The following is a 125,130-nucleotide window of genomic DNA, read 5'->3' on the forward strand; positions in this document are numbered from 1 at the left end:
ACACTGTGAAACCAATGGTAAAGGAGTGAATCATCAGCTGAACCTGCAGCTCCCTTCAGCTTTATGGAGCTTTACAGGGAGTTTCAGCGCATTGTTTATCTGTTTACTGCTCTGGTTCACTCTCAGCGCTCTCATAGCGTCGTTTTCAGGCGCAGCAGGCAGATGTTTTCAGAGAAAACAGCTGTAAAAAAGCCACTGTCCACTACCTGCTCAGCAGAAAACAGAAGACAGAGACCAGCTGGTGGACATAGTGGTGCATTAGGCAGCTAAAGAGCCAGATGTTTCCCTCAGGAGTTGGTGGAGACCAAAACCAGAGCTAAAAGAGAGGGAGTACTGGACTTAGGGACTTAGATTCATCAGGTGAGACAAGCACGGCTCCAGATGAAGGATCACGATGGTCTATAATCAGTTGTTGCAGGCTTAAAGTTGGCTATTTGGACCGAACTCACACTGTACTTAAAGAATTATAATTAGTGCAACTTTTTTGACCCATAGTAGTATCAATGATGCAGGATTTCCTTTTTCAAAAAATCAGTTTTGCAAATTTCTTTTGTGGAAGGAACTGCATTTTACTCATTTGTCAGACATCACTTCAGACTCTGAGAAAAGCAATGGCTCATGGGAGCTCTGCAGCCAAACCGAGCCAAGCGAGGTTTTGGACGAGATCCACGTTGCTGGCCGGACAGCGAGCTGTGGGGGGTTCAGAAACATGACACAGCTGCCATTTTATTTTTGTTTTATGGAGAGAAACTGAAGAGCGTCAAGCCTACTGGCCGGGTCAGAGGTCGGCAGTGAAGATAACAGCACTTTCTTTTTTCTTTTTCAAAGCCAAAAACACAAACACGAGACAGATGGAGATTAATTTTTTCATCTCTCAGGAGCCAGGATATTTTCCAACTGCACTCCATCTGCAAGACTGTAAATATAGCTGTTATTCCAGTTATTATTCTGTTATTACTGGACACTCCGTGTGCAGAGAAAAATGTCTTTTTTTTCATCCAGCAGGCCTGTAAATCATTTCTCAGCAGAGCTAATGAGAGAACGGTGGGAACTGAACTCGGACCAGCAGTCAGAACAGACTGATATTAGAAGAATCCACAAACTGTGAGTCATGTGAAAGAAAACATTCGCTGGGAGTTTTACATCCATCCAACACTTTAATGTCTCTAATCTGCAAGAAAAACAGATAAAAACAGATGAACCTGACTGATGTTTCACAGTGAGTTTCACTTTGTTCAAGCCAGTAATCATTCCCAGTGAATTCTAAGTATACTTTTGTTATATTTGAAGAATTTTCTGTAAACAGGAAATACATTTGAAGCTCATAATTGCTTTTAGCACTAAATTTATGAACTTAAATATACGTAAAGATTGTGCGTAATACAAAGCACATTGCTGTTACCAAAGGAAAAACAAACGTCAAACATTATGTCACAATTTAACTATAAAGTCTGTCATTATGTTTCTCATAATTACGAGCAAAGATCTCATAATGAAGCGACCCGGTGGACAGGACTCCCTGGAGCAGCCTGGAGGGTGGAGTCGGTGGCAAACAGGGAAACCGGAGCCGACCCAAACGCAGACTCAGACTTTAGAGGGAGGAGGAGGGTTTATTGAAAGGGGAGCAGGGAATGGAGATGGAATGTGCGGGGTGGCAGCTGGCTGAGGCAGAGGGCAGAAGGGGGCCGTGGGATGTGGCAGGACCGGCTGGGCGGGGTTGGGACGGGCTGGGGGTAGCAGGTGGCGGTGGATTGGAGCGCAGGTACGCGGGCAGGCCGGTAATGATCATAGAGCGCAGGGGAGAGAGGCAACGGTTAACTTAACAACACGGGGGAAAACAAACTCTAGAACACCAGAGAGACCGGAAGCGTGAACCACCACGGGAGCAGAGACAACGATCTGGCGAAGAACGGACGGAGAGCCGGGGCGGATGTACTGCGGGTGATGAGCTGATGCAGGACAGGTGTGCAGGTGCTCAGGAGCCGGGAGCCGGGACAGGAGAGCCCTGCCCTCACCAGCACGCAGACAGAGGCACGCTGGAACACGGGGGAAGGGAAAAAACACTTGCCCGGTCGACTTCTACACCATATACGCTCATGGCGGTAATCCAGTCCGTCTCTGTCCCCTGGCTTCCAGCTTTTCGGTTTGGTTGATTTACCCGGTTTCTTTCAGTTACCTGAAATAATCTCCGTCCAACCTTGAGCTGGGCTGGCACAAACTGCAGTCTTGTGCGGGACGCACGCATAAATTCATTTTCAAGACCGGAGATCCGGAGAGACCGGATCTGAAGGGGGACTCCAGCACAGCCAGACCCGACCTGAATAGGCCCGAGGATCGTTAGACCCGATGGGAAACAGAGCAGATCCTAACAGAGAGAGAACACAAACACTGGCAGCGGCAGGATGAGCTGTCAATGAATTCAATCAATTAACGAGCAGCAGTGGCGGAAAAGAAGAGCAGCAAAAGAGTAAGAATCGTGTCCTAAGAACAAAAGTCCTAGAAACTAAAAGACAAACTTATTGAATGATTCTGTTTCCACCAACAACAAAACGTTCTGTAGCCGTTCTGACCCGTTTAATTTCTGTGAATTAAATTAAAAACCCCCTGCAACCTCATCCCCCTGCAGACGTCTGCTGAAAGACAGATTAACAGATCTGTTCAGCACAGAGCTGCCGGATGCTTCCTTCTCTGCTTTGCTTTCCATGTGATGAATCAACTGCAACAGCGTCTCCAGGAGGTGGTTGTGGCGGAGGGACGATGTACAAAGTTCATGACTGTCACACCAGAGACCAGGTCCGCATCCGGAGTCCTGCCCCAGGTTTAGACAGCAAAAAGCTCCTTGGTCAAGGTTCGGGAAAGGTGGCGGTTTTGGTTCAGTGTCCGGAGTCTCGGTGAACTTTTTCTGTATCAAACCAGACCGGGATCTTTCCTGACCCTGAACCAGGTGCTGGGAGAGTCTAGACAGAAACGTAAACCGGTTTGATGACGCTGGAGTCTCTACAGGTGGGTGTTGACGTTTTGGTGGAAAACATTTGACTGATTCATTCGGTGTTAGCATTTTTCCAGATACATAAACCAACAACACTTTCTGATTGTGTCAGTTGTAGAGAAACACAACTTGTAGGAGACAGAGTTGTGTAAAGTGACGGTGAAGTTCACTTCTCCCCCTCTCCTCCAAACGCACAACTTCCCTCCCGCGGTGATCCTGAAAAACTACGTCACAAGACGAATCTCCGACGAGTCTGCCTGGTCTCAAAACCACGTTTTCTCACCAAAACACGCGAGAAGTGACGCGATGATGGTTTTTTCTTTTTCTTTTTTTTCTTTTTTAACCTTCATTGAGAAACAATTTTGAACAATACATTTTGTAAACACAAGATAAGTCTGTAGTACAACATGGAAAAAGAGGTTGAAACTAAAGATTATTTGGTTCCATGTCAGAAACATAAAGAAAGTAAGAAAAAATAATAGGTTTACTCAATCAGTTACAATATTAAAGAGTTTGCATAAATGAAGGTGTTTTTTTATTACATGTGTTTGAATGTGATAGTGTTTGAAAATATATGCTTAGATCTATTTGTTTGAATGGAAGCGGTAACTGCTTTGAAAACTTCCGTTTACGAATGTAAAGTTTGGCTCAAATAATGAGCAAATTGATGACTGATTGTTCGGGTTGATGAATTTTAATGACAAATCGTGTTCTTTAAGTGAGATTTCCTCGTCAGAAAGTCTTAAGATCCGACTGAGAATCAGCTCAAAACACTGTCACAGACTTTCACCGGATAAACAGATGTTCCAGCGTTTCCACCGTGTAATTACAGAAAGAGCATCTGTCTTTTACTTCAGGAATATGTCTCCATCAAGAGCTCGGTCTGTCCATTTATAGTTATAGTTATTTTAGTTATTTATTTATTTATTTACTTCTATGATGTTCGACCAGGTCACAACACTTTTCACACCACTGGAGTCGGACCCCCCCACAGGTCCAGATGTTTAGCCTGCTAGAAAAAAACGGGCTACGACAGGAGAGACACGGAGCAGGCAAGGGGGTTTAATTGTCCTTCGAGGAGCCGGGACCCCCTGAGACGCAGACACATGATTAACCGGATGGGAAGGTAGAAAAAGAAGTTTGCTGCTGCACAAAAATTGTTAAATATTTGTCACGCTGCCGTTTCTGTCTCCTGACTGTTTCCTGGATGGTTTCACCTCTTAATGAATCAAATGAAACAACCCGAGAAGGTAAAATTAACATTTGGTTGTTTACGACTTATCGTTATTGTTAATGATCACAGAGTTTGCTGAGTGAGGATCATTGTGTATTTGACCCTGGACACTGACCTGGACACTTTTTACAAGTTGGAAACTCGTCCCAGTGAAATCAGCGGTGGGTGACTGAGAGGTCAAGGCCTGGAGCGATGACGGATGGGAACGGGTGATCATAGATAGCTGTCTTCCCTCCTGGATTTGCTCTAAAAGCCTCTCGAGAATTTTCCAAAATGCACCACCTCACAGCGCCCGTCCACTTTTATTGACTCCTCACCATGTAAAGCACCGGGAAGTACCTTCGTATGCGACTGGGTTCTGCAAATGAATTCGAACATTAAGAAATCCTCGCTTCTGTTGCTCTAGCTAAGAATGATTCAACCAGACCAGACACCGGTCCTCCCATCCCTCCGCTGGCCGTCCTGTCCCGTGCCAGTCTTCCCTGAGCTGACGTCACGGTCTCGGACGTGTTCCCGCCGATGAGTTGATGTGATGATGGAGGAGGCGGACCGTCGCCTCTGGATCCTTTAATGAACAAAAAGCAGCCACTCGCCGCCCGTCAGCCGCCGTCGATACGGAACCAGCCGAGGACGCGCAGAAAAACCCATTTACAGCAGCGTTGTCATGGGGACGGCATCGATTTCCCCCTTTCTTTTGACAGGATCCCGGTCTGTTCAGTGGACGGAAACATGCAGGAGGCGTCGATACTGACTCCATTTCTCTTTATAGCCTTTTGATAAGATCAAGCTTCACAGCTGGTCACACGGAATAATTTATGAATGCAAACCTTTGACTGTGTGAGTCACAGAATGAGAACATCAGCTTGGAGAAAATGTTCCACCTGAGACCCTTGGACATTGAATATCTGCAGTGGAGACTGAACCAGGGATTATTGTACCGGACCAGCAGCAGCTTCGTTCCTCAAATGACCAGTTGGATCTCAGCGACGCCTTAAAGCAACAGTCTGACGTCTGGGGAACAGGGTGACAAATGTTTGATATCAATTCAGCCTAAGTATTTTCTAAATTAAAATAATACCATCTGTGTTGTTTACGACGGGTGAACAGATCGATGAGAACTAGTCATAGCATTACACGTGGACCGTACAGGGGGTTAAAACACACCAGCTCCTGGAGGGGTGGTGTAGGTCAAAGGTCACTGTGTCAGCAGGTGGCATCCTGCTTATCTCCCGACCTCTGAACGACCTCGTCGCAAGAGACGCTGCTCTGCCGGTGATTCTTCCTAGCTGCCGCCGAGCCTCTCAGACAGCCTCCCCCCTCCTCACCTCTCCTCGCCCCGCTCTCTCCTCCTTTGGGCGCCGCATCCGTCTCGCGATTGGGTGTGATCCCGGCTGGTAACCATGGCGACAGTTGCCGGGGCCAGCCAGCAGCGGAAGAACTCCTACGTGAGGACTGTTGAAGGACAGTGGGTGGGGAGAGGAGGGGTGTGATCCATTGGCAGGGAGTCTTAGGGCGGGTAATGATAAGAGAGTGTGGGGGGGGGGGTTCAGTAGGTGAAGACAGCCAGCTGTGTCCTCCGAGGCGGGCCACAGGTGTGTGTGTGTGGAGGAAATAAATGAGATAATCCACGGGGAGGTTTCACAGCGCTGCTGCTGATTCTCTTTGTTTTTCGGTCCCTTTGTCTACAAACACATTATTATGGGACTGGAACAGATTTTCTATCTCAAGAAATATTTCAGTTACGGGCCGAAGTTAAATGTCTAGGCAGAGTGGATCAGACAAACTCAATGAAAAGATGGGAATAAAGATTTTACTGTAGGACGCACAAAATGAGACACAATCGTGAAAAGATCACGACCTCTGACCTGAGCTGACACGACTCCATGAACGTACGCACACGCAGTTAATGTGTGTTTTCACAGCAAACATCTGTAGCACCAGCTGGGGAACTCATCGAGGTCAAACTCAGACGCCAGATTCATGTAAATAAACTGACCCTTGGCTCAGTTTTCACTCCCTTCATTCACAGGCTAATGGCAGCGCCGCCACATGCTCACAGTGTGTCCTAGCTAGGACGGCCATATATAGTCATTTAGCCTATTTAGTTAGGCTACTCCATCAGAGGGCAGCTTTTGAGAAAGCAAAAGACTTGAGTAACTCCAAATTGTTTGGAATTGTATTTCAACGCACCGTAAATATGTGAGGAGAGTCCGTGCTCAGAAGATATGAGAGTCATGTGGACGGGAGCGTCTTCATATTACTTCATTTTGATGAATCGTGTCACTGCTATTGTTCTGTCTTCTGAGCTGAATGTAATTAGAGATTTTTCCATCAGGGTTTTGTTGAAGTCGGATTGACTTCCGCGGGTTGGTTGATGAGTCATCCAATAGGAGAAAGGATTATCAATCCCAGAGTTCTCATGCATTTCCTCATATAAAGCTCTAAGCCCATCTAATGCCCTTGTGACTTTACCGTCCGGGGGGATAAATGTGCAACATACGTCACCAAACATTGAGCACACTCCCCCCTTTTCAGCTAGCAGCATGTCTAGGGCCATTCTGTTTTGTATGGCCATTAGTGATGTTGGAGCCAACTGTTCTGCCAATCCTTCTACTGCGTCACGAGTCAGGTTCGCCAAACGGAGAATGTTATAGTGGACGAAGTTAATACGGTCTATGTTTTTGTTGGGAGTGACTGGGAATAGGGCGGCTAAGATTGGAATGTTCTCAAAGCCAGCTGCCACTTGGTCTGCCAATTTGTACTTGTCAGGCACTCCCCTGGGGACGCCTATGGCATCTAAATAGGTTGGCGTGTTTCTGGACAAGTCAAAATGATCAATCATCGCATCGCGGCAGCGTCTGCTTTTGGAGGGCTGTTGTTTTTTCATGCCTATCATAACTAATGGAGATCTAAGTCGGACCATTGCACAGATACCTGTACCACCGGTTGGAGGTCTAACCCACAGTTGTTGTTTACCACAGTAATAGTATAGACCTCCTCGAGCCCGTTGACCTATAAGAGATCCGGAGAGGGTGTGATTGCACCACTCCGAGGGCGCCCTGGCAATATCTGTGTTGCCAGTTGTCAGATTGAAACATACATACCCACCTCCGGTACCATCCGGGTCGAACGGGCCTGTCGTTGTTTTGTTGTTAATGGTAGGGTACACCGAGGCTAGCGTAGTACAATTAGGAGGTGAGGCCATGTGGGTGAGATTCAACATGCAGTGATAAACGACTTGATCCGTGTCTGGGAATAATGGGGCTGGTGTAGTTACTAAGAGTGGTCTAGCCGACGCACATGCCACACAGTCCCTTGTCATTTGCTCTTTAGCGTTCTAAGCTACCCATTTAAGCCAAAGGTTTTCATCCTTGTATCCTGTCGCCATTTTAATCACATCTAGTGGTTTTTGAGGGTATCGTAATCTATGGAGACTACAGTGGTTGAGGTATTGCGAGGAGGAAAACGTGGAGCGGGCGTAGGGCTGGACTGGCTGGAGGTGTCAGCGGTATCTGTTGAGGGTTGGACGATATTAATCTTGATCAGCTTTGTTGGATCGGTACCAGAAACCTCTACACCTATCACGAGGAATACCACACTAACGCTCGAATGACTGCTGGGGAAGAATCCCCTCAAAGTTGCTGTATTGTCAGTAACATGGGGTTCGACCCAGTCGTGTCTCCTGTTGGTAACTGTCCCCGTTCGAGACTACATTTCTGCGCGCTGTCTTTGGGACCATATGAATATTGTGGGCTCCACAATCCACTATAAGCTATCACCTGACCCCAGTCCGAGCAGAAGCTCTGACAGCCCCAAGCCCCGCAAGGTCGACGTTTATTGGAACAATCGGCCTGTACTATCGGGGTTGCGCACAAATAAACGTCGTATCCCCGCCAAGAGTTGTATTTCCCACCTCATGCTTCACTTTAGCTTCTGTTTCTTCATATTGAACGTGCACCATGAAACGTGGGTGTTTTCACGGTAACCGCAGAAACAGACAACAATCACCTGGATTACTTTTGATACTGATGATACTTATGAGGTGGGATCATAAGTTGAAAGCAGCATCTTGTTTTCTAGGATTTCTAAGTAGATTTCTAGACGTGTATCTGCGACAGAGGTATTTCTCTCCCTGTAACGTGAGGTTAACACCGATTATTCCAGCAGAAAATGACGTCTGCGTGTCCAGAACTTTCTGACGTATGAGCAGAAGGTGTGTGATTTTATTTCCTGGGTTGTTTGATGGGTAACAATGAAATTTCGTCATCTGGCGACTCTGAAAAAAAACCCGTAGCCCCTCTCCTCTTTCTGAAACTTTCTGAAACCAAGGAAACAGCAAATGCAAATGAGAACAGACAGAGAGACCGAGGAACCTCAGTCTGTGTAGCATGGTGGACAGCTCAAATACTACGATACCCATGAGCTTCCAATCAGAGCTGTAGCAAATGTTGTTGTTGAATTTGTGCACAAAGCACGGTGCCATCGTGTGCTGAATTCATCCAGAACGGACATCATGTCCACAGGCGGCTGCCTTCGACTTTTTATCAGAGCGCCAGATGTTTTCTAACATAGCTGATCTTCTTTTGTATTGATGAGTTAAACCAGGAAGGTTTCATACTGATCCAAACCCGAGAGGAGCTCCGACTGTGAGTCGGGGCACTTGAAAGAGTTTCTCCCATCTGATACATCAGTGAACAGGATATGCAAAAAGAAACAGAACATTTAGATACAAAATTTTTCAGACGTGCTTCGAATCTCTGTTTCTGTTTCTGAGTCATTTTACCCTTTCTGGACTCTAAAAGTAGCTCAAATAAAACAGCTCTTAACTCAAAGACACATTCAGCTGGTGACTCCGAGTCACAAGTGGACACTGCTTTTTTTTAGAAGGAGTCACAAACACTGCTTTAGACTACTAATGTGATACAGACACAAACACCACATTTCTGACGGGCTCAAACTGAGGAAAATGTTTGGTTTTTCATTCCCGGCGGGTCCTCGGTGTTGGTGAAACAGTCAGCAATTCGAAAGATTCCTGCAGCGGCTGAAAGTTTTCCTCTGATGCATCTTAAAAAACAGAGGTGTCTCTTGGGAATGTGCCAGAAAAGGAAGCGTCAGTGTGTTGGTAGAAATGCTGTGACGTGCCTGCAGAGTCCACTCAGATAAACGTCTCTCTGACTCTGTGTAACGTTCTGACAAGCAGCCGTGGTTGAGGCGAGGTCTTAATGTGATAAAAATCTGTAGCCTCAGTGAAGGCTCGGGTCATCAGCCGATGGTCCGCTGGAGACACATGTCTTCGAAGGCCTCGCAGAGCAGCGGCTTGCTAATGTCTTCCTTAAATCTCCCTCGCGCTGCTCAAACAGCTTCGGTTTAACGCTCGCTGACGTTATCAGTGAAGACGTCGTCTGTCAGTGTCAAACTAACAGCGTTCAGTGCTGCATCCCAGAGCTCCCGGCTCCAACGGCGTCCTGGTGGTTTCATGTTTAAGATGCATACTGTGTAGCCATGGCAACCTGGGGTCTAGTCTGACTTACCTAGGTCTAGTCAGTTTACCTGTGTGTCCTCGCTCTCTGGCTCTTCCCTGCGTCTCTCCAGTTTTATCTGTTCAACAAGGGCTAAGAAATAAAAGAATAATCCAAACTAAAACCCAGGCAACGTCATGTTCAACCTCCCTCTGCCGCATCTGCCCAAGGAATTAAACAGCTGTGTGTTGTGTTTGTGTCCTGCTCTGTTTGTCTAGACAGAAGGACTGAATCTACATCGATGTCCCACACGGAAACCGAATCAGCGCGCTCGTTACGTTTTCAGATCATCAGTCGTCGGCACTGATCACACTTGTAGAAATCGGTTTTCATCTGAGGTGGTTCCTTTCTTCGGCCCGTCCTCTTTGTCTCGGCCTCTCCCGCCAGTGCTCCTTGTCTCCGAATCTCTGGAGGTTAGCAAAAATTAGGAAGAGGAGTGAAGCCGACATCCAAAACCTTAACTCACAGGACAACATCTCACTGCCTCAGTGAGCCGAGCAAACTTATGGGCTCTTTGTTAGATTAGAGAAAACAAATAGACTCACAAGTTACCTGATTCGTTACCTGTCAGTCCATGTGACTTCATGTTTACGTCCAACCTAAATAGATTCATTAAAGGCTTTGGAAGGATCCAGATTCCATAAAACACGATTAAACTATATCATAAGAGACTTTAAACTGACATGAAGTGTCCTACATAAACCTCCTGTGGCCTGTTTTAGTTTACTGTCAGCTGAGCAGCAGCTCTGGGATCAGTTTCACAACCGAGGAGCTGTTTTATTTCTCAGAGACTGAATTTCTGCTCAGTCCCTGTGGGTGTTTTGTTTTGCTATCAGCAGTCCCCATGAGGAGCACATCCAACCACACGCACACACACACTCCTACATTTACTATTCATACTGAGCAGTGTGTTCGCAATATGACTGTAAGCGCTCTCTGCCTGTGTGGGAGTCCATTTGTAAACCTCTATAAATATTATTATATTAGGTGACTTCAGTAAGAATTGGATTGCTAAATCTTCTAGTAAAGAAAAAACACACTTTTGGAAATCGGAACCCAACTCAGTTAATTAGTGAGTCCACTTGTTTTACACCTACATGTCAATCTCTGCTTGACTGGATACTGGTCTCACACCCATATTAATTACAACCAGGCATTATAAGAACATGAATATAGATCCATTTATCAATGACTTAATGTTAATTAATTGGGACAGGTATCATAGCTTCATGATACATTATGGATAAACATGCTCCCTTGAAAACTACCAGGGTTGAAGGCATCTTCCCTGGACAACCTCTGATCGTGTCAGTATTTTCAGGCAGAGCAATAACGCGGGCGCCGCTTTTTGAAAATCCAGGATCCTGCTGACTGGGAAAGTACAGACAGTTGAGAAATACGAGCAAAACTAGGACCAGAAAGGCCAAGTCTAATTATAATAAAGTATCTCTTGACCATGACTTTAAAAATCCTAAAAAATTTGGAATAAAATCAAAACTATAATTAAAGTGTCTCAAACTTTACCAAATCAGATAAGAGTTAACAATGTTATATTGAATGATCCACTCTCGGTCGCTCAAGCATTTAATCGGCATTTCTCCTCGGTTTGTTTTGCCATAATGCCTGAACCTTCTATTGCTGGGGATTTTAACGACGTACGGTCTAGGCACAGCAACAACACCTGTCCAGGTACAGGATGCCACTATGATATAAAAGCGAGTAGTGGTCCTGGGTTAGATGGCACTGACACCCAATTCATCAAAGTATTGTCCCACATTCTCATGTACCCTCTTTGTGATCCTTTTAACGTGTCTTCAACTGCTTGTGAAATACCTGCCATATGGAAATGTTCACGCATCACTCTTTAGTACTTGAACCCAATAACTATAAACCAATCAATCAATCAATCATCTGTTCTATTGCAAAAATATCTGAAAAACTACATTATGATCAATTGTCATATTATCTCAAGTACAATATCTTATCATCCTCTCAACCTGACTTTCGATCAAATCATTCCGCGACTACTGCTTTGTTAAAACTTACAAAAGATTTTTCTATTAGAAGAACTTTACTCCGTTGGTCTGTCACGTAATGTTTCACTTTGGTTGAACTCCCATCTTCATAACAGAAAACAATGTGTTGTCATACAAGGAAGCAAATCTGACACATTAGTGCAACAACGAGGCGTTCCTCAAGGCCCAACTCTGGGTCCACTTCTTTTTTCCATTTTTATTAATGACCTCCCCTAAATTTATACAGATTGAACTTTCTGATTTCAATACTACGTTGGCCGTGGAGTGCAAATCAAAACGACAAATTGGAAAACTCAACAACAAATCAAAAAACACAACAGCAAAACATAATAAGTTCTACCGAAAATGGTAGGTAGCTGCTTTCAACAAGGATCGTCGCTGATTGGACGGACGCGCCGTCCGTCTTTTTAACAGGAAGGAGAGGTTTCTTTCCCACGTAAACATGAACACTACTGACGATTCAACGTTTGTGATTATTAGACATTACTTTGCTGCAGGACGTACATATGAGGTGATACTTGGTGCGCTGTCAACCTTTCACAACATCGCAATGATCAACATCACAATTGTTGTTGTTGTTTATTGTTATGCTCCGTCGTGTTTTCCCATTTGTCATCGTCATTCGCACTTCACAGGCACCACATTATACCCTGCAACACTGGCTCGCAGCTAATGAATCACTACTCAATAAATCTCACACTGTGATTTTTGAGACTTGCCAAAACAATAACTCCAAATCTAAAGCTTAGTCATGTGTTACCATCTGTCTTGATGGTATGTCACTGAAAAGAGTTGAACACACCAAATACCTGTGCCCATGGCTCGACTCTGAGCTCTCATTTAAATAGAGAAGAACGAAAATGAACCTCGGTGTTGGTATTCTGCTTTTCATTTACTGTTAAAAAGAAGCTTGCGTTACAACTGTTACTTACCAATATTGGATTATGCTGATGTTGTATCTTAGGCTGCATCTAAAACTAATCTTCTTCCTTTCAATGTAGTTCATAATAAACCATGCAGATTTACTCCTGGCTGTCCTTTCATAACTCATCATTGCACCACGTATGAAGCTCTTAATTTGCCCTCTCCCATCAGAAGAAGACAGCGACATTGGCTGCAGTTTGTTTTCAAATGTACGCATTTCAATTACCATCACTGTTTAAAACAGTTTATGGCTTTTCTCCTCTAACTATCAACTGAGACACTCGATACAGCTTTTTTTTCTGCTCCTGAAGGCTCTAAGTCAAAAGCTAAGAAAGCCTTTATTTTTCAAAGCTCCTTCTGATTGGAATAATCTACCTATCATCCTTCCACTTGTTCAAAACTTGCCCTGTCTTCTTATTACCAGATCGATTGGACATGTCCATAATCACGTTTTATTACTTGCCCAATGCTCTCACGGTAATCTATGAATGAATGATCCATTTTTATGCTCTGCCTGGAGTATGATTTCTTGATTTTTGTCCTATTGTTTGTTTGTTTGTCACATTCGGTATCATTTAATCACCGTGTTATTTTTGTTTTTTCTTAAGCGTTCTGTCTAATCGTCTTTATATTGTATAATCGTCGTTGAGGACCCCAGACAGACGGCACATCTCAGGGGTTATTCCTAATGAAGAATTTCCAACAAACAGGCTCACCGCGCTTTTTGCTCCGCTTCCAGTTTGGTGTTCTGGCTCCCACCAGGACCCTTGGATATAAAACTGAACACAGTCATCTGGTTTTCATTCAGTGTCAAAGCTACCAATGCTACACACACACACACACACACACACACACACACACACACACACACACACACACACACACACACACACACACACACACAAACACACACAGACACACACTCACTCAAACCCAAAATAAGACATTCAAGAACACACTTAGTGGTGAGGTGTGCAGCTGCTTCTCTGTCTTCGAAGTCGTCCTGTGTGAGGTGAGAATTTACAAGAAGTTCGAAGCACTTTAACTATTATGTACAATGGTGAAAATATGGATGCGTGATGACTATTTTAAATGAACAATATGTAGGATTTTCTCCCCCAACACACTCACATTAGAAGCTCTTTAGGGAGGGATCTTTTAGTGTGAACAGGAGGAACGATTACAGTAAGAACAGCCTGTTTCACTGTACAAATGGGCATCTGACTGTTGTTTTTTGTCATTTCTGAACCTGCTGTTCCCTTCCTACCCTGCAGTCGTCCTCATTGTTTCTCTCTGTCACCTGACTGCACCGCTTTCACACCTGTTTCCAATCCCCTAATCAGCTGTACAGCACATATACCGGCCACACCCCCCCCACCGGTGTGTGTATCCAGCCTTCCCGCTATCTATTTGACCTCCCAGTCATGACCATTTGCCGGCTTTGCCCCGTTTGCTTTGTCTGACCCCCTGCTGACGAAGGCTGCTTTGAGTTACACAGTCAACTTTGTTTTAAGTTTACCTGCCTGTGTCTGGGCCGTGCTTTTGAGTCAACACTGAGCCTTGACAGCTGAGCCAAGTCTGCCAGATCTGAGCCTGACATGTCCAGTCTGAGTGTCTTAAAATGGCCACCGAGCAGAGCATGAACACTGCTGATTTGGATAACAACATTATTTCCTGGCTTGTGACGAGTTACAGCTTCCTGGAGTTCGTGGAGTGGTTATAGACATTTAGTCTTGTCAGCGGCTTTAACGGTAAAGTGAAATCTTTACAGTCAAAAACTAGACTAGCCAAGAAGAAACGCATACAGTGACTCAGCGACAGTGAGTGAGAGTCGGTGTGATTTTGTTCTTTGAAGGTTTAGGAAACGGAGGGGCACTCGCAGCCGTCACGTCACGGATTAAACATTTACAGCGGAAAGCCGAGATCGCTCAGCTCCTGATTTATTTATCACATGTCTGTGTTTCCAGCAGACTGTTACGTCAGAGAGGAGCAGAGACGGCGAGGGTTAAAGCGGCGAGCTGAAGGCTGACGTGGGATTCGACACAGCTGCGGGCACCTGTCAGGGATCAGGTGGCCGACAGTGTTTGTTTCCTCCCTTGTGTGTCTCGTCTATCGAGGCTGGATTACAGAGTGTTACTGAGTGTGGGAAAAGGGGCTTGATCGTCAAAGGGCGTGGCACACGCCTGTTGGACCTATTGTGTCACCACGCAGGTAGAATTGGGTTTCCCCTGTTGCTCTAGTTTTTATGCTTTTTATGTTTTAGGGTTTATGAGTGAGGTTTGCCCTCGTTCTACGCGATGTTCACACGTTCAAGCCTCAAGTTCCCGTGGACAGCAGTGCCTGGAGGATGACACGTAAACGGCGGGATGGCATCTGATCTGAATAGGCCTTAGCGTCTATTCGTGTACTCTAGTGTCAGTGAGGCTATAAGTTGCCCGTAACTCAAACACCTCGCCGGTTTAAAGAGAGACGAGCCATCAGCTCGCCATGTTAAAGGCAGACTCATAGCTGAAGCTCTAAAATCAGAAGACGGTCTGCACCTACGTCCAAAAGTGTTTACGATCTTAGCCAGAATGGCCAGCTAACGGTACCATGTAGGGAGGACTCCTAACCTTTCCGTCAAAGTGTCAGTTTAAAGGACTGGAGTTTCTTTTTGTTTTTAGTCTCCTTCTGTCCCACACCTGGGTTGAGAGCATCATACAATACCCTCGGCCACTAACAGCTACAACAACAAGACGTAGCCTTACTTCGAAGGCCAACAGTTAGCATATGATTTGGTAAGAGCATTATTTAGTGTTAATACAGGTTACGTTTGCAAAACGTTCTGTTCGGGGATGCTGCTATCTCAGAGTTTAGGCTAACGTTATTGGCTCTGACCTAATCTTTACAGGATTTGGAGAAGTCTGCCCAAAAACAGGTTTCCCAAAGTCATTAGTGAGTCCTCATCCTTGCAGCCTTTTCTCTTGCAAAAGTGAAGCATTTTAATTGTGCTTGAATGGAAAGCTCAACAGCTGTCGCAACACTAAGAGAATCGGGACTCGCATTCTGAACCCAACCACACCCACGGCAAAATAAGCGGGGAATGTAAGTCCGTGTGCCCAAGTGAACCCGTGCTCTGTAGAGCTTCCAGTGCCAAAGTCCAGGCCGTTATTTTGAGCTGCTACAGGCAGACACACGATTCTGTCGCGAGCGTCAAGGACAAATCTTTTCTCTTTCTCAACTTGAATCTAAAACTCAAAACTGACAATGTCAGGATGAATCTGTCTCCTCAGCACAACTGATGAGTTGCAACAGACAGAAAGAAAAAGATATAAAAGGAGGTAAAAGCTCCTTAGTTCTGTAAATTAATCTTCTTACGGAGTAACGAGGAGAGAAGACGGCCGCAGGGACGCAGCTGGAGCAGGAGGAAAAAACTGCCAAGTACTCTCCTGCTTCTTCATGGAAATCGGTGGGAAAAGCTGTTCTGTCCTGCCGACTTTGAACTGATAACGAGAAGATGTTGGAGCCTCAGTCAGGGCCTGCACTGCTTTTTAAAGCCAATACATGTTTCATATATAGGTCAATTCTACTTAATGCCTTTCTGACGACTGTCTGCTAGAACATTTTAAAGATACAGTGTGTTGGCTTAAGTTATGTGTCTGCAACATCATTTCTTTATTTTTGCTGCCATTAGGGACCTCACCAGTGCTTTTGAACGTTTTAGCCCATTTCCCACAAATATATCTTTGGTCTATCATTTCACCAGGCACACCCCACTGTTTTTAGGCATTACATGCTGGTTTTCCTCCATTTTGGGACTATTAAATCTCAGGTGAGACAGGTGAATTTTCATAGCTTACTATTCGCACCCCTTTTTTGTTTCCTATAAATTTTTAACACTGGTTTCCTTTACGCGTGACCACCATTTTTTCCCTAACCTGAAACGCAGCATGACGGCTCTAGGGATGATAATATCAGTCGGTCAGTCCACCACTTTGGTCCAGACTGAAATACATTATGTCGACAATCGTTGGATGGGTTGGCCCAGTATTTTCTACAGACATGATCCCCTGACTTTTCATTCGGCACCAACTTCAGTTTTTCCAGTACTTTGGTTTTTAATCAAATACCTGCAAAACTAATGACATTGTCATCAACCTCAATTGCACTTTGTGCTTAGTGCTGATTAGTAAATGCTAAACCAATAAACACCAGCATGTTATGATTGTCAGTGATTTTAACACTGCACATGCAAAGACTTTACAGGCATGTTCCTGGGAAGTCCATGAATGCTGAGGGCTCTCGAAATCCATATTTAATCTAGTCTAGAAGTGGCCTCAAGTGGACGTTCTGCAGACTTCCAGTGTAATTGAGTCCAGTAACTGAGCAATTAACAGTTCAGTAGGTACACTGCCTGTGGGTGAAAACTGTTCTTGAACCTGTTTGTCTTGGTACATATGCTGTGGTACTGGCAGCCAGACTGCAGGGGCGAGAACAGTTGGTGCCGGGGGGGATTTGTGGTCCTTTATGATGGTGCTGGCCTTGTTCCAACACCCGGTCCAGTAGATCTCCTTGGTGGATGGAAGTGACATTTGCGGTACGCAGTCCCCTGGATGGTTGGCCATTTTGGTGGTTGGCTCAGATTTCTCCCCCTCAAAGCAATTGAGTCGATACGACAGTTCAGCTCATCGGTTTTATTTGCCAGAGACTGGATGTTGGACAGGAGAATGCTGGGTAGGGCTACTAGTTAGATCTCCCCTTTGGTGCGATCTAACTAGTCGGTCTCTTCATGACCCCCGGCTGCGGGGTCGTTTGCACCTCACTCCCGGAGTCTGACAGCTGTGACTGGGGGGTGGGCAACCCTGTCCCTGCTGTGTTCCATTGTCTCTCCGTATTTTTCAACAGTTAAGTCCTTTGTGATAAATTTTCTGCTACTTAGAAAACCTACTAAAATGTTCTGTAAATCCACGAGTTTCTGGATATACGTATGCGATAACAACTTTCACGCACATGGTCATAAATAAAACAACTTAAAAAGCACGTAAAATAAACACAGAAAGACCTAAAAATGCAGAGCTGGTAGAGACATGTCTGCTCTCCTCCAGTGCCACTGCAATCTGGAGGGTGGACTTTTGGTTTCAACCGTGGTGTCCACGGGATGAGACCTAATGACTAAATCTGAGTTTTTGCACCACCAGCAGGTCACCAGCTGGTTTTTTTGTGTCCAACACAACAAGATAATAAGTGAGAACCTGTCAGCCTCAGGTGTCCATCGAGCCTAATGCTAACACATCGTTATCTTACATGTTACCATACAACAGACTGGAATGGAGTTAGGTTGCAGCCTTTTTATTTGTTGTGCTCAAAGCATTTAAAATTATTCATTTGAGCAGAAAAACATGTCCAGGTCACTCTGGATTCTCTCCAGACCTCAGTGTGGAGAATCAGTAGCTCATTCTGAAGAACGGGGACATTTTTCCTTGAATGACACGTCGTTGTTGAGTTTTGTCATCATGATTTTTTTTTTTTTTAATGAAAATCAAAAATCAAAATCAACAATCAGTTCAACCCTCTCTGTATTTGGGTGGCAGAAGTAAAAAGCGGCAGAAATCTCTAAACCTCAGCAATGAAAACAACTGTCTACCTTCCCAGAACCACTAAGACAAAGTGGAGAAAATACAGCATGTTTCTTTTTACGTTTTGGGTAAACTGACCCTTTGAAATAATCGTGACATGCTGTAGAAGTCCCCAGATTGTGAAACTCTGAAAATCACAAAGCGTTTGTTCTTAATGTTTCGTGACACACACACAGTTTGTTGATGACTGACTCTGCAGACATCTGGGATCAGTTCGTTCGTGGTCGCGTTTGCCTGCAGTCGGAGAAAAGTGTCCGTTTGTCTTTGATACCTCGCAGCGGTGAGCTGATCATTAGGCTAATGTACATACACATTAACCGTGGCCCCGGGAACATTGCACTTTTTGAACTCTTTGATTATAGCGGCACAAATCTGAATGATTTTCAGAACCACCCACGTTTAACGTACATTTTCACTGCAGTGACGACCGATTCATAACGTGCATATGTTCATCAGCTGTGCAAACACCTGTGAACATTCATGTATTCACTTTTTCACAGGGTGAAAACGGATTCAATGTGTCGTGCGTTGGCAAATAATGTATAAATATCACCTTGAAATGTCCGTTACATTTAGTCTATTTGCTTTCATCATCACTAACTTGGCTCTTTTGTCTCCGATGCTGAACATGAACATGGAGTTATTATTTTGTAACTATTTGAAAAATGTAAATGTTGACCTAATGATGGCGCTAGATCATCCTGAGAGGAACATGAAGGCCTGGACCAGATTTTATGACAATCCATCCGATGCTTTGGGGGTTTTTTTCGTTTTTTTTTTTTTGACCAGTTGTTGAAATAATTTTAACAAAGCACACGAGGGCACACAGTGAGGCATTTGGATGCATACCATCTGGGCAGTTTAGAGTAGGAGGAGGAAAAATAACCAATGAAATGTGGCAATGTGGAGGAGATGGAACAATAAACATGAAATGCGATTATGATGAACTTCACTTGGCCACCAGAGATCGTGCTTTAGGCAGCCCCACAGGGGTCTCCGCACATTACGTCACCCAAATAAAAGAGGAAACGCCCAGAAAAGAGAGTCCATCTGATAGATGTCAAAACATTAGGATGGAGGTATCAGTGGGTTAATAATGCTCTTTGGTCCAGAGAAAGGTTTCTCACCACCTACTGACCTTTGCTCTACCACCATCCTACAACCAGCTAATTCTACATTTTTTTCCCCCACCACAGGTAAGGTTACAATCTGTACTTGCTGAGAAAGCCACTGTTTTTTTAAAGTTTTTCTTTCTATTTGGACGCATCAGTATGTTGTTATTTCTGTCCAACGTGTTATTGCAGTGGGTGTTTATGAATATTTCAGTTTCTAGTAGGTGCTGGTGTGATTCTAGGTTTGGCTACATACAGTACGCAACAATAAGTCAACTATCAATAAAACAAGTATCTGTATGATAGTTGTCGTGTCTTTGACTTTGCAGTCCCTCAGGGTCACGGTTTCGACTCAGCTCTCAGCTGTGTGCAGGTTATTTGATCTGGGGGTTTGACGGACAGACAGAGGACGACTCGGCGCTGACTCATGGACACAAACGCCTTCACAACAGTTCGACCTCTCGGTGTCTGGATGGAGGATGTGGTAGCTCTCTCTGATCCTTCGCTCGCAGTAATACACACTTCCTCGTATCACGTGAACACCTTCTGTCATTTTCTTCTCTTGTGTACTCACATATAGGGAACAACAGGGACAAAAGCGTATGAAGGTTTAGAACGGGGACAAAACGAAAATGTACAAATTAAGAAAAGATGGGAAGAAGAGCCATGAAAACGCTTGGACAATCAGCAATGGGGGGCAACATGAAGAACAACAAGCTCATCTTATAAATATTGTCTCCTAAGTTTTTGGGTTTTTTTCCAAGATGACAATAAAATGATTGAGTACAATAGTGATGACAACTTGCTATGGCTGTTTGTTTGGGATTATTACTCCGGTGCAGATTACCCACCCAGTGAAAAATTGATGTGTAAACAGCTGGTGAAGCTGATTCTCCAGACTGTGCCATTAAAACCACCACAGAAGAGGACGCAGCGAGACGAGTTCGTTAAAACATCTTACATCTTACATCTTGGTACCAATCTGGTTAAAGGGGCGAATTTCTTTTTTTTTTTTATCGCTTTCCTTAACGCTGCTGTATTTTCCCACAGCGCTCTACTGAGAGCCGTCATCAGATTCTTCCTAAAAAGAGCGTAGTTTAACAAGAGGTTAGAGGATCTTACTCTGTCAGGTCTTAAACAAAGGATCATCCGGGACAGACCCGCAGAAACACCCTGAGGATTTTCCTAACATCGACAGTAATGTATAGGCTGCTGTGCTGAAACGTGCCCTTCAAAACCATACAATCGAAAAAACCTCTCAGTAAATTGGAAGGCCGTGATAATGATCTGGCAAACATTTTACAGTTTCTCTCGGTTACATGTTTTATTTTAGTTCATTCCAGCATCATATTTAAAGTCCAAACTCGTTCTGGCTTTATGATTTCAGATCAAATGAGCCAGTCTGTCTGTACGTGACTGGTACGTTGGTCTGGACAACTCGTTTGTTCTCTAGATACAAGAAAATTGGCGAAAGTCACTAATTCTCTTAAATCACTCGTTCAACCGAGCTGTTCCTGCGTGAGGCCCAATGTGACTGACAGGAGGTGTAGCCTATTATACTGTTGCCCCCCTTTTTTACTATTAGTAAAATCCTTGCTTTTGATCCCTCTCCAGCTGCGGGCGTCACCACCGTCCACCTGTTACCGAAACGCATTTTATTTTAGGGCCATCGGTCGTTTGTGTATCTCAGCAGCAGGTGTGTTAGTGCTGAACAACATACACACACTTTCCCGTTTATCTGGCCACTCGCTCCGTCAGTCGGGGGTGTGTCGGCAGACCGGGGCTCTGATTCGCTCGGATTTCAACAGCAGCAGTGAGGATATGCCACTATTTAATCCCACCCCCACCAACAAGCCATGAAAACAAACAACTGCTGGGGAAGCACCTCAGGGCCCAAACAGCATCACTGCTTCCAACACTGTGAGAGAATCCCTGGAGGATTTTCACGGTTTAGTTTGCATTAAGGGAACATTGAGGCACCTAGAAGGAACTTGCACTGTTCACAGTCTAGTCCATTTTAGTGGAAACTGATGCTAAACACTTCATAGAGAGCAGTCCAGAAGCAGGTAGTTTAGCCTGTAATTGTGTCCTCTATGGACTCGCCCCGCAGCGCTTACATTAGAACGACTTCAGGCAGTATAATGCTTTTACAGTTGAATTTCTGGTGTTTAATTAGGCTCTGAGGGTTTTAAGGTTTTTCTTTGGGGGACAATCAAATTTAGATCATAGTTAAAGTTAGATAATTATACCAGAATTATGATCTTGGGATAACTGGATTTGAAATGAAAGATTTATGCTACGAACCTGTTGCAGATTTGTTCCTTTTGATAAATAAATGGAGATCTCGAGAGAATCGTTCCTGATAAACTGAGGCTGCTGTTGGCTTCCACAGACATGTTATCCTCATTAGATACTTCTTCAGGACTGGAGGGCGCTTGACAAGATTTTCTCATTTTGTATTAATCTGTAAACGTGTCTCTAAGAGGTGTACCACAAGGCTCCGTTCGTGGCCCACTCTGATTTAGTTTTCAATAGACTTTAAAACCCAGCAGATAAAGTGCAATTCTACATTATTAACCTTTTTCTTAATGAAAATGTTTATACAACAGTGGAATTTGTTTGGAGGGGCAGCTCAGGACCCTTCACAGGAGACTGTAATTAGCTTATATATTTCACTGTGACTTCGACGTGTCGGCTTCACCCTCCTTCGCTCGGCTGAGGTCAGAGGAGCTCACAGGCTGCTTTATTTAGTGCCCGAGTCCCCGCTGACCCCACCGGCCGCTCGGCCGAACACCGCTTGCTCTGTACCAACATCACTGAAAAACTATCCACAGCTGAGGGGTTGGTTTTTGATTTTTTTGTCAGTCCAATTTGGCAACACTGATTGTATTGTACAGCTTAGTATACAGTATGTCTGCTTAATCATAATACTGGTTGCCATTTTCCACATCTCCCTCACAACTTTCTGCTTTCACAAGAGGGTGCATTTGGTGTTTGGCTCATTACAAAGTGTGTGCTTGTGCAGATCAGATTGCATGGGTCGTGTCCTGAGTCAGTTGTTAGTGCTGTAACCTCAGAGTAAGAAAATTCCTGGTTCACTTCCCAGTATGCAAACATTTCCAACTGGTTGCTGAAGTTTCTCTTGCCATCAGCTCCTAGAGATTTATCTCTAATTTCACTTGCACCTGATATTAAACTGGATTCAGCACAGGCCCCCCATGGCTGTGTGCAACTGATCCAGATTCCCAAACAGTTTTGAATTTTCATTAATATAACTCGTACATTTTGACGACTGAGCTGCAGCCTTGGGGGAGGTTCGAGCTCTCTGAGTGCATTCGAGCTTCCATATTTAGACTGTGATCATAACCTGCTTTAAATAAAATTTTTGATTTGGTTTACGGTCGGCATCCGGTTGGCTGTGATTGGTGGATAGAGTGCTGGATTGTTCCTGCCACATATAATCCTCCACCACATACACACAGACGGATTCTACAGGTCTGTTATTTTTACTGACCTCCCTTTCTGTCAGAAACCTATTTTGTTCTTGTTTTGTATCCGTTTTTCTCTCTCTGTGTGGCAGGCAAACAAGCTTTTGTAAAGGATCTTGTTCATGTTTAGGGACGTTGTCGTCGTCGTCGTCGTCATCGTCGCCACGTGAGCCTCCTCCTCCTCCTCGTCCTCCCAGCAGACAGCAGTTCTGTGGGATTTTCTGTGTCTGGAGGCAGCAGGTGAGGAGATTCTGCTCGGTAACCCGTCGTCATGGAAAACACACATACACTGTGATTGGTGGAGAGCTACGGCTGGATGTGTGTGTGTGTGTGGGTTTTTTTTTTTGTATCTTTCATCACCTGTGTTACATAACAGCTCTCTGTTCAGCTGAAACTCCTTGAGAAGGTTTTTGATTATTTTTTTGTTTATTTAACCTTTTATTTAACCAGGAAAAGCTTCAATGAGATTAAAAATCTCTTTTACAAGAGAGTCCTGGCCGAGACAGACAGCAGCACAATGAACAGGGCTGCAGACATAGACACAACAATTTACAATGAAAAAAAAAGAAAATACAACAAGATAAAATATCAAAAACATTCATCAAATATTCATCACAAGTCGACAACACCAGGGATCAGACGGGAACAAGTACGAATCCGACAAAACATCTGTCTACATCTGTGACTGAACAAGCTAAAATACACGGACAAATGAACAGAAACGCTTATTATTCTAGAAATCAAAAGTTCAGCCTTTGCATTCGCAACGAAAGCTGAACATCAACAGCCTGATCAAATATTCATCGCAGGGGTGTTGCTTTCGATTTCATTTTGTCCAGCTGCTACTTGGACTGTCAGCAAACTCACTCTGGACAAAAGATTTAATACGTGAACATTTTAAGGAGGGTATGTGGACCGAATTTAAACGCATCAACATGTAATCAAGGACCGTTCCCTTCCAAAAAAACGACAGCATCGGTCAACTGTTCACGCAGCTTAACTCAACCTGCGTTCACACTGGCAAAGTAGCAAGTAAGGCAACGTTTTTATACAACCACAAACATTCTTCCAGTGGACCAACTTCCACTTTTGAAAGCAGTGTTTATGACCCGCTGTCTGGAGCGGTTTGCTTTATCCAGCTTTAGTTGCCTAAACCTACAGTCCAGCTGGTGTGTCTTTGTCCGACTGATGGTGGCACCAGTTATTTTATTGTTTTAGGAATGAGGACTCGTTGCAAAATGTTCCAACCCTCCTCATAAAGTTGCTGTTTAACAATGAGATTTATTACATGATGTGTCCTTTGGTTTGCCTCTCAGCGGCCATGTTGTTTTGTACATCTCTTTGACTCTCAGTTTTCTGTCTCTTTCCTGCCTTTTCACGTTCTCATTTAACTGTGATGTCCCTTTTTTCCGTCTCCTTGCTCACGCTAACGTCCTGCACGTACCTTCTCCTCCTCATCATCCCTCTTTCTGTCTTTTCTCTCCTCCTCCTCTTCCTCTCTGCACCATCCTCCAGGGTTGACCAGGGGAGCCTTTTATACAATTACAGTGAGTGGAGAGACATAATTTCATTCTCTCGCTCTCTCTCTCTGTTGGTGGGTAGATGAGAATAAAAAGGGGGCTGCACCTGGAGAACATATAATGGATCAGAGAGCATGGGATAAAAATAGCTGAGGACAACCAGGGAGGGAGGGAGGATACATGACTCCATCCTCCTCCAGCAGAGAGGCCTGTGGTTTACACTTGAACCGCCCTGGAAGGGGAGAGGATGGTGGTGGTTTTCTCCTTGGAAGACATCACTTTGAACCCAGCGTTGGCTCCTTCGATGAGACGCTGCGGCGCTGGATTGAAGTCAAATGTGTGGAGCAGTTGGCCGTTATTATTCAAGTCAACCCTGATGAATAAGTGGATTTGGTGTTTTATAATGAGCAGAGGATGTGGACTGAAGTGTTCTTCGAAAGCTGAGACTTTCACTCTCACTCACACACACACACACACACTTAAAGCATAACAGCTGGGTTGAAACTGAAGAAAGAAAAAAGGGAAGTCAGACAAAAGCACAAGAATATACGGATAAATTCAGCGGCTTCAGAGAGTGTTCGGACCCCTTCACTTCATTGTGTCGTAGATTTAATTTTAAAGGGATTAAATTGCCCCTTTTTTTCCCATCAGTCCACATTCAATAGTCCATGATGACAGAGTGAAAACAGGTTTTCAGAAATACAGAGTGCAGGCGACCTGGGACCGAGGCGACGGTTCACCTTTCAGCACGGCAGTGACCTGAAGCACACGGCCCAGACGACGCTGGAGTGGATCCAGGAGCAGCCTCGCATCTATTCTGACTGACGCTCAGCGTGAGGCTGTCAGGCCTCCACCGCCTCAGAAGCTCGTCGGCCGTCGTCAGTCTCGTCTCCCGAGTCATGGTCGCTTTCATCCAAGATACTGAACAGGTAGCAGTGACCCTTGTGGGACACACTTTGCCAAATCGCTAGTTGTGTTTCCGTCCACCTGTTTTTATGTGCATTTTTTGAATTTGCACATGAAAACACCTGAGTTGAAATTCAAAAAATGTGAAAAAATCCAGAAATAACACAGAGGACGTTTTTACACTTGGCTGAGGTGGAAAAGTTGGCGAATCGATAAAAAAGTGCACTGGAAACAGACTTAGTGGATAAATGCTGATGTACATGAAGCATGTGACTTAAACGTCACTCGTCACTTTGTCATGATAATGTCAGATTTTCCATCATGTTCCATCATATATATATATATGTATCCGATGTAAATATGTGTATATTCCCTCTCATTTTCCTCCTTTCTCACCTTTCTCCTTTGACTAAAGTCGGCTTTATGCTCGACGGCACAGGTTTAGATTCATAGTTCACCCGTTGATAGCAACACTGCATCTGTAGCTGCCGTAGCCCCAGCGCGTAGCTACATTTCTGAGGAGGCCCGTGACCTTTACGGCGTAGCCTCTGGCGTAGCTTTGATGGCTACTTGTGTAGGTTCTGTAGCTACTGTGTAACCCCATAACACTCAACCATATATCACGCTTAATGTAGGAAACTCTCCTAAAAGGTCTGATCTGATAGAGTCTCTTTTCTTACACTGTTTCTATTCATGGTTCTTATTTGGTATTTGCATGTGAAGGTTTTGAAACTTGGAACTTGGAACAAGAATAACTCGTTTCCCTACTGATCTTTTTTTTGACCAACATCCCATTTCTTCTTCACCTTCACCTGTGTGATTCAAAAAACTTCCCCAGTGAAAGTGAAACTGGAGACCGTGGTCCCGACTAACCTGCAGCCTCACAGCTCTGGTGTGTTGTCCTCATTAGCCTGCCCCGGGATCAGCACACACTCCCATTTAGATGAGTTTTAACCATCACCTAAAGACTGGAGATTGGAGAGCGTCCCGGCGAGGAAGGAAAAATCCCACGTCCTGCCTGCCAGCAACCAGAACCAACAGCCGATGCAGAAATCAGATTCCTCCTTTTCTTCTTGTTTTTCTCGAGTAAATCCCGGCAGACCAAACAGAGTCCAAGAATTACACTTGGCACATCCAAGATGGGCTGGAAAGGCTTCAGCCGTAAACCGTAAGCTTTCAGTCAACGTGACAGACCTCCCGAATGATCTAAATCTCGCTACCCCCCCCGCCTTGTCCCCCTCCTAAGGAAAGGTTAATCCCCGGGTCCTGAGTTTTTTTGTATGTTTAGGAGCTCGAAGCCTTCGTCTTTTTGGCATATAACAAAAAAAGGAGGGAGCAGTTCAACCTGAGAAAAGAGATTCGCGGTCAGTGAAGATTTTTTTTCCGCGAGGCCAAGAAGAGAGACAAATGGCTGGCTCCGTGTTAGGCCATCGCTGCTGGCTCGCGTCCTGGACTCCTCGTCCTCTGCAGGCTGGCGTCTGTTCCCTTCAAAAAAACGCATCAGCATAAAGAAAAGACGAGTGCTCTTCCTTTCACAAGGTATCAGGACAAGCGCTCGCACAACCTTATCAGGTAGAACCCGTCTCATGGGCATGAGGTCCTGCCGAAATGAAGCGGGGAGCAGTTTTAAAATAGAAAGCAGGACGTCCCACTGTATTTGTTGGACCTTTTGAATTAGCGTTATTTTTAAAAACGCAAACTATGACCAGAAATGATGATCTTTTTTTCCCCAAATTTAAAACCAGACTAAAACTAAGTCAAAAGTAACTTTAAAAACGTGAACTATGTGCGTTACAATTTTCCTCAACAAATAAATACAAAAGAGAAATGTAAAAGACAGATAAACAGACAAATTCAATAACAAAAATATTTTTTAATGCAACCATGTCGCATCCTCCTGATTAAACCAGCATCCTGCCCAAAATATCTCCTCTTCAGTAGCCGATTTAGCTGCTTTACCTATTGGTAGCGTCTTGCATTCAGTTATGTTATGTCTCTGCCAATAACGTTAGCTTACATAACATGACCGGTTCTTCAAAGGTTGAAAAGTAACAGACTTAAGGATTAAATTCAGCCACAGTGCCACTGAAAATTAGACAGGAAGCAGCCACTAAACACCTGGGACACACTACAAAAACATGCAGGCAGCGCATTGACTTTTATAACGAGACCAGGGCTGTGTCTGAAATCACTCCTTATTGACTATAGAGTGCACTAAATTTATCCGCCGTCGTTTTACTTGAGTGTCTGAGTGTTCTGGGCGCTGTTGAGATATTCCAGTGTGGATCAAAGAAGTGGGCCGACAAACCAACGTTGCCATCCCTAGAACTACGCTTCTGGCATGGCTAAAAAAAAAACACCAAAAAAAAGAGAAGAGAAAAGATGGTGAAAGGAGATTAAAATTTAACAACGAAAAAAACTAAAACAAGACAAAAATGTCTTTGTTTCTTGTTGACCAACTTACAAAAAATCAAGTCAGTAAATTTTGACTAAAACTACTTTACCTTTAAACGTAAATCCGGTTTGCGTTCAGAGGCCAGGCTGCGGTCGGTGGTCGAATCGGGACTCGGTCTGGTGCGCTGACTGATTTGAGAGCCGATCACGTTTGACGGTCACAAGGCTTATTACAGACTGGCTGCTGGCAGACTGAGGAGTGAAACTGATTTGTGAGGCTGCAGGTACCGTCGGGTGGATCTCAGGGGTCAGAGGTCATTGGGTCATGCAGTCGCAGGAGGCGTTTGACTCAAGTGATGGACAGATTGTGACAAGGAAAAGATTTGAAGAATACTCACAAATGGCTTTTCTTTTGGTCAGCCAGATGAAATGAGTCACTCAGAATGAGAAAAATCAATATGTGAGCTGTGAAAGGTCCTTGTGAGACGGGAAACCCAGACAATAAACCTTTTGAGGGAAAAGGAAACGGGCTCAGAGTCATGTGGAGGCGACGGTTTGTGCAACTGTTTCTCCTTTCAGTTTTTCCTGGCCACGTTTCCCCCCCTGACGGCTGAATGAAACGCCCGCAGCTCCGCCAGATAAGAGCCTTCGGTGTGCCGACTGAGCCACGCGGGTGTGTTTGTTTTGTGCCTGGGCGCTCCTCTGGCAGCAATATCACAGCCAAATGACCTCATTTCATTGAGAACCAGCAGAGGGGAGGAATCACCAGCGTGTATCGCCGAGCTGGAGACCTGCAGGACCTACTTCAGCTGTGTTTCTAAGACGACAGTTGGAGCTCAGAGCCTCCGTACTCTCACTAAGAGCCTTCCCTCACTGTGAACTCTGACCTTTAAAGGCTGGAATCCCTCGATAGCAGGCTGGTAAACAAATGTGTAAAGGTGCTTACGGTGCAGTACAACGTTCGTCCAGTCACTCACCTGAACTGCTGGGCCAACTGAAAACGGGCGTTCAGAGGTCGGCTGCCATCGGTTGGGAGATATCTGCCGACCTGGTGGAGGTTCTGAATGTCTGAGACTGAGATTTATCTCTGAGTAGATGTTGATATCAAGTCCCAGTGACACTTTTATTTTCTTACAAACAACTACTCGGTTTACACAACAAGAACTTTAACGTCCCTTTCACTCCCTTTCACGGTTTGGATCTAAACTGACTAAAAGACTAAAGACTAACATAAATGTCGTATGGACTAACAGGTCACTCATCCCTTAAACGGTTTTGCTGATCCAGCTGGTTCCTGAAGTGGACCCATGAGGGAAAATCAAAAGAGACTTTATTTAACTTATTCTGCACTTTACTCAAGTCAGGGTTACCAACCAGGCAAAGTGGGAAACTGCCCCCAGGGCCCTGGACTCTCAGGTGCCCCAAAGTCCCCTGGTGGCAATGTGGTTAATAAAAAACTGAAAAGCAAAGTGCCCTTTGTCAAAATCTAATTTTAATGCCTTAACTTTTTCAGCTGATATGATGTTTGGATGGCGCATATTCCTAAAAAAGTGTAATTAATCAATTTACGACCAAAATAAGCTAATTTTGCATAGAGGTGCTCAAGAGAAGCCTGCAGCGCACTTTTGGCCCCGGGGCCTGCTTGCAGGTTAACCTGACCCTGACTAAATTAGTCCTCCCTGGTTTCCCAAAGAGCTTGTGAGGAAATAACTATCAATAACTGATTATGAGCATTATTATTCTTGCAATCAGCAACTGGGCCTCTTGTATCATAAATAACGACGACAGGTGGAAAAAAAAAGGAGGTGAGGATGATTTTCTTACAGAGAGGAGTAGGACGCAAGAACCTCACTGACGTACCATGTACCACTCATGCTGAGGTGCAGTAAGTTGCACAGAGTTACCCACTGGTCTTCCATGATTATATAGATCACTTAGGTATTCACTTTCCCGCCGGTTCCCTTGATCGGCAGATGAACTTAAAAGTTGAGCTTGAAAGTTCATCCTCGACCTCGGAAACAGCAGTAGACAAAACGATCTCAGTCTTCATCTGCTCATGAAGACCATCTGATATGGACGGAGGCTTGGCAACAATTAAGTCAGTGAACCTTGAGTGGAGATTGTTCAACAATGAACTGTAAGCTCAAATTTTAAACCAACATGAATGAGATTTGAACGACTCTTCTTCTGCTGAAAACGTGTGCAATCAGGTTAAAACGAGTTAATCGAAGTTTGTCTCCTGCGGTTGGTCTGTTTTTGTCTATGTGATATTTCAGATCACAAACGAATCAGCATTCACCCAGGCCAAAAGAAACCGAACCCAACGCTAAACCCAACAGTGTTGATTTGACCCGAGCCAAACGGGACGTCAGTGATAGCGCCGTGAATTTGGTAAAAGAAAGAAAAAAGTTCAGTTTGCGTGATGTAATCTTCATAAATAGAAGTTTATTGGTTCATAAAAGCAGCTTGTATCACAACTTTGTATTTCATTTGTTGTTATAATCAATCTTACTGCTGGTGTCTCTGTTTAGTAGCGCCACTGTTCCTGGATCTCAACCATAACCTGGGTGAGCAAAGCGATATCAATACTGATTGACAGAGTGATGGACACAGCTATGAACATGAAACCAGGGCCTGAATCTCTTCAAATCAAGCAACACGCTGTGTTCTCTGCTTAGAGGAGCTTTTGCATGTCGTTACCATTAACTGCAGAGTGTCTCCAAACCGTGTTGTGAAATCTGTTGCTGTCTGTCAGAAACACAAAACGAGCATCAGACAAAATCCAGACCAGGGACAGTATTTATACTTCCTGTCTTCGGACCTCTGCTTGTTTTCAGCAAATGAAAAAGGCATAAAAATAACACTGAACCCTCCCCCTTTAGAAAATGAAAGAATGTGTCCAGCCTGCAGAGGCGGAGGAGGATGATGATGAGGTTGATGATGATACTGACTCTGAGGGTTCACAGAGCTGCGGTGTCTGGACAGCGGCCTGCTGGGAAACGTTGCGTGCAGGAGGAAGATTAACGTCTGGAGCTGTTGCCACGGGCTCAACGCTGACTGGGACCCTGTGAAAAACTACGTATACAAATCAGCTCCAACTCCTTGATAATTGGGGGAGGATCAGATCCTGTTAACCCCATGGTTGAGAGTCATTGAAAGTCATTTCTACTCTTTGCTAACACGTCTTGGATACACTGAGGATCCAGACAATACATTTTTGGTCTTGTGGGGGGGGCCAGTGTAAAAAGAACCAACTGATGATTCAGCATAGACATGTTTCTCTCTACACCCAACTGTTTTGTCTATATAACGTTGTCGCGAAATAGCCCTGTGATGGACCCTGTCCGGGTTTTACCCCGCTTCTCGCCCAATGTCCACTGGGATCTGCTCCAGCCCTCCGTCACCCCTCATGTAGAAGCAGTAAAGCTAAAGCTAAAGCTGGATGGATGGAGGGAATGTCCTAAAATCGTGAAAAATGCCCATCACAATTTCCCAGAAGCCCCAGGCGACACCTTCAAGTGTCTTTTGGTTTTGTCCTGCAGACAGTCCCAAACCCAAAGACATTCAGTTTACTGTGATATAAAGCAAAGTAAAGCACAAATCCTCACATTTAAGAAGCTGAAACCAGAAAAAAGGAAAAACCAAACAGAAACATGTTTGTTTTCTGGATTCGGATCGATTTAGGTTCCAGTAAAGTTGTGTGTGTGTGTGTGTGTGTGTGTGTGTGTGTGTGTGTGTGTGTGTGTGTGTGTGTGTGTGTGTACATGTCTTTCTTTGATTATGTGGACAGATTGTAGTTCGAAACCGTCATTGCGAGGATGTTTAGGTCCTCAGAACTTCAAAGGGCTGTTTAAGGGTTAAGACTTGGTGTGAGGGTTCAGGTTAGAATCGGGTTTAGGTCTGGGTTGGGGTAACGGGCTAGGGAATCCTTAAGTCGAAGCTGAATGTCTGTTAAGGTACACTGTGAAACAAAAGTCACATGACTCATGACTCACTCTCAGTGTATTTTCCGTCCACATGCTGAGAACCTCGTCATTTCAACAGAGATGCAGATACGGTTCAAACCACATCACAACCCGACCTTGACTTCTGGCTCTTCTGTTGTTCTGTTCCGATGCAGAACAGCAGAGAGGACGCAACAGGTGCAGAGGCAGTAGACTGAGTCCTGTTATTTAATCCAAAGGACATACAGTTTTGGAATAGTTTTTGAATTAAAAAATACTTATTTCATGTTTTAAAAGGCTTTTTTTCGTTTGCAGTTTGCAGCTCTGAAAATTAGCAATTGAAACACGACATTTGTGACAATCATACCAGCATTTCTACAGTCGACGCCGGTAATCAGCTGACTGTGACACTCAGCGGCAGCAATACTAATGTAAAACACTGCATTAGCAAAATGGTGGTTTCAGATAACTGTGTGTTTGCTGTGTTGCTGCTGTAGCAAGTTGCTTGTACTCTGAAATCTGAGGCTTTTGCCATCACTTTCTTCTGATTTGACCGGTGAGGGGTGGAAGGTTGTGAGTGAAAAGCACAGCGCTGTGGTGTGGAGGTAAAACATTGGTGCTACGGTGAAATTAGCATGAAACGGGTTTAGTTATTCTGAGCTGTCTGTTGCAGCGAATGTGAGGGAGCCATGTTTGTTTGCTCTTTTGATATTATCTCCAGAAAAATACAAAATTCGTCGCTGAATTGAATATTTCGACACTGATATCAGCAGGTTTACGTACAAGTTTGAAAATGATCATTATGGTCATGTAAGTGGCGTTGTACTTCTTATTTTTGTATAATTCCTTCACATTCTACTGACATGGTTTTCCTGCCCTCTCCCCCCTTACGAAAAAGACAAACACAAATCTAGACCCAAGGCCCTGGAGTCCCTGCAGAAAGCCCGCACATCTGAAGATTATGTCTGTTTTGCATTATTAACGTGGAATCCTCAGCGGGGAGAACGGTCCCGTGTTGCACGTGCACCGAATTGCTCCGCTGCCTCGGGCGGTGACACAATCTGAGCGTGGGCGCAGCATGTGCTGTCGTACGCTGAGCGTGTATGTCTGCGCACATCCTACAGCCCACGACATGAATCACATCACCACGTGAAGCGTTGGAGGTTTCAGTTTCTGTGATATTCAGGTTTTAGCTTCTGCTGATGAAACTACAAACTGGATGATACCGAGTTGATTTTGAGGCGCTACACTACTGCTCTTTGTGCCGGTTGAGTTTCCATTTGGACATTCAGAGCTGTGGGGCCCTGCAGGACTGTGTAAATGTTCGCTGAGGAGATCCTGGTGACATGGTGCTCATGTGCACCGAAGACGTTCTCCTGATCCAAACACACTCATCCTGGTCTGACGCCTACAGTCGTGGGCCGTCAGGCGCGTCAATTTCTCATTTAAACTCGTGCAGTGAGTCACAGCGGAAGACAAAGGACAAGGTTCTAGGATAAGGACTGTATTTAAAACTTTACATATACAGCACTTTTCAAAACAAAACAAAGTGTGCCTCATGATATCCCCACAAGACTACAAGTCTGAATTTTCCTGACTTTAACCAATAGGAGCACAGCGAAAGAGGAAAGACGTTTCATTTCCCCTCTTATGCCAAATGAATCCAAATCTCTGCACAGGTCTGTGCTGCTCGTACACACACCGTCCTTCTACAGACCAGTGACTGAACAGTTCCAGCTTCACTTTCATCCAGAAAACCCGTATCAGATGCAGACGCGTTTGTTGTCGGTGCTGTCAGATGAAACGTTAAAGGCGGTCCCTAGCACCTTACCTGTCACCTCTGTACAGGTCACGAAAGACGGCGAGCTCTGATTGGTCAGGGTCCAACATGTAGTCTGCCCTGTCTCTTATCCAATTGACAACAACGAAACCTATAAAATATGGTGTCCTTCAGGTGGACAGTTTCCATTAACGTGATAAACTTTAGCATGTAACAATTAGCATTTTAGCATGTTAGCATGCTGATGTACCGATATGACAGTTAGCATGTTGAGTTGCTAATGGTTTGTATGTAACATTTACAATGTTAGAGGTCAGAGGTCAGAGGAGAATGGTCAGACTGGTTGGAGCTGACAGAGGCTGTGGTAGCTCAGATAATCGCTCTTTACCGCTGCTGTGAGCAGAACAGCATCTCAGGATGAACAACACGTCCAACCTTGAGGTGGATGGTCTACAACAGCAGGAGACCACGTCTGGTTCCAGTCCTGTCAGTCTAGAACAAAGATCGGAGACTGCAGTGGACAAAGGCTCAACAAGACTGGACAGATGAAGACTGGAAAACGTAGCCTGGTCTGGTGAATCTGGATTTGTGCTGAGGCAGCAGAGGGTAGAGTCAGAATCTGGTGTCAACAGCATGAATCCATGGACCCAACCTGCCTCGTGTCAACAGTCCAGGCTGCTGGTGGTGTAACGGTGTGGGGGAGGTTTTCTTGGCTCCACTTTGGGCCTTAACACCAACCAATCATGGTCTGAATGCCTCAGCCTGAGTATTTTTGCTGACAATGTGCTTCCCTTCATGGCCACGGTTCACCATCTTCTAACGGCTACTTCCAGCAGGATAATGCTCCATGTCACAAACTGGTTTCATGAACATGACAGTGAGTTCAGTGGACTTCGGTGGCCTCACCAGTCACCAGACCTGGATCCAGTAGAACACCTCTGGGACGTGGTAGAACGGGAGACTGGCAGCTCTAATGTACAGCTGATAATCCTCAACATGGACCAGAATCTCAAAGGGTTTTTTCCCACATCCTGTAGAATCCATGTCACGAAGACCTGAGGCTGTTTTTAAAGCAAAGGGAGGAACTACCCAGTGTTAGTAGGGTGTTCCTAATAAAGTGCTCACTGAGTGAAGTGTTTTGTCAAGTGCACATATACAGACTGTGTGTCAGGTGGGTGCTCGTTTGAATACAAATATGAGTCAGTTCAGACGCAGCCTCGAAAGCGCTTTATTTTAATGTGATGATGGCAGTGTATTATCTTGACCCTAAAGGACTGTCAGGAATTTATTCATGGGTTGCATTTTTTTTTTTTTTAGCTTATTCAGATATACTGGTCCCAGTGTAAACAGGGATCGGTCAGCCACACCAGCTGCTGACCTCTTGCTGAATTTGGTGACACAGGCGGGGAGACTGCAGGTTCTATCAGATAGAAAAGAGACAAACATGCCAAAGCATCAACTCTCCCTCCCAACTCCGCCAGCTCCTGTAACCACTGCCACGTGTTGCGCAGAGGTCAGAGGTCACAGAGCTGTTAGCACGCTACACTTTTAGGTTTTCAGTAGCCATTAGAGGAAGGGCCATCTTATCCCAGAGGATTGTGGGTAAGGAGGAGAAACAGAGTCTGACGGTGACGGTGCCAGAAAACTGGACAAAATCAACCTGCGAACGTTGTGAATCTTTTTTTTTAAAAGCTGCCGGTAAACGGTCAAAGGTCAACCTGCGGGGTAAGTCCATCCTGTCATACGACACTCAGGTTCAGACTCCATCAGAGTGTTTTCCCAGGAGTAACACACACACTCACACACACTCACACAAAGCCTTTTCTCAGGGTAGGTCTGTGTGGGAGGTTACGAGGTCAAACTCTGCATTCCTCAGCAGCAGAGTGTGGTTTAAACACACACTCACACACACACACACACACACACACACTCACAGGCTGGCAGGAATCATTTGTCGTCACATCACAGAGTCGTGATGTGGATGAAGCTCCATCGTTAAAACCATGAACTCACTAAGAGTAGATCAGAGGACACACTCTGACTGTTAGCGTGTTTGAAATGATTCACAATTGCCCCTTATGTGTTCGTTACGTTTATACAGTGTGTGTACAGCGAGTGTAATCGATGACGTGGTAGTTTGTGTTTTCATGTGCAGTATTTTACGTTATGTCCATATGTCTATGGCTTTCTACATTTTCATCGTTTCCATCCTTCTCTGTCCAGTCCTGTCTCCTAGAAGTTACATTCATACACAACTAGACTACTGTGTATGAATGTTGTTGTTTGTCCAATGATGTTGTGGTGGGGACGTAACCTCTGGCTGGATTATGATCAGAGGCAATGTTTTTTTTAGACTGTCACACCAGAGACCAGGTCCATATCCACAGTCTCGTCTGTGGTTCGGGCAACAACAGCAGCTCTATGGTTAAGGTTCGGAAAGATGGTGGTTTTGGTTCAGTGTAAATAAACAGGCTGCGTCTGAAGTCGCTGTGAACTTTTTCTGTATTAAACCAGACCGGGATCTTTCCAGGACCTGAACCAGGTGCTGCGAGAGTCTGAATAGAACCGTAAACCAGTTTAATGATGCTGGAGCCGCTACAGGTGGATGTTGCGCTGCAGGATCAGACGTTTTGGTGGAACACAAACATTTGACGGATTCGTTCAGTATCAGTCAAATTTGCTACTTGCCGCCTACATACAGTAAATTAACAACACTTCCTCATTGTGTTAATAGAAGAACCCGATCTAGTCACTATTACGTTTCCTACAAAACACATTTGCCGTTTCAGTTGAATCCTATTATTCTATCCTATTATTAATCCTACCATCCTATTATGCGTTATGTTTTACACAAAATGTTCTGATTTGCTACCAGACAAATAATCATTTCTTAGTTTTTTGAGACTAATAAAACTTTCAGGAAACAATGACATTTTTTTTTCTGTCCTAACACTTGACCTGCCGTAAGGGCTGGTTCTGCAGCTGCCCGACAAGACCCTCTGGCGTAGTACACTGACCCCTGACCAGTAGAGTCTGTGTGAAACTAGTGTGAGGTGGTTGTAGCGCAGTGCAACAACGTGTCTCATCTCATCCCACCAACAGTCAGCGCTGAACAAGTAGTTGAAGTGGAGTGAACTCAACCAAAGCTCAGCTATACAACGCTCAGATGAAAGAATTTGTGCAACCCTACTATGGAAGACTCTTAACCCAAATTCTTTTTTTGTTCAGCCACGAAGACGTGTAATTGTATAGATACATCTTCCTCCGTGAATCCGAGCTGCCAACGGCAACGCACAGAGGGATGCGAGTGGCGCTTGTATGTAAAGTGGCAGAGATAAAAATACAAATAAAGGCTGAGGGTTTATATTCCCACTCGATAACACAGGAATTCTAAAAGGGGGCAAAAGGAAGAGTCACGTCTACCATCCAAAGAATACAAAGAATTATGCAGTGGGGGGGGTTAACATGTGAATCAGTAAGAAGAGCTGTTGACCAGCAGCATAAGTTGAGCAGTCCTTTCTTTGACCTCTCATCGAACACACACAAGTTTTCCATAATTTATGAAAATTTAGATATTTTACATATATACAAAGTAAAAGCAGTGTGTGATTTCCTTCAGGCCATTCCTGAGTCAAAGGACGTTTTCATCTGGTTTTAACCTGAGCAGAGGAACAAGAGGTGACATGTACGGCGCTGCAGCTCCACATGGTTTGTTTACACACACACACACACACACACACACACACACACACACACACACACACACACACAGGAGCATGGGGGATCACACAAACATGGCTGGAAATCCAAACAACAGCTTGTTTGGAGGTGCTCCATCACTTCCTGTTAACAACACTCTTTGAAATCCCCCTCAGACGCCCTGCTCCTTCTATGCTTCTCACCCCCAGCTCAAGATCCCCCCCAGCACCCAACACCCATCTCTTCTGGAAACTAGAGCCAGAGGAAATGTGTGTGTGTGTGTGTGTGTGTGTGTGGGAAACTCCACCGAAGCTCAGCCAACTCCTCACTAATCCCCCAGAGTCTCCCACAGCTCGGGGGGGGGGGTTGTTTTATTATATTCATGGTGTCTGAAAACTGGGAGCCCACAAATTAAATGTCTGGTTTAGGGGTCAGGTTAGAATAAGGTTTAAGTTAAGTTTTGGGTAAGGGGCTAGGGAATTAATTATGTCAGTGATGTGAATATAGCAATACAAGGATGAGTGTGTGTTCCTGTGTGTGTGTGTGTGTGTGTGTGTGATGCCGAAGCGAGGGCGAGCGAGCCCACCCGTATTTCATGTTTTCTCGTTCTGCTCGGCCGCTTGCTCACCCCTCAGGAAGGAAATTCCGCCTCTTATTCACCCAGACACCGTCCTACTGACCAATCAGTCACATGACCCAGTGTGTTTTGTGAGCGGCCTACGTTTCCCACAGTGCAAAGGGGCCTTTTCAGGTTTATTTAATGGAAATTCTTGAGTGTGGCTTGCTTAGCCATCATAAAAACCTAGCTTACAGGTTGATAACAGGCCATCTGAAAAAGCTACAGAGCAAAAGCCCTGCACAGATGAAAATCTACATAGTGTATGCTAAATTGCTAGCACAGAGCCTACTGTCATTATGGCAAACTGTTAGCATGAGGTCTACTATTGGTCTACAAGGTGTATTCCAAAATGCATGTTGTACATAATCTAGTCTCAGTCGGTTCTCCACGCAAACCTGTTAGCATGAGGCCCACTTCTAGTGAAGGAGGTGTATGATAAAATGTTAGAATGTAGCCTACTATGTCTGCACATGATGTATGCTAACGGGCTAGCACAGACACTGCTATCATAACGCTAACTGTTCGCATGGAGCAGTGGAAGCCGGCGATCTAATGACGGACGATTCTGGTGCCTATGTTTTAATCCATCTCCCAAAATTAGAACACAGGTCTGTTTAAAAAGAAAAAAAATGTAATAGCGTCATGACACATACTGCAGACAGACACACCAAAGTGAGCAGAAGCAAGGACACGATCATGACCTCTAAAGGCGGCCATGAGTTCACATTTCAGCATGGCCTGAAGAAAAACACACACGGCCTTGTGGTGTTGATTCATTGCCTGCTGCTACCAGTCTTCCCATTAACATGCTCCATTTTGTGGGATCATACAGCTCTGGCTTCTTTGTCTGAGCGGCTTCAGCCATGTTACCGGTCCTCAGTGGAAGCTTCACACAGAGAGCCGCCATCTGTGGATAGCGGGACGCTTCCAAAGCGAGCACACACACACACACACACACACACACACACACACACACACACACACACACACACACACACACACACACACACACACACACACACACAAACCAAAAACTGACTGAAAGATACCTTCAAAACACAAACAACATGGACAACGTTTGTATAGACTGTCAGATATGCAGATACAGGTCAACAAAATAAGAAATATATTTTCAAAATATACTCCAAATTAATGTGATTCATAACTGTAGGCACTTTTTCTTTTTCAAAGATCAGTGAGTGTCTGCAGGCTCTTCATGTTATGGAGGAAAAGGTCAGGACATTTTGTCAGGCGGTCAAGACTAAAGGCCTCAGTTTGCTTCAAATGAAGTGCTTGTTGGATCATCGACCGTCATCTCCTCCCTGATTCTGCCATTCGAGGATGGCACTGCATCCAATAACCGACATTTACACCTCAGCACTCCTGACCAATCACTGCATGAAGTGGGTGCGAAAGCAGAAAGGTTTGAACCTCTCTCTCAAGCTGTTTTTGGCTGAACCGCAACAGTGGGGCCAGACCTATAAACGCAAATGTGCGTGACTGACTGACTGACATAGTTACACCATTAGTCAGCTGAAAGCCTTGTGACTGAGTGCTGACATTACACCACTGGTCGGCCAGCCGAGTGTTGGAGTTTCCCCATCGGCCGTTGCTCTTTCAAAGTTAATTGGCGCAAACAGTTTCTATTGCATCATCGGGTCGTTTGATGGCAGTGTTTCCAACTTAGAGCCTTTGTTTCTAGATTTAACGACTTTTCACACCGTTACGTGACTTTTCTTCATGAAAGCACATAGCAACAAATCTGGCAACTTTCTGGTCAAACCTTAGCTACTTCCATAGAAGAGAGTCGATATTATTGACCCACGAATCCCTCCATAGGCACACCTCTCTATGCTTCAACTGACCGCACGGTGGCTGAAACACACATGAATGAGCTTCTAACTTTCTCTCTGACTGATCATTCTACAGGTAAATATACCTGAAATCAAAGCACGGCCGTTTTCTTTAGCTTGTGTGTCTGGTGAGTCTGTCAGACGACGCCGTGGTTATAAAACCAGGATTTTAGCAGCAGAGCAGCAGCTTGGAAATGTCTTGGAAGTGACTGCGGGTTAACATCCAGTCTTAATGGGCCACGTTTCAGTCATAATTGTTCCGTTGTCTGACAACAGAAACGGAAAAACATGTAAATGAGAACGGCTTCATTGGGAATTCATCTGCATTAAATGACTGTTTGTGTGAGCACAGAGAGGAGAGAAGCAAACAGATAAAGGGCGAGTCCAGCGAGATACTGGGTTCTGACCCAGTCTTGTTTCAGCCTTCATACAGCTACTGTATCTCTGTCACTTTTTCATGTGAATAACCAAATGCAACGCTATGAATGGATTCAAAGAGAAAAGTGTGCTTCGTTATCCCCACTTGAACAATTCATCACACTTCCCTCCTCTCTATGACCTCCCTAACTTCGAGTGCAGTCGTCCAGAACAGCTGTAAACACTTTTGCGCTGGTCACGTCGTGCAATCCATGATTCGAAGGATACCGAACCCTTAAGATTGCACTCCTTGTTTGATCAATTCACTTTTATGATGTAAGACTGATTTCTTTCTCACAATTTTGTTTATAAATTCGTGACAAATGTTCCAGAATATGCTGGATTCATGGCCTTAGCTGGAGTGTTCGCAAATAAGTAGAACTCTGGGGGCATTTTTACATTTCATATCAACCAGCCTTGACCCTTGCTCTCACGAAAGCAACGTTAAAGTTGAAAGCTATATACAACCCCTACAGCAGTGGTAGGCAAATAGCATCCTGTGAGCAAAAGCCGGCCCTCCAACAAAAATATTTGGCCCCCCAATGAAAGCCTACGTTTTCCCTCACATAGTTTTCATCAAAACCTTTGCATAACATTTCATCCTATGTAGGTAACAATGTAAATAACAGGCTCATGCAAATCCCAATAAATATGATCGTGTATCAACAAATATGACACACGACGAATCAACAAATGTTTTTTGTCTCAAACACAAATATGCAACGTGTCATTCAAGCATACGGTACATGAAACAGGTCAGTGTGTATTGCGTTTGGATAACCCTTCAATTACATTTTAAGTGTCTTCATGCAACACAAAGCACTAACATATGCTACTGGTAGCACTAGCTAATGGGAAAGATGATATCTGCCCTCAGCTACAAGCCTTAAACAAGTCTTTTAAATCTGATTAATTCTTAAAAGAAATCAAATTCTCTAAATAAAACTGACAATATCTAGGGCTGCATCTATACCAGGCCATGTTGGGCCCCATTGAACAATACTGACAGCCACAGTATGAAGGAATGAGAAACATACTGATGATCCAGATGTTCTTAAGCTTCGCATGTTGGAAAGTTATCAGGGTGAGATTAAATACAGTAAACAGGGATAATGGAGCACAGTCTCAGACAGTCTCTTCTTACAGACATTCATGACGTTGTGCTGGGTCGTTCACAAAAAAAAATGATGGATGTAGCTGTGTGGAAAATGAAAAGAGAGAGCTTAGAGAGAGAAGTTCAAACCCAGCTACCTTCTCACCTCCACACATTTGAACAGATCTGCCCGTTTGCGTTAACTCGTCCCAGTGTTGGTAAGGATTGGGGCGAGGGGGTTTCAGATGCTGTTCAACCACTGAGGGTCCCTAAGGAGCCAGTGTGTTCCATCAGGACTGCTCGTCACTTAGTCGAATAGCTACGCAAAGACCCCCGTCCAATTTTTGGATTAAAGTAGCTGCGTACGACCTTTTCTGTAACAATCTGACGTTTACAGCCATTCAACACCATAACTGACCAGCTGCCACAACTATTTGTGGCGCTTTTCATGTCAACATCTTCCTGAAGAGACTGTCTGACAACGAACGCGGCATTCCCCATATTTAAACAACACGTTACAAGTCTCCCCTCTGGCCTTCGAGCGGGGCCGTTTGGATCAAGTATAAACACCTTTGATTTACGACGTGGACAGACAGCACAAAGTGCGAATCAGTTCTGATTGAGTGCACCCTGGCCCGTAGGCCGCACCAAGGGTTTCTGGAACATAAAAGATCTATATATCTCCAATTATTACAGAATTGATTAAAGAACAAACTGCAAGGTAACAACATCATTCAGTGTAATCAAAGGCATTGAAGAACAACCCTATAGTTACTAATAGTAATCTGTGTTCCTAATTTCACACCGGAGAGGAGCAGGGTCACAGTCATGTTAAACTGAATCTTCAGATAACCCGGGTCGATCTGTTCACACTGACTATAAACACAGGCTGTCCTGCTCTCCCATGATGCTGCAGGACAGTTTGGATTAAACCATCCAGGCGAATATGTGTGTGTGTGTGTGTGTGTGTGTGTGTGTGTGTCTCTGTGCTGCAAATGCACTCCTTCCAGTGTTATGTGTTGCTCATTCATGCTGCCTTACGAGCTGCTGACTGTCTGTTTAAATCTGGACACCATCAGGCCTCCACATATCAAGTTATCACAGTCTGAAAGGATGCAGACTCTGCATTCACACACACGGCCGGACTGTGTGTGTGTGTGTGTTGGGCTTTAAACAGTGAGTGTATTCTCAGAGTGTGTGTGTGTGTTTTGTGGACGCTGTGCTGGATCAACAGCTACCCCTGCTTGAGGACTGGAGTCACTGCAGGTGTCTGTAGCCTGCTGTACCCATAATGCCACAGGACATGATGCTTCTCTCAGTCTGTCTGTGTCTGTGTGACTCAGTTTCAGTCAGACATGAGCATATTCAGCACTTTGACTTGAATCTTTGGCTTTTTCGCTGAGGGGGAGCAACAGCTGCTGCAGCAAAGAGCTGGACACTGATCTGATGAGTATAAACCATATACCAAGGGTAAAGCAGTGGCTACTATCTGGGCTTGTGACACCTTATGTAAAATCAGTGTGTAGTTGCGTGTCCATGTCATGTTTCAGATGTCTGTGACATTTCCCCCCTAAATTTCGTCCATGGTTTCATTTCAGTAAAAAAGGTCAAATCCCCAACTGTTTCACAAGAAAGCAAAGTTAAAGCAAAGGCCGAAGAACGGATGTAAGTTTGTGTTCCAAAGGTCGGCTTGGAATCATCCTGGCGCTTTTGTCGTGGACAACGGAGTTTGCTTGCGTCAGGAGATTCAGATCCTGCCACACAACCTGCCTCAGCCCACGGTCGTCTACTGTTAACAACCAGTTAGGGTCTTGGCCAATCAGAGAAGGACGCCATCAACCCACTATCCAGGTTTCCAGCTGCATTCACTGTTGCAGCTTGAGCACGTCCGAAGTGGGTTTGGTGCCTCGCTGCCAGGACTTGTCTTCTCACAGCGGTTTCCTCTCCTTTTATGGACTAATAGATCCCGTGCGTCCGCGACACCGTGAGTTTAACGTATTTCACTTCACAAGTTCGACAAGTGCTGCTGCTGTGGTTATCTGTGTTAGTTGTTAGATAATGCAATTATCTGCCCTCTCATGTCAAGTTAATTCAGGCTTGTTATGGAAAATTGGCCTTGTTTAGAAAAAACCCTCTGAAAGAACACACAAAACACTGACGGATGAGGAACAATAAGAACGTTGCATGCAGGTTCCTTTAACCTTGGAAACGAAGGGAGAATCTCTTAGAACAAAACACAGAGTGTGTTTTATAGTTTTCTTCGAGACGAAGGCCGAAGGCCATGATTGGCCACTTGCCCAAAAAACAACATAATCTTAACCAACTGGAAAGAAGCCATGAACTGTCCGCAAGCGGGACACTCACTAATACAGCCTATCGGGACGAACATACTGTAGGTCCGGCTACAGCTGCCAGGAAAAAAAACCACAGCACAGAACATCTGGACAGCATTAGCATGATATTTTCACCTTCTTCAGTTACACACATTCCAATACACCAACCACAGGCACAAAGCTTGTTCTAAAAGCACACAATTAAAGCAAAGTGAATCAATGATAGAACTCATTTTACTACTCACGTACTCTATTTTCTTTGGAGTGCGGATTCAACCCAGTCAAAGCGAAGTGGCTTCGGCGCAGTCATTTCGCTTGAATAGTTGAATGAACTCTTTTATTTGCTTGACTTGCCGCCATTAGACCTGAGTTGAATTGAAACGTACCGTTCGGTGCAGCTGTAAAGTGGTTTCGTGTGGGTGTGATGCAGTCACAGTTTATAGTTAGTATGGATACTGCATGATGTTACTCCCACTTTTTGTTACTTTGCCGGGACTGAAATCATTTTCATTCAGAGAGTCTTGTGTTGTGATGTGTGTGCATGAATAAAGAACAGTTTGAGGAACCTCTTCTCCAGTTCTTACCCGGCTACATGTGGCGGCTGCAGCGAGGGGTTCTGTGTGACCCATGAGGTCCTACGATTGGGTTCTTCTTTCCTCTCCCATGAATCATCTGACCCCCTCAGATTTATCTGGTGACCCCTCTGGAGGGACCCGACCCCTAGGTTGGGAACCACTGGATTAAAACTACAGAACTGTATGTAGCCGACCAACTTCAACAGTTAAATTCTACGTATGCATTGATTCATCAATATTAATCTAGTAATGTCCTGTATAACAGTACATCAGTTAACTGAGGACTTTTCCTTTTGATTTGTTAAGTACATGAAGTTGTTGGTACTTTTACTTTTGAAGGAATGTGGGACTTTTACTTGTACTCGACTCTTTGTACATGAATCTATAGGACAAACCTGCTGCTCTTCATTGAAATGATAGAAATCAGGTTGGGGCACGTAGATGTTTTAGTTATGTATATACTGTTATTAATGATGTAACTAAAGATAGACACTTTACAGCACCACTGTAGTGAAACAATGACCGACAGGATGTTTTTATTCATCAATTTATTTTTATTTACATGTTCATTTATTATTAATTTGGTCATTGATTTCTTGATCATTTACGCGTTTGATTCGATGCAGAAACAGCAAACTAAACTTTCTTTATCTGCCGATCATTTAAGCGTCTCAGTGTATAGACAGTCCTCAGTGTCCCCTGTGCACTGAACTGTTTTATGGACTTTTGTTTGCGGCTGTACTTCACCTTTCAATTACAATGTAAGTCTCTCATATTATGACTTGGTCGTCTCATCGGTGAATAGACCGAGTTCATTTCTTTGCTCAGACTGTTAAAACCCTCAGGATTAAAACACATTATAAGCTGTGACATTAGAAACAAAATCGGCTGACACCCACAATCTAAAGCTTTTTGCAATTATTTATTTTTTAATGTTTTAATGTGAGAAACACAGATTACAGACTTCTGGTTTATTCATGATCTGCTCTTAAGGAATTGTTTTAAAAAAGAATCAACTATTTTTACACCTAAACTCATCAGACATTCTACAATTATTAAAAGAGACTTCAGAGAGAGACAGACTAGATAGTCAGTATTAGCTTCGTACTCATTACCATTTCTCAACCATATAGTCCAGTATCCATCGTCAGGGCTCAGTGTGATGTCTCCCTTCCTGTTGATTGACTCTCTGGCCACTCCTAAAATCCAGGCAGTCTTTCCTTTAACCTGAACCTCGTAGTAAAACCTGGCTGAAGAGAAACTCTGCTTTCCTAAGACACAGAGACAAGAAGAAGAAAATCTTTCTGGGGTGTCTGGGAGATTTTTCTCCACATCACCATCATTTACTTCTTTCCCATCATCAGAAAGGATGAGACCAGGATGTGCTGTATCAGGATCAAGAGTCACATCCACTGCATACTGCTGGACCCTCTTCAGCTCAGCTTCAAACATCTTATTCTCTTTACTGAGCGTCTCCTCCAGCTGAGCCACAGTTCTCACCACAGTCCCCCGATGTGACGATAGACGGACTCTGACTGCTATCCGGTCCTTGGTGGATGGAGCAGCTTTCAGGGATGGGAAGTGTTGGAGGAGGTGGAGGTGGTCTTCAGAGCGTGAGAGCTGCTTCACCTCAGTGCTTCTCTTCATCAGCTCAGAGATTTTCCTGACCATTAAGGGCTTTGTAAACCAGGAGGAGGATTTTAAATTCTATTCAGGATTTTACAGGAAGCCAATGCAGAGAAGCTAACACAGGAGGAATATGATCTCTTTTCCTAGTTCCTGTCAGTTCTTGCGCTGCAGCATTCTGGGTCAGCTGGAGAGTATGTAAAGATTTGTTGGGACAGCCTGATAATAAGGAATTACAATAATCCAGCCTGGAGGTAACAAAAGCATCGACTAGTTTTTCTGCATCTTTTTGAGAACGGATGTGCCTGATTTTTACAATTTTACGTAGGTGAAAAAGACAGTCCTTGTTTTATGTGGGAGTTAAAGAACATATCCTGAGTAAAGAGAACTCCAAGACTCCTAATGGTGCTGGAGGCCAGGGCAATGCCGGGCTCCCAGTTAGGATTTTATCATTAAAGAAGCTCATGAAGTCATCTCTACTGAGAGCTATAGGTCTCCATGGATCAATGGAGCTATGACTCTGTCAGCCTGGCTACAGAGCTGAAAAGAAACCAAGGGCTGTTTCTATTTTCCTCTATCAGAGATGGGTAACAGGCTGCTCTTTACATAAAATTAAAAAAACAAACAGAAAATGCTCACGTTGAAGAAGCTGAATTTTTTTCGCCGTTTTACTAAAATTTGTTTTCAACAATGAATTGATTATCAAAAGAGTTACCAATTAATTTTCTGTCCATCGACTAATCGATTAATCGACTCATCATTCCAGCTCTGCTACCAGTAATTGGCCCAGTTTCCAAATAACAACCACTGCAAGGCAGCTAAATTTGTGCAACACAAAAGGCTTTACATATAACACTGAAAATAAACGAGACACATCCTGATGGCCTAGTGGTCTGACGCATACCACTGTGATCACAGTGTCTCTATTTTACGTTTACACTGTACATTACCACTGAATATGTGCAATGATCAGGTTTTCATTGATTGGTTAGTTTTCATGTCTCTAATTTATTATCATCCTACTACTTGTGGTATAAATACTTTGCTGGTGTATATTTACACTTTAGAGGTTAAATGTAAAGATTCATTTAATAAGTATATTGATTGTTGGCGACGCTTCATCATAACACAGATCAGGCAGTTTGATTGACAGGACAGATGATCAGAGGGGTGGAGTTTTTACCACCATCGTTATTACAGGGACAGAAGAACGGGTAGAGTCTCTCAGTGAAGGAGCAGCCAGTAAAGGAGTAGATGAGAGCTGCAGTATCTACGTCATAAAAGGAGACCAGACCTTCCTCATAATCCACAAACACCCCCACCTTCTCAGGCCGAGACTTCAGAGAGAGACAGACTAGATAGTCAGTATTAGCTTCGTACTCATTACCATTTCTCAACCATATAGTCCAGTATCCATCGTCAGGGCTCAGTGTGATGTCTCCCTTCCTGTTGATTGACTCTCTGGCCACTCCTAAAGTCCAGGCAGTCTTTCCTTTAACCTGAACCTCGTAGTAAAACCTGCCTGAGGAGAAACTCTGCTTTCCTAAGACACAGAGAGAAGAAAATCTTTCTGGGGTGTCTGGGAGATTTTTCTCCACGTCACCGTCATTTACTTCTTTCCCATCATCAGAAAGGATGAGACCAGGATGTGCTGTATCAGGATCAAGAGTCACATCCACTGCATACTGCTGGACCCTCTTCAGCTCAGCCTCAAACAGCTTCTTCGTCTCTTTACCGAGCGTCTTCTCCAGCTGAGCCACAGTTCTCACCACAGTCCCCCGATATGACGGTAGACGGACTCTGACCTCTGTCCAGTCCTTGGTGGGTGGAGCAGCTTTCAGGGATGGGAAGTTTTGGAGGAGGTGGAGGTGGTCTTCAGAGCGTGAGAGCTGCTCCACCTCAGTGCTTCTCTTCATCAGCTCAGAGATTTCCTGTTCCAGATCTCTGATGAAAACTTCAGCCTGTTTCTCTGTCGTTTTCTGTTTCTCTTCGATCTCCTTCATGAGCTCGTTCAGGCCTCTGTCAACAGACTCCTTCAGAGCAGTGAAGACCTGAACACCTTCTGCTTTCTCTCTGTCTGCATCATCTTTACTGATCTTCACTGAGTGTTTGATCTCCTGGATCTTCAGTCGTCTCTTCCGGATCATCTGCTGAATTTCAGCCTCAGTCTTCCCCAGCTCTGCCTTCCTTCCTTCATATTCTTCTTCCAGAGGAACAAACTCATGTGTCTTGTGATCTAAAACAGAGCACATCAAGCAGACATATGTCTGGTCGGTCTTACAGAACAGCTCCAGAGGTTTATCGTGCTTCGTACACATCCTGTCTTCCAGGTTCTCCACGGGGTGGATCAGCTGATGTCTTTTCAGGCCTGACACCGTCAGATGAGGCTCCAGGTGAGTCTCACAGTAGGAGGTCAGACACACCAGGCAGGACCTCAGGGCCTTCAGTTTGGTTCCAGTGCAGATGTCACAGGGAACTTCTGCTGGTTTGGCAGCTTGTTGCTCTGAGCTGCTGCTGCTGCTGCTGCTGGCTTTCTGTTGAGTTGACTGTCTGAACTGAGCAACCATCTCAGAGATGAAAGTATTGATTTGAAGTTCAGGTCTTGTTTTGTAAACCTTCTTACACATAGGACACCGGCACCTGCCATCAATATTCCAGTGTTTGTCTATGCAGTTTTTGCAGAAGTTGTGTCCACATGGTGCACTGACGGGATCAGTGAACACATCCAGACAGATGGAGCACAGAAAATGATCTTCAGATTGCAGGTTACTGGCAGCAGACATGTCTACACATTGAGAACAAAAGTGAGATTGTGAAAAACATTTCAAGTAGAAAATGATTCATTATTGTTGAGCATCAACATTATGAAGAAGAAATAAGTTTTAATTCTACAGTTTAACGTCACTGAACTTCACTTTAGTTCATCTGACAATTGTCAGTATGACATGAGGAGATGAACTTCCTGTCTGAGTAGCCCTCTTAGTTTGTGCTAATGCTGTTTGTTGAAACACAGTAAATATTATCAGCTGTACTCACCAGTATTTGAGCAGTTGTTGAGAATATCCTGATGAGCTCTATTTTATTTTTCTTTTGACGGAAACGCAGAGATTTGTCTCAAATGCAGTTCTGCTGTCGCTCAGAAAAAACTTTCGGTTTCACTTCAACAAACTCTCCTCTCTCTGACCTGTGCTGTTATGCTGGACTCTGCTGGATCCAGAGGGGAAACACGTCTGACTTGAGTCCAGTTTCAAAATAAAACGCTTCCACAAACAGTTTCTTCTTCCGCTCAGGATTTAACTCCTGTGAAACTGTACACCAGAGTAGTTTCCTTCATGTCAAAATATCTTTTCATTCACGTTACAGCATCTGTTTTAGTCGCTGACACATTTTCAGTCTTCTAGGAAGGAGCTTGAGGACTCAGTGCTGGACTAAGTCACTCATTGTGTCCATCATGAACATAACCACTGTTATCTGGTAGTTACGGTATTCAAACACAGACCAGCCCTCCAAAGTACTTTATATGAAACATCACAAAAAATCCAATGAAATAAAAGGTAAAAGAGTTTAAATGGTGAAAGACTATCATTTGTGTTTCCGATACAATGTGAGTTGGTTTCATGTTTTTTAGTGGTGGTTTTGTCTTTCCAGTCCTGTTCTGTGTTCTCTTTCGTCCCGCTACCCCCCCACCTTGAGCCTGGTTTCTACCTGTTAAAGGGGAGTTTTTCCTGGCCGCTGTAGCCCGGTGCTTGACCGTGGGGGAAATGTTGGGTCTCTGTAAATATAACTATAAAGAGTCCGGTCTAGACCTGCTCTACATGAAACGTGCCCCGAGAGTAGCCTCTATTATGATGTGGCTGCTATATAAGTAAAACTGAATTGAATTGAACTAACTGAGCTCTTTGGCTTTCAAACAAGAAACATTAACAGCCACTTCAGAAGCTCTGGCCCAGGGGCCCCTGACTCCTCCGGCCCCTCGGTCCCTGTCCCATCGATCTGTTCTGTGATCCACTTGTCTGTCTAGGTCACGTTATTTGATTAATTATCTTACTAAGAATTATTGTTATATACAGCTGGGAAGTAGTGACGAAAATGTGGCATAAATGTCAATAAAATCACGCACTTAAGCAATAGTTGTAGGTCTTATTGCTTGTTTTCTGTTCTGGCTGTATGACTGTGAAAACGGTATTGAATTGCAGTCTATATAACTATTAAATCATTTTAAAAAGTCTTGCCTCTAATATGATGAACACTGTAGACACCCTGTACTGGTATGTAAGCTGTAAAGAATGCTAATATAGTAATATACGTCCTATATAGTTTTTAAGAAATAAACAGAAAGGGTAATTTAGCTTCATTCATTGCTGCAGTCTCACATTTTGAGTCGTTTATCGTGTGTACGTGATAAATGTCTCAATCTATGCATGCCACTTCTATTCAGAATTCCTGTACATTTTTAAGACACCTAACCCAAAACTCTCAAACCCAATCGCTCGTTTACAGCTTCATTAACGGCAGAAATGTTTTTAGTCTTCACATTTTCAGTCAGGCGTTTTCAGACGGCTACCAGCTGTCAAACGGCGGGGGCCTTGCGGGTCCTTCCTGCCCTGAGCCGCTCCGCCAGCCTCCTGACATAATCCAACCACCGGGGAAAGAACACGAAATTCAGCCGAAATCCTCCAAAAACCGAGCGGGTACCGGGAGTTATGATGGGCGGTAGGACGAGCGCGATAGCCGCGGGGGTCTGCGGAGCTCTGTTCGTCGGTTACTGCATTTATTTCGACAGGAAAAGACGGAGTGACCCTAACTTCAAGAACAGACTGCGAGAACGTGAGTGTTGACCTCCTCCTCCTCCTCCTCCTCCATCTTCATCAAGCCTGGGAGCTCGGATCCCGACCGGTGTTGTCCGGTTCGGTTCGGTTTAGCCTTCTCTTTTGGCTCATCACAGTATTCGCTTGAAACAAAGGGTCTGCAGTCCCGACACAATCCGTAATGGCTTGTTTGACGAAGCTTTCAGGCCGAACTCCGTTCAGTAATCAGGCATTTCAATGTTCTCTTACTAAACAACCTATTAATATACTTAGCAGAGCAAACTTAAGACTTTACACAATTCCACGACGTCTTCGGGTTAATTCGGCTCAGAGTCGACCAGCCAAATACAACCACTTAAAGGAGAGTGCCACATTTTTTCAGACCCTTGCCGTGCCTTACAAGAATTGAGCCCATCTCTTTTCTTTTCTAGATTTAAAATCTGTAGAACTGAGTTTTGATGATGTCCGACACGACCTGGATGTAAAATGTGTGTGCTTTATAGGCAGTTGCTTTGTTTACCTGCGAGGTTTTAGTGTCAGGTCCTGCAGCCAAATTGTGATTAACTCTGGTTTGTACCTGCAGACACCAGGACATGAGTTCAATGTTGTTGTGACAACTCGATTTGACATGTTTTACCTAATTAGGAAATTGTCCGGAATGAGGCGGAATGAACTACCATGGGCACGTAAATAACATATGTGCCCTGTGGTAGCTTCAAGTCTCTCCCTTTAGTTTCACATTCATACTTTGTGGTTGCTGGTGCCTTCCACAGTGTATTTCGGTGAGAGACTGAATGGAACAAGTAACTGGCAAACAGATGGACAAAAATGGATATGTTAATGGAGTAGGATGATATATGCTGAATTGAAGAGGAACCTCTAAATATTGTTAAAATACCCCATGTCGTATCCTATCCGTTATTCACCTTGTAGATTTTAGCAAGGTCATGTTAAAATGCCTGTTTTTTTCAATGGAGTCTGGTGTGTGGTTCTTCCTATTTTAATGGACAGAAAGTTAATTAAACAGCTAAACATGGGCACTCTTGTCAGCAGTGTCCCAGGTCACACAGCCATTAGCAGTCAGAAAATTGGGGACTGGCAAATGCTCTTTATTCACTTCCCTGCTCCGGCCCAGGCATCTCCTGTCAGTCTGCTGATTGAACTGGCAACCTTCCAGTCTCTAGCAAGAGCCAAGATTCGCTTGCTCACAGTATCTAGACCCCGGACTCAGCACAGCACTTGCAGTGCCTCTTTACTCTTGACTGTTCCTAAATATGACTGAGACACAACGGTGTGAGAGGGACTCTTTGCTCTGCCCGGACCCAACCAGCAACACGGGCTCATTCAGAAAGCTAGCGGTTGTGCCATTTGAAGCTGTTACACAACAACCCAGTCAGCATCCCTGTCCTGCCAGCGTGGGGCTTTCAGCCAAATGGAGCTTACTGTGTTATTCAGGGAACAGCGACATGAGGCTGCCTAAAGAGTAACAGTTCAGCCCTTTAACACTGTGGGCAGAGGACCAACCAGCCAGTGTCTGAAGAGAGAAGAGTTTTTTGGAATTCGTTTCCAATCGTTGATCCATTAACTTTGTCAATCATTAAATCGTTTCCAGTTTCAGAAGCTGACTCTTCAACAGACATTTGGTCCAAAGAAAGGGGTCGGCCGGGGCTGATATTGCTGTTGTCAAAATATAAACAGCTGTATGAAGAAGTTCGGCCAACTCTGGGAAAATGACATATTTTGTTGAGAGGGAAATCCAACCCCTGCAGCAAGCGGACATTCAAGATGATGCCTTCATCCAACTTTTTAATCCGTCAACTTGAAGAAAAGAAAAAATGACACAGTAATTGTGGCCTGTGCAAACGCTGGGACACCCTTCTACATGTAAAACACTCCTGTAAAACTTCATTAACTCGTCTTAGGCCTCAACTGACTCATTGACTCGTAAGGTGGAGAAATGTCATTAGGAGTCATCGGCTGACGGTAAATCCTGGGACTCTTCCAACCCTGTGGTAACACTCAACAACCGTGGGCTCCTCTGAGCAGCTGGCTGAGGATCTGAAAACGCAGCTAACTGATGCCTCAACTGCCACCTCATCACAAAATCAGCACCTGAGGCCTGCGGAGCAACGTCTAGAAAATCAAAAGCTGTGGACACATGGAGGTCAAACTGAGCTCTTCGGCCACAGTCACCAAACGTGTGTCTGGGGACAAAAAGAAGCAGCACTCGATGAAAATCTTTTCCGACAGTTGAACACGAGGGGTTGAATGTTCTGCTTTGGGCTTGTGTGGCAGCCAGTGGCACAGGAAACACTGATAGAGGGATCCAGAGCAGACCTCGACGTCCACCGTGAACCGCTTTTGGAACGGCCGCCACCTCCCCCTCCAGACCTGAACACCACTGAAAACCTGTGGGTAGATCTTAAACCTGCTGTTTGTGCAGGACAGACTGACATATCTCAGAACCTGAAGTGATCTGCAGGTAGAGGCTGAAAAATCATCAGTCAGGAAAAAAAAGAAGAAAAGAAGCAACAGAAAGACTCTGCTACAACAAGTGAAAAAAACAACAGTTCGTGGTTCTTTGGGTGGTAAATTTGGTCAAACAGTTGTAAACCGGACTCTGACTGTATGTGGTTTCTGTTTTGTGTTCTTTGTCACAGGGAGGAGAAAGCAGAAGGTAGCCAAAGAGAGGGCAGGCCTGGCAAAGGTGAGCACTGTCCTCCGCGTCTTGCTGCTGAACTGTGTCGTTACACCCAGCTTTCCAGACACCCCCCGTCAGTCAGTGCAGAACAAATCATGTGCTTTACATTTCGGGGAAAACACCGTTTAAGTTGTGAAATACAGTAAGATATTCCTCAGAGAGTAAAACATGTAACACAACTTTACCTAACAGTTACCATAGTCCTCCTTCTGGGTACGTAACTCATTTATAATATTGTTGTTGTTATATCATCAGTGAGGTTTTGATTTAGTTTAGTTTTTCCCTTAAAAATCCTGTTCAGGTCACACCGTGTTATATTAATCCAGTTTAGCAGATGAGAAAAATTGGCTTTAATGTGGACTAACACTTCAGGTGGAAGCAGTGGGCTTTTCATTTGAAAGCCAGATCCTCCAGACCAGTTCTGGCAGGACTTTCAGTGTCTTCCTTCAAGATGCATGTTATTCTGCCCTCAGTGTTGTCTGACAGCAGCGCATCCTGTCAGGCTGCTTCCAGCCTCAAGCAGCCTCTACCGTTCACACGGTTGTGTTTGGGTTATAGAAGGGTTAGGTTTGTGGTTAATGGGGTTTTTCAGTCACTAGTTTTAATGCACCCTGAGAGGCAGGACCGAGGGCAACCGAAACTCCGACACCTGAGTTGACCTTGGATTTTTGTCACCTCAGAGATACCGGACTCGGATGGGCCGTTAAAGCTAGGCAGTGAGCTCCAGGGCTAAGCTTTGTTTCAGAGACTCGCCTCGGACCAGCTCTGACACAGTGTAGTGGCGTATGCTGGCGGCAGTGAATTCAGCAGCGGGTTGGACTTGGAGTGAACCCGAGCCCTCAGCGAGCACTCGCTTTTATCCGCTTCCTCGTTGGATGGCGGTGTTTGATGGAGGGTTACGAGATGAGCTGGTTGAGACGAAGTCACGGCTGGAGAACAGATCGGACCACAGACTTAGATCAGTCTCCTGACTGTGTTTATGTTTCCAAAGCACATTACTGCACATGGGATTTTGTCTTATGAAAGAGGAGTTGTCAGATCTTCGTCCTGTGGCTGAATGTTGATTCTCCTGCAGCTTCCTGACCTGAAGGACGCTGAAGCGGTGCAGAAGTTCTTCCTGGAGGAGATCCAGCTGGGGGAGGAGCTGCTGGCTCAGGGTAACACCCCCACACATCAACACCCTCTTTTCATTCAGATGATTTTATTGGTTCTGAGTCTCGTTGCAGGCGGCTCTAAAAGTAAGGACATCGTGTGTTCGTGCTTCCCTCTACAGGAGACTATGAGAAAGGTGTGGACCACCTGACCAACGCCATTGCGGTGTGCGGTCAGCCTCAGCAGCTGCTGCAGGTCCTGCAGCAGACTCTGCCGCCGCCCGTATTCCAGATGCTGCTCACCAAACTGCCCAGCATCAGCCAGGTAGGCCAGACAAGTCTCTAACTGGTCCATCAACAGCCAGGTGACCCTACTCCACCCTAACTGGCCTGGAATCTGCTATGTAGCCCCAACATCTCCCTTACTGGTCAAAAATCAGCCTTGCAGCCCCGACACCACTCTAAATGGTCCCACTTCAGCCAGGTAGCCCCACCATCCTCCTAGCTGGTCTAACATGATCAAGGTAGTGCCAACTCCACCCTAACTGGTCTGGAATCAGCTGCCTATCCCTAGCATCTTTGGAGCTGGTCTAGAAGCATCCAGTTAGCTCCCACACATCCCTTACTTGTACTGCTATCAGACAGATAGTCCCCAAACCTCCATGACTAGTCCAGAATTGGAAACGTAGCCCTCAGACCTTCCTAAATAGTCCAGAATGATCCAGGTAGCTCCCACTCGATCCTAACTAGTCCAGAATCAGTCAGGTACCTCCAACACCCCCAATTTCAGCCAGGTAGCCCTAACTCTGGTCCAGCTTCAGCTAAGTGGCCATACTATCTTCCTAACCGGTCCAGCTCGATCCAGGTAGCCCAGACCCCTGCGTGACTGTCCAGAATCTACTGATACACTGTCGCCCTGCTCGGTTACTTTTGCTCGTGTCCTTTTTCATTCAAATCAAAACACGGCTCTGAATGTTGGTTTTCTTGCAGCGCATCGTGAGCGCACAGAGTCTGAGTGAGGACGATATAGAATAGAGGGAGGACTGAGACCAAGTAACCCCCCGCCCACCACCCTTCTCCGCTCCTCCTCCTCCTTCCATCACGACCTGCCAACGCCTCGGCCGCCATCACTCCGGCCGACGTCCATCACTTCCCACCAAGGCGTCCTAAAGGGAATTCATTTTTTATTCCTGGTTTATCCATGACAGTAGTGTTTGTGTTTTTTTTTTTTTAACTTAAATTACCCGTTTTGGGGTATTAGAATATCTCCATCATGAAGCCCAGAGAAATACAAACAACCTTGTCACCGTGCCACCAACAGTAGGGATGTACTCACTAACCGGACTGGGTTCGTGTCGAAAACATTAATCGGCTCCTTCCTTCGGGGCGGCGTGGCACACATCCCGACAGCATCATAAACCAGGTTTACGCATTCTCGGACGTGTTTGTACCAGCCGTCTTCATGGTTATGATATCAGTAGTAGAAAGTTACAGTTACATCTGCTCAGATGCTTCACAAAGTATTTATTGTTTTGCTATCAGTCGTCTTTCTTTTGGGTCTAGACTTGGAAACACTTTTTAAAAAGTGATGAAATGTTTTGTTCATGTTAAAGAGGATGCCCCTCTTTAGGAAAAACATAATAAATAAATAAAAAACCGAACAAACTATGAGGTTGTGTCTTTTTAGTTTTATATTAAGATTAATCTACGTGTGGACTGTCCTGTGATTTCAATGTGGTCCCAGCAGGAAAGTTGGTCATCGGCCATTTTAGCCCTTATCCTCCAGGAACTGAGCAACTCCTAACCTGAATTTGGTGCTGGGTCCGTTTCACCATTTCCTCCTGCCTCCTCACGTGTGACTAAACAAAACAGACGCTGACAAACAATTTGTGGCTGTCACAAAAGATGGGCAGTGTTCTGGATTTACAGGGGCTTACAAAAGCCCCCCTGGGCAAATTACACATTTCATTAACTTTTGAAATGAGAAGAAGTGGATAGACCCCCTGCAGCAAACAATGTTAATGCAGTGTTACTGTTTATTTCATGAATTTAAAAAAATAGAAAAAGAAAGTGTGCAGAAGTTTGGGCACCGTAAGTTACCACTCCGTAGGGTTTATATCATTCAAAACACTGCAAGCAACTACAATGTCTAGAACTATAAGTGTGATTTTTTTTTGTTTTGTTTTGTAGGCTCATGAAATAACTGGTTGTGTGTCAGGCGACGATGGAAGAAAGGAAGAAGATGATATTCGTTTCTTTTTGTTCTTTCACGTTTCCTCGGGGTCCAGGTCACACGAAACAGAGCCCAGCACGTGGGAACCATTTTAATCGCTCTCTGGGTTTCTCTCTGACTTTTCCGTAATCTCGGTTCATTTTTTTTTAAGTTTCCCGCACAAGTGACTTTGTATCTCTGAGAAATCCGATCCGGGCTGGACACAGTAGAAACAAAAGCAGAACCTGTGACCACGGATACGAGTTGGTTTAGGTTTTTAAGTTCCCGCAGCGGGAGAGTTCTCACTGGGCTGTCGTCGGTCTGCCAAACTGGAAAAAATATAGAAACAGGTGCCATAGCTGACAAATCAGGGTTTGTTTTATAATTACAACAGAGTTTAAACCGTTGTTCAATAATGTCAAGGGGCTTTAAGTCTCATCCCTCCATAGTCCCGATCTGTCCGGTTCCATCAAGTCCCTATGGATGTTTAATGGTGGTGAAGAGAACGCTGAGCTCTGAAACATTGAACTACGTCTTGGTTCAAAATTGATTTATGATGTTTCCATTCAAAATTCACAGATTTACAAGTTTTGCTAGAAAAAAAACCAAAACAACCAACCTCCACCTCTGTTCAAGGAATTGACATTTAAAAAAAAGATTAAACTTTAACAAGATAACAGGAAAACCAGACAATTTAATCCAATACACCAACAAGGTGGAAAGTTATAAACAATGTATTTGTTGTTTAGCCTATGTTTAAAAAAGAAAGAAAAAGTGTGATTCATGTGGTTGAGTTTTTGCATTTTTTTGATTTTATTTCGTTCGCCTGCCGTAGTAGAGAAGCTGAACTCTTTACTGGACGAGATGGTTTGACAGACGGGATGTGAGTGGATGAACTGACCTATAGAATTGTCTGAATAGCAGCTCTGTTGCCCAGGTTTACTAAGTCAAACTAAAAGCCTCCGTAAAATTTGGACTGATTTATCCCGATAACTCAGTAAACCTGCCGCTTGGAACGGGCCCCCGGTTGAGGGACTGGACCACAACAAAGGCTGGATCACTGCTGGCCTCAGTCAGAAGGTTCCTCAAACAAACACTCTTATTTCCTCAGAGGTCAGATATGAACAGTCTTGTTGTGCTTCGGTTTCTTCTTCAGTCCTTTCTTTTTCATTTTTTTGTTTGGATCCACCATCTCTCCTTTGAAGGACGTGGAGCTTTTGGTCGACTTTTGCTGGTTTCCAGTGAATTTCTTTGGAGACTTGAAACCTCCCCGACTGGCTCCTCTCTCCCGCCCCGAGCCCTTCATAGGACCCTTTGTAGGGCCCTTGGCGAGGCCTCTGCCGTTCCTCCCCGCGGTTTCTCTGTTGTTCGCTTTATTCTTTTGCTTTTCTTTCTTCACTGATCTCTTCACGCGGACGGACCTGCCCTCCAGCTTCGAGCCGTTCAGTTCCAACGCCAGCTGGACCGAGTCGGCGCTCTGCGACAGAAGACGCAAACGGGTAAAATATGTTAAACACGCCAAGACGTTGATGTCAAGATTTATTTCTGAGTGTAACCTTGTAAACATGCATAGCTTAATGCCTTTGTTGTGCTTTTTAAAGCACCATCAACCGTAGAAAATCAAAAGTTCAACTTTATAAAGATTATATAATCTTCTCTGTATAAAGTGAAAGTGCCTCATTTGGTTTCATCAGTGTAAAATCTAAAAGAAACGGGGTCATAAAACTTCCTTTTTCCATCAGAAACCTAATGATCATCGACTGTAGTCAATCCAAAGCTCAATTTAACACATGGTCATGAACCATCGGCTCCACCAGGTTAGCTTCAGTTTGAGGCCCTTCACATCCATACTGGGTGAACAGTGTTCAACTCGCAGCGCTTCTCATACGTAGTCCCCGGATTTAGGACAAAGCAGCGGGACAATGATTCTGAACAAGGCAAATGTCTTTTTTTTGGCCAAAAAGGACGTTTGGACGTGCAAAGTGTCCCGTGGTTCTGCAGGTTCACCAAGTTGAATTTAATACTTTTAAAGACCTTTTTCATTTCACATAGAAAGCAATTTGATATCAGTTTCCAAAGTATTGAAGCTTGCTAGAAAACGAGTGGGGACAATATGGCCTAGAGTTATTCATTACTTTATCACGTTTTCAGAATTTACCAGCCGTATGTAAGAATAATTCCAAATGATATAAATGGCGCCTGGTAGAGCGCAGACAGGGCCGAATATCGACGGAGATGTCGAACAAATGTCCTGTCTCGCAATGTTAAGGAAAGTGATTAAGAAAAAACGACTGGATCCGCCCCAAAACGTAACGGGTTCGTCCCTGGACCACGGCCCGTGGCGTTTCTGCGTGATCCTGCCGACAGACAGACACGGGTGAAAACGTGACCTCCTTCGCGGAGGCAGCTGGATTAACCGAAAACGATTCATTGATTTAATGAGAGAATTGAGATCGGACACGGAAACGTTGCGTAACTAACATTACTGTCTACAGCAGACGAGAGAAAATACTTGAGACTCCTGTCACCCTGCAGGCGGCAGATCAGTCTCGTTTAAGACGACACTGACAAAACAACCGGCTTTGTTCGATCGGTCTGAGGACTCGAGTCCGTTGGTGTCTGCGGGTCGGAGACGTCCGACAGTCACTGGCTGCAGGTTGAGTTAAGGTTGTTAATTTTGTCATAGAACACTGGAGAACTGTTCCCGCATTGTTCAGCGACACTATAACCTCATGGTCATCGTTTCATTTCAAATCCGGTCCAGTGGAGAACTACTATCAAACAGCTCCACGATAATCTGAGAGATAATGGTCACGGGTCCTTGAAAACATGAGCTAAAGAGAAAAGCTGAGTTGGAGACCCCGTACCTCGAACAGGACGTAGCCGAATCCCTTCCCCAGCCCAGAGTTCTTGTCTCGGACCAGTCTCACTGCCTCCACCGCACCGCACTCCTCGAAATGCCGTCGAAACGCCCACTCATTGATCTCTAAAAACGCACAGAGTTAAAGAGTTGCAGTCTGGGTTTAAATTAACCTGCTGTCAACTCAGTGTGGGACCAGGAAGCTGCAGAAAGACTCACCGAAGGAAAGGTTCCCCACGAACACGGAACGTTTGTGATCATGCTGCGGGACAAGAACACCGACAGGATTTATCATCGCGTGATTTCGGCAGATTTCAAATTGAACGGCTTAACGGTGGCGGCTGAAGACTCACGGATGAAGTGTCGGTCACTCGGTCCACTCGGATGTGAAAGTCTTTCTCTATCTCCAGGCCGTTCCTGTCAGAGCAGACGCAGTAAAAGGCGCTTTTACGTGATGAGTTAGCTTTTTTAAACAGTCGCACGCTCAGGTCCACCGTTTGCATTATGGCACAGTTCGGGTTCACTGCGAGAGCCTGACCTTTCTAACGCTTGGGCGACTCCCTCCTCGTCTTTAAACACCACGTAGGCGTTCACGCTTTGCTTCTTGGGATGGATTTTGCGTCTGTGAAGCAGAGAGAAAAAAAGAGAGGATGTTGCTCGGTGCTTCGTCAGGTCCAGTCACAGTTAACTACAGCTGTGTAGCTTTAGTGTTGAAAAGGGAAATAAAGGGTGTAGAGCAGCAGCTGGTGACTCAGGGGATAAAATTATCTTCCTATTTGTTTGATTATTTTTTCAATTTAGTCTAAAAAAAAAAAAAAAAAAAGAAAAGTTCACACAAGTTCCTGGAGCCAAAGGAGACTTTTTCAAAAGTCTTTGCTTTGTTCGACCAACAGTTTCAGTTTACAACCATATAAAACAAAGAAAGTTAAAAAAACTGCACATTTAAGAAGTTGGCAAGGGAGAATTTTAGCATTTCTTACTGGGACTTATACAAGTAATTGATTTGTCAAACTTGTCAATTTAATTTTCTGTCAATCATCCAATCAATTAATCAACTGATGATTGCAGCCACGTATTTATCTGCCTCGGATGCTAAGTTTTCTGACTTTCAATTGACACTTTGCCTCTGTCGGTGCTGAACTTTCACACGCTGCAGCTTTGAAAACAGACACAAGTGACTTCTTTTTTTTCTATTGCTTCGTATAATGAAAAGCTGTATTGGGAGCTGTAAACGCATCTCCTCGCAGATTAGTTGAGTTCTTCCGTATCTTAATGAGCTGACGCGGTGACGTGCCGAAGAACAAGCAATACAGACAGAAACGTACTGGATAGCTGCCACTTTGCGGGACATGGACGGATCCTCTCGGACCTGAGGGGAAAAAACAAATCGTGTGATTGATGCTCGTGATCATAAGGAGCTCTTACAAGAAGTTAGTTTCTTTAACGGCCCCTTGATGCCGCTCAGACAAATCTCTGAATGTACTGAGGCCAAGGAGAAAAGCCTAAACCCATTTTTTCTAAAAGGTGTTAAAGAGTCCATTAAGAAATGACTCTAATCCACTGAACTTCTTCTAGTCTTGTAGGATAGAGGTCTGGTCACAGCAACATTTAAAACAGAAATTTCGTAGCAAAAATCAACTCATTTCAACAAAATCCCCACAATCAGTGGTTTTCTTTCATGCAGGTGTAAAAGAAATCTGTTTCTCGTTGAGTTCAACTCTGGTGAATTTTCTTGCTGGTTTGCGCGTTAACTGTCAGATCGCCGGCTAGCGCTACGACAGTTCGCCCGCTGGCCCCGCCAACAGTCTCAACGTCACCGAGCTTCTAGAACCAAACATTTCGTAAGCACACAAGAATGAATCGTGCCGTGAAATGACCGGCCCATTTCTCGGCACACTGACTTTTTTCATTGGATGTTTGTGCGTGTGTTGCTGTATTTTTACCACAGAGCGAAACCGGATGGACTCGATGGATCCTTTATCCTTGAACAGGCTCCGCAAGGTCTGAAGGACAGAAAACCAACATCAGGTCTTTCTTTGTTTTCGATTATTCATCAATCTGGAAACATGAAGCACAAAACTAAAAGCTCTAAAATTTCAGAGACAGCAGTGAAAGTTGTGGCCGGCACAGATTTGGACAAGTGAGTTAAAGTGTCTTTAACGCATCGTACTGATGGAACTGAGTCTTTTTTTTGCTAATAATTTTAGCTCTGGTCATATTTGACATTTGAATGATGAAAACACTGAAAATTCAATTATCTGATGGCCTGAAACACTCAAAAAGTTTTTAACTCAGTGACTTGTTGGTTTTGGTCAGAAACTAAAGACGAGCGTCTACTTGTTGTTTTGTTTACGTCTCATAAATATCCAATGACCTACAACTTATCAGGCCAAACCACATGGAACCATCCAGCAGTCACAAACTCGACAACACCTTCTTGTTGCAGCTGACGGGCAGGTTGCCGACGAACACCGTCCTCTTCCTCTTTACCGCCTCCTCCTCTCTGCTGGCCTTCAGCCTCTGTCTCTTCATCACCCAGTGCTCCACATCGTGCTCTCCGCCCGACTCCGCCGCCTTCCTCTTCTTCTTCTTCTTCACCGACGTCTCCTGCCCTCGCTCGTCTTCGTCTGCCGCCTGTAGACTGATCTCCCTGAAACCAGCAGATGAGGAGGAAGAGGACACAGAGAAACGAGAAGGGGGACAGAGTTACGGAGCCACAAGGTGAAGGTTCTTGGTCTGAAGCTGTTTCATTTGATGGCTGCTAAAGAAATAACAGAGATTCAGGGATTTTGATTTTTTTAATGAGGGGTAGAAAGGAAACATCGTGTAAATGACTGAAAGAAAAGCTAAAATCTTCAAGAATAATGAGAATTGTGACGCGAGGAAGAAACAAAAGAGCAAAAGGAACATTGAGAGAAAGGGAGAAGAAAGAGAAGCTCGAACTCACGGAGCGGCTCTACGGACCGATCAGACGATGTCGGTTTCTGAACTTCTCACCTGTTTTCCAGCCTCTGGTCGGCTGCTGATTTCTCCTTTGGTGGCTTCTTCTTCTTCTGGCTGGGTTGACCTTCGACCTCTGGAGTTTCCTTCTGCTGCTGCTTTTCTTCTGTGCTCTTCTGAACAGGCTGCAATAACAACACAAAACACAGCCACCGATACCGGACACGTTACAGGGATGTTCTATATTTTTCTTATTCTCATTAAATCCCGTGTGCGGATGAAACCCAACGCTGAGCGTCTCCTACCAACCAGAACCGTGTTTGTGTATCAATACCTGATAGATCTGATTCCTCTTAGCCACAGAAAACTATTACAACACATCAGTGATTCACACTGTCGCTCTGGGGGACACGTTCCTTCATCACCATCAACACACACTGTAGTTTATTATGACTCAGTCCCACACACAGACACACCATCCTGCTGCCCCAGATGTGGATTAATCCACTTCCTCCTGTTTGTGAGCGGCCGTACGTTTGTGTTTGATTTACCTTGGGTGCAGGCTGAAACAGAAGAGATGCGGCTGGCGGAGCGGTGCTGAATAAAGCCGACAGCGACCCAGAGGCTGCAGAGTTCTTCTGGAACAAACTTCCCGACACCTGACCCACCACGTAGTCAGCGGACTGCTGTTCCGATGGTGCCTCTCCACTGGGGACAGAAACACTCATGTGTCGATTTGTACAGCATTACGACACCTTCTGTTCTTACATGCTCCGTTCAGAAAAGGACAAACTCCCCAAAGAAAAGTTTTAACGGGGGAAAAAGGAAGAGGTGGATCCGCCTCTTCCAGGACGGACGCACATGCAGTAGATGTTGTGTGTACAGGAGACGAAGGCAGCAAAATTACAGTGTGGGAAATCGGCATGACAACATTATCGATAAACTGCAAGCAGAAATGAAGAACAGGATCTGGGAGACAGATGAGCAACACAAGAGGGCGAGACTCAATAATAAAGGATCAGGATTCTTCATAATCGCTCTGAGAAAACCGAATGTGATCAAAGGTAAAAACTGTGCAGCGGGAGTTCAGCAGATATTTGTCACCAGGCCGGATAATCCGCTGTTAGATCAGCTCGAGTCCTACAATAACTTGGTCACCAAGGGCCCCTAAATTACCACGGTGTGAGATCCTCTCTTCAAATGTTCATCTGGATGAGTCTTTTTAGCTTTTACTGTACATGAAAAGGAAATTGTACTGGAAATGTAACATGTTACTATCTGAGCTTTTGTTTTCGTCAGTGGCGTCAGTGAAGCAGGTTGTTCCGCAGATCTTTAGACTGCAAAGCTCATTAAACTGTTCAACAGTTAGTATGAGGGGGAAAAACAGGGAAAGCGCTTTGGGGCCGCGACTAACGATTCGCTTCATTACCGATACATCTAATGACGCGTTCATTACACGAAACGACTGAATTACACGAAAAGAAAATAGTCCGGTGCCCAAAGAGATTCAGTTTGTTATGACGTTAAACAGGGAAAAGCAAAATCCTCACGTCTGATCATAGCCGAGTGGACCCACAGACCCCAAGGGGCCCTGAAGGCCTCTTAATCATCGTGTGTTGGTCGATGCACGTGTGCTGGGGAAAGCACAAAAGCCTCTTATCAAGTGAAATATTAAGGAACTGCACATGGTCACCCGACTGTCAAAACGGAGACGGCGCATATTCCTAAATCTGTGTTTCATCAAATCGTCACAAACAGGAAGTCAAGAGGGGCCCTGGGGGCCTCCGCAGGTTATTCTGCTGTTTAAATCAAATGCTGCAACTCTTTCTGATTATCGATGAATCTACCGATTACTTTCCCAATCAATCGATTAATCGTTTGGTCTCCAGTTTTGTCTGACCAACAGGACGAAACCAAACGATATTCACTTTACTGTGATAAAAAAAGCAGAGAAAAGAAGAAAATCTCCGGAACCAGAGATTTCTTGGCATTTTTTGCTTAAAAAATACTTAGTCAATAATAAAAATAGTTGCTGACTGATTTTCTTGCCAGTCGCCTAATCGATTAATGGACTAATGGTCGCACCTCTAATTCTGCTGACTGACTAATGGCTTCATCATTTCAGAGCTGCAGTGGTTTCCTGGGCGAAGGTTTTGTTGTGTAACCCTTCAGTACAAAACAGCCCGAATACGGTTCCATACAATTAATAGGTAACGATGCACGACAGTTGTATATGACCTTTAATTTTCAAACAGTGAGGCCGTAATTCATGTGACATAAAGCGAGGGGTTATTATGAGGTAAGAGTCTGAGCCACTGCCAGGCTGCTGCTTACCTCCAGACGGTTGTAAATGAACCTGTGGTCAAATAAATGGCGCAGGTTATCTCCACTCACGTTAAACTGGGGAAGTGAAAAGGTGTAAACAAACCTGCGGTTTAGTTTCTTCTTCATTATTTCTTCAGATTATTCCACTCGAAGACTGACCTCCGGTTTGTTCTCTTTATTGGAAGTTAATGGCTTGTCAGATTAACCGCAGCATGTGCACAAATTTCTACAACTTAAACTCCACTAACAGGACAGTTACGGCGTTTCACACGTTTTCTGTCCTAGCATACTGCTGTCCTACTGCGAATTATTTCCCGCAGGGAACGCGGTCACAGCGGCACGAAGGTTCCTTCCATTTTTTCCTCAAATTGACGTTTCTTTGACGCCTCCGGACTGCACAATTCACGTCTGAAATAGTAGGAAGTAGACATACGTGAAGACTGGGTGTTTAAATTAAACGTTTATTAAGTTTACTGTATATTTTTAATCGGCTTAAGTCGGAAAGGTATGGCGGGGGACGGGTGCAACGTTGAAATGTGTCATTTCCGTTGGACCACCGGTGCTTGATGTTTTGGTTTGGGAGCTAGCAAAGCAGCCGAAACTCTTCACAATCTACACCTGAAAACGTTACGGGTCGGTATTTAGTTTCTTCTTTTTTTCTTTTTTAATCTCAGTTAGTATTTTACTGGTGTTTTCGACCTTTGGGGGCTGGTAGAAGAATAAATTAAGCTAACGTCATGTTCTAATGATACAAAAACGTAAAATTAACGCGACTAATGACGCTTTATCTTAACACACCTGATCGTGTAGCTTTGTTGACCGCTTTTGCGGCACTAAAAGCCGATTCCCGTGTTAACTGTGTGTCTCTCTGGTTTCGGGTTATTCTTTCCTCGGCAAGTGGCTTCCATGGGAGTCGACCAGACGGTGTCGGCGGTGCCGGAGGATGCGGTGGGCAGGCGGGTGTCTTGCGGCGGTGAGCGGGCAACGGTGCGGTACGTGGGCCCGGTACCACCAACAACAGGTCAGAACCGGGTTCTCAGATGGAGATGTCACAGTCACCCACTGTCTCATTATCCCGACTAGTCCTAGTCCTGTATTTCCTAGTAAGTTAGTAAGATATCTTAAGTCATGCTGTGTATCTTTGCCAAAAAAAAAAGTAGTAATAAAATGCAATTTTTTTAAATGGAGTTTGGCTTGAGGTTTTTCTCAAGTCTAGTCAAATCACTTTGTTTATAAAGCACATTTTAAGAACAACACTATTTGACAAGTTGCTGAACACTTTTGAGTTTTGAGTATAAATATAATAATAATCTTTATATGCAGAGCACTTTTCAAAGCTCAAGTTGCAAAACTCAAGTTGCTTCACACAGGGCAGCGAATAAAAAGAAATAAAGTTTAAAAACTCAGGATAGGATCATGACAGACTCTCTGATAAAAGTATGTTTTAAGCTGTAGAAGAACAAACAGCACAGATGTAACACACACAGCAGGACACACAGAGTTATTCAGGTCCAATAGAGGTCTAATAGAAAGGGCTGTTGGGCCCTTAAGGATTTCAGTAGATAGGGCACCTAAAAGAATAAGATTGGGGCTGGTCTACAATCAGTAGCAAAGGCATCATCTTCCTTGTGCTTCAGTCCAGATCGTGGAACAGCCAACAGCTTTAGGAGAGAGGACCTCAGAGATCTAGATGAAACTGAGCATTTAAAAGGTCTGAGATGTCAGAAGGGACCAGGCTGTTAAACACAAACGATAAACACATTTTAAAACCAGTTGTAGTTAACTGTGGCATCATGCTTTGTCTCACCTTATGTTATGGTCTCACCGTAGTATTAGTGACTCTGAGATTGTAATAGATAATTAATGCGTCCTGGGGAAGACAGTGGCGAAGGAGGAGTTTGTGCATATGTGAAGTCTGATATCCACGTCAATCCTACAACAAACTTAGAAAAATGATTACCCAGATCAAATCAAGGGGTACAAGGCTGGACCTCTAAAGTTATGGAAAACTCTAAATAACCTGGGCTTTGGAGCAAAAGGTAAAACCCATAATACTCTGTAACTTGTAACTTCATCCATAAATGACAGATTAGACTGATTAGAAAGAAAGATGAGATATCATTGAAATAGTCTGCTTCGTATTCAACAAAAAGATTTCAGAGGGTTGAGGTTTGGGGCCATTTTTCTAGTAGTCAACTGATAACATGCGTAGTCCCACAGGGGAGCGTCCTGGGCCCTCTTTGTTTTTAATGTATGTTAATCATTGGGGATCAGTTTGTACTGAGAATGGACTTTTATGCGCTGATGACTCAGCGATTTTGGCTGTGTAATTAAGGTTCATCCTGAGTGAAGAACTCAGTAAGATTGAAAACTGGCCAGAACACAATCTACTTTTTCTTCATATGGCCAAAATGGAATTTATCTTATTTAGATCAAAGCCAAGCCCAAATAAACTGTGTTTGATTAATATAGGCTTAGATTTTTCTGCCAAACCTTCTGTTAGCTATTGAGGATGTTTGTTGGACAGTAGTATGGCTTTAAAGACTCTGGGGAAAGTGAACAACAGAACCAGGTTTGAGGCAAGAAAAGCCAGTTTTATGAGTAAATAAAGATTTAAAATCACTGTCTAATTTTCTTGCTTTGACTTTTGACTATTTAACCTGTTCGTGGTTTGAAAGTCTGGGAAAAACACTAAAAGGAAAACTTCGGATCTCTCAGCGCAAGTTAGTCAGAGTTGTGCTGGATCAGAACTGTAAAGGCGGTTACCTTTTGAAGGATAGAGCCAGGTAACTACAACTCAGTGTGGCTCATAATATCTATAACAACAGAGCTCCTGAGGTTCAGTCCTATTATGGGCAGTTGTTCCTTTAGGTTATGTGGTGCAAGAAACTGGAGGTTTAACTGAAGTTAAATTGTGACTCATTGGACACTTGGAAGAGTGAATATGCATTTTGTATGTATGTGTGTATGGTTTCTTTTTATTCTCCATTTTATTGCTGATGATATATATTGCATTTGATATAAAGATCTCCTGCATCAGGGACCACAATGGAAACAAGTCTTTGACTCTGCTGTGTCGCCCGTGACATCTTGCAGTTATGTGGGACGTGGGGTCCTCTCTCGCTCATTGTGTCAAATAAGCAAAACTAAACTGGGACTCAAATCTCAAAACTTGTTTAGAGCCATTCGAAATGTTTCTGTAGCACACAGCATTTAAAACTGTTAAGTTTAGCATCAAGGGTCTTGTCAGTTCATAATGTTTCTCTAACTGTTTGATTGGACGGTTCCTCGTTTAATTCAAATTTTTTCTGAGAACTTTTCTATGAAATAAAAAAGTGCTGAAAATCCGTTCTTTTGGTGTCAATACAGAAACTTATGTGTCACATTGGAAAAATTCAGACATGCACAGCTTGAACTACCAGATGAAATCCGCCACTGAGGCGGCAGATTCACCCACCTCCATACCTTGGCCGTGCACTAACACAAACGAATTGTGTGTACTGTGTGTTCAGGGCTGTGGCTCGGCGTAGAGTGGGACAACCCCGACAGAGGTAAACATGACGGCAGCCACGAAGGAGTCCAGTACTTTACATGCAGGTAATCCTCATGATGAAATTTGGCATTTCACCCAAATGTCGGTGTTCCTGCGTAGTGTTTTCTGATTGGTCAGTGGCTTAACATTGAAAATGATAACAGTTTAATTTTTCGTCTTTTTTTGAAAGGGTTAGACAAAAGAAGTAGTCTGATGAATAATGATCTGCATTTGACAGATCCATCACTGAAAATAACCCTTTTTTATGTCTGAGACAAATAAACGTTGTGCGCCTGCTTGTTTTCTTTCTACTCCCTCAGACACACTAAAGGGGGCTCCTTCGTCCGTCCAGCGAAGGTGAGCTTCGGAGTGGACTACCTGACCGCTGTGCGACAGGTGTACCAGATCAACACAGAGGAGGTGCTGAGTGAGGAGATGTCCGTCAATTGGAAGGACATTAAGGAGCGCAGGTACGGAGGAAACCAACGCATGGCCGTCTGTCGGAGTTACGTCTAACGTCGTGAAACAGGTCAAGGTGCGATGATCAGTTCATTTCACCACCCTTTTTCTTTTTTTTTGTCTGTCTATAGTTTTGAGAGCCTCCCGTCAGTGCTACTGGGTCGCCGTGAGGTGAACAGCCCCGGGGATAGTGGAGAAATCAGGAAAACAACACCCAGTATCTTTCTACAGAATCACTCTGGCTTCTTCTGGATGTAAAAAATCCCTTTTTGTGTCACGGAGGTGATGTCAATTAATGCCTTGTGGTGTTGCAGATGTTCCATTACGAGTGGCAGAAAGTATCCAGCCACCTTCGAAAAATAACAGGTGATTCCGGAAATATGGGTAATTTAACTTTAACTTGGCAGTGCTTTGATTGAAATCTGGAATTGTCTTACCACAGAATAAGTAAACAATAATTATAAATCTGACCAGACATTCAGTACCAACAGTCCAGTGAGGTTTTCGATTTTTGATGCTACAGGCTTTCCACAAGAAAGTTCAGTCCGTACCTAAAAAGTATGGAGGATCGATATCTGGCCCTAAAGTCAGGGTAGAGAAGATCTGCAACGTTCTTTATTTTAACTGTTTAGGCAAAAGAATAAAAGTATATGTGGTTATTTATAACAAATAACCGCTTTTGGCAGCTTGACTCTGCTGAACACGGGGGGGTTACTTTTCACTTTGTTTTATTTATTTATTTATTTTTTACTGAAATAACCTGACATGAATCAGAGTAAAGGTTTGTTGAACTGAAATTGATGGGTCGTGCTAATGGCCTAGCGGTCTGAGACGCGTACCGTGTAATTGCAACGTTCCCGGTTTGATTGTGGTTGGTGGGTTTTTGGTACATGTAATCTCCTTTTCACCCCATGTTTCATGTTCATTTGGACAGGTAACTATATACAACAGAAAATGCCAAAAGGATAATCTTAAAAAAAAAAAGCGAACCAGAATTGATAACCTGATTAACCTGAGAATAGTAAACGTTAAAATCTGAACGGTACCCTTGTCAAGTCTGACTAAGGTTGGTTGTGGGCTGATGGGCTAATTTCGGCTGTAAATGAAAATATGAACCAAGTTCGATGCTGAAGAGCTGTGCATCCCAGCTGATGTCGGCAGTACAGCAAGGGTGCTCGTTACTGGTGACGCCGACAAGATTCTGCCCTGGACGAATCAGCTGTTGTCCAGTGAGTTCTCGGCCTGAGGGGGCCAGGATTTGGGGAGAGTCCGTGGGGGAAATCTCACGGTGCTGCCTCTGTCAGGTTGTGATTGTTGGTGATTGTTGGTAGCCTGAGTGTCATCGTGCTCAGTGACACCTTAACGGCAGCGATCAGACGTCCAGTGGTTGGACCTGAGTAGGACTCTGCTGTCCTGCTGGGAGGACGTGGCCGCCATCACCGAGCAGCTGGACAAACTGGAGGGACTACAGCTCAGGTACAGATTCCTCTGAGGAGGACTGTGTGTGTCGGATGTGTTTTTTATCATTGGCCTTTCTCTCCTGTTACTGAATATTTTGTTTTTTTTTTTAAGCTACAACAGACTGTGTTTGCCCTCTGACCCCTCGGCTCACTGCCAGGCTTTCTGCAGCCTCAAAGTCCTCGCTCTCAACAGCTGCGACCTCACCTGGCCACAGGTACACAGCTCTGTACGCAGCACACATAACATACTACTCGCCAGTCCGTTCCAGTTTTCATCAGCAGGATCAGTCTAGAAATACTTTCACACTTACCTCCACTGTCACAGGAAAAGATTGTAGACATATTTATATCAAAATGTATTAAATTCAATTTTTGTATTTGTTATCGGTACTCAAATTTTGAATATCTCTAAATAAGATGTTCAAATAGAAAATTTGAATTATTATATCATAAAAACTACTATTATGTATATATTCTCAATAGGTATATGTTAGTTTCCTAAATATATATTTTATATACAAAATATACTTTATAAAATTGAATTTATGTATTTATTTATTTGTGGTACTAAAATGAATTGTTTATAAATATAATAATTACAAATCTTTCCCATGTCTCTACCTTCCCTGCCATATCATGTGAACACAGCATTAAAAAATAGTTTTATATAAAAGCGTAAATATCATTGATATTTAAAAATGTTTAATCTTTTTATTGTTGTTTTTTATCTTACAAGAACAATCCATACAACAGTTGAATCACTTAAAGGTCTCTTGAAAGTAAAAAAGCCGTTTCTGTGCTCGTCCCAACAGGTTAAATCGTGATCCCTCCTTTTTCTTTTCCTGTCAGCTGTCAGAATAAAAGTCTTTACAAACTGGCGGTGGCTGTGTGAACACGTTACTTTCGTTTCTCTGTCGGGGTTTAAGAAATCATACATCATATTTGTTATATACTGGTGTCTGTTGCTGATTGTGCTGTACACCTTGTTCTTTCTCTGTGCCGGTCTCTGGACAGATCCTGGAGTGCGCCCCCATGTGGCCTCAGCTGGAGGATCTCTCTGTAGATGAAAACAACATCACAGAGCTGCAGAGGTAAGGTCCTTTTCCTTCGCGCTCGTTTACCCCACGTTCAGACCGGTGCCCGGTTCGTTTGCGTCCTCGCCCGTGTGGTCCTGACGCTAACTCCTGTATGTCTGATGTGTTTGATCCTCTAAAGGCCGGAGGGAGTGCTGCAGTCAGTGAAGCTTCTCAGCCTGTCCTGTAACCCGTTACTGCAGGACAGTGTGCTCAACATGTCTGCCCTGCCCAGGTACAGTACGCAGCTGCGGTCCAGTGTGTTTCCGGTGAGGCCGATGCCGAGCTTGGCTGTGGTTCGGGCTGAGTGATTAACCGTTTTAAAATTCACCTCACCGCTCTTAATCCTGGACTCAGTCAGAGACCAGACTCGGGTCATGCAGTACAACTTAATCCGTATGAAGATGCTCATCGTTCATCGTCCAGATTACTAGAGGATTTTTTAATTTATTTTACCAAAGATGATGATTATTTCGTGGAGGAAACGCCTCTATGGTGAGGAAGTAAAGACAACAATGAGTCTAAGAATTTATTACAGAATATTAAATTATTTAAAGTGAAAAACCAGCAATAATCAGCAATGATCGTCAAACAGAGACAGAGACGAGCTCTTCAATACTATTTGGCCAAATAGGGTCCAGTCTCTCTCCACCACGCTGTCAATGGGAGAATCCTGTCTTTAAATCCAGTTGTGGTCACGTAGGCACTGCATGAGTTTAGACAAACGGTTCAATACTCAGCAAGTTCAAGCCTGAATCAGTTCGTACAGTTCATCCAAACAACCTTGGCTCAAAAGACAGAACATCGGCCTCAGCTGACGGGACACGGGTCAACCGTTTACACAGGAAGGGGAAACGCGCATTAAAGGCAAAATAGAACATGATCAAATGAGAAATAAACATTTTGCCATCACATATTTAAAAAGAGCAAAATGTTTAGCAAGCTTAAGTTACTACAAAGGTTTGAGCCGGAGTGTCTGCTGTGAGGTGAGTCAGTGACGTTTAAGGGAGGTGCAGTGAGGGGTTTTCGGCACAAGGTGTCACCAGATGACCTGATCAGAAATCAAAATAAAGGGAACCGGAGTCTGCCTTCAGAAGCAGCAGAGCTCAACGTGGACCCTTTATCAATACTTTATGAAGTGATTAATAGTCAAATTATAAAGAACAAAGGCCATAAAGACGGAACAGAGCTTGTCCTCGAGTCCTGTTTATTCTTCAGAACTTGACTTTTGACAATAAAATTGAATGGATAAAGGTTTCCATCAACGTCTATCAAGCCATGAACTGTCATTCTGGGCTCACTTGTCTTCCTGCAGCTGCTTCACAGTAAAAGTCTCGCAGCTGGAAATTAAACTGGATAAAAACAAGGCCTTTACTTTGAAGCAGCTGCGGATAAGCGGGTCAAATGGAGGTGTGTCAGTTAACGTGGGGGATACCGACTGGTGAAATACTTAAAACCGTTTTTTCACGTTTCGTATCTCACGTCACATATTTACTCCATATTTCACTGCCCTTAATTAACAGAATGAAGATCACGACAAGCTTGAAACCTTGTTTTTTGTTTGTTTGTTTTTTTCAAGCTTGAATTAATATTGGTTTTAGTCCTTCGTGTGCTCCTAAAAAGCAGCTCCAGCTGAAGCAGGTGTAATGGACTCTTCTGTGTTGTTTGATTGCAGACTGGAGCAGCTGAACTTGTCCAAGACCGGACTGTCTGTCATTCGATTTGATGACGCTGCTCCCGGTAAAGTTAACGGCCACATTTGAACCACTTAATAATAATAATAATAATGTTTGTTTCTACAGCACTTATCGAAACCGCAGATTACAGAGGGATTTACAATGCAAAGCAAACAAAAAGAAAAACAAAGGAAAATAGATGCAGATACATTAACCCAAAAAAACGAGTCCAGTTTCAGAAGCAAAACAAAAAAGAAAATTTAAAAGTCTTTTTTAAGATCAGCAGTTTGGTATTCACATGTAACCTCATCCCACACTGAACCTCTTCTGTCTTCTGATATTTTACATGAGAAATGAACGGTTTAATATTTTTTGGTGTAAAAGTCCAGCTGTTGATTATCCAGTCATATCTCTGAGTCTTTGCTGTGCAGGATCTCAGACAGCCATGTTTCCAGCACTGAAGAATCTCAGCCTGGACCAGAACAACATCACCGAGGTCAGTGTGCGTTTTCCCGCTCAGATACAAGCACGGCGTCACGTATCTGTGTTAATAGCCAAAGCAAGAAAATGCCTCGTACCCGATCAGACCTGTTCAGGTGTGGGTCTGTCGCGGGACGTGTGTCGGCGTGTCCCCCGCGACAGACCCACACCTGCACAGGTCTGATCGGGTGAGATTCTGGGCAGATGTGCAGTCTTCTAACGGCTGCTTTGGACACTTTCCGTTCTAAAAATTGCACACCTGGTTGTCAGACTCGAGCTGTGGTGTCCTGTGTTGGCGTTGTACGATTGTGTTGCTGTATGATGTGACGTCTGAGGAGTGTTAGTTAGTTTACCTAGTTTTTACGACACAGATAAACTTCGTTCCACAGGGAGGAGCGACGCAGCAGATGTCCCGTCATCTGCAACCATCATTCCCGGTTGGGAAACACACAGAACCGTGTGTGTGTGTGTGTGTGTGTGTGTGTGTGTGGGGCTGTGTGTGTGTGTGTGTGTGTGTGTGTGTGTGTGTGTGTGTGTGTGTGTGTGGGGCTGTGTGTGTGGGGCTGTGTGTGTGTGTTGTTTGCACATTCGTCTGAGAGTGTGTGTGCAGGAAGTGTTTTATTCTAACTTTATTTAACCAGGAAAAGGCCACAGTGAGATTGAAAAACTAAACCGAAGAAGTTTCATAGAGCTCAGACTTTCAGTAAATGAGCGTGATCAATATTCACAAAGCACGTAGGCTCAAAAGGACGAAAACAGGCGAGAATAAGATGAGCACACAAAGGTGTGACGAGTGAATCCAGTCAAAACTCCTTCAGCGTTCACATCTTTCTCGTTGGTTAAGCCACTGTTTTACTTACGTTTTGAAAACTTTCCCAGATCTAAATCTAATCTATCAATTCAAATCAAAATCCTGTCAAGTTTTATTTTTGAATGTGAGGTGTCATTTCATTGCTCTCTGATCCATTATCTTAAAGGTTCATGTAGTGATATTATAGACTTGATTACTGATGGCGACGCCTTGCTCCTCATAGTACATTATCACCAATGGTAAATCCGCACAGTTGAACCTACCATAAGTGACAAAATCGGGGCATGCGTTCACGTTCGAGGTGCCTTGACGTGGAGTTCCCTTCCTATCCCTGGTCCTGAGCGTGGGCCTTCATTTTCAGAGCTTTGTTTTCTCTCCACTTCACCCTCAGATTTTGTGATGACAGTGTCTGAGCAGGGGCTACGTGAGGAAGGGGAGCAGGGCTGGGATTGTTCCCTCGAAACGAAAGACCAGGCTCAGGAACAGGGATGGGAAAGAAACCCCATAAACCAAGGGATAGACAGGGTCTTCAAAATCCAGTTTCGTCTTGATGGTCTTGAACAATCTTTTTAATATGAGCATCAAACTTTGGTGGAGAGTCTAAATGACCCCGAGGCGTCTAAAGAGACTGGCAGCGTGACATCCTCTCCAGTGTCCTGTTGCTTGGCTCGGTGAACCTTAAAAATGAGATCTGTTCAAAATCAAAGTGTGGCGGAGGGACACACGTTCATTCCGCACGTCTCGCTCTGTCTCTGTCTCAGTGGCGGGTGGTGGACGAGCTGGCGAAACTCCGCAGTCTGGTTCAGCTTTCGTGTCGCGGCAACCGACTGGTGAGCAGCGACGGGAACCCCAAAACGGCCAATCAGATGCTGATCGCCAAACTGGGACGACTGGTCGTCCTCAACGGCTGCAAGGTGAGACGAGCCTGTGCGTGCGTGCGGGTGCGTTGGTGCGTGCGTGCCCGCCCGCGCGCTCCAGCTGACCCGTTGCCATGGTTCCCTTCAGATACCCTCCGAGGACAGGAGGGGGGCGGAGCTCGACTACATCAAGATGTTTGGAGAGGAGTGGCTGAAGGCCGGGGGGCGGAGTCAGCCCAGCGCCCAGTTCACCTGTCAGCACCCCCGTTACCAGAGCCTCATCCACAGTAAGTCGTGCGACTCCGTACCGCCGTCTAGAGGCAGCCACGGGAAACTACAACGCGACCCTCGGTGGGTCTTAGAAGATTTCATTCGCGGTTTTTGGGTTTGCCGCCCGTCAGGTAACCAATAGATCAGGGGTGAGACCTGAGGCCTCGTCCCATAACGCCGTTCAGTATGCACCAGCAAAAAAAAGACTTCTGTTCCCGCACGTCCACTGGGGGCGTTTCCGAGGTGGAGGGAATTCAAGCGGCCCCTTTCTGGAGCACTTGCAGTGTTTTTATAGAGCTGTTTAAACACACGTTTACATTTAATCTCATGTCAGTTGTCAGTTCACTCTGCTCCAGCAAGAATAGATCTGATGCGTAGAGACAGTGGAGCAGAGAAAAGAGCTGAGAGCGATTAGCTGTCCAACGAGTACGATGCCAAGTCCACATCAGGACTGAAACACTTTCTCAGTTTCACATCCAGCACTGAAGCCCAGTCCGTTGAGAAGAAAACGAACAGCACCCTGTGGGTGTTTCGTGGGGCCTTTAACGTAGGTTTGTGCTGGTGGTTTTCTATAGATTAAAAGTATTTTTCATTTTTAAAAGACTCCCACCAAATACCAGAGTCGGTGTCAAATGCCCTTGGATGTCTGCTCCGGTGGTCTTTCGGTGTGGATCTCGCTGATCATGATCATCTTGTTCTGTTTTTCAGAGTATGGAGCTCCAGAGGAAGGGGAGCTGAAGAAGCCGGAGCCGTTTGCCCTGAAAAATCAGCTGTTGAGTTAGTCCAGCTCTTTCTGCTGTCGTTTCTCTGATTGTTAAACCGCAACAGGTAACGTGATATTTTCTGAACAGTCATCTTGTCCTCATCTCTCCTCACCAGAGATTACATTTGTGTTTCCTGATGACGCCGACCGGAAGCCCATTGAGAAGAAACTTCCAGGTGAAACGACAGAAACCATTTTATAGTCATATCAGAACATCTTGCCCCACATCTAGAGCTGTGGGTGTGGAGGTTTTGAGCTCTAACCTTGGTTGATTTGCAAGACTCGTTTACTGCAGCCAGAGGAGGGAGGAAGGACCTGCCTCTCAGGAATCTGTTTAAAGAGCAGAATAGAAAAGTAAGGTGCAGTTGACTTGAACAGTGTTTGGTTTGTTCCGCAGCCACCATGGTTGTGCAGAAGGTGAAGGGACTCCTGTACAGACTGCTGAAGGTTCCTGCAGCAGATCTGATGCTCACCTACACCAGCCCCAAGGTAACGCACGGGGCAAAAATTTTCAGTTATTGACAGCAGACAGCTGAGTTGCAAAGGCACCGCTCAGTGCGAAGTATACAAGTAGTAATCAGCAGTCAAACTTAAACCTTTAAACTATCTCGTATTTTTTAATTTTGCTTTTCTTGAGCACTGAATCAACCAGCGCAGGATAAATGTTTTCAGCCTGTTTTCATTACAAAACTAGGAGTGAAGATCGCTGCTTTGCGATCGAGAAAACTGACACTTTAATCTACAAGATTAGTGAAACTCGTTCATTCTGGTAACCAACCCGGATGCTGCAGTGGTTTTTAAGGGCTCAATAAAAGACAAAATTACTCTATGATTGACCAGTTTCACCAGTTCAGATAAAACCCTTAGTCCTCATCCTCTCTGTTGATGGTTAACTGTTCTCCAGATGGTGGGGACAGAGTTTGAGATCGACAGCGACCTTAAGACTCTACAGTTTTATTCCATAGAGGATGGAGACCAGGTGCTGGTCCGCTGGTCCTGACCCGAACAAGGAGGTGAAGAACCAGTCCGGTCCACTGCAGAGACGGAACGGAAGCCTCCGGGACTGAATGTCATCTACTTCTGTTATAGACCCGGATACAGACTGCGGACGCTTTCCGTTGCCGTCCCTGTGGGAGAGGACCCTCAGACTCGCACTGAGAGGTGGATTTACTTCGGGAGCTGTTCTTACAATCATGCTCGGACTGGATCCGTTCACACGTCGAAGCAAATCACCATTCAGGATAATGCATGGCAATCTGTCCGCTTGAATTTCCTTTGTATAAACCCTATTTACACTCAGCACAGTTGCACTAACAAGTCCAAGGATTTAAGAAATAACGACAAACCGACCTGTCGCACTTTACGTGTCAACCCTCTGCATTGGTTTCAGTTTACTCAGCTAAATTTAACAGTTTGAGGTGCTGGTTTCAGATAGAGCTGTAGAATCTGTGGAAACCGAAGCTTCTTGTCAGCATTTCAGCTTAGATGAGAGTTAAAACCATGAGTGTGTAATAAACTGTGTTAGAAAAATATTATCATATAGTGGGGTTTCGCTTATTTCAAATAATCCTCCACAAAAAAACAGTCCCCTTCGCTGAACAAGGCCATGAGAAACAGTCAAAGGCTCCGGAGAAGACCAGTAAGTGAACCTTGAGTCTAGAGTATTTTGCCACAGGTATGTGTTTTTGCTCAGTGGAGCTTAACCAGCTCTGACTATAGCTAGCGCTGTGGATTGAGGAATCCACTCGTTTAATTTGGATTTTACAAGAATGGAGAGAATCTGATTTAACAAAAAAAATCGCACATGATCAGCAGCTCACGTGTGTTTGTTTCCCTCACTTTCTATTATCGGAGGATGAATAAAAATACTCAGAACACTTGCCCCCGTGAGTGTTGTACAACTGTGTTTTACATCATTCGATCATTACTGATGCGTCAGCAGCATCTCACTTTTGTCAAGATGGAGCTCATTTTCAGCTCTTTCATATACAGCTGCAGCTAATGACTGTTGTATTATGGATCAGTCTGCTGATTATTTTCACGCTTAACTGACCGATTGTTTGATTTGTAAAAAAAAATTCAGAAAATGGTGAGAAATGATGTCGGTTACCAAGAGACAAAGGGACGGCTTCACAATACTTGTTTTGTTCAACCAACAGTCCAAACCTCAAAATTATTTTAAAAAATGCATTTAATTACTAAAATAATTTTTACAAAAGCAGCAAATCTTCACTGCGAAGCTGGAACCACAAGATATTTGGAAATTTTAGATGAAAAATGACTCAATTATAGAAATGGCTGCTGATTCATTTTCTGTCACTAACTGTTTCAGCTCTACTTGTTTAAACTGTCACTGTAAAGTAACTGAAGCTGTCAGATGGAGTGGAGCAGTGGAGTTAGAACATTTCCCTAGAAACATGGTAGAAAGTTCCACGAAAAGAAAATACTCCAGTAAAATACAAGTACCTCAATATTATACCTTAGTGCAGTACTTGAGTAAATGTACTCAGTTACATTCCACCACTGGCAGTGTCTTCTTGCTGCAGGAACCTCAACTCCCGGATGTGAATGGGGGAACTAAAACCTAAAACGACGAGGACAAGCTGCAGGAAGCTCTGCCCACCGCTGCCTGACGTCGCTGCAGCCCAGAGGTAAAAATGAAACGAACAGAGCAATAGAGGCGATGGGCTGACAACTGTTTCAGAGCCCGTCTCGACTGACCAAGAGCAGTTTGAGTCATGATATCTTCTCCAAATCATCTCCTGCCGGTTGCAGACTTTACCTCAGTCACGTCTCTAGTGTTTGAAGGTGAACACCTAGACCACTAGAGGGCAGCAGGAACTGTTACACTTCATCGTTAATTCTGTTAATACCATTTTAGCTCAACCACATTTAAAATGCAACAAATAAATGCAAGATCCTTTAAATGTGTAGCCGGACAGCAGCTGCTCTAAATCAAACGAAGTGCGTGTGTGTGAGAGAACAGGCTGCAAACTGGCCTGACTGGAAAGAATGTAGAGATTCATTTGTTGATGAGGCAGAAGTCTGGAGTTATGCTCAGTTGTAAGCTTCACTCTGGGGGTAAACTTGGGAGGGGTTTTGTGAAAAAATACATCTTCTATATTGTTCTGCCATAAATCTCCCAGGTTTGTCTGTTGTGCCCAAATCACCACAGCAGAGAAAAGACTTTGGTCTCTGGCGAGTAAAAACACAGCAAGATGAGAGTTTTTGTAATTGCTGCAGTAAACTGTTGGTAACACGGCGTTTCAGTTTCAGGTCAATCAGGAGCCCATGGTCCTTCAGATTCATTGTTATTCATGGGTAGGTCACAGTACACGGAGAGAGATTCCCGCTGTGGACCAGAGCCATAAAGTGTTAACTGCTTAGTTTTTTCTTAGTTACATAACTGGTTTCAAACCAGGGGGGTTGGGACCCCACAGGGGGCTGCACTGTAAATGTGAACGGTCACAAGATGATTAATGGGATTAATCTTTGATTTATTTATTTTATTTTTTTACCGTGAATTAATGGATAATTTGAACTTGTTGAGCCTTTTTAAAAAGGAACCAAATCAAACGATCTTAACAGGAAACATCGCTCTTCGCTTGAGCCTCTCAAAACTCATAAAAATATGGAAGATGTGACGAGCCAAAACATGTGGCGCCCACAAAGTTTATTAGACTGCAGGAATGCAACTAGTTCAGTCAATGACTGTATGTTTAAGAAACAAACGCCCCAGCGTGCCAGCGTGCTATCACACTCTCTGACATGCAAATGACGTTGGCTCTGAGCTCCAGCTCGGGACGATGGGAGTGTCATTAGTTCTGCAGGTATTTGGTCATAAACCTAATCATGCTGGATTATGTCTGACATTTTGATCCGCCCAGGGCGCTAGAGAAGAAGTCTGGGGGTCAAAATGAGGCAGACTCGTCCTCTGGGGACCACGAGAGTCTGAGGGACATTTCACGACGACCCCTCCGGTAGATGTTTCGGCCTGGGCCAAAGTGGTGCACCGCCATCCTCGGAGCCAGGCTAGCAGCACTGCTAAAAATGTTAGTCCTGTGAATCACACGGGCTCTCAGGTAACCCGATGGAGAAATGCAGTCCCATTTTTAAAAGGTCACTTTATTAGAAATAATATGTAGTGTAGTATTTAATATACAAATGTAACACAACATTGCTTTGATATAAAAGTGGGCGTAATTATAGCAATGACCCTCCTTTTCTTATTCAACCCAACTCAGGTACAGGGAGGAGAGGTTTGTTTCTTTCCTTGACTCTGTCCCTCCGTTGGAATCCGCTGTACCTGCTGGCTGTCCTCCGTGCCGGAGCCAGCCCGGGGCCACCTTTCAAGGCTACAGGGGGTTAGTCTGTGAAATAGGCACGTTTCCTTTAAATAGCATCAGAATTAAAAGTGTCTCCTCTGACCCTGCAGAGCAGACGCAACAGACACAACAGACTCGTGTATTTAAAAAAGGTTTTATTGAGGCTGTACAGGCTGTTAATGTTCCCTGTTTGGCTGGTGTTCAGAACAGACATACAGTGCATCGTGTCACAGACCGGACATGATGCACATAAAACCAGTCAGCAGGGCAGCACAACTCTGACAAACCATGTTTCGTTTCGCTTTTTAATAATTACTGCCGCTGCAGGATGTGAAGAATTTACACGAAAGGGCTTTTTCCACAAGGCACAACATTTTGTCTGACACCCCTCAACAAGTCGTTTAAAAAACAATGAACGTCCTGGCAGTTTCACTCAGTATTTGCCACAGTCAGCGTCGTGTTGCTGTCGTCTGTTGTGCAGTCCTGCTGGGCCGATCCTCCCTGATGGGTTTTCAGTTAACAAAAAAACCTGAGCTGAGTTTCCCTAAGAAGCCAACGTTACACTCACCTGCTCCTCACTTCACCGACGACCCACTGAGCCCAGTGCTGTGCCTGTCACCTAATCATTACAGAGCTGCGGCTAACGAGCATTTTGATTCATCGATTCATTGTTTCCTCTATAAAAAAAAAATAAATGAACAAAAATATTTACTATCATGTGTGACAAAGAAAAACATAGGATTCTTATATTTGGGGAAACTAGCTAATAGCTAATATTTTGAAATTTTGCCTTAAAACATGACAAATAATTAATTGATCATCAAATATTTGCTGATTACTTTCTGTTGATTGATTAACACTTGCAGGTCTAAATCATTGCTTTTACATTTGATGCGTTAAAACCTGTGATTCCAGTCCAGACTTTTCTCCTGCTGCTGTAAAACACATTCACTCCAGTTTAAGACCATTTTTACTTGTTTCGCAAGGTGTGTGACACAAACAAAAACCGCAGCCCCATGAGTAAGCAGTTACAGAGGCCATGAAGTGGCAGGCACAGGCGAAAAATTGAAAGTTTTCTGACAGAAACATCGTCCTTCAACACATTTGATGAGGCCTCTTGAGATAATGTATCTTGACGACTGTTAAGCAAAGCAATCATGTCTTTCTGTTTAAGTCCGAGGTGATATGTCTATATCTATATATATATTCATACAGCTAATGACAGTAAAACAATTGGAAATATTCTCTTGTGTGAAGGGTGTAGTTATTAGATCACATGAAACACTCTGGTGCACACAGGATGGTTTATGTGAAAAAAAACAAAACATTAGAACAACAATTATTGACTGATCATATTTTAAATGCTCTCAAATATTTATATCAGCTTCGAAATCCAGTGCTGGTGAGGCTCAAATTGCCATTTTTAGTTTATATCAAAAAATAAAGCTGTGAAACAGACAACTTCACTGTACAACGGAGTGAATTTTCTGACATATTGTGCAGCAGCAGGTAGAATAGTATGGAAGTCTGGCCATATTAAAATGAAACAATTTAATCAAACTGGGATTTAATATTCCATGTGTGTGCAAATGAGCCATTGAAATTAAAAAAATGTTAAAATCCAATTTAAATTTTTACCAAGAAAAGAGATGACCATCCTAAACTTGAAAAATAAAATTGCATTTGAAATTGAGATTGAGATTTCTAATTAAAAAGAAATAATGCCTTTTTTTCGTGGTCATTTTCATAACGGCTGAAAAATGTCATTCAAAACAGTCTGATTAAATTGATTTACACAACTGCAGCGATAGATTTCCACATTTGAGGATAACAACCATGTCTGTGAAAACAGTTGTTTCCTTCCTTTTTATTTTTTGATGAAAATGTCGACTTACATCAGTGACCGACACTAAACCATCACTGCGTAAGTCTTGATTGTAACATGATGTTTACGTGAGACGTGCATGCCGGAGCTACAACGCAACAAACGCGAACTTCATCTCTAGACACAACCTGCATGCACCTTCGCGGTTATCATCACCACCACCACCACCGTCAGGTAGATCTCAGGCTTACATCAGCACCATTACAAAAAAAAAATCAGAATACCGTCTACATATCAGGTAGTTATTTACAAGTTCATATAAAAAAAAATACACTGTGAGTTTTAGCACAAACAATAGAATAAATCTTGTAAATATTAAAGTTTTTTTAGCCCCCTACTAAACTCTTACACCACCCCAGGATCTGTCACTGGTTCACAGTGGTGCCACTAGTGGTCCAACGGCAGAAAATAATTAAAATAATTCATTTGTTGTTCCAAACGGGTTTGCTGCCAATTTCCTGCAAGCGTGGAATTTGTGACAATCGGTCCAAACTCTTGAGCACATTGTGCAGTTGCGAGCGAGCTTTGGTGACTGTGGGATCAGCGGTGAGGTTACAGCAACAGGATGAATTCAAATGGCTCTAACTCACTAATCATGAGTCAGAGTGACTTGAAAATTTGTTACTCAAAGACAAATCCGCTGTCAGCCAGTCATTTAGAAGCAGATCTGATCGCTCAGCCTTTGCTGAGCCGTAGCTGACATACGTTACAGGATGTCGTCCGTTTTTCGGTGAATGACAAAATCTCGTGATTCCTGCCCAGCGTCTCGTAATATTACTTCTTGGAAAACAAACCTCTGGCTTCAAGTGGTGTTTGTCGGGTGAAATTCAAGAACTCAAAACTGTCAACGTGACATGAGATGGAGTTCTCGTCCGGTCAGGAAACCCTGGTGAGATTCTTCATTTTTAACTGCGCACAACGTATTGATAAGTGGTTTTTATCTGAAACTAGGATTAAAGCTGATTGTTTCTCGCACTTAACGTTCAAACCACAACCTTGAGAAAGCATTAAGAGTTTTACATTAAAAATACTGTAAACACAACCTGAAGTTCATCATTAAGTACCTTTTCAAATAATGATCACGTGTTTTCGGTTACTTAATGTCTTTTCTTTAAAAAAAATCCCCGTATTTGTGTCAGATTTAGTCACTTTTTTCTCATTTTGGAATGAAACTCTTCAACCAGGAGTCAAATTACAAACACATGCTGCGAAGAAAGATCGGAAACCAAATCTGAATGCGACAGTAACAGGACGAAAGCTAATTTTCTCACCTGAAGAGTGAGAGCATAAATACAGTGAGGTCTGAGCAGCTTTCAAAGGCCGAAAACAAATAAATCTCTCGACTCTAAAAATGATCGTACGACTGTTCAATTCAAGTAAGAAAACTAGAAAACACCAAAATTCAGTTTAGTGTGTTTTGGGTTTTTTTCTTCTCTCTCAGCAGCGGCAGTCTCATCGTCGGTCTGTAGACTCACAGGTCGCTCTCCTCACATCGACCGTCGGCGGCGTCCGGGCAGCGGCAGGTGAACCCGCCGAGCCGCGGCAGACACAGGTGAGAACAGCCCCCGTTGTTGGAGCAGTAGTTGTAAGCTGGCGGAGAAGAGAAGCGAACAATGTTGGGAGGTCGTTAATACCAAGGCTGCCCCTTCAAATGAGGTAAATCAAATCATCGGTGAGAAAGCTGCTCTAGCTCGATCGTCGAAGGTTTTTGTTGTTGTATTCCACCACCTTTCACAAGAACACAGTCGATATAAAGGATAAATAACGGATAGAATTAAATTATAATAATCATTTCTAAAAAAAAAAAAAAAAAAAAAAGGTTTACACAGCTCAAGCATGTTAAGGACAATTCATGGCAACTGTTTTCCAAAGCAACCGACTGGTTTTCAGAGTAATGAATGTGTTTTTCCTGTTTTCAGTTATGATGATTACTGTGTGCACGTTAGCTGCTAACGAACAGAGATGCTGAATACGGCTCCAAATAAGGATTATTTTCCTGATTGACGGATTAATCACTTTGTCAGGAGAAGAGTGAAAAATGCCCTCCTACAAGAGCCCGAGGGGAGGTCTTCAGATGTCTAGTTTTGTCTGACCGACAGTCCAAAACCCAAAGATATTTAGTTTACAATGATACATGAGAAGAACTGGAACCAGCAACTGTTTGGCATTTTTGCTTATAAAATAAAAAACGATTATTTGATTATCAAAATAGTTGCCGATTCATTCACCAATTGTTGGAGCTCTAATGCTAAATCTTACTTAATGTTAGTAAATTGAAAAAAAAACAACAAAACAATTGGCAACTGTTTTGATAATCAATTCACCCTTAATGTAATTTTTCAAGAAAAAATATCAAACATTTGATGGTCTGGTTGTCAAACGTGAGGATTCGTTGCTTTTCTTGGACTTAAAGGACTGTAAATAGAATTATTTTGAGGGTTTTATATTGATGGTCAAAGAAAACGACATTTAACGACGTGACTTTTTACTTTTAGTAAAAACTGTTATCATAACATGTTTGACAAATAGGGGCCCGAAGCAGAGTTTAACAGCAGCTTCTAGATTTCACCAGACTCCCAGAAAAGAGAAGCTTTGGCTTCGAATAAAACTCTCCAAAAAGCCCAGGAGTGAAGACTCCCCACAACGCTATCGCCTACACTGAATGTCTCTGTTAATAGATCGGACCACTGATGACGCACTGTAAAAACATGAAAACAGAACAAAAGTGACCACTAAACATGTTGCCAAGAAGAGCAGAAATGTTTAGTGTGGCTGCGGCTTTAGGAGGTGGAGGAACAGTTCATCACTGGTGGCTGAAACTCGTCAACCCGCTAGTGTTACAGAGAAACCAGCAGCTGGACGCAGACCGTTTCTCATCGCTGCCCGCCGTATAGTTCGGGACTCGGAGCCAGCTGTGAGTCTCCACATCCACAGCTGGTTTCCCTGAGGTCACTTCGCTCCGGAGTTCCCACGCCTATATCCACCCTCATGCTATATGAGTCTGGAATCAATTACTACGCTCAGTGAGCACATCTGTGCTCCCACTGCATTAAACTGCTCTGCTCTGATCAAGGCTCTTCAGAGCTGTGGAGAACATGTACAGCCCCAGTGTTGAAGGGCAAGTTCACCCAAATCCGCATTTACACTGTTCGCTGAAATAAATTTTAGGACTTTTAAAGCTAGGTAATGCCTTTTTCACGCTCATACCGAACAATGAAGGCGCGGTCACATTATATTTCCGATTTATTAACATTGACTCCACCTCCCGTTCATTTCTGTTGAAGCCCGATCTACGGACAGATTGAAGTTTGCATTTCCTGTGTCGGCAGATTCACAGGTCACAGTTCACCTTTGTTTCTCTGAGCGAGCAGATGTGCTTGTTTGGCCAATAGAGACACTGCTGCACTGGTGCATTGTGTTCTATCCCTTTATTTAGTACGTTATAGCACAGCCGCACTAGAAACTGTACTGTCCTTAACACACACCGGTTACTGTCTGATCGCTCTGGTCGATGTTTTTTTAGCACCCACATCGGAAACTTGACGTCACATCCGTTTTCGGGGCCGAGTGCACGGAAACGTAATCTGACCACGCCTACAGTTATTTATTACGTTTGTTTATCGATGAGTTTTCTGACATTTATGTCACATTTTTCTCGGCACTTCCCAGCCGTACATAACAAAAAAATTCCTAGTAAAATAATTAATCAGTTAATGTGACCTGGAGTCATGTATGTATTACTGAACAGGCCTACTTGATTGTATCTGGCAGTCTGAGCACAGAAGAACTGGGTGGATGGATACACTGGCGTTTGTTAAGAAACAAACTGTCGTATTTAACATTTCTGTTTCTGTACCGATTAAACGAACGAGATACGACATGTTAATCAGTTGGGTGTGTTTTTGAAATAGCTGTTTACCCCTCCTTTCAGCCTTTATGCTAAGCTAAGCTAAGCACAGCTCGACTCCAGCGCTGCACTTTATTTTCAATCCTTATCTCACTCACAGAAAGAAAGTGACTAAGCACATCTCCCAAAATTACGAACTATCCCTTTAAACTTTACGAAGCTTTACGAGGCTCCTTCCACACGTGTTGTTCTTATTGTTCATCCCTTTCTATATTTCCTTGATTCCTTTATTATTTCTTGTTCTTTGATTGGACTGACTGAAGGCTTAACCGAAATGAGTTGTACCTTGTGGACACTGTGTGGGTGTCGTGGTGATGCCGTACAGCCGAGAGCGTTTCTGCGGCAGAAACTCTTCCGTCTCCTTCTCCGAGTGACGGTCCACGGCGACCACCGCCTCCCTGTAAAGTAACCCAAAATGTAAATCGTGTAAACATTTAACAGAGACCACACAGTGAAGTTTAAGAGCGGTGTTCATTAGACGTTGATCAAACACATTTAAGACTCTTGTATGACAGTTCCAGTCAAACAACGGGGCCCAAAATAGCAGCGTTTACAGCACAGTCATACTGTTTATTTAAAATCCACTCAGTCTTTGAGCCGGTCGATGGAAACGTGACTGAAAGTTTTGGAGAGTTTCACTGTTGCTGTGGGGTGACACACTTGGAAATTAATCATGCTTGAATTTTCCTAAAACCTGCAAATTACTTAGCTGTTCAGGTTCAAGGAAAAAGAGAAGTGCCAGCAGAGAATTAACGGAAGATCCCTTTGTTTCTGGAACAAATTAAGCGTGTAAATCTTCCAGACTGATGGCGTATTGAAACCATTACTACTGCTAAAAACCTCTTGAGTATGTTGATGAGCGTACCTCCTCCAGTCGGTGTAATAGAGGTTCCTTCCAAACGAGACGAGAGCGAAGGGATACTGGATCCCGTCAACGATCTGCCTCCTCACCTGCCGGTGAGGGTCCATGCACTCGACCTTACGAGTTCCTGCAGACCAATCAAGAAATCCTCCTGACTTACAGTGGCTCTCAAAGAAGGTGGTATTCTAGATGGATCTGAGGCCGTTTCCTCACCTGCGTCGGCCCAGCACAGCAGCTGGTTGTCAGGGTCAAAGGTCAGACCGTTGGGAAGCCCCAGGTCGTCTTTCACCAGGACGGTCCGCGCTGTCCCGTCCATGTTGGACATCTCAATTTTAGGCCCGTCTCTGTTCCAGTCTGCCCAGTACAGCTGCCTGAAACCGACAGACCCAAACCAGTAAGAACAAATTGCTACTACTAGTACTCATTTCAACACTACTGTTACTACTACTGCTGCTCAGAGAAATCCTGTTGCTCTGAAACATGTAAGCTGATCGGTTTCATCGAGCCAATTTCTGTATGGCTCACCCGTATGCTGGGTTGGTGACGATGGGTCGAGGGTTGACCAGGTCGGTGTCAAACAGGACTCGACGCTGGCTGCCGTCCAGCTTGGAGACCTCCACGGTGTCTCGCATGGAGTCGGTCCAGAAGAGGAGACGGGAAACGTGGTCCACGGCGATGCCCTCGGGACTCTGCAGCTCTGAAGACGGAAGGTTCGGTACACACGCTCAAATTCCTCGATTGACAATCACTGACTTGATTTTTAATTAACTTCTGAGGATAACGCGTTGCATTTCTCAATCCAGCATTTTCGGAATTGTGCTCATTAGCTCAGCAGGACACTGTCTGGGTTCATCCTGGTAACTTTCCAGCAAAACAAAGCGAAAAACACTGCAATAAACTGTACGACCTGCGGCACCAACTGCTCCTTTTTTGTTCAGCAATTTAATATATCTAGATTTTGTCCTAATTTACACTTGGTAATTAATGTACTGTCTCCGTATGGTAGGTGTCAGATTTCTAATTTTCATGCACAGCAAAAGTTAGTTTACCATCTGACAACCACTTCCAAAGTGAAAAATGTTAGGTGGAGTTTTCCATCACTACCTGATGTTGACGCAGTCAAAAAGTACTTGCTGCATTTGCGTTGACGCGCGATCACGGCCGGTTACAGACTAGATGTTATCAACGGGAACTAAACTTTGCCTGCGGTGCACATTTCCCCGATCTTCGTTTGCTGCCGTGGTGACGGTGCATTTCTCAAGCGGTGACATCGGTTGTACCTTTAGTGACGACTGGGACGATGTCTCCTCCGCTCAAACTGGCCTTGCTGATCGTCGGCCCGGTGATGTCGGTCCAGTAAACCATCTTGTCCACACAGTCGTAGGCCACGGCAATCACCACCCGGTCCTGAGAGAAAACACGGGAGGAGACAGAGGTTTTCATTCATCTGGAGACATTTTCAAAGAGTCTTCTGTCTGAAGTGGCAGAGGGTCAGCGACCCATCTGGCTGGAAGACGCCGACAGTGACGGAGAGCTCTGTTTTCATTTGCAGCACATTAACGCTGCTGTACGACTGAAGGACTTGGTAAAAGAGAAGAATAGGGTTCTGATACTGAAGAACAAGTAGAGGATTGTTTCAGTGGAGGCTGGAACCCCATGAAGGGATTTAACTAGATTCATGACGAATATTGACGCCGTGTTATTCACCGTCTTTACTTATGAGGACCAAATCTGGCCGTCTGTGGTTACACTAAAGGATCATGTCACCATGTTCCAAGATCTCAGCATTTACCCTAGGGCTGTGACTTTTTATTCAAAATTCGCACATTTATGGGGAAAAAATGGCTGTTTGAATTCACAATTTACAGTCTATAAATGCATCAGAGCGTTTGAAGTAAACTTAAAAATTCACTATCACCTTGGCCTATTGCTGCCCTACTGACCTATGATAAAACAAAGCTGATCAATTCAAATTGAGAGGACACTAGCGAGCTGAGCCGTGTCGGTCAGATCATCATGACACCGAGAAGCAGTGTGCGGAAGTGTTAATATAACAAACCAGGTGAGGCTGCCTACTTTTCACCACACTCATCCACGGGCTCCTTAAAAGGCCATCAACAGCATGACAGCCTAGTTCAGCCTATCTTAGCACAAAGACTGAAGGCTAGCATAGCTGCATCGGTAGAGAAGAAATTCCAAAGTAGGATTGGTTAATGAGACCTGCCATATGAATGTGCTGATAAGCTTAGACTGTTTATTAGCCATGTTCCTGTGTCCACCATTTTGGTCCAGTCTGAAAATATTGTCACGAAATTTGGTTTTGGACGTCCAGCTGCACTTTGAGTTTAGCATGCTAACCCGCTAAACTAAGATGGTGAACATGGTCAACATTATGCCTGCTAAACACCAGAATTCTTTTTTCACTTGCTTTGGTTTATTTTCTTAAATAAATAACAAGAATCTGTTCCAGGATTTGGTAAAAACTGGGATCAGTACTCAGAATCTGAACTGACGATAGCTAAACTTCAGCTAGCATTTCTCATTTACGTGTGTTATGCAAGACATTAACAAATTCATATTATTTTCTTCGTGACACGCATCTTATTGTTTTCCAGGTCTTACTTTCAGCCTGGCGTGTCACTTTGCCTACTGTCATGGATTGTCTGTCTGAAGCAAGTTGACTTTCTGCCTGGAAGGAAGGAAATCTGTGTGGCGATATGTTTTGGAACATCGTTGGCAGGTATGTTTGCATGTCATCTGCTTGTTTGTAATGTTTGGTTGTAATACAAATCTAATCTAATGCTGTTAAAGTCTTACGGGGATGTGCAGCAGAGGTTTGGCGTCCTCCTTCTTTATGTTGTATCCGTCCAGGGGAACGTGTTCGATTTTCCCGCTCTGAGCAAACAGCAGGTGCGTTCCCGGAGCGACGGGGTGAACGTCGGGCCGTGGCGTCGGACCCACCGGAGGAGGAGTCACTACCTGATTAATACCTGTGTAAGAGGAATGTTGTTGATTAATCGTTCATGTGAGTTAGATTTTAGTTTAGTGTGGACAATATTTCTGTACAATGATAAATAATTAGCTTCATGGTGTTTGGTAGAGGACAGAGCTGACTCACATAGAGGAGCGCTGCCGGGTCCAGTGCGGGTGTTGGGGATCTCCTGACCGTTGGCGTCCACACACCAGCACTGTCCGATGCTGGCGTGGCACTGCGTGGGCTCGTAGGCTCCGTGTTCGTCACACTGTGGGACGTACTGCCCGACGGGCGGCCGAGGGCGGAAGAAGGTGAAGAAGCTGGAGCCAGAGGAGGTGGAGGCCTGGGCGCTCTCTCTTTGAAGCTCACACTGGGTCTTCTCCCGCTCTGAGGACACAAAATAGCAGTCAGAGTGAGACATCTGCAGAATCTAAATGCTGTTGTCAGCAATAGGAAGATCTCTGCTACAAAATCCTTTTTAGACGCAGACCTTAATGTTGACTTTCAAAGCTGTAGCTACAATTTTACCAGCTAACGTATGTTTGCCGGCTGTTGTCTTGGATGTGACATCTAGCATGTTAACATACATACAGTTAGCATGAAAATATGCTAACATTTAGCATATTAGGCTTTTGGCATGGAAACATTAGCATGGTTCTATTTTATTTAGAAAAAAGAAACACTCGACTTGAATGCTGCCATTATCTCTGTTTAAACTTAGCAACACTGAACATTTAGCTTTTTAATGTTTTAGCATGTCACCATGCTGAGATATCATTTAGTTATCAGTGGTTATTAGTGTAACATGCTAATGCTTAGCATGCTAGCATTAACTTCATAGAGGATGACAGGAATGTGGTCATTCGTGTTAGAGATATCTGGTCGTGAACTAAAGATTTTTCTTTGAATTCAATTTTTATTCAGTAAAGTTTTTCAGTTCCTGTTCTGTTACGAGAGTTTGTGTCATGCATTAAACATGGAGTTAAGTCTTTCCCTTTTTCCCATTTCTTCCTTATTTTATTTGTTGTTTCTTCTCTTTCCACAACGTTCAAACTGAGCTGAAAGTATTACTCAATTAATCAATTTACCGTATCGATTAGCAAATTAATCAGCAACTATTTCTAACAATCGATTAATTTTTAAAGAAAAAACGCTAAATATTGTCCGGTTCCAGCTTTTCAAATGTGACGATTTGATGAATTTCCTTGTTTTACATTATAGTAAACTGAAGATCTTTGGGTATCGGCGAGTCGGTCGAACAAAACAGCACATTTGAAAACATCGCCTTGGGATTTTCAAGAACACTTTTCAGCACTTTACTGAGCAGAAGATAAATCGGTTCATCAATAAAATAATCATTGGTTGCTGCACTATATCATCAGAAATATTAAAAAAATCTGAAAACTAAATTCCATACGCTCAACTTTGATCAGTTTTAATTCTTTATCAACCTACACCTTGTTTAAAACAACCCAAAAAATAATCTGCGCCACGGCTCCTGACGGGTCTAATTTTGTTCAACTTTATTTTAAATCTTCTCACTCATGAACAAACTGACTTTATCGGCAGGTGCAGATAAACGCGTGTGAGCTGTGAGGAAAACCGCAGATTAAAGATGAGCAGGAGGCCACATCCAGGGGCCACAGTGACATCTGGAGCAGCCTCCCCTCGCTTCACACTCTTATCCTCAAGGGTACCTATCTGTGAGACCAACCTCAAAACCAGCCATAACAATCCTGTCTGACAGACGGCAGAGTGCTCTCAAACTACCACGTCTGCTCCCAACAATCAGCCAAAGAAAAACCACAAAAGACGAGAGGACCCCTGAGAGAGGAGCGAAGATTAAAGACAAACCTTCGAGACAAAAGGAAACAGAGCTGCTTACAGTAAGATGCGCTGTGACAAGTTTTGACAGGGGACACTAAATGATGCCTCTCAGAAGCCAGGCAGGTCATAAAAAAGGATGAAAATATGACAAAACTTTGGTGCGGAGGAGTGAAGCTGTAATTAGCTCGCAGCTCTCAGCTCCTGACACCTGGAATAACTGAAGCAGTCAGTTCTGGGTCGACGCCAAACCACCAACAGACGACGACAACAACAACAACAACAACAGCAGCAAACCAGACACGGAAAAACCCAAATCAGCACACAACAAATCAGATCCAGAGGGAAGAGTATTCAGCTGCTTTGACTTAAATATCACTACAACAGTTTTAAAAAAGTGAAAGTGTAAAAGTATAAGCAGCAAAAATAAACTCAAATATGAAAAAAGAAAAGGACATCGTAATTGACTCTGATTTTGCGGATTTACGATTAGAAAACGGTTTTATTGTGGAAAAAGACCACTGTGTTTCATAAATTGGTTACAAATCAACAGACTGTAGATTGTTAACGTGGTCGACTATCGATTAAGGAAACGGCTTAAAATTTGCATCCCTGACACATGAAATGTAAGTCTCCAATGTCAACACTGCGCCACAGGTTTTCGTTTTCTGTCACTGACCGATCGGGACGAGACTGACAGGTAACTTTTCTTTTGTTATTCTGCGTCAACTCATGATTTTGGGTCATAGTTTATAACCCTGAACATATCTGAGGCTGCAGACTGAACGCAGGCCCCTAACGTGAACCTCAGCTGTGCGTCATCAGGTGTTTGTTGAGTCTGACATGAAATCTGTTTGCACTCTGATCACTTCGCCAACGTCCTTCACCACTCTGCTCTGTCACCTCGTCACTGTACGACCTTCCGCGGAAGTATTTTACAAAGCCGACTGTTTATACTCTGCCGAGTTTACGCAGCTTCCATTTGTCTCTGAAATGCCTGCAGAACCACCGTAGGTCTGAACGAGCTGCCACCCACACATCTGAAACCTAAACGCCCGAAAGCCCAAAGCAGATCATTTGAGCAGGTATGGAGACGTCTGGTGTATGGGCAGGTTGGCTACCTACCTGTGGACATTGGGCTGCAGTGGAGTCCGTCGCCATGGAAACCAGGACGGCACCGGCAGGTGTAGGAGCCCTGCGTGTTGAAGCAGAAGGCGTCGCGGTGGCATCGATCCTGCTGACACTCGTCCACGTCTGGACAGACACAGAGAAACGAAGATGAAGACACAAACAAACCACTGATGAACCTGCAGGGACGAATCGGCTCCGCAGGTTTTGTAGTAATGCACCAACGACCATCTCTGGTTGGTGTTTTTTGATGCAGTACAACTAATGGCCACTAGGTGCTGGCTCCAAAAAAAATCTCAGACACCATAGAAATCCACTTAAAATGTACCTTTAAAAGTACTTAAAAATTTTAAAAACAGTACTTAGGTCAGGTCATTAAAGCAGGGGTTCATAAACTTTTTTTTAATCTTCAGACCAAAACCCACGTCATCGCAGTTAACTACCGTAAAGGAAAAATTAATTTAGAATCATAGAACCTTACAGTCTTGCTAGCAACTCTGTTATTAACAGTGGTGCTTTGAGCTAAATGCTAATGTCAGTATGCTAACATGTTGATATTCAGCAGGTATCATGTTCACCATCTTAGGTTAGTGTGTTAGCATGCTAACCTTTGCTAATTAGCACTAAACACGAAGTACAGCTGAGGCTGATGGGAGCGTCACTAGTTTTGCAGGTTTTTGATCATAAACCAAACCACTGGACAAATTGAAATGTTGACCTGATGTTGACACCAGAGGAAAAGTCAGAGGAGCAGTCTGTAGGATTCACCCTCTGGCGAGCATGAATGTCTGGACCAAATTTCATGACAATCCATCCAATAGTAGTTGAGATATTTCAATCTGGACCAAAGCGATTGAAAACGACCAACTGACATTAACACTGCTTCAGCGCAAACACTAAAAAATTTTAATTAAAAATAATTATACAAATCAGCGTATCATCAGCGAAAAGGTCCATCACAAACTTTGGGTCAGGACCCTGGTTTAGGACACACTGCATCAGCCTCTATAATCAGTTTACTCTCTCAGCATCACTGGTTCCAAACCTGAGGGACTGGACCCCCCAAGGGGTCACAAGTTTAATATAAGGGACAATTACCAGGACAGGAAAACATTTGCGGCACAAAATCAGATTTGTCTTCAAATCTTATAGGATAAAGCTTCTTCTTTAGTCCTCTAAAAATACCCAAATAATCCCTTTATGACTCGGACGACTTAGTCATAACTCATAGACATATGGAACTATTAATGATAGGTCACAGGTCGACATTGCTTTATTTTAAGGGAACCACCTCTTCGTATCCATCAAATCAAGCAGACAGATGTGTCTCCAACACTATGTCCCAACGTATAAAGTACTTATAGCCAACGTGTTAGAAATCAGCTTCCTGCTTCCACATCCAGCAGACACGGAGCAACATGATCATCCATCTGGAGCTGTGTTTGTGTCCACCTGATGAATCCAAGTCCAATATTCACTCTGTTTTAACCCTGGTTTGGCCTATTTAGAACTGCTCTCAGGGAGTCGAGATACCCCACAATCTTAGTGGCAGATTACCATAAAATGTCGTCAGCACATTCCTGCTCCAGAGAAGACGAACCTTCAGATTTGAATGAACCCCATGACCTTTACTGTACTTTCAGGACAAACCTGGTGGCTGGGTGACTGTCTGAAGGAAGCACAGCCAAAAGCAGAGGCCCACAGTTCAGCCAGTTAAAACTCTGAACAGGTTCCCCCCACCCAGCGACACACCGCTGAGGAACTCTGAGTACTGGCAGAGCTATCTTGGCAAATGTGAAGTTAGTGACACCGGTGACCAGAGTCAGTTGAATTCCTGGGGCCAGATCGGGCAACGTAAAAATCCTCTTTAAAACCACATTAAGCCTCACGTCCTGTAAGACTCTGAAAATACTTCACCAGCTCTCATCATAATGAGCAGGTTTTGTAAAGACAGTTTTGTCCCCCCGTCCTGCTGTTTTCTGTCCACACAGACTCGGATCCAACTGAGCTGTAGGAACATTCCTCAAATTACAGACTCTCCAGACCTGAGTCGAAAGTTGAAAAGCAGAAAAAAAAAAGAAGAAACGAGGAGGAGGAGATGTATATACAAGAGATTAGCTGCACAGCTGTAAGGCAGGGTTCTGCATTTCCTGTCCAGGTGGAAGCATTTCCTGTCCCCGGGGCCCAGGAGCTGACTTGTATTTCACTGAAGATTCTCACATAACGGATTCTCAAGTTTCCGTGAGAGAAAAACTCTCAAACTCTGCCAGTTCACTTGTGAAACTCCGATTCATCGTGTCTATGTCTTTGCTGCTTTACATGCCAGACGTCTGATGTTTGTCCAGAATACAAACACTTGACAATCTGAGGGACACACTCCAACTTATTACGCTAAATATTTAAAACTGTCCTTGTGTTTGTCCGTATCGTAATTCCACACTGGTCCTGTCGTCCGCTCTGTGTAGACGACATCTGTTACATGTCTGTCAGTCTTGGAAGAGGAATCCCTCACCCGTTGCTCTCCCTGACGTTTCTTCCATGTTTTCCCACTGAAGTTTCTTTCCTTACCCCCCAACGATCGGCGGTGTCATATTTAGTAGAGATTGTGGAGCTTTCAGATGTCGTGTCGCAGATTTGCGATTTTTAGTATTTATCTGGGGAGAGTTTAGTGAGCTCACGTCTTTTTTCACTGTGATTCACATTCATTTGAGTTGGAGACAGAGTAAAAGTTTCAAGGCGTTCTTCAAGCAAAAGAGGAAGTTCAAACGTTACCTTTGTTCAGCTGCTTCAAACACATACCGTACAGTACAGACCTTCAACACAGACCGCATGAATGATTCTTCTCTGGCTGATACTGACACAAGTCAAAACACTGAAGATCAGCTCAAGGTTTGCAGACGCCAACACACAGTGCTGATAAAGTAAACTCTTTGAACTCACCCCGACACACCCGGCCGTCACCCACATAGCCCGGCAGGCAGGAGCAGACGTGGGCCGAGCCTCCGGTGTAGCTGCACAGAGCTCTCTCAGGAACGTCACAGTCGTGACTTCCTCTCTGACAGTGATCCACCGGACGGTTCTCCTCTGCAGGGACAGACAGAGGTCACAGGGAGCCACAAGTGGAGCATTTCATTACTGTAGGCAAGTTTTAACAAAAGAACCTTTAAGGGTTCGCTCGTGCATCTGGAGCAGATAACGATGCTGAAGAAAAACATGAACCAGAGGATTATGTTTAAATCCAGCACCAGGAGGTTCTTCAGCCACTTTGGACAAGTGGTTTCTGATTCAGAGCGTCTATAGATATGTGACGGTTGCATTCAATGCATTAAGACTTTTTGAAGACCATATGGGCTGTTTTGGATTGTTTGGGCTGGGCCCCTTAAAGGGGGGAATTTAATCCAACAGTTTTGTAACATTTCCAAAACGCACGTTACACAGTGATTGGCCAGGTTTGTGGAGGTGTGAAAGCAGGTTGGGCTTGAGCTTCTCTCTCATGGTACGTCTCCCATCGTTGACATTCACGACAGGTAGAAACACGACTTCAGATGTGGTCCGTTTGAAGCACGATGAGGCCTTACACTGGTAAAAAAGTTCTTAGTGGTGCAGCAGGGTTTCCCCTGCCATTGACTTGGGTGGGCAGCCTGCCCCCCCTTGCCCCCCAGAAACCAGAGGGGAAAAAAGTTGATTCATGTTATTAATCTAATTTATTTTCACTGTTTCATTTCAGCTCAGTTTGGGAGTCTCTGCTGCATTTTGCTGTCATTGAGAAAGGTACATATCAACCTGCCGCCATCGATGAGACAAATCAGCTTCACAAAGAGTGGTTCTGGTTCAGGTCTGTGTTTTCATAGTGGTCCTTCGTTTCCTCACTCAGGACTGTGTTCAACAAAGAACATCACACTGAAACGTTCCGTCTCCACTGGAACGAGTCCACTTCACAGTCGAACAAAACCTTTATTGTGTCCTGTCTGTTTTTTTTACCGTCTCTTGGCAGCTTTTAGAACATCTGTATGTGCAACAAGGGACTCTTCAAACAAAGTCACACACAGGAACTACACACCCCGCCCACCCACACAGCTGTCAATACACACACACACACTTTAACTTACCGATGCAGGTCTTTCCATCGCTGGCGAACACAAAGCCGGTCACACACTCACACCGGAAAGTTCCGGGCTGATTACTGCAGACGCTGTTGGATCCACAGACCTGAGGAGTCTCCCTGCACTCGTCAGTATCTGCCAATAACAGGCCAATATCTATATTTTCAGACTGGACCAAAATATTTCCAATAATCTACTGGAAATATTTTGTGAACGTTTGACACGAATTCTGGTTGCACCGCTGCACATTTGACATTTTCTGTCATTTTTGTGATGTATTTATTTACTATACAAGTTATTCAAAAACAGACATGATTCAATTACATAGGAATTTCATGTGTAAAACACTGAGGCGTGAGGCTGTGTTACCGTGGCAATAGCGTCCGTCTCCAGCGAAACCGGCAGCACATTCGCAGGTGAACTGGAGGCCTTCACCTGGTCTGCACACAGCATTGATGTCACAGCCGTGTCGGCCGGTGAAACATGGATTCTGCTCTGGAAGACTGCCTGTCAGAAAAAATAAACACAGCAACACTGTCAGAATCCTTTTATATGCAGGAAACTGGCAAACCAGGGCTACGAGCGCAACCACACACGCCATCTGTTTTCTTTTGTCCGAACCAGGACGGGGGCCTTGCCTTTGATGCCTTTCAGGATTTGTCTCTTTTAGGTTCACACGCATAAATCAAAAGTTAAACCAGGTCTTGGTGACAATAGTGACCTGACTCTGTGTCAGTCTCTCTGATGAATAACACACGAGGAAAAGGCTGAAGATGATGAGTCCATCAGTCCTAATGTTCTCCCTCTGTGGTTTGGGGTAAAGGTCCCACCCGTGAAGACCAACATTTCTAGTTGGGCTTCATTTCCTTTAGTTCGCTGGGATGACAACTTAAACCAGTATTTTGGGAGGACGGAGCTGCATGTTCTTGAATGTGCGATCTTGCTTGGAATCTACCAAAAACAAAACATGATGTGCTGATGTGGATTTACGACCTAAATGTGACAAGTATGTACTCTGACATCTGCCGAGTTCTCAGGCTGGCTAGGCCCATTTCCAAATGTTTCCTGTATTTGCAATCGGTCGAAACTGTCCTGTGAACTTTTTCGGGAATGTATCTAAAACTCATTAAAATCACTTTTCAACTGATTTTTTTTGGTTTTGTATTGGGGAGCCTGGAAGTCACATAAAACAGCATGATCCTGTTTGCCTTAAAAAGACCTGGCAGCCACGAAGGTTTGTCTTGGAGGAGTGTGCTAATTTTAGTTTGCCGTCAACTTCTCTTTTTCCTACTCGACAGACAAGTCGATCACACCGAAGTGTGAACAACAAAAAGAGAAGAAAGCCTCGTAGTTGTTTTTTGCTAAGCAGCCTGAGATGTCCAATGTTTACATTTTAGATTTACTTGTTAACGTTGAGTTTTTGAAGGTCTGAAGATACTGCAGCTGCTTTTGAGAGCTATGTTAATAGGTTGCCTGCACACGAGTGAGTAACTGGCGAGTACATGTCAAAGAGATTCGACTCTCACTCATGTCCAGTGCGATCGCTGCCTTTAGAGGACACACCAACAACATCCCATGAGCCTCCACAGAAAACACCATCAAGCCAGTCGTCAAAATTCACTCTTACTTTTCAGCGAATAAAAAGTCCGAAACCCCAAAATATTCTGTTCACAATGATGTAAAAGAGAAAGGCAGCAGGTCCTCACTTCGCAGAAACATGAACCACATTATATTTGGCATCTTTGCTTGATAAATGACTAAAACAATTACTTGATTATTAAAATCGTTGTGCATTCATTTTCTTTCAGTTGACTATTGCGTTAATGGTAGAGCTGCAACGATTAGTCAATTAATCCATTAGTCAGTCAAAAGAGAATTAATTGGCATCTATCCTGTTAATCAGTTCACTGTTTAAGGTCGTTTTTCAAGCAAAAATGCTGGAATTCGATGTTTCCAGGTTCTCAATTGTGAGAATCGGCAGCTTTTCTTGGTCTTACGTTGTAGTTAAACTGAATATTTTTGGATTTTGGACTTTGGGTCAGAATAAACGAGACATACGAAGACATCACCTTCTGCTGTAGGATATTATGACGGCCATTTGTCACCGTTTTCTGATGTTTTCTAGAACGGATGACTAATCGAGAAAATAATCATCAGATATCAGATAATGAAAACAATCATTAGCTGCAGGCCCTAGTTAGTCGACCAATCGTTTCAGCACATGTGATTCAAAAGGAGAGCAGAAAGAAAGAAACCATCTAGTCCGCGTCTTCTCCTTTCCATCTCGCAGCTGAAGGTTGGAGCTCCATGTCTGAAGTGTCCTCCTCACAGGAAACACGACCCAGATGTTACACTTTTTGCCAGCAGACCCCAGCTGAGTCGTGTTTGCTTGTGTAACTCTGAACCCCCGAGCATCCCGTCAACAGCCACCACCTGCGCTTTTACCTTTAACCCTCCTGTTTATTAAAAAAAAAAAAAATGAAAGATGCTCCTGATGCCCTTCCCCATGATCTCCTCCCCGCTGTGGACTGGAGGTTGGTATCTCGTTGACCTCTTTCGCTGACCTTTCCCCCCTGCCAACGCTCTCACAGCCTCTGCAGCTTGCAGCTGAGGAAATACAGCCGCTACCAACAGATTACTGTTTATCTTCCTTTGATGTTCCACTGCAAACACCACCAAGGCACTAAAGGAGGCTTGTTTCAGTGAATTCCACTGAGTAACAACAAATGGCTTTACTCTGATTGTCTGACTGTCCCTGACGGCGACCAGGAGACGTCTCCTCCGGAACAACCCGACAGCCTGCAGCTGGAGTCGGTCCTGGTTAACATCGTGTGCTGTCTTGAACTGTGACTACAAAACTTTCCCTTCCGTCAGAAGGTTTGAGGACATATCAGAAATGTATGGAAGCCTATTATTTCTGCCAGGAAAAAAGTGGATGGTAAGTTATTAGAGTTGCAACTAATGATTATTTTCATTATTCATTAATCTGGTAATTAGTTTCTCGATTAATTGTTTAGTAGATAAAATGTCAGAAAATAGCGAAAAATATCTATCCCAGGCTCTCAGAGTTCAAATGTCTTGTTTTGTCCAACTAACAGTCCAAAACCCATTTTTGACATTCAGTTAACTGTGATATAAAACAGAAAAGCAGGAAAAAAAAAATTTTTGAGCATTTTTGCTTAAAATTTTTTCACGCGATCAACTAATCGATTGATAAAGTCATCAATGCAGCTCTAGAAGTTATACACGATGACACTAGAAATACTCATCGTAGGTCAAAATTCTGATCTGATTGAATGAGGCTTTTTGTTGTCTTATAAACCTGTCTCTCCTTTTTCAGTCTACGAAGGTGTTTGAACTCACTGTGGACGGAGCCGATCTTGTTGCTCATGGCATAGCGGATCAGATGGTTGTCAGCATCGAACATCACAAAGATCTGGTCCACGCTGAGCTGCTGGGTGGATGGTGCCTCCATGGTGGCCTCATCATGTGGGCAGCTCTGGAAGGTGATGGTCTGACGCCACTGGTAGCTTCTGGTCTGGACAGCGCCATCAGGGGAGGTGATGGTGTAGTCGCGGTTGGAAGAGGAAGTGATCACTGGACGGAGGGGAAGCAGAGAAAAAAAAACAAAAAAACAAAAAAACAATGAATACCTTAGCGCAGCAGATTTCCGCAGCACAACTTTTAGTTTTAGTTGTTAAATGTCCTTACAGTTTCCGAAGTACTGGTAGATCTCCTTGTATGGGTTGATCTGGATGGAGGATCCCAGTGAGATGGCGGGCAGACGTCCCTCCAGCTCCGTGCTCACCACCAGGTGGTCGTGTTCGTCGATTCCTTTAAACTGCTGCTTGATGCTCAGACGCTCATTTCCAGGCTGGAAAATCACCTCAGCCTGCCGGGAAAACACGCCACCTGCATGGATATGACAGAAAACACCACCAGGGACATTGAGGGTCATGGTCACCCGACTTTTAAGCCAACATATTTCCAATATTTGTGAACTTAGCCTTTACATTCACCGTCTGTCTGTAGTAAACACCTTGGAAGTTAGCATGAGCAACAACACATTAACTTGTATGTTTATATTAACGTCCACGTTGACCCAGCCAGCAAGCAATGCTAATGGTCAAAAACCAGCCATTTAGTACCACAACAACCAACAACAACACGTCTCCTCACCAATCAGACTGAAGCCGTTCTGGTAGCCGGGCTGCTCCAGGGCAAAGGCCCAGCCGATGACTCCTCCCAGGGAGGACAGCGGTTGCAGGGAGGGGCCCACACTGTCGGGGATGTTGCTGATGGCCACGTAGGCCCGTCCGTCATTGGCCACCACGTAGGAGTGTAAGTCGTTGCTGCTGAGCTCCACGGGTGAAGGCGAGTTGCCCACAAACACTCGACCGTTCACCTTTCCATTCATCCTCTGTGGTTTGCCTGGAAAACAACAAAGATTTGATAAGAAGAGCAGCTGTAGTTCCCATTAAGGATCAGAGCCTCTGATAGAGCATTAGGTTAAGGACAGTGTTGTGATGCTGTGATGTTGTGACGCAGTGATAACGACCTGCACACTAATAAGAAACTGATGGCTTCTGACCTCAAGTCAAAGTCCCGGCTTTTTCTTGTTTAGCTTCTGTTCCACTAGCCTGGTTTCTAAGTATCAATTCGTATAGAGGGTGTTTTTCATCAGTCTTTCTAGAAAGCTAAAACATCAAACTGGTGTTTTCTCCCCATATTCTAAGATAAGAGGTTATCCAATATAGACAATGTAGATAATGGTTTTGCCTAGAATATGTACAGAAAACTGCACGACATACAACACACAGCAGAGCTATTTACATCAACTAGCGTCACTTAAGTGTCTTGAGTACAGCTAAAACAGTTACTCAATTAAGTGATCGGTCAGTCGACAAAAAAATAATCAGCAGCTATTTGGATAATAGATTCATCAGTTTTGTAGTTTTTCAAGCAAAAATGCCAAACGTTCTCTAGTCCCAGTTTTTCCCTTGTGAAGAACAGCTGCTTGTCTAAGTAGTGATTCCAAACCTGAGGATCAAGACCCCTGCTATGGGTTACTGGACAAATATGATGATTATATCAGACGCATCATGGGACTGAATTCTTATCTCCAAGCTATTTTTTGTGAAAAGCCTGGATAGTTTTATCTCTTTGGGCCTCAAAAATGTATTTAAATGAGACAATATAGCAAGTTTAGAGTAACTTTACTTTAGAACTTTGTGATGAGGTGGTCGTGACGGTTAACAAGCCTAAAAATTTGGGTCTGATGTGATAGTAAACTGAGAATCTTAAGGTTCTGGAGTATTGGTTTGACAAAACAAGCAATTTGATTGCATTATTTTGGGCACAGGAAATTATCACAGGCATTTTTATTTTTGACGGATACAAAATGTCTTTGCAACACTTTAAGTAACACCGAAGCATGCTCCTCACCTTCTGCAACACAGTCCTTCCCATTACCGTAGAAACCAGGCCTACAGTGGCAGCAGTACCCGTTGCTGTAATCCCGGCAGTCAGCAAAAGCCGAGCATTTGTGTCTATTGTGGGCACATGTCTCCAAATTGTACGCAAATACTGTGAAAAGAACCAAAGAATGTATCAATCTGCTGAGTTTCAATGAAAATAAAACTAAATAAATTTAAAACAAGCTCCATACAAGATTACACAAGAAATTTTTTAGGAGTATGCTCATTCACACTTTGTTCTGAATCTTCAAGCACAAAGGTTTTGAGCATTAGTGATTTACCATTCACATTCAGATCTTCGTCTTCATCCACCACAACGATCTGGGGGTGCTGTGGCTGGGAATGGGGTGGTACTGGTTGCACTGGTTCAGGGTTGGTGTATTGTGGTTGGACCGGATCGGGGTCAGGGTAACTTGGCTGGACTGGAGAGTAACTAGGTTCACTGGGTTCAGGGATGGTGTATCTTGGTTGGTCCGGATCGGGGTCAGGGTAACTTGGCTGGACTGGAGAGTATCTAGGTTCACTGGGCTCAGGGATGGTGTATCTTGGTAGCAAAGGCTCAGAGCTGGGGTATCTGATCTCAGTTTGGTCAGGGTATCTCGGCTCAGGTTGGTCCGGGAACCTTGGTTGAACGCTTTCAGGGCTGGTGTATGTTGGTATGACAGTCTCAGATTCGGGGTATTCTGGCTCAAACTGGCCTGGTTCTTCATAATCTGGCTCTTCAGTCTCTGGTTTGGCATATTCTGCTGTAACAGTCTCAGCTTCTGGGTAACTTGGTTGGTACTCAGTGGGAGTCTCAGTTGGAAACTCCTCCTTTTCTACTGGTGCTGCTTCAGTCGTCATCGTCGTCTGGGTTTCGTAGGTTGAGAAGTCCACCTCCTGGTACTCATCGGGTTGCCTTGTCAACATGGTCAAAGGAGGTTCAGTGGTATCCTCCTCCTCGGGAAGGCTAGGGGCCATTCCTGGTGTGATGGCTGCAAAGAACGGTGAAGCACCTATTTCGTACACCCAAACTCCTTTTTGTCCAGAATTTGTCTTTCTGGTTGGATAAAGGAAGGAAGAAAATCAGTGTCAATGAAAGGACACATTTTTTATAAAGTGGATGGTCATCACATCTATGTTCTTTATAGTAGAGAACTTAGGTAGTGAAATTCAAATCACCAATAGTATTTAACCAAGCAGTTTCTAGGTGCTCATTCAAATTGTTTCCCGAGCAGACTGATCTTCTCAAGTTTTTAGGACCTTTGAGACAATTTCGTCCAATAGATTGTAATAGTACGACTTTTGGAAATACTATTTATTGATTATGTAAACACAACTTCTCCAAAGTCTAATTTGATATTAGATTTCAAACTTCACTGGTTCCTATCACGAGGGCAACACAATGACAAATGACTTTTTGCTAAGTCCTGCCCCTCGAATGAACACTGGCCACTAATAGCGTAGCATCGGCCAGTTCCGACCAGGGTCCGACAGATACATGGCTGTGCCCTATAGACTCTCAGTTTGGATTTTTCGTCATTTTCAGGCTGGTTTTGTGGATTTTAAGCTAGTCGTGAATAAACGTTGTGCCTGGGGCATGTGTAACAGTTATACTGATCAAAGTAAGTCCTATCAGATGATGTAAAACTTTTCCACTATACCGAACATAGATGTAGAATCATTGATTCATACTCAGTAAGTTCCCTGATGGAGGTCTCTTCATCGGTGGTGGCTCGGAAATACGTCCCCTGTTTGGTTTTCCAGAACCAGCCCTGCACCAGACCTTCATTGAAGCCAGCCTCTAGGAGCTTGCTCTGACCCTCAACTGACGTGGACAGGAACTGCAGGCCATCTCTGGGGTACAAGAGGATGGCGCAGGAGGACGATGCCATGGAGACCACAACCAGCTGGAAGGTGTTGCTCTGAAAGTACAAATGAGATTTTGTTAAACAGCAATTCTTAGTTTTGGTCCTTGGGTGGCACAGTTCTTCTGCTTCTCTAACCTGGCTGGTAGTTATTTGCAAAGATAGAGTAGATGCAGATTTGTGCCATTGACCAATTGCAAACCGTCTTGCCTGTGCTTACCCTTCACGGAGCAGACAAGCAGAGAGTTTCTGATCACACTGACCATGATATATAGATTTATGAACTGCTACAAAGCAATTGGTGAATGACACAGCTAGGTAACTTGGTAACTGGCACTTTGATAGCCAGTGAGCTTGGTAGGCTGTTTTAACTGGCTAGCACCAGCATATTCAAGTCTAGCTAGCATGTTGCCGGTTAGTTCCCCTGCCACAGTAGCTCACCAATTACTTAGTACACATATAAATAGTTGAAGGGATTACAGTTTGAAATTCAGTAATTACATTACAGCTCCTAATCCCAGTAACTCTCTGTTACTTTGACAGTTTGGGGGTCAGCTTATTCGCAGTTTTAACGAGGGTTGGAATAAATTTGGAGACGGTGAACAGGTAATGGTTCAGGGTCAGACCAGGAAGGAAGGCCCTGTTAACATCACATGTAGAATATACTATATAAGAGTGAATAATGAGTAGTGCTGAGACAGAAAACACTGAATGAGACAGTGCATCGTGGTCTTCCTTCTACAAAGTCCATTGTCTGCACTCCACAGAGCGCACTGAGGCTATTACACAACTGTTCAGGTACCCAAGAGAACAAAACTGAAGTCTGTATGTTTACAGTTACTTATTGTTTGTGTATGCACGCTAACAAGGGCATAATGAGGCTCTAAAACATTAAACTTATCATGTAGGAAAAATTGTAAGTCCCCACCATTGATTCTTGAACTGTTGCTGCTTTAGTTTTCCCTGTGTATTTCTGTTGGTCTTTTTGTTTTGGACGTGTTCATATCAAGTGCTGACTCTGCCTGACATTAAACTGCAGCGTGTGATCAGACTCAGTTCGCGAACTGTAGATTTTTGATATAAAAATCCGAAATATTTCTCACGTCAATGACTTATCAGTTTATAAGCGTACCTGTACAGTTTAATGGAGTCCACCACATACGCCCTGTCATAAACTGCTGTTTTCAGTGCAAAGTAGCGCTCGACAGAAACTGGAGTTGGTCAGTGCACCACCGTGGTCCAGACTGCAACATCTCAACACCGTTGATGGACTGTGATGAAATGTGGTGCAGACATTTGTCTTCCTCAGAGGATGAATGCTACTGATTTTGATGATTCCCTGAATTTTTCTCAAGCGCCACCATGAGGTGGACATTTGTGGTTCAGAGTGAAACTTCTCAACAACTACTGGATGGATTGGCATGAAATTTGGTTCAGACATTCATGTTCCGCTCAGGACGAATTGTAAGAACTTAAAGTGACCCTCTGACTTCTCATCTAGCGCCATCATCTGGTCAAATTTTTAATTTGTTGCTTCCAGTTAGTCATCTAATGTTGCCAAGTTGTTTTTTCATAATCTGTTTATGACCAGGTGAGCATGGTAAACTCTATACCTGCTAAATATCAGCAGCGCTGTCACTATGAGCATGTTAGCATGCTAATGTTAGCCTTTAGCTCAATACACCACTATGCAAAAATATGAACAGGATCCCTTGAAGTTTGTCACTTAAGATTTGAAATATGTGCTAGACAGGACACTTTAGATTGAAAATAAACCTGTCTGTGCTTTGTGGTGGAGAGACTATGTGATACCCACCGATGTTCCTTTGATACGCTAAGATCGACCAATATTACTGCTGATGCTGGCAGTGCTGATGTATCCATCAGGTACAAAAGTAAAACCACAGACCTGAGACATAAAACAAACAAGCCATCCTCTGTCTGCTTCTTGAAAACCTGGCATGGCTCACCTTAGCATCCAGTCCGTCCCCTCGTCCAGATGTCCCCTGGGCGGCCATGTTCACCCAGGTGATGATGAGGACGCTGCCCGGCTCTACTCCGTCGTCTCTGGGGAAAGCTCGCCTGATGTGCTGACCGGCTCGACTCAGTACATCCGGGTTGCTGTCCTGCCTGAAAAAGACTTTCCCCCGTCCGTCACTGTTGTCCAGGTCTCCCAGCAGGGCTGCAATCATTTTGAAACTGGCGGGCATCTTCCCCAGGTACTCCTTCTCAGCCGGAGGGTCCACAACAGCCACATATCCATTAGTGTTAATCTGGAACAGGAGGAATAGAAGGTTCAGTTGGTAATTACAAAACAAACTACAGTATAATTCCTGTGGCTCATGTACATGTTTGTACGGAAGTTTATTTCCGACAATTGAAAATATAAAATAAATATACTGCTTAGTTTTTTCATTAATATCTCATAATTATGAGAATAACAATGACTCAGTTTCTTATGCCCATGAGAAACTGTCTTTAATTTTACTATTATCAGGTAGGATCTAATAATTGTGACGTAGTATCTCATAATTATCAGAAAACCATGTAAATACAAGTTAGAATCTCATACTTGTTTATTCCAAACCCACTTAGGAGATAGGATCTAATAATTATGATGTTTCTCACACCCTGTCTTGACGTTTGTCTAAGAAAAAACTCACAATTTTGAAAACCTTCCTTTTTCGTAATCATGACCTAGTATTTCACTGTTATGAGAAAGTCGTATAATTACGAGGTAAGATCTCGTACTTGCGACTTTGTATCCGTAACTATGGAAAACGTATAATTCATATCATTATCATGAGGTAGGACCCGATACTTAAAACTTAATATTTTCTAATTAAGAGCAACTAATCACGTCTTAGTATCTCATAATTTTGAGACCTTTTTCCAAGTTATGACTTCAGGTTTCTGAGCACATCAGCTTTTCTCATAATTATGGCTTAGAGTCTCGTAATCATGACAGTAGCTTCCGACTATAAGAAACTTTCTAATAACTACGACGTAGGATCTAATAATTATGACTTTCTCATACTTATGACTGAGTATCCCATACTCGGAAACTTAAACTAAACTTAAATAATTACGAGGGAGGGTACAGTGTAGTTTATTACTGCTTATCGTTAAAAGGATCCCCATTAGCTTTCGCCGATTAGCGGTTGCTAGTCTCCGTTATTAATTAGGATTTAGGATGTCGTAACTGAGAGAAACTTTCCTATGATCATGAGATGATTTTTGACAATCAAGGGGAAAAAAAACGCTGTCTGAGCCCTAATCATGAAAATACTGATGAAAAACTATGTAGCCGGTGGATTTTCTTTTTCAAGTGGCGGAAGTGAACTTCCGCAGTTTGAAGGGATTATTGACCTGCTGGGAAAACATCAGCGGGGCGCGTGGACAGGTAATCGGCTGTGACCGTGAAGGAAAGAAGATACAAAGGAGGAGGAGGAGAAGAAGAGGATGTAGATGTGATTTGTTCATTTGTTTTAAAAATGTGGATGTTTGAGTTAGAAGGAGGCGTGACTGAAGGTCAGCTGGTGTTTTACAGACTGGAACCCAGCCACAGAGTACAGAGGAATCTCCAGCTAAAACAGCAGTGATTGTTCAGGACTCTCCTACAGCTCGACCTCCCTCTGCAGCTCTGCTCGCCCTGTCGGCCCGCAGGAATTCTTCACAATAACTTCCCGTTCACTCAGAGGAAAAGGATCTCGTCAACCTCACTAACTCAGATCCGCCTCGAACTGAATGCGAGCGAATGCCACAGTTACTGTGTGAGCCCAGAACAGAACACACAGCCTCTCTTTTCAAGGCAGCAGCAGAGGATTTAGACAAAACAGCTTCAGTTCGTGTCTCAATAACAGCTCAGCTGACGATTCTTCGCTGTTTGGTGAAAACCTTGTTTTCCCAAAGTGTCAGAAACTTTAGTTTTGAGCTTTAATACCCATCACAACCTTCCCAGTTCACATGACAAGACATTAAATATGACCGGTATGAAGGAACAATGGCGCCGCTCTGGGATTTCACATCCCATGGACCAATACTGGAGCTGAATCTTCTGGAGTTCAGTTTTACTAACTCCAAACTTATTACAGCTCCAACTAACAATTCTTCACGTATCTTGTTTTGTCTGACCAACAGTCTGAAACCCTAAAAATATTCAGTTGACTCTCGTGTGCAACAAAGAAAAGCTTCACATCCTCACATCTGAGAAGCCGGAGCCAGTAAATATTTGGCATGTTTATTTGAAAGATGGCCGAAGCAATTAACCCCTCATCTAATTGTAGCAGATTTCTTTTTTTTTTTGGACTGACCACTAGATTAATCAATGAATCATTTCAGCTCTATAAAATAAAATACAATACAATATAATGTGAACAGAAAACAGTAAGAAGGATTTTGAATCAGGTCAGCTTTGACGAGATGAAGCCGTCCGGCCCGTTCGATAATGAATACACACGAGCAGATGCAGCGATTCTGGTCTCATCAATGTGAATGGTTGAATGAGACGCAGACACTGAGGTTTGTTGTTCACATTCAGCCGACGCCCGCGACCTCTGCTGTCAGACTAAAGAGAGAGGCCCGACACGACCCCGCACAGAGACACAACAACACTGAACGCAAACGCACTGCGAGACTCACAGCTCGGTGTGTTTCACGTCACAGAGGAAGTGGTAAACTGTCCTCGAGCTGAAGGGGCGCAGGTTCAGGTTCTGCCACCGGTACTGGGGCAAAATCATCAGGATTCATCCTCTGGGGACCATAAACGTCTCCGGCGAGTTTCACGGAGAACCGGTCAGTAGTGGACATATCTTGACATAACCTTCGCATGACACCATCGGTGTGTAAATACACCGGCGGCATCTTGATGCATGTCAACCCGCGATGAAGACATCGACTCGGCGGGACGTGTCGCGCTGCCTTTTCTCTGCAGCAGAAATCTGATCACCTAAACCCCTCGGATCTGCACTGCTGGATCTACTGTACCGTGACGGCCTCTTCTGTCTGTACGATGCGTTCGATGTCTGATGCCACGCGCACCAACTGACACGCCTTAAGTGCAGCGGTGGAAAGTAACTAAGTACATTTACTCGAGGAAATAATGCACTTTTTACTGCACTACATTTATCTGACAACTACAGTTACTTTGATTTTACATTCAAACCATACGATCAACTTATAAAACATCATGCATGTGGCCCGTTAGACCTGCTGAGGTCTAACAGGCAGAACTAACAGGAGCTGCTCCCCACACCCTGAAAAAAAAAATCACCATTTTTCACCTTGTTTTACAAGATAACAACTTGTGTGCACAGAAAAAGGAACTTGTTTGCATAAGATTTTAAAAATCCTCTGTCCGGAACTTTGCGGCTCCAGAATTTAAACACTCTGAAAGTTGCTGGTCTGAAAAATGAGTACTTTCACTTTTGATACTTAAAGTACATTTAGCTGGTGACACTTATGTACTTTTACTCAGGTAGAATTTTGAATGCAGGATTTTGACTTGTAATGGAGTATTTTTACAATCTGGTATTGCTAGCTCTACTCAAGTACAGGATCTGAATACTTCCTCCACCAGTGTTTAAGTGTGCTAGCTGCCTGCTATCACTCCGTATGCTAAAGAGTTGGCGGTGTTAGCAGAACCAGTTAACCACTTTTCTAGCAGGGACCCTTGGGTCAGGTTTGTGTGTCGACGTCAGGGCCGGATTAACAGTCGGGCAAAAGATGCGACTGCCCCGAGACCCCAGACCACAAGGGGTTCCAAAAGCCCCAGGTTCACCGTACAGTTGGGGGGCTAAGAGTGGCGGGAGGTCATTCCTGACTTCCTTTACACAGCATCGACAGCTGGAGGCGAAATAAAAAGACACGTGCGAATGTTATGATGTTAAACTATTTCAAAAAACAGACTGTAACCTGCTCCGGAAAAAGCGTTGAGCATACTTTAAGCTAAACCAGCCATGTGGTTGACAGAGCGTCATTAATATCCCATCAAGCTCAGTGTACTCATTCACACTGAGCTGCAGACAGGCTGCATGCTGCTCTTATTATTATTTACTAAAGGATTATGGGATCGGTTTCCCAGAATGCCACACACATTCAAATGGCTAATGTTCGGTTGAGGAGGCCTCTCAGTTCAGACGACAAGCCATCAGACGGAGGACGAGCCGAGGACTGCGTCATGAAAGGACCAAATACGACACTCATACACAACAACCGGCTGCCGTCGGCACAGACAGGTGTTTAGACAGACAACGATCAGGAAGTCTCACGTCTGACTGAACCATCGCAAGATAAAACAAACCTTTTATCCCAGACCCAACCTTGAGTCTGTAATGTTTGGATGTGAACTTTATCCGGGCTGTGGATCTGGATCATAAGATAAACCTAGCACACGGCGTGTCTTTTTTTCTTTTATTATCTTTCCTTGACACTTACTCAGTCAAATGAGAATCTATATAGACTGATATAAAATCTTTACAGGAGCAACTAACTAAATGTTTCCATTCACCTGTGCAAACACAGATCTACTTTACTTAGCAACAGCTTTCCTTGTTATTGAACTCCAGAGCCTCATTTCATAATGAGCCGAGCTGAATCTGAGGGGCGACGTTTCACACTGCACGTGTCATTCAGTTTGTCTCGGTTACACCACACTGTATGTGAACATGGCTTTAGCCTTGGAGTCGTTACTGAATGTCTTTGAAGACCTTTCCTCGAAGCAGTGGCACCTGTCTGCCATTTATTCACGGCAGTTTATGCTTTCTTAATAGTTTCAAGGTCCCCCAGGGATTCACCGTCAAACTCTTGCACAGAAGCAAACATGTGGGTAATGAGGTGCAATCTAGGGTTCTTTAGTTGAAATCCACATGAGGCATTTTTTTTATCATTTAAACATGAAGTTTGCTGCCAAAGTCGTGAGGCACGTTGTGTCTGCTGTGGGTGGAGAACAGACGTTGGAGCTGGCACTGATGTTTGGCTCAGGACTCCACCATCTCATCTCACCATGTACATGCTGCCGTCAACCAGGCAGAGACATCCAGCAGCTGCTCTGTCTCTACCAGAACTCAAATCAAAGGATTTTCTTGTTAGTTGTCTCATTTTAAGATCCTGTCAGGCCTCAAGAACCATCTGAACCTCTTAAAAACGTCAGTGGTTCCTTTTAAGAGCCTGTTCACCCAATTTGCCAAGATTTTGGGATTTCTCACACTTCTGCAGCAACGCCTGAGAAAGAATCTCCAAAACTGTGCAAATAAATCTTGAAACCATCTGCATGGCTAAACAACAAGAAAAATATATGTTTCCGTGGTTTAGGTGAACCAAAGCTTCACATTTCTCCCCTCTATACAGTAAGACTATGTCCCTCCTGTGTTTGGTTGCTCCGAAAATACTGTGAGGTAATATCAGTAAGTCAAGCATTCAAATCTAAGACAACACACTATTTACTCCTGCACCGTTTCATCAAACAGAAAATTAACGATGTCTTGTGAAAAATCTAAACCCATTTTTCTGTTGGGAAACTTGATGATCTGAAGTTTTAGCGATATGCTGCTGGCTCAAGCAGCTCGCTAAAGATATTAGCATATCCCAGTCTGTATTTTAAAAAAGCAGATTCTTATGGGTTTTCATTTTCGGGAATTTTGTTTCTCGCTTTTGTACGACTTCATGCGCTAAATCAAAAAAGCCAAGTGAAAGCGAGTAGTCTAAAGGCAAAATGGTGGTTTGCCACCCAACACAAGCAGCACACACTCGGCTCCGATGGCCGATGAAACAGTCGACAGAACGATCCACCTCTAAACACGGAGAAACAAATGTTTACAAGCAACCGGCGGCAAAGAGTTCCAAGGTCAGAGTCCAAACACTGCGTGTTTGAGATGACGCTGCGAGACGGGAGAGCAGAGGGACTAAGAGCCACAGAGGAAAGCTTTGCGGCTCGAGTGCCTCTGTAAAGCCTGGAGAGTCTGTTCAGACGAGCTTTTGACTGCCATCTCCCCCCGCCCCTCCCATCCTGCCTCTGTGGGTGAAAGGCCGAGCTCGGCCAGCAGGTATCTGACTTCAGAGGAGACGCTTGCAGAGCTGAAGACCTTCGAGTTCACAGAGCCGACAGCAGATCTTAAGATAAACACATTCCCAAACTTTCAGGAGGTTAACAAGTCGAAACGAAGGACAGAGGATAATGTCAGGCTCAGGTACTGAAAAAAAAACCCCACATTTCTTAATGTTTATTATCAGCTAGGTACAGAGGAGTTTTAATGGAGCAGAAATACATGCAAAACATGTATTAGATGCACATCAGTAGAGCCTTACATGTCTTAATGTTCTGCTCTTGAGCACAAATGTATCCCGACAGTGACTCATCTTCCAAATGGTCTGTAAAAGCTCTCCATACAGATTAAGTATAAAATACACAGGCTGGAACGAAGGCGTTCCAGGCCGGTGGTTTGACGTCTTTGAGCCCACTTACTACAAACCCGCTTGTAAACATGGATGTATACATGATTTAAAATACGTTCAAAAGTGGCTTTGTAGAATGTTTTTTGAGGGAGGAAATGCTTTCGACCCATTCGTTAGACCTCAAGGACTCACAGAGTTTGTTGGAGAGTAAACAGACACTTTATTACCAAGATTGATAACATCCTTTACATTCTGCGTGTCATAAATGGTAAATGGCTGCATTTGCGTATGGCTTTTATCCGAGGCACTTCACAGCTGGATGTCAGTTAACGTCCACAAAAGGTGCTGGTCTGACCATCAGGAGCAATCTTGGATTCAGAGTCTTTCCCAAGGACTCTTCAACATTTGGACAGGCAGAGCTGGAGACCGAAGCGACGACCCGGTGTATGGTACGTTTAGAGACTGAGACTAGGGGGGGTCAATGGCCTTTTTAGTGCAAGTTACAAACGCATCCACATTTCGTTTCCGCGATGTTCATACTTCGCTTCGAGGCTGTGACTTCACTGCACATGAAGGCGACCGTCCTCAACACCGGACTCTTATTTTAGTGATGTGTTTTTGAATGTACCAGCAAGGAACAGATCTGCAAACAGCCCCAGATTTCTATCCCAACCACAAGACGATAACAATAAATGACAAAAAAAAAGTTAACTAAACATTGACTGTGATGGTGTATTTCTGCGGGTGGTCTCTGGAAACAATGGCCGCATTTCCTTCCACCTGTTTAATGCTCAGTTTCAATTTGCACATCAAGAAAACCAGAGTGGAAACACACAAAAACATTAATTTAAAAAAAAATTGCAAATATTGTTTTTAAGCCTAGCTGTGGTGGAAAACTTGGTGTGTCGATAAAAGTAAAATGCTACAATAAGTGGGTTTCCATCCAAATAGAGAACAAATTTAAACCAAGTCTCAAGACAATTTGCAAAAGAAAATGTTAGTTTGATGTGTGTTTCCATCCACTCTTGGGTGAATATGAGTTGAGTAATAGCTGTTGGAGCTGATTCTCCATCCGGTCTGTCAGGAGCCACGAGGAGACTGGAACCTTCTTCACATTAACACACAACACCAGCAGAAACGTCGGGTTTCCATCACGTTCTCCACATGGTTTTCCATCGTCTGAGCTCCGACTGCAGCTCTTTTAACGACCTCGTCTCGCTGCGTCCTCTTCTTCTGTGGTGGTTTTAATGGCAGCGGCTGGAGAATCAGCTCCACCCCCTGATTAGTGGACTGAAATGCACATTAATTCACATCTTCTTTCGCATATTTTCGCGAAATTTGGTGAAACTTTGTGCTACGTTTGGATGGAAGCCTAACCAATGGCTGGCTGGGACGAAGGACATGGACCTAAACACTGATGGATGCTTTTGAAAATAGTCAGCAGGAATCACAAGCAGATGTTACTGGTAGGTAAAGTTACAGTTTAAGTTTTGTAATGTTGGACTTATCTGCTGCATATTTGTGATTCCTTGAGGTGTAAATGACCTGGCTCAACATGTAATAATACATGTGCTGTTTGTGGACCTGCAGCAGTGAAATCGTGTGTCCTCCTCAGTGGAAACTCGCCAGGACGCCGCTGACATCACGCATGTCCGACCCCTGAGATCATCATTATCAGTGTGAGAACAGCAGAGGGAGGAAACACTCGGAGCCCTGCCATCTGGTTTTGGAGTACAGATGTCTCACGTCTATACGTTGCAGATGTGCCAACTCCACGAGGACGCTCCCGTTTCCTGTCACAGATCGAGCTTACGACCGTAAAAACCTCTGCGGCAGCAAGACCTGGAGCCGAGCCAGGAGATTTTTGCTTTACAGTCGACTCTGCGGAGTTTTCAATCCTCAAGTCGAGGAATGTAAAGGAAAGCGTGAGGAGTGTCACTGTAGGTAGGATAATTACTGGGGAAGCACAGACCAGCAGGACGTCATTCATTCTGGGGGTTTAGGGGGGTAGTTAGAGACACTTAAAAGAGGGGGTGGCTCCTTTATAGACTAAAGACTCACGGCAACCAATTAGAGCTTCACACCGCGGGAAAATCCGGCAGAGGAGGCTGAGAGACACTGACAGCTGTCAGCCTGTTTTGCTCTGAAAATCTCCATTATTGAGAAAGGCGAGTTGTTTATATGGCAGGTTTCATACACATGGAAATAAATTTACCTAAAGTTACATAAAGCAGAGGAAAGAAGAAGAGGAATAAGATGGATAGATCAGCAAGAAGACTGAAAGAAGCGAGCAGAAGGAAAAAAAGTAAAGGAGCATTTAAAAGGCAGCGTAAAAGATAAAAATGATGACATGCAGCTGTAATTGTTTCGTTGAAAGCCCTGTACTCATCGTTCCATTACAGACTCATGTTCTTTGGACAAGAACATTCAATTGTAGTGGAGAGCCCACAGTTCCCAGAAATACCAAATATATCAGGCAGAATCTGGGATAAAAGTGTGTAAAACGACGTATGAAACATGTGGAGGGTTTCCGTCTGATGGAGTGGTGCAGCTGTAAAACCGCCAGTTGTGGGTCCCGCTACTGCCCCCTGAAGGCTGAAATGTTCATCACACCCCGCAATATGAAGCGTGATGGGCAGAACAATCAACACGCTGTCGACTGCCCTCACCAGCACAATGAGGAATGTTTCTGTTCTTACACTGTAAAACCACGGTTCACGTCCATCAACCATGACGACAATCTTTATCCAAGTCAATCATAACATAAACAATCAGCCTGACATTATCCTGTAATCTCATTAAAAACACTTAAGTTATTCCGCCTCAACACTCTCTAACTTAACTCCTCTGTCTGTGGCTCTCAGCTCTGAACCCATCGTGAGTTAAAAATCACCTCACAAATATCGTTTCATTTTTAAAAAAGTCTCATTCAGTCATTTTCCTAAAACAGCTGCTCACTGAAGTTTTTATCAAACAAACAGGAGGAAATATATAAAGGTTTTACTGGGGACTACTTTCAGCGGCGGATTAATCCACGTTTGGTGCTGTAGTGAGTATTTGTGGCAGCAGGATGGTGTGTGTGTGTGTGTGTGTGTGTGTGTGTGTGTGTGTGTGTGTGTGTGTGTGTGTGTGTGTGTGTGTGTGTGTGTGACTGAGTCTAACTAAACTACGGTGTGTGTGTTGATGGTGATGAAGGAACGTGTCCCCCAGAGCAACAGTGTGAATCACTGATGTGTTGTAATACTTTTCTGAGGCTCAGAGGAACCAGATCTATCAGGTATTGATACACACACAGTTCTGGTTGGTAGGAGACGTTCGGTTCTGGTTAGTTTGGCTCTTCACGTGAGATTTGACGACAAGATGAAAAATATAGAACATCACCGGACTCCACCAGAAAAGATATTGTTTCAGTACCGGTGCCCAAACTCGTATCATATCAACACTTGTACCTAAAAATTTCAAATCAATAATGCGCAGAAACTAATTAGTGGACGAACAGATTTAACCAACCAACGTCTCTGCTTGTGTGGTAAAAAACAACAGGACACACGACATCCATATAATTCCTGCCCTGCATGTGAACACAACCTGGGGTGAACACTGATGAACTGATTAATCCTCCAAACAACAGAAGTGATTACATGTCTGTTCCGAATTACACAAGTTCTGCCCGCGGCGTGTGAAACAACGTGAAACGTGAACGCGGCCGGAGCGAGACCTCCACCAAGTCCCGTCAACTCCCTGTAGAGACACACAGATCTGTGTGGTCTGAGCCCTGCTGTTTTAACAGGGGGATGGCAAACAAATGGTGACGTGGCTGAAACGGAAAGAAAAAACAGTCGTATGGACGTATCAGGGTGTCGAGGAGGCTCAGCAACTCAGTCACGTAGTCAAAACAGAGAAAATGGTCTGACACAGCCTTTTCCACATGTAATATCAGTTTAACCGTCATTGATGAACTTATCAAATGTTGCGCTGGTTTCATCTGTTCTTGTTTTCATTCTTAACTTATTCAGTTGTTTCCCAATCCTGTGCTACATACTAACAATATGCAGTTAGTACTACATACTATTTGCATAGCCAGCAGTCAATATAGAAGAAATCAATGTACTTTACCACTTAGTACTTGCACTGATACATGTCACTCAGACTTGTCCACTTGTTTCCGGCAGAAACACGTAGTGAACACACCACTGACGGATCATCTCCTTATAAGTTGATAAGTTGAACTTGTTCTAAACAGCTGCTCATTTCCAAATCCAGCAGTTACAGAGCAGCGTGATGATTCATCTGGATCTGGTGTCTGTGTCTCGTGATGAGTCTAAGTCCAGTACTGCCTCTCTTTTAGCTCTGGTTTTGGTCTCCACCAGCTACAGAGGGACACATCCGACTCTTTAGCTGCTAAATGCCCCACCGTGTTCACCAGCTGCTCTCTGACTGGGTCTGTCTGCTGGTTGCTGCTCAGCAGGTAGTGGACAGTGGCTTTTTACAGCTGTTTCTCTGAAAACATCTGCCTGCTGCGGCCGAAAACGACGCTATGAGAGCGCTGAGAGTGAACCGGAACCGTAAAGCTGCGGTCCGGACGGATAAACATGGAGCTGAAACTCACTTTAAGGCTACGTAATTTTATCAAGTGCCCAAGGGGACTTTAACACACATTATGCTGACTTGAAGTCTTCTCCGGGTGCAGACTAAACTTTGTTGAGAAGTTTACGCATAGTTTAAGGTGATATTAGACTTGATGAAGTATTTATAATAATCCATGGTAACTCTTGAGGCCTGAAGTCCCGTCTCGTTGCACATTTTTATTCCCTCAAAGCCAAGCGATGATGATGGTCAAGACCATCACCGTGTATATAAATTATGACCGAAGTCAGTGAGTTTGGAGGGTGGACTTTTGGATTCCTTTTGTCTCTTTTCTAGTGTAAACACGTTACAACCTATCGTCGGTTTGTCTGTATAAATGTTAGAAAAAATAGTGAAAAATGCCTGTTATAATTTCCCAAACCCAAAGCTTATGTGTTCAAATTGCTCGTTTTACTCACCAAACAGTCCAAAATGCAAAAATATCCCCTTTACAATCATATATGACAAAGGACGATTTGCACGTTTTTGCTTGACAAGTGATTAAAACGATTCGTTAATTATCAAAATAGCTGCCGATTTATTTTTTTGCCAGCCCATTAACCGATTAATCGACTAATCGTCGCAGCTCTAGTAACATCGAGGGGCAGAAACATGTCCTGCAACTGCCTCTAGACTGCTGGAAATAAAACCAGAAGAAGAGTCAGGACCTACAATGTCAACATCTTTTATAAAATTCAGTTTCTATCTTTTCTGTTTCGAAGTTTTCTGCCTGTCCATTAGTTTGTGGTCATTTGATTTAACACTTGCTGCGGACGATTCACAACATTGCTGAACGTCTCGTTAAAATGTTCTGTTTTGTGAAGACCGATTATTTTCTCGATTAATTGATTAATAAACAGCTTTGTTCAAAGTTTACACTTAATTCCTTCTTCTTTCATTACTCAAGACAATAAAACTGACTTGAAATGAACTGAATTAAGAAAAGATTATTCTGTGTGAAGTTCAGCAGGTTGGAAACAGGAGCAGGTCTGAGGTTAACACCGAGTGTAGATGCTCCAATCAGGATTAGCTCTCACATGTCCTGAGGAATGCATTCAATGTGTTTGTCTGTGTGTGTGTGTGTGTGTGTGTGTGTGTGTGTGTGTGTGTGTGTGTGTGTGTGTGTGTGTGTGTGTGTGTGTGTGTGTCGGCTGATAACAGGCTTATCTGTGTTGGCTTTTAATTGACTCACATTCCAGCCACTGTTCACATATTTAACAGAGAATCCAACACCTCTGTCTTTCTGAACAAACAACAAACCTCCACCAGCAGCTCCACACACACTCTCTGTTCACACACCATCACTCTGACGTTTGACCGCAATCATCACAAAACCACAAGTAAAACAATCAGAGTCTGAAATCAGCAGCACTGATGTGGATCTAAAACCAAAGCAGCGGCATCTACGACTGCAGGGAAAACAAGCGAGAGGGCTCTTATTTTGAAAACAGCTCTAAAATGTGTGTAGGTGATTAAGACCCAATAGAAATCCTTATCAGCGGTAAACACACGCACACACACACACGCGCGCAGAGAGAGAGTAAACAAAGTGCTCAGAGATCGAACTGACAAGGCAATTCACTTATTGATTAGATCAACCAAATGTGTTTGCGGCAGAAAATTTGCTGTTGAAACGTTTAAAGCAGTTGGGAGAAATTGAAGTGGCAGCAAAAATACAGCAACAGCACAGAAAGCAGTTAAAGTGAACTGTTTGTGAACAGTTAGAGTTCAAAGAGATGCAATATGTTTTTTTTGTTGTTGAAAATCTGAGACCAGAAGGGGTTTTAAAGTGTAATTTTTAAGTGTATGCATTGAAAGGAGTTGAGGTGTCTGCTGAAGTGTAATCAATGAGATCGAACAGAAACCAAACACAGCAAACACACGGAGAGCAGACAGAGATCTTAATGACTGTATCGACTAGGCAGTGAACAAACAGATCAATCAGGTCACAGGGATCAATTACAAAAGGCTACGTTTTCAGGGGAAAATTTACCGTGTGCTCACCGCTGAAACTGTTGAAATACCGAAAGAAGCCGAAGTGTCAGTCGAAATACTAAAACTGAAAGAAACTGAAACTGCAGTTAAAATGAATGGCTGAAAGAACTTTGAGGTTCAGTTTAGTTTAAGCACTGAATTACAGCTGCAACGATTCAGATGATGAATAATCGTTTTAGTCGTTTTCTGAGCAAAAATACCAAAGATTTTCTGTCTCCAGGATTTGAGGTGTTTCTTTGTCGTACATGACAATAAACTGAACTTGGACTAATGTTCAGACAAACCGAGACATCTGAAGACATCACCGCGGGAAATAATAAAAGGCATTTTCACCATTTTCTGACGATTTATAGACAAAACAAATAATTGATTAATTAAGAAAATAATCTTAAGAATCTTAGTTGCAGCACTACGCTGAATGAAGTTGAAGTGTCGATTTTGGTGAAAGCACTGAGTTAGGTTAGAGCACCAGTTCGAGTGAAACTGAAACCGCTGAAATGGGTACAGTGGAAGTGAAACACTGAGCTGGAAATATCAGTTGAAGTGGGATTTCCAAAAGAGATTCATGCCGGTTCAAGTGTATGAACTTAAAGACGATGTCAGCTGAAGTGTCGGCCGAATAGAAACCACCGAAAGCAGCCGAAGTGTGTATGAACTGTGCATGAGCAGGGGAAGTCATGGAAGTTCAAAGAGTTGAGGAAATGTTGTTGCTCAAAGGTGAAACTCTGAGAGCTGAAAGCGTTTAAAGTGTAAACTGAAGCGTACGCATGGGAAGAACTTCAGGTCTTCACCGAAAGCAAGAGAGGACAATTATTTTGTAAGCAGTTATAAAATGCGTGAGGGTGACGCAGATCAATTAAAAAAACCCTTGTCAAATGTCAACGAACAAAGAGAAGGCAAAGCGACTGAAAGTGAAGATGGCACTCAAGGAGCATTTAACAGATCAATCAACCCGACGGGATCAATAAATGAAGATTAAATAAAAATCACAGTAAATATAGACGAGGGTGAAGAGGAGGGAAATCCATCTATGCAAACATCACTAATCCAAAAACTTAAAAATGTGTTAAAACCTCCCTAAATCTATAAAACACAGCCGTTAATGAAAAGCAAGCATCTCTCAACTGAGAGAAGCTGATGCCAGGATCCCCTCAGATTCGACGGGGAGTTAGATGGTCACCCATGAATCTCAGCGGCGCGAAGGGTTCGAGCAACATTCAGGGGACATTCATCAAAACTGGCTCATTTTACTCGTTGAAGTTCCTCGTGTCCTGCACGTTTCCACCCAACTTCAGTGGAGATTTAAGGGGTCAAACGAAGAGTTTTTGCTCTTTTGCGTCAGTTAGAAGTTTCATTACTGGGTCATCGTGTTAGTTATCAGGTAAAAATACTAAATATCTCCTGAATGGTGAAAATGTCAAAATGTTATGAAAGGATTTTTTATTATTTTACGGTATGAAGACGAGAAAACTGCCTAGTTTCTGTCATTTTGGCAAAGAAGCTCAACTTTTTTAAGATTCAACTTTTAAGCCCTGGACACTTTGATGTGCATCTGTTGTCCCATTATTCAGGACTTTTGATGGTTTTGAATCTTCAAGCGAATTCCATTGGAATTTCAGTCATTTGGTATTATTACATCTCTGAAATGCAGGATTTATTTGTCTTCTTTAACGTTTTTTTTAACCTGCTGTGACTCTGAGCGAACGGTCCTCGCTCGTTTTTAGCTCCTACTGGACTTGATAAACTTTCCAACTGGTAGAAATCGGTGAGTCTCGGGGGATTTACAGGCAAAAACCAAAGCCGAACCTGGGCTCGATTTTCACTCATTTTTCTTCTATTCTGACTCTTTAGCACTTATTCTACTTTGATGAATGAACTTCTCGATCAAATTGAAACTCCTGCCTGTTAAACACGCCATCGGCTGGATGCTCAACTCACATAAACTCTGTCGAAGGTTTCGCCGAAGAAGAACAGAGACCCGACGAGAGGCAGCTCGGCGGTGGAGTCCGAGCCGGGCAGCAGCTGCAGGTCTCCGGCTTCTTCTCCGAACTTGAACAGCTCCTCCAGCTCCAGAGCCCGGGTCAACACACTCAGGCTCAGCAAGCACGACCAGACCCGCAACCAGCTCCGGGACCCGGGACTCATCTTTCACCCCGATGCTCCGCAGACACGGTCAGACCAGCGGCGTTCCCCGGTGAAGAAAGCCGACGAGGAGGCGAGGAAAGCGGGCGACACGAGCAGCCGACACGGCGTCGCACAGCGGCGGACTGGATGAGACGGGAGAGCGGGATGAATGGATGGGGGAGCGGGGGGAGCAGCGGGGGTAACAGGACGGGGGGTGGGGGTGGGGGTCCAGCAACGACCGGTGAGTTCCGACTTTCTTTTCAAAATAAATGCCTCGAAGGTCAACAAAAAGACTTGGACTTGTAAAAGTCCCGAGAGTAAGTAAAGTACTAGACCACAGAGTAAAAATACTCCATTACAAGTAAAAGTCCTGCACTAAAGCCGTTACCAAAATAAAAGTATAGGCTGAATGTACCCAGAAAAATGTACATAACGATCCTTAGTGAGAGGAGAGTGTAGGAGGTGTATTTAATGGTATTCTCTCCTATCACATATCATATCATAAGGTCATTATTGCTCACGCGTTAATGTTCAAGCAGCATTTCACTGTTGCGGCCGGTCGAGTTCGGCTGTTTCATACCAGCCTGCCACTGGGGATTTTTTCATCATGGATTCATCAGCTGAACATTTCCTGGATCTTAAACCTTTGGTTCGTAGAAAGTGAGAAAAGAGTGAGAAGAGCCCATCGCGGGCCCCCAGGGCTCCGCGGGACGCCCCAGCAAATGTCCTGCTTCCTGGGGGCAACAGGACCAGAATCACTTCTATTTACTGTTAAGACGAAAGTTTAAAGAGAGAAAACCGACAAATCTTCACATCTGAGAAGCTGAAACCTTGATCGTGGACTGATGAAATAACTGTTTAGGCTGAAACTTGTGACTGAAGAGTAAAATATTTGCCACCGAAATGTAGTGGAACAGTTGCAAAGTGTCACGAAATGGGAAAACTAAAGTAAAGCACAGATGCCTCTATTTTGTACTTAAGTACAGCACTCGAGTAAATGTACTTAGTTACATTCCACCACTGTTATTGATGAGTGTCCTGTTCATGTACCTACAGCTGCTCTTTACAGAAGTAGGACGATAGTTATATGAACAGCACGGACACAGGAACCACACTTTATTTTCAGAATCTATACGACTGAATCTGAAGACCTCCGGTGTCCCTCTCTTTTTCCATTCCATTCTCTGAATATCCCAAACGACATGTTTTCGGCGTATGTTTAGGTCCTGTTGCTTAATGTTTGGCTCCTAAATTTCTGAGATCTGCGGCCGTGTAAAAAGCCTCAAGGAGGCTTTTATTTTGGTCCAAAAGACCAAAGACCGGAAGTTTTTGACCTTCATTCATGAAACAGTGTCTTGTGCATGATGTGTTCAGGGCTCTGATTTATAACATTCCTCTAGCTTATCCATGGCGTATGGTGCATGGCATACAGTGAATGCTCCATTTTTCATGGCAAAAGCGAAACCTTACGCATGAAAGACGTAGTCCAGCAGTTTTAAGGTGGTCCTGGGGCGGGCTCGGCAAAAAGTGGGCCACTTCTTGGCAAATAGTGGTGTTTGTGGTGAAACGGTAGAAACCTTCTCACCATGAAGTCCTTGATTATTGACCCTGATTGATGTTTGATCGTTACAGGCTCTCCAGCCCGACCAGGGCCCCGTGCCGTGCGTCTATCACGACCTCACCAACCAACCCACTGTGGGCTCTGGTTTCTTCAGGGAAGTGCTGCAGGAAAATCCCCTCGGACCAACAGTGCGTCGGTACAAGACACCAGCTCCACCTGCGGGTATTGTGGGACGGCGTGTTGACCCTGGTTTTCCACAGCGGGACATCATCACCATCTAGTGAACACAGACGGTATCTGTGCACCTCCATCATTTACTGTCCCCCGTCTTTCCCGGTTCCTCTTCACTGCTCCCTTCTTTCCTCGTATCCAATCCCCTCTGCTTTTCCTTTACCTTCTCTGCTTCCTTTCCTTTTACTTCCTGTCTCATCTTCTTGCTTCGCCTCCTTCCTCTCCTCTTTCTGCCGACGGCTGCTCTGACTTCGTTTATCAGTGCTTGTCAAACTGCTCGGGTTAGTGCAGCTCGTCCGAAGTTTTAATTCATCACCGAAGTGAAGTGAAGTCCTCTGTGCGGACACACTGAGCCGGGTTCAGGAGTTCTGGGTCTGACCTTATCAAACTTTTAAGGACGAGTCTTGAGAAGTTTCCGCAGTAGAACTTTAAGAGTAAAACAAGTGGCTGTCTCCTACCTACAGTGGAAAAGTAAGTTATTTCTGTTAAATCTAAACTTCCAGGAATAAATAACACGGGAAATGAACAACAATCTAACATATTGATTATGGATAAATCTATAAATAGGGATGAAATAACAGGAAAGATCGGTGTCAGATTTATTCTGTTTGTTTGCAGCTGATAAATGACAAAAAAAGAAAAAGGACCGAGGAAAAGTCCCGTCACATCCTGTGAAATGTCCAAATGCAAACAATTGACTAAAATGCCTATATTCTTAATTATACTGCTTCAGTTTATATATTATTATTATTGTTGTTTTTATCAGAGTTTTCTGTTCTGCTGTCATCCAGGATCTAACTGATCTCAGCTCTGACATTTAATAGCATTTCGATGACGAAACAAGTTTGATAACTAGTTTTCATTCTTACGTTTGTGAGTAAAAGTGACGTCCACTATTTTTTATTGTGTATTTTTACTTTTATCCAAATTTGTACTTTTCGCTGTCGATACATAAGTCTTAGATTTGCTCAGTCAAAAAAAAGAATAATAGGTTCTGCCCACTTTAGTGATGATGATGATGATGATGATGATGATGATGACATCTTGAACAATAAACCAGTCAGTCTGCTGACGACGGTGAAAAATGGGATCTTTGTTTATTTCTACAGCGTCCTGTCATGACGAGGGTTGAGGTCAGGTGACTGACTTGGCCATTGAAGAATATTCCAGTTCTTTGCCTCGAGAAGCTCTTGTGTCGCTTTCGCCGTATGTTGTGGGTCAGTATCCATCTGGACCGTGAAGCACCGTCCCGTCGGTTTTGCAGCATTTGTCTGAATCTGAGCAGATGGTTTAGAACGACACACTTCCGAATTCATCCTGCTGCTTCTATCGGCCGTCACATCATCAATCGATGACCCAGTTCCACTGGCAGCCATACATGTCCATGTCGTAACACTGCCTCCACCATGATTGAAAGCAGATGTGGTGGCTTCGGATCAGGAGCCGTTCCTTTCCTTCTACAGACTCTTCTCTTCCATCATTCTGGTACAAGTTCATCTTGGTTTCATGTCCAAAGAACTCTGTCCCAGAACTGGGCTGGTTTTTTAGAGGGTTTCTAAGTCTAATCTGGTCTCTCTGTTCCTGAGTGTTACCAGTGGTTTGCTCCTTGTGGTAAATCCTCTGTATTAACATTCATGAAGGCGTCTCTTGATTGTAGACTTTGACAATGATACGCCTTCCTCCTCCAGATTGATCTTGACCTGGCTGGATTCTGACATCATCCACTTTAGTTGTCTTCGTTGGTCTTCCAGACCTTTTGATGTTGCTGAGCTCTCCAGTTCCTTCCTTCTTTTTTAAGAATGTACCACACTGTTGATTTGGCTTCTCCTAACGTTTCTTCTATCTGTCTTATAGGTTTGTTTTGTTCTTTCAGCCT

General features: G+C 44.0%; 5 protein-coding genes across 8 annotated transcripts; 2 read left to right on the forward strand and 3 right to left on the reverse strand.

Moving 5' to 3' along the window:
* Window positions 1-45,986: 45,986 nt before the first annotated feature.
* Window positions 45,987-49,167, reverse strand: LOC120799795 (E3 ubiquitin-protein ligase TRIM21-like). The gene is made up of 2 exons (XM_040145169.1): window positions 48,713-49,167; window positions 45,987-48,461 (listed from the first exon to the last, which is right to left on the reverse strand). Exon 2 carries the CDS (start codon window positions 48,457-48,459, stop codon window positions 46,810-46,812), a length of 1,650 nt encoding a protein of 549 aa, XP_040001103.1. The 5' UTR covers window positions 48,460-48,461; window positions 48,713-49,167; the 3' UTR covers window positions 45,987-46,809.
* Window positions 49,168-50,224: 1,057 nt separating this feature from the next.
* Window positions 50,225-55,933, forward strand: tomm20b (translocase of outer mitochondrial membrane 20b). The gene is made up of 5 exons (XM_040145183.1): window positions 50,225-50,503; window positions 53,145-53,191; window positions 54,261-54,342; window positions 54,459-54,601; window positions 55,267-55,933. The coding sequence occupies exons 1-5, from the start codon at window positions 50,380-50,382 to the stop codon at window positions 55,309-55,311; spliced, it is 441 nt and encodes a 146-aa protein (XP_040001117.1). The 5' UTR covers window positions 50,225-50,379; the 3' UTR covers window positions 55,312-55,933.
* Window positions 55,934-56,294: 361 nt separating this feature from the next.
* rbm34 (RNA binding motif protein 34) lies at window positions 56,295-64,981 on the reverse strand. The gene is made up of 11 exons (XM_040145178.1): window positions 64,717-64,981; window positions 62,840-62,996; window positions 62,346-62,473; window positions 61,782-61,998; window positions 61,292-61,351; window positions 60,674-60,717; window positions 59,887-59,970; window positions 59,702-59,765; window positions 59,568-59,610; window positions 59,356-59,474; window positions 56,295-57,965 (listed from the first exon to the last, which is right to left on the reverse strand). Exons 1-11 carry the CDS (start codon window positions 64,737-64,739, stop codon window positions 57,603-57,605), a joined length of 1,302 nt encoding a protein of 433 aa, XP_040001112.1. The 5' UTR covers window positions 64,740-64,981; the 3' UTR covers window positions 56,295-57,602.
* A 141-nt stretch (window positions 64,982-65,122) lies between these two features.
* On the forward strand, window positions 65,123-77,576 carry tbce (tubulin folding cofactor E). 3 transcript variants are annotated; one of them, XM_040145173.1, is made up of 18 exons: window positions 65,123-65,246; window positions 65,512-65,634; window positions 68,126-68,210; window positions 68,466-68,615; window positions 68,736-68,821; window positions 69,981-70,080; window positions 70,177-70,279; window positions 71,079-71,155; window positions 71,280-71,372; window positions 72,813-72,877; window positions 73,245-73,309; window positions 74,866-75,018; window positions 75,110-75,248; window positions 75,940-76,008; window positions 76,111-76,170; window positions 76,392-76,483; window positions 76,899-77,007; window positions 77,084-77,576. In XM_040145173.1, the coding sequence occupies exons 2-17, from the start codon at window positions 65,520-65,522 to the stop codon at window positions 76,992-76,994; spliced, it is 1,548 nt and encodes a 515-aa protein (XP_040001107.1). In that variant the 5' UTR covers window positions 65,123-65,246; window positions 65,512-65,519; the 3' UTR covers window positions 76,995-77,007; window positions 77,084-77,576. The 3 variants fall into 3 exon arrangements, with proteins under 3 accessions (XP_040001107.1, XP_040001104.1, XP_040001106.1); XM_040145170.1 differs by having other exon boundaries at window positions 76,899-77,576; XM_040145172.1 differs by lacking the exon at window positions 65,123-65,246 and having other exon boundaries at window positions 65,265-65,634; window positions 76,899-77,576.
* Window positions 77,577-80,457: 2,881 nt separating this feature from the next.
* Window positions 80,458-121,626, reverse strand: LOC120799784 (nidogen-1-like). 2 transcript variants are annotated; one of them, XM_040145146.1, is made up of 20 exons: window positions 121,277-121,626; window positions 106,297-106,599; window positions 104,154-104,383; window positions 102,761-103,518; window positions 102,448-102,588; window positions 101,182-101,433; window positions 100,714-100,914; window positions 100,366-100,599; window positions 97,372-97,509; window positions 97,009-97,137; window positions 95,840-95,983; window positions 92,897-93,025; window positions 90,092-90,334; window positions 89,791-89,963; window positions 88,254-88,380; window positions 87,499-87,670; window positions 87,187-87,344; window positions 86,977-87,100; window positions 86,397-86,509; window positions 80,458-83,794 (listed from the first exon to the last, which is right to left on the reverse strand). In XM_040145146.1, the coding sequence occupies exons 1-20, from the start codon at window positions 121,481-121,483 to the stop codon at window positions 83,676-83,678; spliced, it is 4,095 nt and encodes a 1,364-aa protein (XP_040001080.1). In that variant the 5' UTR covers window positions 121,484-121,626; the 3' UTR covers window positions 80,458-83,675. The 2 variants fall into 2 exon arrangements, with proteins under 2 accessions (XP_040001080.1, XP_040001081.1); XM_040145147.1 differs by lacking the exon at window positions 95,840-95,983.
* Between the last annotated feature and the right edge of the window lie 3,504 nt (window positions 121,627-125,130).

This window comes from Xiphias gladius, chromosome 15 (assembly GCF_016859285.1).
Source record: "Xiphias gladius isolate SHS-SW01 ecotype Sanya breed wild chromosome 15, ASM1685928v1, whole genome shotgun sequence".
Lineage (NCBI taxonomy): Eukaryota > Metazoa > Chordata > Actinopteri > Istiophoriformes > Xiphiidae > Xiphias > Xiphias gladius.

Bases quoted from the DNA above. Each gene is read 5' to 3' on its own strand.
- LOC120799795 (XM_040145169.1), bottom strand. From the start codon at position 48,459: ATGTCTGCTGCCAGTAACCTGCAATCTGAAGATCATTTTCTGTGCTCC.
- tomm20b (XM_040145183.1), top strand. From the start codon at position 50,380: ATGATGGGCGGTAGGACGAGCGCGATAGCCGCGGGGGTCTGCGGAGCT. The intron at 50,504-53,144 runs GTGAGTGTTGAC...TCTTTGTCACAG, and splicing joins CAAGAACAGACTGCGAGAAC to GGAGGAGAAAGCAGAAGGTA. The intron at 53,192-54,260 runs GTGAGCACTGTC...ATTCTCCTGCAG, and splicing joins AGAGGGCAGGCCTGGCAAAG to CTTCCTGACCTGAAGGACGC.
- rbm34 (XM_040145178.1), bottom strand. From the start codon at position 64,739: ATGAAGAAGAAACTAAACCGCAG. The intron at 62,997-64,716 runs GTTTGTTTACAC...TTCTGTCCCCAG, and splicing joins AAGAAGAAACTAAACCGCAG to TGGAGAGGCACCATCGGAAC. The intron at 61,999-62,345 runs GTGAGAAGTTCA...TGCTGGTTTCAG, and splicing joins GACCAGAGGCTGGAAAACAG to GGAGATCAGTCTACAGGCGG.
- tbce (XM_040145170.1), top strand. From the start codon at position 65,520: ATGGGAGTCGACCAGACGGTGTCGGCGGTGCCGGAGGATGCGGTGGGC. The intron at 75,019-75,109 runs GTGAGACGAGCC...GGTTCCCTTCAG, and splicing joins TCGTCCTCAACGGCTGCAAG to ATACCCTCCGAGGACAGGAG. The intron at 76,009-76,110 runs GTTAGTCCAGCT...TCTCCTCACCAG, and splicing joins CCTGAAAAATCAGCTGTTGA to AGATTACATTTGTGTTTCCT.
- LOC120799784 (XM_040145146.1), bottom strand. From the start codon at position 121,483: ATGAGTCCCGGGTCCCGGAGCTGGTTGCGGGTCTGGTCGTGCTTGCTG. The intron at 101,434-102,447 runs GTGAGGAGCATG...GTTGTTTTCCAG, and splicing joins GAAGGACTGTGTTGCAGAAG to GCAAACCACAGAGGATGAAT. The intron at 97,138-97,371 runs GTAACACAGCCT...TGTTATTGGCAG, and splicing joins AGACGGACGCTATTGCCACG to ATACTGACGAGTGCAGGGAG.